This window comes from Eubalaena glacialis, chromosome 2 (genome assembly GCF_028564815.1).
Source record: "Eubalaena glacialis isolate mEubGla1 chromosome 2, mEubGla1.1.hap2.+ XY, whole genome shotgun sequence".
NCBI classification, from domain to species: Eukaryota; Metazoa; Chordata; class Mammalia; order Artiodactyla; family Balaenidae; genus Eubalaena; species Eubalaena glacialis.
This window is the reverse complement of record NC_083717.1, coordinates 18,719,370-18,863,548: the sequence shown is the minus strand read 5'-3', so window position 1 is coordinate 18,863,548 and position 144,179 is coordinate 18,719,370. Positions and strand designations below refer to the sequence as shown.

The following is a 144,179-nucleotide window of genomic DNA, read 5'->3' as shown; positions in this document are numbered from 1 at the left end:
TACCACTAAGAATATTACAACTAAATGAAAACAAATGTAAGATTTTAAAATATACATCCATATTTCATGATTTATAGAAGGAAAATAGTATATATCAGAGGCTTTCCAATTGATCTTGGTAAATTGATTCTGATATATCAAACATACAGACATGGTACAAATAGTTCAAGGAAATTTCATATCCTGTCTACCCAGGCTCAACAGGTGTTTACATTGTGCCCCATTTCAGTTTTATTCTCTCTCTTCATTTTCCTCCACTCCTTCTCCTATTATTTATCTATCAATGATCTATCTATCTATCTATCTGTCTATCATCTATCTATCACCACCCCCAATGCCATTTAAGATTAAGTGTATTAGTTTCTTGAGTTGCCATACCAAATTACCATTTAGTGGTTTAAAATTCAACTTGAGGGACTTCCCTGGTGGCACAGTGGTTAAGAATCCCCCTGACAATGCAGGGCACACGGGTTCGAGCCCTGGTTGGGGAATATCCCACATGCCACAGAGCAACTAAGCCCATGCGTCACAACTACTGAGCCTGTGCTCTAGAGCCCGTGAGCCACAAGTATTGAAGCCTGCATGCCTAGAGCCTGTGCTCCACAGCAAGAGAAGCCATGGCAATGAAAAGCCCGCGCACCGCAACGAAGAGTAGCCCCTGCTTGCCACAACTAGAGAAAGCCCGCACGCAGCAAAGAAGACCCAACGCAGCCGAAAATAAATAAAATAAAAAATAAATAAATTTTAAAAAAACCAAAACTCAACTTGATAGTTTAAAATAATAGAAATTTATTCTCTCACAGTTCTGGAGGGTAGAAATCCATCCAAAATGACGGTCTCGGCAGTATTGTGTTCCCTACAGATGTTCTAGAGGAGAACCCGTTGCCTCTTGTAGTTTTCGGTGGCACCAGCATTCCTTGCCTTGTGATGGCATCATTCCAGTTTCTGCCACCTTAGTCACATTGCTGCTGCTGCTTCTTTACTAAAACTCTATCTGGCTCTCTCTTATAAGGATACACGTGATTGCATTTAGAACCCAGGATGTCCTCTTTCTCTCTAGATCTTTAACATAATCACATCTTTAACCATAGAAGGTAATATTCAAATGTTCTAGAGATCAGCAATTTAATACATCTTTGAGGGTCATTTTGAATCCTTCCACAAGAAGAGATATCATGACCCTTTATGTCAGTTTTTTTCATTATATATTTTCTAAAAGTATATTCTCTTAAACATGGAACAGTTGGCAAAATCAGGTAATTTAACATTGATATCATCAGTGTTTACCTAAGTCATATTGGAGCCTATGGCAAAAGGAAAAATCAGAAAAAATTTTGTAATTTAAAATTTTGATACTTTGTTCATCTTGGATTTTTGCATTAAATTTTATTTTTTAAATATTATATTCAAATGTCATTTATTTTGATTACTGAGTTTTTGTGCCATCATAAATTCTGTGCCCAAGATGGGTGGCTCGCTCCTATCACAGTATCCCAGTCTTGATCTGCAGCTCATATTCAAATCTTATCAATTTTCCCAACATTATTCTCAATAGCCGTCTTCTCCCATCCATGATCCCATATGGATTCATGCATTGCACTTCTCTGTTTATGTCTCCTTATTCTGGAACTGTTCCTCAACCTTTTCTTTCTTTCTTTTTTTTTAAATTAATTTTTTTTTTTTTTTTTTTTATTTTATTTATTTTATTTTTGGCTCTGTTGGGTCTTCATTGCTGCGCGGGCTTTCTCTAGTTGCGGCGAGCAGGGGCTACTCTTCGTTGCGGTGCACGGGCTTCTCATTGCGGTGCCTTCTCTTGTTGCGGAGCACGGGCTCTAGGTGTGCGGGCTTCAGTAATTGTGGCACGCGGCCTCAGTAGTTGTGGCTCGTGGGCTCTAGAGCGCAGGCTCAGTAGTTGTGACGCACGGGCTTAGTTGCTCCGCGGCATGTGGGATCTTCCCGGACCAGGGCTCGAACCCCTGTCCCCTGCATTGGCAGGTGGATTCTTAACCACTGCGCCACCAGGGAAGCCCTAAATTAATTTTATTTATTTATTTTTGGCTGTGTTGACTCTGTTTATGTCTCTGTTTATGTCTCCTTATTCTGGAACTGTTCCTCAACCTTTTCTTTCTTTCTTTTTTTTAAAATTAATTTTATTTATTTATTTTTGGCTGTGTTGACTCTTCTTTGCTGCGCGCGGGCTTTCTCTAGTTGTGGCTAGTGGGGGCTACTCTTCGTTGCGGTGCGCGGGCTTTTCATTGCGGTGGCTTCTCGTTGGGAAGCATAGGCTCTAGGCGCATGGGCTCAGTATTGTGGCTTACTTGCTCTAGAGCGCAGGCTCAGTAGTTGTGGCCCACGGGCTTAGTTGCTCCACAGCATGTGGGATCTTCCCGGACCAGGGCTCGAACCCGTGTCCCCTGCATTGGCAGGAGGATTCTTAACCACTGCGCCACCAGGGAAGTCCCCAACCTTTTCTTTCTTAACCTTGATATTTTGAAGGGAATAGGCTAGTTATTTTATAAAAGGTCAATTAAATAAAAAAAAAAACTATGGAGACTTCATTCAAGGAAAACAGTCAACAGTGATTACATTATGGCTTAAATAGGCTTCATGGTACTATTATTTCTACTATTTTTGTCATGGAAAAATATTTTTCCTTCTAAACAGTTAATTTTTCATCAAACTTTTAGAATATAGTCCATCTATAAATTCGATATAGTTCAAATTCAGAGATTAATGAATTGGTAATAAAATGTCCTGAACTAACTCTTGACTCGTGAAAATCAAGATAGGATGGATTTTTCATGCTCTCAGTTCCTGGACGAGCCGCTTCAGGCCCTTTGCACATGCCCGTGCCATTCCCGCTGACTGTAATGCTTTTCCCTTTCTTTTGCCTAGTTAATTTCTATTCATCCTTCAGGGCTTAGCTCATTGTATCTTCTTCAGTGAAGCTTCCCTTTACTTGGCACACTGGATTCAGCTCCTTTAACCATTTATATGCTTTCATTTTACTTAGACTTCTCTTTGGTAGCACTTATAATTTTAATTAAGTAATTATGTCAACGTGTATTTAAAGCCTATCTCCCCTGCCAGAATATAAACTCCATGATGACATCTGTCTTATTCAACACTGTTTCCCTAATAACTTCTGAATTATTCCTCAGACTCAAAAATAGGAAGAAATTATATTATGGGTGATGCATTAAGTAGCTCCCAACACAGTTGCATATTAGGCTCTTAAATACCTGTTTGTTTGCTTTTGTTCTACTTATTCAAGTTGAGGGCCATGTGCTAGCGATGATTAATAACTTTTCTAAAAAGATGAGGACTAAGATCCTGTTATCCAATGAACAGGAAAAAATGTTAAAAAATGCACTTGAAGTGAGAGATTAGCCAGTGTGTCTCTGTAAAACACAAGGGAAACGATATCCATATTATTTTGTATTTAAAATGCCTTATTTTTATGCATGCTCCATCAATAATAAGTACTTTAACTAGAATTTACCAAGTTCTTGCTCTTCATAAATTGACAGCCTCTTATTTTGTAGGTTATAGTGCCATCATGTGGATACTTCATTTTCCTAAAATAAAATGCAACATTTTTTTAACAGAGACTAGAAAATTATGATTGGGAAACCCAGCCATTCCCACACCCAGGCACGACAACTTATAATTCAGTACTGGTTCCTAAGACTGGCTGTGTATAGATTCACTTGGGGACTTCTGAATCTGAGTTGTAAGCATGCAGAATTTGGAAGCATTCATTTAAATGGTAAAAGAAACCTTACAAGAAGATGTGGCACATATATACAATGGAATATTAACCATAAAAAGAAACGAAATTGAGTTATTTGTAGTGAGGTGGATGGACCTAGAGTCTGTCATATAGAGTGAAGTAAGTTAGAGAAAAACAAATACCATATGCTAACACATATATATAGAATCTAAAAAAAAAAAAAAAGGTTCTGATGAACCTAGGGGCAAGACAGGAATAAAGATGCAGACGTAGAGAATGGACTTGAGGACACGGGGAGGGGGATGGGTAAGCTGGGACAAAGTGAGAGAGTAACACTGACATATATACACTAGCAAATGTAAAATAGATAGCTAGTGGGAAGCAGCCGCATAGCACAGGGAGATCAGCTTGGTGCTTTGTGACCACCTAGAGGGGTGAGATAGGGAGGGTGGGAGGAAGATGCAAGAGGGAGGGGATATTGGGATATACGTACGCATATAGCTGATTCACTTTGTTATACAGCAGAAACTAACACACCATTGTAAAGCAATTATACTCCAATAAAGATGTTTAAAAAAAAAAAGAAAGAAAAAAAGAAACCTTACAAATACAATAGCTTGAAGATTCATGCAGTCCCTATGGATAGTCGGGTTTTTTTTTTTTTAACTTATGTTTATTGGTTTATTGTAAAGGATACAGATGAATAGCTAGACGAAGCTAGATGAAGAGATACATAGGTCTGGAAGGGTCCCAAGTGCAGGAGCTTCTGTCCCTTGGAGTTGGGGTGTGCCACCCCCCCAGCACATGGATGTGTCCACCAACCTGGAAGCTCTCAGAATCCCATAGTTTAGAGATTTTAAGGAGGCTGCATCATGCAGGTAAACACCAGCTCCCTTTCCTCCCTGGAAGCTGAAAGTTCCAAGCTTCAAGTCATGGCTTGGTCTTTCGGGTGACCAGACCCGATCCTGAAGCTATCCAGGAGGCCACCAAGAGTTACTTCATTAGAACAAAAGATGCTTCTACTTTTTACGGCCGAGTAATATTCCATTGTATTGGGTTGGCCAAAAAGTTCGTTCAGGTTTTTCCGTACCACCTTACTGAAAAACCCGAATGAACTTTTGGCCAGCCCAGTATATATGTACCACATCTTCTTTATCCACTTCTCTGTTGATGGACATTTAGGTTGCTTCCATGTCCTAGCTATTGACATATATACACTATTGATACTATGTATAAAATAGGTAACTAATGAGAACCTACTGTATAGCACAGGGAACTCTACTCAGTGCTCTGTGGTGACCTAAATGGGAAGGAAATCCAAAAAAGAGGGGATATATGTATATGTATAGCTGACTCACTTTGCTGTACAGCAGAAACTAACACAACATTGTAAAGTAACTATACTCTGATGAAAATTAATTTTTAAAAAAAGATGCTTCTATCACTCAGGAAATTCCAAGGGACTTAGGAACTCTGTGTCAGGAACCAGGGGCAGTGACCATATAATATTTCTTATTATGTTACAATTAGCCATTCTGTAGGTGCACTGAGGTATCTCACTGTCATTTTTATTTGCATTTCCCCAGGGATAAGGATGTTAAGTTGAGTAATGTTTCATGTGCTCATTTTCCCTCTCTATATCTTTGGTGAAGTGTCTTTGCTCATTTTTTAATTGGTTTTTAAATTTTCTTACTATTGACCTTTGAGAATTATTTACACATTCTGGATGAAAGTCCTTGTTATATGTGTGTTTTGCAAGTACTTCCTCCCTGTCTCAGCTTGTATCTTTATTATCCTAATAATGGATTTTGAAGAGAAGTTTTTAACTTTGATGAAATCCAGTCTATTAATTTGTTATTTTATGGATCAAGCCTTCAGTGTCATACCTAAGAAATCTTTGCCTAAAGAACAAAGATTTTTCTTGTATGTTTTCTTCTGGAAGAATAATAATTTCAGGTTTTACTGACCAGGTTTTTTAAATTTCCTTTATTTATGGTTAGGAGGCTGTGAAAAAGAAATCATGGGCCAAAGTCTTTTTTGCCATGTTCTGAAAAGGCAATATCCAAAGGTAATACTCTTTACATTAATACCCATTTTAATATAAAGAGTAAACAGAATCATCTCAGACTTGCCCAGGAGAGCAATAAAGTCTAAGGAAAAGTCTTCTTTATCTCAGCACATGGCAAACTCATTGCTTAGGCCAAAAATCTGATTATAATACCTGAGGTTTTTCTTTCTCTCACTTAGAAGTGGCAAACCCATTCATGCTACCTCCAAAATAATTCCCTAATCCATCCACTTCTTACTATCTTCTATACTAAAAGCCCTAATCCAAGACACTAGCATCTCTTGCTGAGACATTGCGATAATATCCTAACTGGTCTCTCTGTTTCCATTCTTGCCCCCTGTTACGGACTGAATTGTGTCTCCCCACTCAGATTCATATGTCGATGTCCCAACCCCCATTACCTCTGAATGTAATCATGTTTGCAGATAAGGTCTTTAAAGAGGTGATTAAATTAAAATGAGGCCCTTAGCATGGGGACCTAATCCTATATGACTGGTATTCTCGTAAGAAGAGGGAGAGATCCCAGGAGTGTGTGCACAGAGGGGTGAACGTGCGAAGAGACAGGAAGCCATCTGCAAGCCAAGGAGAGGGGCCTGGAACAGATGCTCCCTTTATGGCCCTCAGAGGAAACCAACCCACCGGCTCCTTGATCTTGGATTTCCGGCCTCCAAAACTGAGAAAACAAATTTCTGTTGTTTAAGGCAACCCAGTTCATTGTATTTTTGTTGAGGCAGTCCTAGAAATCCAATACACCCTTCTACAACCTAGTGAATTTTCAAAATATGGTAAACCAAATCATATTGTTACCCATGCTTAAAAGCCTCCGAAGATTTCCTAATGTGGTTAAAATGAAATCTAAACTTCTTACCGTAGTGTACAAGGTCCTACAAGACCTGGTCTTTGTCTTCCTTTTCAATTTCATGCTGTAATACTCTCCTCTTTGCTCGCTGTGCTCTGATCATACTGGCTGTCTTCCTAGTCCACAAACACACCAAACTCATCTCTTCTTCAGGCTTTTTTCATTTGCTGTTTCCTCTGCCTGGAAATCTTGTTCTGTAGATCATTGTGTGACTGGCACCTTCTCTGTTCAGAGAGGCCTTTGCTAATTGTCTTAGCTAACACATTACCCCCATCACTTTATTCCATTACTGTGTTTAATTTTCTTTATTAATTGCTAGATTTAAATGATCTTTTTCATTTGTTTACCTGGTTATTACCTGCCTCTCCTCACTAGAATGTAAGTTCATTGAGGCCAGGACCCTATGAATGCCGTGCCTGGCACCTAGAACATTACATGACACATAGTAGGTATGCAATAACAACACGGTGAATCAGTGAATGAAAGAAGGATGTGTAAATTCGTGTATAATTTGGCCTGGTTGAAGTGTTTAGGTTTTTGTTTTTTTTTTAATTAATTCAATAAATATTGACCACCTTTGTGACAACTGACAAGTTCTAAGGAGACTCAGGCAGTCCTATGGAGAGGCCACACGGACCACATGGAAACAAGGCCTCCTCCCAGCAGTCATGGAGGGACTGAGGCCTTCTGCCAACAGCAACGCGGGTGAGCCCAGAAACAGATCCTCCAGCCAGTCAGCCCTTCAGTGACTGGAGCCCAGGCCAGTATCTTGACTGAAATCTCGTGAGAAACCCCAAGCAGGAACCATTCAGCCAAGCCCCTCTGAAATGCCTGACCCACAGAACCTGGGAGAAAGTAAATATTTATTCTTTTAAGCCAGTGAGTTTGGGGATAATTTGTTGCACAGCAACAGATAACTGATAAATTCACAAACCTGGAATCTAGGATTCGTCCTTGATAACTTTCTTCTCCTTCAACTCCAATGTCAAAGCCATCTACCCATCTCCCAAATCTTCCATTTCTCCCTGTCTTTCCCTCCACTATCCTAGTCAGTTCTCTCTTAGGCAAGTGCAATAATTTTTAAACTGTTCAGACTGCATCCATTTTGGCCTCCCTTTAGTTCTCCATACGGAGGCTAAAGTGTTCTCTTCCAAACACACAAATCTCATGAACTCTTCACTTCCCCCTAAATAGTTACAATGACCTATGGTAAGTGCTAAATTCAAGGTAATCTCAGAGATTACAAGTACACAAAAAGGAGCAACAAACTTATTGCGAGTAGGAATCAGGTCTCCTACTTTTTTATTAATAATTTTTCAATAGATAATATATGAACATGGTACATAATTTTGATGACACCAGAGGGCATACCATGAAAAGTACAACTCTCTCCTGTCTCTATGCCCCCAGTTCTCTCCAGAGGCTACACTTATGTAGTTTTTGAATATATCTTTCTAGATGTACTTTATAAATATCTATTGGCAATTATGGGAAGTGCTTGAAGTAACCTACCCTTGTCTCTAAAATCTTGACCTTCAGCCTGCTTTCAAACCCATTTCCTATAAATTCCTTTTCAGGTCATAACCACTCTGCTTTCAAAACCATGTAAAGGCAATGCAGATATATTTTATCCTTTTCTTTATTGCCAGAAAGAGTTATAATGATAAGAGCAAACCCACACATTTTGATTTAGCCTCCAGCCCTCTAAGCCTTTAATTCTTTGTTTCAATAATTGTTGAGGATATGTTTTTTTTCTCATCTTTCATAACTCTCTACATATAAAATACATTGTCTCATGCCAACATCTCATTTTGCGTGTGAAATTTTTTTTTCTTATGGTGTTTTTTTTTTTTTTTAATTTAAGGAGACTGCTTCTTTCAGGATCCAGGTTCATGGCTTTTCATAAAGCTTGTGACTAACATTAATTGTACTCCCTTTATTGGATATAATTATTTAATTTTTTTGTAACCTAAATCCAGGCCATCACATTTAACCCTTGTTAAATGTCATGCTGTTTGTTTCATTTCTGGAACCTGAGTATATCTTTAAGAATCTTGATTCTGCAATGACCTACAAATTGAATTAATTTGACATTGATTTATTGAGTGCCTAGTATTTGCACATTACTATGCTTTCCTAAAATTTCACCTATCTTTAGCACAACTAAGAACTAGAAAAGAAGGCCAGCAATCCCTTCTTCCCCACCACACCAAGGTTCTAGGCAACCGAGAAAAATGAGGAGTCAAAAAGACTGAGAAAGCAAAAAGGGCAGGAAAGAAAAGAGAAGGAGACCAGAAAGTCAAGAGGCTGAGCTCAATGGGAAAAGTAAAGAAATGTCTTGCACCACCTTCTGGGCTGTGTGTGTTTCGTAAATGTGTATGTATGTTTGTGTCGTAGTAACATTGTTTTTGTACAGCTAATAGACTGTATTTAACCTCTTCCAGATGTCAGAGACAGAAATGATTTACCATAACGTTAATGAATCTTGAATTTCCTTTCCCAGGCCCTCTGTGGGGCTCTAACATTTTTTTAATTTGTAATTTTATATTCTTTTTCTTAAAGATGACCCTTCCAATCCCAGATCTGGTGAGGTTACATTTTACCGTGAAGTTTTAGAATAAATAGAGGAGGAAGGATGAATGGGGGACAGAATATGAGGTCAATGTTAGTTCAGACAGGCTGAATGAAAAGGTCTTGAGTCAAGTAGATTTTGGGTGGGACTACTCGGAAAGCTCATTGGTTTCTGGCTTAGATCATTTGCAAAAATCCAACAGGTTAGACACTGAATGAAAAAATATCAAGAGAGGTTTTCATACTGATTAGAGAGCTTTTCATACTGGTTTTACAACTAGTTCTTTCCCATAATAGATAGCATTATTCACTTTAGGTTTTATGGAATTTCAACAATTTGGACTGGAAATAACGTTGAATGTCACCTAGTTCAAGTTTCTTATTTTATTACTGAGGCACAGACATTTAAATGAATTGTGTGATGTTACAGCTACAAAACAGATCTCCTGTTTCTTGTGCTCTATTATGTCTACTCCCTCTAATTAGAAACTATTCCCTTTGGTGTGCTAAAATGAGAACAATAAGCTGAACTCTAGCTGTGCTACTACCAATGTCAAAAGCAGCTGCTCTATTCAACACCCATTTATGATAAAAACTCTCCAGAAATTGGGCATAGAGGGAACTTACCTCAACATAATAAAGGCCATATATGACAAACCCACAGCTAACATCATACTCAATAGTGAAAAGCTGAAAGCATTTCCTCTAAGATCAGGAACAAGACAAGGATGCCCACTCTTGCCTCTTTTATTCAACATAGTTTTGGAAGTCCCAGCCACGGCAATCAGAGAAGAAAAAGAAATAAAAAGAATCCAAATTAGGAAAGAAGAAGAAAAACTGTCACTGTTTGCAGATGACATGACACTATACATAGAAAATGCTAAAGACACTACCAATTGTCAATTGGGGGAGACAGACATTAAATAAACAATCATGCAAATAATTACTTGATTACACTTGTGATAAGGATTATAAAGAAAAGTACAAAAAATTATAAGGACGTGAAACAGGAACCCGATCAAGTCTAAGGAGCAGGTTGGCTCTCCTGAACAAGAAACTTTTAAGCTAAATCTTGAAGGATGGTAGAAGTTATCTTGGAGAAGAGTCAGTACAGAATTGTTCTGGGCAAGGGATGCTTGTGGAAAGGCTCTGCATTACGAAGGAGTTTGGCATCTGAGGAAGTGCAAGAGCACCAATGTGGCCGGAGCATGGAGTACACACAGACAGACAGAGCAACCAAGGCTAGACAATGAGGCAGGCGCCAGAGCACAAAGTCTCTTTTTAACTACTGTCTAGGAATTATAAGTTCCTCAGGTTAACTGGCTAATGCTAACCAGATTCACGTGAGGCCCATTTCCAATCAGAAAATTAATTTAATAATTGATTCCAAAGCTTACTTCCGAAATCAAGAACATTAGATTGCTAAATAAGAATATAGAATTAGAGAGACGAACGTCTGCTGTGGAAATACATAGATCCATATGGCCCAGTAATTTCCCATTTATTCAAATCATTCATTCATGCAATTAACATTTACTGAGTGTCCCATTAGACATGTTTCTGCCTTCTTATATATTCTCTAGTGTTTTGCATAGAATAGTTGTTCAATAGCTTTTCAATATAGTGTTGGCAGATTTTCCCCATGGGTCTCTCACATTTCTGCTCATCTTGCAGACAGAGGCACTGACTACTTTTGCTGCAGACTATGTTATCAAGGATGTTGTATAGCAAACAGTCCATTATAAAGCCACTGCTTATTGAAGATTTGAGATTCCTAATCTCAGGGTTCCTGAGATATAACACAAACCCACTATGCGCTCAACGATCACCTGGGCTGCTTCATGTCACCTCTATGGCACTTGTTGGGAGGGACATGGGAAACTAGTGTGAACATGAAGCTCATGCTTCCTGCTGTGATGATGTACATAACAAAGTCCCTTGTCTCTGACCCAGGAGTTTTTGTGTCTTCTGACAGCATCCATGAAACTGTGGCAACTTATCTGCTTCCTAGTATAAATTCTCAGATCCTTCACAGTGCCTGACATATAGTAAGGATGACCTACATGTGAATAGGTATGTTACAGTATGAAAGGGAAGGTGTTCATATAGAAGTATGAATAACAATACTAGTTCAGCTTGATGGTAGTGGTAGGAGGTTGGGAGGATACAGTCTTGTAGGATGAATAAAACTTTCACTCTTAGAGAAGAGTAAAGATATTCCTGAGAGAGGGAATATCTTTATTCCCAAATGCAAAGAGTCATTAAAGGGCCTGATGTGTCTAGAAATAGTTAAAAGTTTAGTAACAGGATAAATTGGGTTGGTAGCAGGAGATAATATTGGAAAGTATTAGCCCATTAAAAGCAGGTATTCCAAAACTATCAAATATGTTGTAATTGCACTGTTTTCTGACCTTATTTTCAAAATCAAATTTGCACTCAGGGAGGTAAACTTGCATCTCTGAGCAAACTTTGACTGTTCTGGACTAGTTTCAAATTCAGGTAGTGTTAATCTTTTCTAATAAATGAGACTGTTTAAATGTATAAATATGCTTGCTTTTTAAAAAACTTGTAAAACACATTAAACAAATAAATATTGGATTTTTGGACTTCTGTTTATGTCTCTTCTTACATAAAATTTACTGTTCATAATGTATATATATACTTCTAACACATTTCAAAATGTTTGAAAAATGTCTATTCTAAGATCAAGTGCTATAGCTTAAGTTGTTTTTCTTTTCAAATATCAATCGTCACCTTTATAATTTATATATTCTTTCCTAGCACAGATAGGTAAAGCCTATACATAGAATTGTGAAATGTGGAATCTGAAAGTAAACTTAGGACTCTTCTAGTCTAGTACTCTCTGTATGCTGGATTTAATTATTCTACCACTAAAGGTGAAAAATAATTTTCTTAATTAATGTAAAGCATTACACTAGGAGACATAATATTTCAATTTTCTGTTTTTCTTCCCACAAATTTTTACACAATTTGTGCTTTCTGTTTTTAAAAATGGAATTGAGGAGGCAGTTCAACACAGCGGCGTAGGAAGATCCTGAACTCACCTCCTCCCACGGACACACCAAATCCCCAGCTACATGGAACCCCTCTGAAAAAGATCTGAAAACTAGCTGCATAGCTCCTGCACAACAAAGGATAAAAGAACCACACTGAGATGGGCAGGAGAGGCAAATACTCCACCCACAGTGTGGTGACCCACAATCGGGAAGGATCTCACAAGGATGGAGCTTCTCCCTAAGGAGCAAGGGGTTCACACCCCACATCAGGCACCACAGCCCTTGGGACCAGTATCAGAGAGATGAGCCACCAGAACATCTGGCTTTGAAAACCAATGGGGCTTACCTCCAGGAGGCCCAAAAGGCTGTAGGGAGTTGAGACTCTGCTCCTAAAGGGTTCAAGTGCAAACTCACTCACCTTGGGACCCAGTGCAAAAGCAGTGATTTGAAAAGCACCTAGACCATATGTGAAGGAGATTCATTTGCTTATCATAAATCGTCTGTCACTGGGGCAAGGGCCTGTTGGGACTCTCTCTGGGGACAGAGGCACTGGTGGGTGCCATTTTTGCACTCTTGCTCTACCTTGCTAGTGCCAGCAATGTGCCCCACCTTGGTGCTCTACTGCGGCACCTCTAAAGCTGGTGTGGTGCACGGAGTCCACCCAGGGGATGCCCCTTGAGTGACTGGCTCTGGTGTTGGTGGGAGGGGCTTGCGTTTATGGACCCCATGGGACTAAAACAATCAGAGAGACAATTCTTGGCATGCTACCACCCCCAGGGCATGGCACAGATAGCAGATAGCGACTGAAACACACCCTCAGTCTTCCTGTGAAAAAGGCCTATTTACTTGTCCTGGAGCCTCAGCCTGATGGGCAGGTTTACCACACATCTAGCGGCTACAGAGGTGCTGTCAAAGAACAGAGGCCATCTTTGTGCTCTTCCCTGGCCTTGCTACAGCTCACCAGTACCTCCCAGAAAGAAGCTTATCCATTCATCTGGAGTCCCAGATTTTGCAACTTTGCCAAGATGACACCTCAATATCACCTTGTCTGGAGGCCAGCAGGGTTTACAATTGCAGTCCCACAAGACTGTATATATTTTCATACTTTAAAAGATGCTGCCAGAGGGTGACTTCCAGTCAGCCTAAGGTGCAAAATAAGATTCAATCTATGCTCATGGATTGGAAGAATTAATATTGTTAAAATGTTCATACTACCCAAAGCAATCCATAGATTTAATGCAATCCCTGTCAAAATTCCAATGGCATTTTTCACAGGAACAGCACAAATAATCCTAAAATTTCTATGGAACTGACAAAGATCCCAGATAGCCAAAGCAATCTTGAGAAAGAAGAAGAAAGCTGGAGACATCATGTGTTGTGATTTCAAACTATGTTACAAAGCTACAGGAATCAAAATGGTATGGTATTGGCATAAAAACAGACACATAGATCAATGAAACAGAATAGAGAGGCCAGAAATAAACAACAAAGGAAACAAGAATATACAATGGGGAAAGGACGGCCTTTCTATAAATGGTGTTGGGGATAAACAACAAGGTCATACTGTATAGCACAGGGAACTATATTCAATATTCTGTGACAAACCATAATGGAAAAGAATATATATATATACACACACACATATATATAAAACTGAGTCACTTTGCTGTACAGAAGAAATTAACACAACATTGTAAATCAACTATTCTTCAATAAAGTTAAAAAAAATGGGGTTGGGAAAACTGGAAGCCTACATGCAAAAGGATGAAATTAGACTACTATCTTACAGCACACACAAAAATTAACTCAAAATGGATTAAAGACTTGAATGTAAGACCTGAAACCATAGAACTCCTAGAAGAAAGCATAAGCCAGGTCTTCCCTGGTGGTCTAGTGGTTAAGACTCTGCCCTTCCAATACAGGGGGCAGAGGTTCGATCCCTAGTCGGGGAACTAGGATCACACATGCTGCAGTGCGGCCAAAAATAAATAAAGAAAGAAGAAAGTATAAGCTGTAAGCTCCTTGACATCCATCTTGGCAATGTTTTTTTTGGATCTGACTTCAACAGCAAGGGCAACAAAAGCAAAAATAAACAAGTGGGACTTCATCAAACTAAAAAGCTCCTGCACAGCAAAGGAAAAGGCAACCTACTGAATGGGAGAAGATATTTGCAAATCACATATCTGATAAGGGGTTAATATCCAAAATATATAAAGAACTCATACAACTCAATAAGAAAAAAAAAATCCAATTTAAAATGGGCAGAGAATCTGAATAGACATTTTTCCAAAGAAGAGATACAGATGGCCAACAGGCACATGAAAGGATGCTCAACATCACTACTCATCAGAGAAATAAAAAACCAAACCACAAAGAGATATCACCTCACACCTGCTGTCATGGCTAGTATCAAAAAAACAAGAAATAACAAGTGTTGGTAAAGATGTGAAGAAAAGGGAATGCTCGTGCACTGTCGGTGGGAATGTGAAATGGTACAGCCACTGTAGAAAACAGTATGGAGTTTCCTAAAAAAATTAAAAATAAAACTAGCATATGATCCAGTAATTCCACTTCTGTGTATGAATCTGAAGAAAATGAAAGCTCTAATTCAAAAAGATGTATGCACACCTATGTTCATTGCAGCATTATTTACAATAGCCAAGATACAGTAACAACCTAAGTGTCCATCAATGGATGAGTGGATAAAGAAGATGTGGATATATACACAATGGAATATAATTCAGCCATAAAAAAGAATGAAATTTTGCCATTTGTGACAACGGTGATGGACCTTGAGGGTAATATGCTAGGTGAAATAAATCAAATGGAGAATGACAAAAACTGAATGACTTCACTTACATGTGGAATCTAAAAACAAAACAAATGAACAAACAAAACTCATAGATACAGGGAAGAGATTGGTGGTTGCCATAGAGGAGGGTGGTGAGTGTGGGCAAAAAGAAGGAGGTCAAGAGGTACAAACTTCCAGTTATAAAATAAATAAGTCATGGGGATGTAATATACAGCATGGTGACTATAGTCAATAATATTGTATTGCATATTTGAATGTTGCCAAGAGAAAAAAATTTGTAACTTTGTGTGGTGACAGATGGTAACTACATTTATTGTGATGATCATTTCACAGTGTATACAAATATCAAATCATTATGTTGTACACCTGAAACTAATATAATGTTATGTGTCAATTACAACTCAATACAAAAATAAACATATTAGCACTAAATTAGGACTTTCCCATGACTTAATTAGAAGATAGTAAGATAATTGAATAGAGAATAACATTGCCACTATATGATTCAATATCACTTAATGTCTTGTCCATGTGCTTTTAAACTTACTTAGCATACAACTCATGGTATGTATTCTACACGTTTCTGAAAAAACTGGGACTCACCGATGACCAATGATGAAGAGGTTCAGTGGGAGAGATGAGGGTAGATACTCACAATACACTTGCACACTTGGGACACTTGTTTCTATACTTTTTGCCATCTGGGCCATGGAATGTGTGAGTATCCTACTCCTCACTTGGTTCTGAAATTCACTGTAGAGTTTATGGAAATTGAAGAAAATATTTTTAGAGTGGTTTTCTACCCTTCCTGCACCTTCGCTTATGATGAGGAACAAGTGAGGAATAAATAATGCAGAGTAAGAAGAAAAAAGTGATTACATGTAGCAGTAAATCAATAAGTATTTACAAATTTCCATAATGGACTCAGAATTGTCCTGGCACTATGGTGGGTCTGTAAATATCCATCATCATTCTCCTGAGGGTACTTGTAATCTAGTTGCAGAAGAAAGCTGACAAAATTGGTAGAGACCAATAGAAATGTTTGTGTTGCATTGCACATCACAATCTATAAAAGCTATGAAAGATCAAAGGTGAGGAGATTCAATAGACCTAGAAGGGGAGGCTTCTGGAGGAACTGAGAATGTTGCCGAGTCTTCGTGGGAAAGAAGGAAATCCTGCCATTTGCGATGACTTGGATGAAACTTGAGGGCATTATGCTAAGTGAAATAAGTGAGACACAGAAAGAAATACTGTGTGATCTCACTTATATGTGGAATCTAAAATGTCTGAACTCATAGAAACAGAGAGTAGCGTGGTGGTTACCAGGGGCTGGGGGAAGGGGAAATGGGGAAATGTTGGTCAAAGGGTACAAACTTCCAGTTATAAGATGAATATGTTCTGGGGGTCTAATGTACAGCGCGGTGATTATAGTTAACAGTACTGCCTATATACTTGAAAGCTGCTAAGACAGTAGATCTTAAATGTTCCCACTACAAAAAGGAAATGTTAATTATGAGGTGATGGACATGTTAGCTAAGCTATGGTGATAATCATTTCACAATATGTAAGTGTATCAAATTAACACATTGTACACCTTAAACTCTTACAAGTTTATGTGTCAGTTATATCTCAATAAAGCTGAAAAAAGTAATATAAGAAAAATATGCAAAAATTTTTTAAAAAATAGAATCTACATAAGATAACATCTGAATTAGGATAAAACTACATATCAACTGTTAAAATTGTAAAAAGTAATCATTTTATGATATTCCTTTAGGAATATCTTGACTTCCAGGTGCTGTATCTCTTTCACAACTTTAACTTCTCCAACTCCTGACTTTCATGGATGAGGAACACGAGACTTCCTTGAAGGTTATGAGAGCTGCTCAGACGGAAGACTGAAAACTGCGTTCTGAATACATTCCCTGCTTTCCCACTACCCAGAAATCCTCTTCTCCCATTTCCTCTTTCTCCTTCCTCTCACTACCAGGTACCCATCCACACAGATAGGCATTGCCCTTCTCTTCTGTTCTTTTCTGGGGTAGATTGGTCAGAAATGACTGGGTAAACTGGAGGAAAACTTAAATGAGAAAGAACTTGGACAAGAACCCATGGTGACATGGAAAGAAGCAGAGTGATATAAAGGAGTAGTATGAGAGAGCTTGTCGGGGTGATGGAGCTCTTCTGAATCCTGATGGTGGGGCTGGCTACACTGTTCTGAACGTTGTTAAAACTGATAGAAATGTACATCTCTCCCCCAATCAATTTTACTGCATGATAACTTAAAATAAAAATAACTAAAAGTGTGAAACAGTGCAAGGAATTCAGACTTCTCGTCTTTCCTATCTTCCTAAACAGTCATAAGGGAAATGTGATGAGAATCTAGGCTACAAAGTGGCTACTTGTTAGAAATATTCAACAGTATAGGTAAAAAGACCCACCACACTTACACATGGGCTGATTTCTAAGACTACATACATATTGTATGAATATGTGAATGTTTCACTTTTTCTCTTTTTTTTACCAGCAAAATACATCTTTTTGGAAGCAAGAGGTTGCTAACTTTTTTTTTGGGTACGTGTGATATGTGAATATTTTTATTAAACGATAAACCATTGTGCAATTTTCAGTATATTATTAGTCTTATTTGCTGACCTGTAGGGATCTAGATAAGCAAACCGTAAGGTTAAAAGGGTCAATGTTTTTTTTTTCTTACTGGACTCGTATTCTATTTACTGGCTCTTAACCTTGCCATACCTAAATATGCTATCTTAGAAATCCCGTTGCATAACCTTGCATAGTTCCTATCTCCAACATTGGTGCTGAGCAGACTAAGCACTTAGGACCCATTGGGCACAAGTTAACTCTATTGATTGACCTCCTTCCTTTGCCCAGAGATTGTGACTTTGCCAGTTACCCTTTCACTAAATTAGCTTCCTTCCAGACTTGCCACATTTGATTTGCTCTGCACTCTTTACCCTTTCTCCTAGAATGGGATGGTCCACATTTCTTATCTTTATTAAGTTACAAGTTTTCCCATCTTCTCTGTTATCACACTTATTTGGGTGGATCATGATTCATGTTCTACTCTAGTGGCAGACATTTTTTTTGTATTAAAATTTTATTAATTAGATTTTTAAACATCTTTATTGGAGTATAATTGCTTTACAGTGGTGTGTTAGTTTCTGCTTTATAACGAAGTTAATCAGCCATACATATACATATATCCCCATATCCCCTCCCTCTTGCGTCTCCCTCCCACCCTCCCTATCCCACCCCTCTAGGTGGTCACAAAGCACCAAGCTGATCTCCCTGTGCTATGCAGCTGCTTCCCACTAGCTAGCTATTTTACATTTGGTAGTGTATATATGTCCATGTCACTCTCTCACTTCATCCCAGCTTACCCTTTCCCCTCCCCGTGTCTTCAAGTCCATTCTCTATGTCTGTATCTTTATTCCTGTCCTGCCCCTAGGTTTTTTCAGAACGTTTTTTTTTTTTTTTTAGATTCTATATATATGTGTTAGCATATGGTATTTGTTTTCCTCTTTCTGACTTACTTCACTCTATATGACAGACTCTAGGTCCATCCACCTCACTACAAATAACTCAATTTTGTTTCTTTTTATGGCAGAGTAATATTCCATTGTATATATGTGCCACATCTTCTTTATCCATTCATCTGTCGATGGACACTTAGGTTGCTTCCATGTCCTGGCTATTGTAAATAGAGCTGCAGTGAACATTGTGGTACATGACTCTTTTTGAATTATGGTTTTCTCTGGGTATATGCCCAGTAGAGGGATTGCTGGGTCATATGGTAGTTCTATTTTTTGTTTTTTAAGGAACCTCCATACTGTTCTCCATAATAGCTGTATCAGTTTACATTCCCATCAACAGTGCAAGAGGGTTCCCTTTTCTCCACACCTTCTCCAGCATTTATTGTTTGTAGATTTTTTGATGATGGCCATTCTGACTGGTATGAGGTGATACCTCATTTGTAGTTTTGATTTGCATTTCTCTGATGATTAGTGATGTTGAACATCCTTTCATGGACACATTTTTAACATATATGACGGTTGAGAAAAATGTCATCTCTCCTTCTTTCATATATCACATATTATTTATTGTAAGCCATTACTCAGATTCACTCTCTCTTCCCGACTCTGGGAAATCACCTTCTAAATGCACTGTCTCAGATAGTGAACTTTATGGGTATTTCTTTTTTTTTTTTTTTTTAATTTTATTGAAGTATAGTTGATTTACAATATTGTGGGGTGTTTCTTTGAAATGAGCTCTCTTTCGACACAGCTTTGATCTTCTTAAATTACCTGTCTGAATGTGACTGCAAAGAAATATAAAGGATTCATAGGTAATTTTTTTTTTTTTTAATTTAAAAGAGGAGGACTTCCCTGGGGGCGCAGTGGTTCAGAATCCGCCTGCCAAAGAACGGGACATGGGTTCGAGCCCTAGTCCGGGGAGATCCCACATGCCACGGAGCAGCTAAGCCTGTGCGCCACAACTACTGAGCCTGAGTGCCCTAGAGCCCGTGCTCCCCAACAAGAGAAGCCACCGCAATGCGAAACCCTCGCACCGCAAGGAAGAGTAGCCCCTGCTCACTGCAACTAGAGAAAGCCTGCGCACAGCAACGAAGACCCAACACAGTGAAAAATAAATAAGTAAATAAATATATTTATATAAAATAAATAAATAAAAGAGGATACTTTTCCTTTTCTTTTTAAATAGCTTTCAACCAGAATTGTCTAGGAGAGGCATAGATGTAAACTTTGCATCTGGTTCCACCTTCCCACGTGGAAAACTCTTATGGGCTCTCAGCTTTTCTGATTAGAGACCCTGGACTTTTTCTTTTTTTAAGTGTACAGTTAAATGAGGTTTTTTGAAATTAACAGACTTTATTTTTTAGAATAGTTTTAGATTTACACAGAAATTGAGCAGGTAATAGAGTTCCTTCATCCTCTCTCCCTTCACCCCCAGTTTTCCCTATTAACATCTTACATTGAGAGGGCACATTTGTTACAATTAATGAATGTATTTTGATACATTATTATATATCCATATAATCCATATGTTTCAAATTTCCTTAGTTTTTACCTGATGTCCTTTTTCTTTTTTTTCTTTCTTTTTTTTTTTTTTTTTGGCTGCACCGCGTGGCATGTTGGATCCTAGTTCCCAGACCAGGGATCGAACCCGCGTCCTCTGCACTGAAAGCGTGGAGTCTTAACCACTGGACTGCCAGGGAAGTCCCCCTAATGTCCTTTTTCTGTTCCAGGATCATCTCCAGAAACCCCATATTACATTCAGCAGTCATGTTTCCTCTTGGCTGTGACAGTTTCTCAGACTTAACCTTGTTTTTGCTTGTTTGTTTTTGTTTTTCTGTTTGTTTTTTTCTTTCAGATTTATTGAGATAGGACTTATCTTGTTTTTGATGACCTTGACAGTTTTGAGGACTGCTGGTCAGGTATTTTGTAGAATGCCCCTCTATTGGAATTTTTCTCATGATTAGACTGGAATTTTAAGTTTTGGGGAGGAAGATCACAGGTGTAAAGTGCCAGTCTCATCACATCACATCAAGGGGACATACTATCAGCAGTGAGTTACCATTTTTAATGTTGACCTTAATCATCTGGCTGATGTGACATTTGTCAGGTTTCTCCACTGTAAAGTTACTCTTTTAAATTCCCTTTTTGTACTGTATTCTTTGGAAGGAAGTCACTTTTCCTGGTCTATACTTAAGCAGTGGGGACTTATGCTCCCCTTCCTTTAGATGGAATACATACATAATTTATTTGGAATTCTCCTGCACGAGATTGTTTCTTCCCTCTCACGTAATACTTTATTCAGTCATTCATTTATATTAGTATGGACCCATGGATATTTACTGTATTCTGTGGGTTATAATCTTTGACTCCTTTATTTTCTTGCTCACATTGTTCTAGCTTTGGCTGATGGGAGCTCTTTCGGTCGGCTCCTGTGCCCTTTGACATATTCCTATCAGTGTGGATGTTTTTATTTTTGAGCACTTCCTTACTTTCTTACACTACACTACAAGATGTTCCAGGCTCATCTTGTACATTTCCTGCCCTAGCCCTAAGTCAGATGTTTCTCCAAAGAGGAACCTTGCACTTTTATAAGCACAACGCTGCTCCTTAATTAGCTATTCCAAACATAAAAACTGTTCTTCAATCTCTTTTTCTTTTTTAGTTTACTAGGAACAAAAGATGGAAAAATGTTTTAATAAATGATGTAGCCATGAAATGCAAATTTCCAGTAAAGGTTTAAGAAAAGATGATTCAGATTTAGTATGTAGATTATAAAAATGAGACAAATTATTTGAAATCATAAGTCCCAGAGAAACCAGGGGTCTTTGGGTTTCATGTCTATAAAGGAAGCTTAGAAGGACAGAAAATGATTCTGGTTGGGCACCTCAAATAGTAGGTACTATTTGCAGATTATGAAATGAACTTGGAAAATTTTGAAAGAGGAAACTATGTCCACTCACAATTGGAAAATGAATAGAAATAGACATACTTTGTTTACTGAGTTATGTAATGACATTTTAAGGTATTCTACTTAAAATGTTTTTCATTAATTTACCTCTTTAAATATTAATTTATAAGTTACTTTGCCTGTCTAAGGATTATTTAAGTGTTCTCAAAAGGACCAAAATCAGAAAGATTTTGAAGTGAAGAGAGCTGGCTACAAAGTAGCATATCTATTGTTATATGATCTGATTTGTGTAAACATATTTAATCATATTCATTAAAAAATCTTGAGGAATATTTATCAACCTAAACATGGTTATCTATTTCTGTAATACTGGTAGGTTTTCTTTTTTTTTTTTACAAAAAAGCATTTATTACTTTTGAAATTGGAAAAAAATAAAGGAATTCAATAAACATTACAGAAAGCCAAAATACATTTTTTAAGTAATATATGTAGCTTTTGCTAAAAAGTAAAAGAAGGAGAGGACTCAGAGATGAACTAGGGTTTGAGGTTTGGTTTGGAGGTAAAGGCCAGGTATTGCTTAAAGCAGTGTCTTGAAGGGTTGACTAGAAAGGATACTTTTTTTTTTTTTTTTCTGGAATGACGAAGTAATCTCAACTTAATATTAGGGCTTTATATGCTATAACTTTTTTAGAAATGTAATTTCCCTATTACCCAGGTTGGGTAAGATATAAATTCTAGAAAGGTCTCTAGCACTTAGAATGGAGGAGTGTTACAGTGATTCATATTTGGCACTCTCTGTGTTAATCCACACCTCCAGCTAGAGTTTGCAAGGAAAATGGTGAGAGCAGAGGTGCTTCATGAGTTCAGGGCAACTGTTCTCAAAATTCTGGTCCCTGGACCACTTTACACTCTTAAATATTATTGAGGAACTCAAAGAGCTATGTTTATGTGGGTGATATCTAGCACTAGTTCCCATATTAGAATTCAAAACAGAAATTAAAAACACTTAATTATTAATTTTAAAAAACCAACACATTTTAACATAAACTGCATGTCTTTAGGAAAAATAATCACATTTTCCAAAATAAAAGAAATTCTTTGAGTTTTCATTCTTTTAGTGAGAAGAATGGTACTGCTTTCTGTTTTTGTGTTTCTCTTTAAATCTGGCTTAATAAAAGATAGCTAGATTCCCTATGATAGAGGTATATGAAGAAAATAGGTGGTCTTAGGAGAAGAATTTAATAGTCTTTTTGGGTAATTGTGGATATTCTTCTCTGATACTACAGAAAATTTGACAGGTGGACGTTTCTTAAAGGTTAGTTGCAATGAAAATCTGAAACCATATCAGGTAATGTTTTGTACTCTGTTTTTTATATATGTGTAAACACAGACGCACACCCCCCTATCTATCCATTGGTCTATCTTTCACTTTGAATCAATCTTTTAACCATGCATGATTTTGAAATGTCCTGCATTGGTCATTTGGAAAATATTGGTTCACTGTGTCATGTACATCTTCCATACGTTGAGATATCTCAGCATACAGTATCAAAAAATCACGACCATTAATAGTGCTACAGTCTCATCAGAAAAGTCTTTAAGATGTCAAGCTCATGGCAGTGATAGAAGACATTTTCACGTATTGAGGTATGGTGAAAACATTCCGGCTTATACATGATTTGGCTTGAACTTTAGGCTAACTAGAACAGGCTGTCTTGGAGATTGGTTCAAGATGGCGGAGTAGAAGGGCGTGCTCTCATTCCCTATTGCGAGAGCACTGGGAATCACAACTAACTGCTGAACAATCATCGACAGGAAGACACTGGAACTCACCAAAAAAGATACCCCACATCCAAAGACAAAGGAGAAGCCACAGTGAGACGGTGGGAGGGGTGCAACCACAATAAAATCAAATCCCATAACTGCTAAGTGGGTGACTCACAAACTGGAGAACACTTATACCACAGAAGTCCACCCACTGGAGTGAAGGTTCTGAGCCCCACGTCAGGCTTCCCAACCTGGGGGTCCGGCCACGGGAGGGGGAATTCCTAGAGAATCAGACTTTGAAGGCTAGCAGGATTTGATTGCAGGACTTCAACAGGACTGGGGGAAACAGAGACTCCACTCTTGGAGGGCACACACAAAGTAGTGTGCGCATCAGGATGCAGGGGGAAGGAGCAGTCACGGCATAGGAGACTGAACCAGACCTACCTGCTAGTGTTGGAGGGTCTCCTGTGGAGGCGGGGGGTGGTTGTGTCTCACCGTGGGGACAAGGACACTGGCAGCAGAAGTTCTGGGAAGTACTCCTTGGTGTGAGCCCTCCCAGAGTCTGCCATTAGCCTCACCAAAGAGCTGGATAGGCTCCAGTGTTGGGTCGCTTCAGGCCAAACAACCAACAGGGAGGGAACCCAGCCCCACCCATCAGCAGACAAGCAGATTAAAGTTTTACTGAGCTCTGCCCACCAGAGCAACAGCCAGCTCTACCCACCACCAGTCCCTCCCATCAGGAAACTTGCACAAGCCTCTTAGATAGCCTCATCCACCAGAGGGCAGACAGCAGAAGCAAGAAGAACTACAATCCTGCAGCCTGTGGAACAAAAACCACATTCACAGAAAGATAGACAAGATGAAAAGGCAGAGGGCTATGTACCGGATGAAGGAACAAGATAAAACCCCAGAAAAACAACTAAATGAAGTGGAGATAGGCAACCTTCCAGAAAAAGAATTCAGAATAATGATAGTGAAGATGATCCAGGACCTCAGAAAAAGAATGGAGGCAAAGATCAAGAAGATGCAAGAAATATTTAACAAAGAACTAGAAGAATTAAAGAACAAACAAACAGAGATGAACAACACAATAACTGAAATGAAAAATACACTAGAAGGAATCAATAACAGAATAACTGAGGCAGAAGAACGGATAAGTGACCTGGAAGACATAATGGTGGAATTCACTGCCACAGAACAGAATAAAGAAAAAAGAATGAAAAGAAATGAAGACAACCTAAGAGACCTCTGGGACAACATTAAACACAACAACATTTGCATTATAGGGGTCCCAGAAGGAGAAGAGGGAGAGAAAGGACCCGAGAAAATATTTGAAGAGATTATAGTCGAAAACTTCCCTAACATGGGAAAGGAAATAGCCACCCAAGTCCAGGAAGCGCAGAGAGTCCCATACAGGATAAACCCAAGGAGAAACATGCCGAGACACGTAGTAATCAAATTGGCAAAAATTAAAGACAAAGAAAAATTATTGAAAGCAGCAAGGGAAAAACGACAAAAAACATACAAGGGAACTCCCATAAGGTTAACAGCTGATTTCTCAGCAGAAACTCTCCAAGCCAGAAGGGAGTGGCATGATATACTTAAAGTGATGAAAGGGAAGAACCTACAACCAAGATTACTCTACCCGGCAAGGATCTCATTTAGATTCGATGGAGAAATCAAAAGCTTTACAGACAAGCAAAAGCTAAGAGAATTCGGCACCACTAAACCAGTTCTACAACAAATGCTAAAGGAACTTCTCTAAGTGGGAAACACAAGAGAAGAAAAGGACCTACAAAAACAAATCCAAAACAATTAAGAAAATGGTAATAGGAACATACATATTGATAATTACCTTAAACGTGAATGGATTAAATGCTCCAACCAAAAGACACAGGCTCGCTGAATGGATACAAAAACAAAACCCATATATATGCTGTCTACAAGAGACCCACTTCAGACCTAGGGACACATACAGACTGAAAGTGAGGGGATGGAAAAAGATATTCCATGCAAATGGAAATCAAAAGAAAACTGGAATAGCAATACTCATATCCGATAAAATAGACTTTATTTTATTTTTTAAAAAAATTATTTATTTATTTATTTTTGGCTGTGTTTGGTCTTTGTTGCTGCGCGTGGGCTTTCTCTAGTTGCGGCGAGTGGGGCTACTCTTCATTGCAGTGTGTGGGCTTCTCATTGCAGTGGATTCTCTTGTTGCAGAGCACGGGCCCTGGGTGTGCGGGCTTCAGTAGTTGTGGCACGTGGGCTCAGTAGTTGTGGCTCACAGGCTCTAGAGTGCAGGCTCAGTAGTTGTGGTGCACAGGCTTAGTTGCTCCGCGGCATGTGGGATCTTCCCACACCAGGGCTCGAACCCGTGTCCCCTGCATTGGCAGGTGGATTCTTTACCACTGCACAACCAGGGAAGCCCCTAAAAGAGACTTTAAAATAAAGAATGTTACAAGAGACAAGAGACAAGGAAGGACACTACATAATGATCAAGGGATCAATCCAAGAAGAAGATATAACAATTATAAATATATATGCACCCAACATAGGAGCACCTCAATACATAAGGCAACTGCTTTCCTAAAAGAGGAAATCAACAGTAACACAGTAATACTGGGGGACGTTAACACCTCACTTACACCAATGGACAGATCATCCAAACAGAAAATTAATAAGGAAACACAAGCTTTAAATGACACAAGAGACCAGATAGATTTAATTGATATTTATAGGACATTCCATTCAAAAACAGAAGATTACACTTTCTTCTCAAGTGCACACGGAACATTCTCCAGGATAGATGACATCTTGGGTCACAAATCAAGCCTCAGTAAATTTAAGAAAATTGAAATCATATTAAGCATCTTTTCTGACCACAACGCTATGAGATTAGAAATCAATTACAGGGAAAAAGCCGTAAAAAACACAAACACATGGAGGCTAAACAATACGTTACTAAATAACCAAGAGATCACTGAAGAAATCAAAGGGGAAATCAAAAAATACCTAGAGACAAATGACAAAGAAAACACGACGATCCAAAACTTACGGGATGCAACAAAAGCAGTTCTAAGAGGGAAGTTTATAGCAATACAAGCCTACGTCAAGAAACAACAAACATCTCAAATAAACAATCTAACCTTACACCTAAAGGAACTAGAGCAAGAAGAACAAACAAAACCCACAGTTAGCAGAAGGAAAGAAATCATAAAGATCAGAGCAGAAATAAATGAAATAGAAACAAAGAAAACAATAGCAAAGATCAATAAAACTAAAAGCTTGTTCTTTGAGAAGAGAAACAAAATTGATAAACCATTAGCCAGACTCATCAAGAAAAAGAGCGAGAGGACTCAAATCAATAAAATTAGAAATGAAAAAGGAGAAGTTACAACAGACACTGCAGAAATACAAAGCATCCTAAGAGACTACTATAAGCAACTCTATGCCAATAAAATAGACAACCTGGAAGAAATCGACAAATTCTTAGAAAGGTGTAACCTTCCAAGACTGAACCAGGAAGAAATAGAAAATATGAACAGACCAATCACAAGTAATGAAATTGAAACTGTGATAAAAAATCTTCCAACAAAAGTCCAGGACCAGATGGCTTCACAGGTGAATTCTATCAAACATTTAGAGAAGAGCTAACACCCATCCTTCTCAAACTCTTCCAACAGATTGCAGAGGAAGGAACACTTCCAAACTCATTCTATGAGGCCACCATCACCCTGATACCAAAACCAGACAAAGATACTACAAAAAAAGAAAATTACAGACCAATATCACTGATGAATATAGATGCAAAAATCCTCAACAAAATACTAGGAAACAGAATCCAACAACACATTAAAAGGTTCATACACCATGATCAAGCAGGATTTATCCCAGGGATGCAAGGATTCTTCAATATACACAAATCAATCAATGTGATACACCATATTAACAAATTGAAGAAGAAAAACCATATGATCATCTCAATAGATGCAGAAAAAGCTTTTGACAAAATTCAACACCCGTTTATGATAAAAACTCTTCAGAAAGTGGGCATAGAGGGAACCTACTTTAACATAATAAAGGCCATATACGACAAACCCACAGCAAACATCATTCTCAATGAAGTGGTGAAAAACTGAAAGCATTTCCTCTAAGATCAGGAACAAGACAAGGATGTCCACTCTCACCACTATTATTCAACATAGTTTTGGAAGTCCTAGCCACAGCAATCAGAGAAGAAAAAGTAATAAAAGGAATCCAAATCAGAAAAGAAGAAGTAAAATTGTCACTGTTTGCAGATGACATGATACTATACATAGAGAATCCTAAAGATGCCACCAGAAAACTACTAGAGCTAAACATTGAATTTGGTAAAGTTGCAGGATACAAAATTAATGCACAGAAATCTCTTGCATTCCTATACACTAACAATGAAAGATCAGAAACAGAAATTAAGGAAACAATCCCATTTACCATTGCAAGAAAAAGAATAAAATACCTAGGAATAAACCTACCTAGGGAGACAAAATACCTGTATGCAGAAAACTTTAAGACACTGATGAAAGAAATTAAAGATGATACAAACACATGGAAAGATATACCATGTTCTTGGATTGGAAGAATCAATATTGTGAAAATGACTATACTGCCCAAAGCAATCTACAGATTCAATGCAATCCCTATCAATTTACCAATGGCATTTTTTACGGAACTAGAACAAAAAATCTTAAAATTTGTATGGAGACACAAAGGACCCCAAATAGCCAAAGCAGTCTTGAGGGGAAAAAATGGAGCTGGAGGAATCAGACTCCCTGACTTCAGACTACACTGCAAAGCTACAGTAATCAAGACTATATGGTACTGGCACAAAAACAGAAATCTAGATCAATGGAACAGGATAGAAAGCTCAGAGATAAACCCACACACATATGGTCACCTTATCTTTGACAAAGGAGGCAAGGATATACAATGGAGAAAATACAGTCTCTTCAATAAGTGGTGCTGAGAAAACTGGACAGCTACATGTAAAAGAATGAAATTAGAACACTCCCTAACACAATACACAAAAATAAACTCAAAATGGATTAGAGACCTAAATGTAAGACTGGACACTATAAAACTCTTAGAGGAAAACATAGGAAGAACACTCTTTGACGTAAATCACAGCAAGATCTTTTTTGATCCACCTCCTAGAGTAATGGAAATAAAAACAAAAATAAACAAATGGGACCTAATGAGACTTAAAAGCTTTTACACAGCAAAAGAAACCATAAACAAGACAAAAAGACAACCCTCAGAATGGGAGAAAATATTTGCAAATGAGTCAATGGACAAAGGATTAATCTCCAAAATATATAAACAGCTCATGCAGCTCAATGTTAAAAAAGCAAACAACCCAATCCAAAACTGGGCAGAAGACCTAAATAGACATTTCTCCAAAGAAGACATACAGATGGCCAAGAAGCACATGAAAAGATGCTCAACATCACTAATTATTAGAGAATGGCAAATCAAACCTACAATGAGGTATCACCTCACACCAGTTAGAATGGGCATCATCAGAAAATCTACAAACAACAAATGCTGGAGAGGGTGTGGAGAAAAGGGAACCCTCTTGCACTGTTGGTGGGAATGTGAATTGATACAGCCACTATGGAGAACAGTATGGAGGTTCCTTAAAAAACTAAAAATAGAATTACCATATGATCCAGCAATCCCACTACTGGGCATATACCCAGAGAAAACCATAATTCAAAAAGACACATGCACCCTAATGTTCACTGCAGCTCTATTTACAATAGCCAGGTCATGGAAGCAACCTAAATGCCCATCGACAGACAAATGGATAGAGAAGATGTGCTACATATATACAATAGACTATTACTCAGCCATAAAAAGGAACGAAATTGGGTCATTTGTAGAGACGTGGATGGATCTAGAGACTGTCATACAGAGTGAAGTAAGTCAGAAAGAGAAAAACAAATATCGTATATTAATGCATGTATGTGGAACCTAGAAAAATGGTACAGATGAACCGGTTTGCAGGGCAGAAATAGAGACACAGATGTAGAGAACAAACATATGGACACCAGGGGGGGATAGGGGTGGGGTGGTGGTGGGATGAATTGGGAGACTGAGATTGACATGTATAGACTAATATGTATAAAATGGATAACTAATAAGAACCTGCTGTATAAAAAAATAATTAAAATAAAATTCAAAAATTCAAAAGAAAAGAAGAAATGTATATGTACAGTTTGTCATTTGTACTTTTATGGTATTTTTGCCATGCATATTTAAAAAAAATAAACTCAGAATTCAATCTTAAAAAAAAAAAAAAGGAACAGCCTGTCTTATGACCAGTCAAACATATATTGTACATCTGCTTTAACCATTAAAGAAAAGAATGCATTAAAAAAATCAAAATGGAGTAATTGTGGTTCAGGCATTCAAAATGGAGCCAGGTTGCCATTGTGGATATGGTTTCAGACATATTATTGCAGCACTGAGAACTTGAATTTTCTGAATCAAGGACACCACCAGCAGTTCTCAAAGCAATATCTTCTAGCAGCTGACAGCTGCAACCTTATGGTCTCAAGGTCTCCCGTTTGAACTCTGCAACCGTTTTGGACCCCAACCAATTCTTATCTAACAAGCATCCTTACTTTTTGCTAGTTCCAATCCTAAGTCTTCACAAACAACTTAGGTAACTTTGTGGGTTTTGCCCATATCAGCTTCCCCCATTTTTGAGCCTGGAGGAACACAATTCAGGTGCTTCTGGAAGCTGTTTCTCCCGGACTATAGTTCTCAGTTTGGCTGGAAGAAAACTCTTTTCTATTCCGATTATAGATTGTTTATTGATTATTTCCATTGACAGTGTTGACATAAATTTTCCAAATTTCACTGGGAAGCTACATTTTATCATTGGCAACAAATACTGTCAGTTGTTTTGCTTGAAGTGTTAGGCTCACTTTATTCATTTTGGAGAAATGTGTCAATGCCCAAGTCAGAGTAACATTAGTTTTTCTGTCAACTGTTCTTTCAAGGAAAAATGGCACTCCATGAAAAACAGCTAGCTCAGCTCCCAAGTCAGCCGCTCAAGTGTTTTTCTTCAAGACGACCATTGCTACTTTGGTATACAGCAAGAGTGCATGTGTGCTTCACGTTTTTTCCCTCACAATGTTAGAAAGACGTGTACTCAGGATTGAACTTTAAAAAACTCATATTTTTTACTACTTCATCCAGGATATTCCTAAATTAAAAAAACAAAAACAAACTGGGAGAGTGTGGGAGCAATGCAACGACCAGCGGGATAGTTTTGTACTACCCTCTTTTTTTTTTCTCGTCCTGCCGCCGGGCTTGGGGGGAATCTTAGTTCCCCCACCGGGAATCGAACGCAGGCCCACGGTAGTGAAAGCGCCGAGTCCTAACCATGGGACCGCCAGGGAATTCCCTGTGCCACCCTCTTGACTCCTGCTGAGGCGATGTCAGCTGTGTTATGTGAACCCAGAAAAAAAGACAAAGAACATGTCATTTACAACGAAGATTGTTTTTAACATTGGGACCCCTAAAAAGCTCTTGGAGATTTCCAGAGGTCTGGGGATCACACTTAGAATTGCTGAATTAGAAGGAGAACATGTGAGAAAACAGGTCATATAATGGAATTGAATTTAGCATATAATAATAACTTTCTTAAAAGAAGGGCTGCGGACTTCAAGTGCAGCGAGAGGCAGATTAGAAGAGGAGAAAGACCGGTGGGACTTATCAGGTCGGGAGACAGGATTTTAAGTGGGCCTTAAAGGACTGGTCCAAATAGTTTGAAGAAAGGAGTGTTGTAAGGGAAAGGCTTGCTCAGAACGCACAAAGAAGACTAGACTCTGACTTCTGAGATCTTGTAGATACGAAAGGCTGATAAGGAATAAAGCCAGGCTTTTGTTCCCTGCGGTGTTGTGTGTACTAGGAGGTGATGGGTGCGTCTGCACTTTTGTCAACATCACCCTTAGAAATTGTATGCGAGGAAACCCTTGGACTGACAGGTGCGGGGAAGCGGGGAGTTGGGGTCACGGCTGTGAAGAGACGGGCCTCTACTGAAAATACACATTTATGTCTCAGAATGGCTACAGATAAAAACTTACTACAAAAGGAATATGTCCGAGGAAACTAATTTTGCTAATACATATTGATCTTTTGAAAAGCCCATAGAAGTAGGTGGCAAGGAGATGGTGGTGTATCAGAATGTTCACATAGTTCTGAAAGAACTCAAGGGATAAATCCTTGTGTTGAGACCACTTTTCTGACACACTGTTATCAGCAGTCCCTAACTTGGGGGTCCCCGGTCCCCAGCTCAGCGAACAGCGAGGGCTCGTGGGCAGCGGGCGCCGCTCGCAGCCGCTCGGAGCACTGGTCCGGCGGCCTTCCGCGATCGCACAAGAGCGGCCCTCGGCACTCGCCGTATGCGGACGCTACCATCGCCGGCGCAGGGGGGGGGGGTCGGAGGCCGCGGAAGAGGAGCCCCGAGGGCGTGTCGGGAAAGCCAGGCAGCGGAGGACAGTTGTTTCACAGCTCGCATAGCCCGCCCGCCCTTCTCCCCTCTCCGCTTCCCACCGCGCCGTCCCATCCGGGGGCTCTGCAGTGTTCCCGCGGCGGCAGGTGAGCGCCCGGCCGCGGCCCCGGCCCGAGCCCCCCCCATTCTCGGCGGTGGCGGCGGCCGGCGGGGAGGCGCCTGCGCGCAGTAATGGCAGCGCGGTGAGCAGGGACGGAGCTGACAGCCGCCGCCGCCCACCCTCCTCGCCGGGCTTCGTCCTGCGCGCCCTCGGGCTGTCTCCCACCCCTGGCCCCTGCCCCGCGTCCCGCCTCTGCAGCAGGTAACCCGCTGAAGGCCCGGAGCCGGCTGCGGGCACCGGGAAACTTCCCTTCCCGGTTAGTGGGTGGCGGGGCTGGGGCGGGGAGAGGAGTTGGGGGCACGGAGGGGGAGGGGAGGGATGGAGGGGCGGCTGGGGACCGGGTGTCCTGTGGGTGACCCCGGCCCCAGGAGCGCCAGCCCCGGAGCCCGGCCGTCCCCGGACTGCATCCCGGGCCTCCCAAGCCGGTCTTGGCCGCCCCTCCCTCGGCCTCATTTTCCTCCTAGGGAGGGAAGGTGCGAGTGCGTGTTCTCTGCTTATTTACGTCCTCACGCGGGCACTGAGCTCTGTGTGTTTGCTGGGGCCGGGGTGGGGGGGGCGGCATCAGTCTCTTATATCCTTACTACGAGTGTTTTCACTTTTGTTTCCGCAGACAGCGAAGATTGATAGCTCTGGGGAGTAGTGTCCTATGTGCATGCTAGACCTGTCTCACCACTTAGGGTTTGGTGAAATTAGATCCTTAGACTCTCTTAAGAGCACTTAGTTAACACACCAGGGAGTCTGCACCATTCCCCGTCACCCCGCAAATACGTGCATGTACATAAAACATTTGCGAGTTGCAGGCTGTTGTTACCGTTAAATCCTCTCCTTTCTCCAGGGATTACTATTACCAGTTGAAGGACAGTACCTTGGAAGTTAAAATTTTGATAATAAGATAAGAACTATTAATATTCGCTACAGACTGTTTGACTTTACAGTGTAAGCATCTTTGAACTAGACCTGTCCCAAATCTACACTCATAGTAAGGTATGGGAAATAATCACTTAGTTCTCATTTACTTCCGACTACGTAATAGGCGTTTAAAAACACTCAAAAGACTGCTCCCTCCTTTTTACAATCTCACAGTTCTTTCCAAGACAGACAGTTGAACAAATTGTTTATATTTTGCCTCTTTTGCCCAAATATAGTGTTTGGAAGACCCTTCCAAAAGAGTCAGAGATGAAATAGCAGACGTACACAGTGTTTTGAGTTAATCTTCCCCCCCCCCCAGATGCTGTTTATAAGTTGGGGGAACATCTCTATAGTGTGCATGCACGAAGTATGTGTGTCTTTGAATGTTCACATGCATCTGAAATACTCTTACTTCACTCTCCACCCTTCGGTGATTTTTTCAGTGTTTTATGTGGAAAGGTAGTTTATTCATGTTTTTTATCTTCACCAGTCTGTCACTAAATTAAATGCTGTGGACCTTCTTTAAAGTCAGTTTTGCCTTGTCTAACAGTTCAATATTTATTAAGCACCTGATTCGTATGCCAAGCATTACTGGAAGCATTAGGGATACAACCATAAACAAGACACATGAAATTTCTGCTTTCCCGGAGCTTCAATTCTGGGAGGTAAGGGAAAGTCAGAAAGTAATTAAGAAAGAAAAGCAATTTCAGAGAATCATAAGTGCTATAAAGGAAGTAAAATAGGGAGTTGTGGTAGTGCCTGGGACAGACTGCTTCAGATGCTGTGGTCAGGAAAGACCTGTCTGAGGTGACTTTTGACCTGATATCTGAAAAGTGGGAAGGATTTAGCCTTTGGAATTCTGAGGGAAGAGTGTTCCTGTCTGAGGGAACAGTAAATGGAAATCCCTAGAGGTGGTTTCAAGCTTGGGTTCGGCAAATTGAAAGAAACTCAGTGAAGGTGGGCTGGGACCCTCATGAGAGAGAAGAGGTGAGGTGGTAGCCAGAGGTCAGGTCATGTGAGGTCTGTTATCCAAAGGAGTTTGTTTGGCTTTTATTCTTAAAGTACATTGAAAAGCTATTCCCTTTTTGTGAAGCTGGGAGTGATATGGTCTGGTTTACAATCTGACTGTGAAGGAGATTGGATAAGAGGAGAATAGCAGGGATACCAGTGAGAAGGCTGTGGCAGATTCGAGTAGTGACTGGTGTCAAGTAAAAAAGATTTTGAGATATATTTTATAGTTAAAAGTAGTGATTTGGCATGGTTGGATGGGAATGCAGTTGGTTGGGACAGGGGTGACTCCTGGGTTTGGGGCTTTACCTGCAGCATGGTGATGCCACATATTGAGATGGGGAAGAAGTGAGGGAAGCAGGTTGTTATATGGGGATAGGGTTGGAGGGGACATGTTACATAGGACCTGTTAGATGTTCATGTGGAGGGGAGAAGCAGGCAATTGGATATACACGTCTGGAATTTAGTGGAGAGGTTAGGGAGTCCTTCATTCATTCAGCAAATATTTTTCAAGTACTAGCTGTGGACTAGGCAGTGGGGATGTATAGTAGTGAAAAAATAGACAAAAATCTCTGCCTTCGTCGAATTTAAATTCTAGTGAGAGAAAGAGATGGGGAGTCATCCGCCTTTATCTGTTGGTTTATTATAATTATGTTTGGATAGAAACTACATTCACCTGATTCAGAATTTGAAATGTTTGATGGGATATAGAATGAAAATCTCCCTTATTTCTTGTCCCTGCAGTTTTTGTCAAGGCCAAATATGTTAGTGGTTTCTTACTCATCTTTCCAAAGATATATTTTGTGCACATGTAGGCAAATGTGTGTAGATTCTTCTCCCCACTTGGCAGAAGTGGAAGCATACTTTCCTTGCTTTGACACCTTGTATTTTTAAGAGTATTAAATAGTATTTAAAAGTTATGAAGCAGTATGAGACCACCTAAAGAAAGAATGTAGAAAGAAGAGGAGACAGTCCTGGGGCACTGCAACATTTTATGATTTGGTCCCTGCCCTGTTTGAGTTTGGAACCTGCAAATGGGGAGTTGTTTAAAGAGCTGTTATTTTTGTAAGGCTTTTTATAGAAGTTTGCGCTGTTTGTGTGTGTGTGTGTGTTTCGCCTTATCTGCCTGTTTTCTTTATATGCTAAAAAAAAGTTTGATTATGATTGAAAGCGTTTTCATATATGCACTGTCAGTTAAATTCAAGTAAATTAATAACAAGATCAAGCCCTTGAATGTTAATATTTTGAAGTTTGTCTGGCTGATGTTAAATCTTAGAAAAACAAGCAGAAATTTGGAATGTTATCATGAGACATAAGAAGTTATTGATACTTGAGATGTATGACTGAATTCTCTCTCAGTAACCAGTTAATAATCAAACTATCTGTTCAGAGTGATCTGGCTCTTTGCCTGGGTTTGAATCGTAACAGTAATGTTTCTATTGCATTGCAGATGTTAGCATAATCCTTGTGTTATTATCTTAAAGATTACAGACCTTCCCCGATTTACGATGGTTTGACTTACAATTTTTCAACTTTATGATGGTGCAAAAGTGATATACATTCAGTAGAAACCATACTTTGAATTTTGAATTTTGGTCTTTTCTTGGGCTAGCAATATGGAGTATGATAATCTCGTGATGCTGGGCAGTGAGCCTCAGATCCCAGTCAGCCTAGCAATTACGAGGGTGAACAACCAATATACTTACAATCATTCTGTGCCCATACAACCATTCTGTTTTTCACTTTCAGTACAGTAGTCAAAAAATTACATGAGATATTCAACACTTTATTATAAAGTAGGCTTTGTGTTAGATGATTTTGCCCAACCGTGGACTCATGTAAGTGTCCTGAGCACGTTTAAGGTAGGCTAAGCTAAGCTATGATGTTCGTAGGTTAGGTATATTAAATGCATTTCAACCTAACGATATTTTTAACTTCCGATGGGTTTAGTGGGATGTAACCTGATCTTAAGTTGAAGAAGATCTGTATATAGATTCAAACTATGTTACTACTGTGTATTTGGAAAGGCCTGTTGGAGATACTAGAACAGTGAAGTTCCTTTCATTCTTAAAAATTTTGAGACAATGAGTAGTGTTAAGATCATGATATTAGCATCTGCAACAACTTTTGGGTGCAGTTAAACCCTGTTGATTGACCTGGAGGAGGGGAGATGGAATATTCTGTAAGTTGCTTTAAGCTTTGTTATTTTGAAGAATTAAAAAATCCAGACTTATTGTGTTCTCTACTGAATTTATAATACTTTTTATATTGGTTGGCATTTTGATTTTCAGTTAGCTGTCTTTAGCCAGATAACTTCCTATGTAAACTGATCTACCTCTTTTTTTTCTGAGATTGTTCTTGATTTATGAACTGTTTTGTTCAGTTTGATTCTTGTGGTTATTTTTGTTACTGTTGCCTCCTTTTTTTTCTTTTTTGTCTGAGATAAGTAAGCAGCTAGTTTCTAGGTTGGAGAAATATAATCTTTGGTAGAAAATATTTAATATTTCTTTTTGAAGCATTAGACCCTAATTACTAAGAAACGTGTGGTGAACGTATTAAGCTTGCTTAAACTCTGTAAATGTATAGATGTTAATGTCCTATTTGAAGATTTTAGTTATCCAAGGGATTTTCATTTATATACTTTAACATTGTAAATGATGTTACTGTTGTTATTTAATCATTGGATTATAGCCTGATTGTGTATGTGTCAGAATTTTTCATCAATCAGGCTAATAGTTTATCATTTTTGTTTCTCTTATCAGCTGTATGCTTCTTGAAGGCAGCATCTCTAGTACCTGGTAGAGAGAGGTCTGAATATTATAAATACTTAATAAATATCTATTAACTCAGTGACTTAAGTCCTGTTCCAATGTTGGTTGCTTTTCAGATAGTGAAATGTTGGATTTACCCTGTATAGATATTTCTTGAATTTCTCAACTTTGTTTTACTTCAGTTGAAAAAAAGTACAGGATACTTAAAATTTTATTTATTTATTTATTTAGTTTTGACTGCACTGTGCAGCATGTGGAATTTTTGAACCTGTGCCCCCTGCAGTGGAAGTGTGGAGTCTTAACCCCTGGACCACCAGGGAAGTCCCCCCAATTTTTTTAAATGTTGGAGTAATTTTAGACTTGCAGAGAAGTTGCACAAATAGTACAGAGAGCTCAAGTATACTTTTCCCGCAGCTTTTTGTAATGTTAACAGCTTACGTAACCAGAGCACAATGATCAAAATGAGGAAAATTAACATTGGTACAATACTGTTAATTAAACTACAGACCTTATTTGAATCTCACCAGTTTTTCCTGTAATGTCCTTTACCTCTTTCAAGATTCAATCCAGGATCAGACACAGCCTTTAGCATGTGTCTCCCTAGGCTCTTCTGATCTGTGGTAGTCTTTTCTCATCTTCCATCACCTTCATGCTTGTGATGAGTGTGGTCAGTTATTTTGTAGAATGTCTCTCAACTTTGGTTTGTCTGATGTTTTCTCATAGTTAGATTGAGGTTGTACATTTTTGGCAGGAATACTAGACAAGTGATGCTGAGTCCTACTCAGTGCGTCACATCACAGGATACAGGGTGTCATTATATCCTATCAGAGGTGATGTTGACTCTCATTAAGGTCATGTCTGTTAAATTTCTCTGCTTGTAAAGTTACTGTTTTTCTCTTTGTAATTACTGGATATCTTGGGGGAGATTGAAACTTTGCAGAAATCCTGTTCTCAAATTTTTGCCCATTCATTGCAGCATCCTTTGGTAGTTCTTGCTTGTAATAATTATTATAGTAGTGTTCACCTGATGGCAATTTTATATTTTTCTCATTTCCTTCTACACTTATTAATTGGAATTCTTCTATAAGGGAGAACTGTCCCTTCTCCATATTTGTTTATTCAGTAATTTGTTTGTATCAGTGTTGAGTCATAGATATTTGTTTTACTCTATGGTTTATAATCTAATTCCATCATTATTTATTTTATCGCTCAAATTGTTCCACTATGGCTTTCAGGTTGGCTCTTTGTCTTTTGGACATCCCCCATCCTCTTTAGGAAAGCACTTCCTATTTTCTGGCATCATAAGATGTCCAGGCTCATATTTTCCTTGCTGCAGCCCTGGAACCAATCACTTCTTCAAGCTCTGGTTCCTTCTATTGGAGAATGGTATCTAGAAACCAAGATCTGGATGCTATGTGTGTTCATTGCCACTGGGGTGTCATTGCTCCTAGGCCCGCTCAGTGAGCAGAGCTAGAACTATATATGTATACTAATCCATGCATACACAAACATCTATGTTTATTTCTATATCTTTTTATATTTGTGTGTGTGTTAAAAACCATGAGTTCATACTGATAACTCTGATTCCAGTCAAGCACTATAGCATTTACACTAGCTGTCCCCTTTTATTTATGACTACTATTTTCTGACAGAAATAGAGCATACTTTTCTAATAGTCATAATAATGTATGTAGTATAAAGTTACCAAAATAATGAATCCAAGGTTTTTAGATATATGTGACTTAATTTAGCTCTCAGAATAGGATAACAAATATTGCAAGTCATTGGATTGTGCAAAGAGAGGATAATTAGAGTAACCCTTTTTAATATTTGGATAGAAGGTCAGGCCTAGAAAAAAAATGCACTCTTAATGTTTGGATTATTTGTGAAAAGGCTTATTGGTCATAGCCTTATCTAGCCTGCATGCCAACTGGGCTTGCCTACCCATGAGAGACTCAGACAAATTCAGGTTCTCTAACTCATCCCTGATACATATATAAGAATTTTTTTTTTTAAGGCTAGTTGATATCTTAGATTCCTTGCCTAGATTGTTAAAAATGGAAAAAAGTGAGAAAGCAAGTGAAGAAGACTTTAAACTTCATGCTGATAGGAGCGATGTGAAAACTTGGAAAGAAATACTGTCTGTGTGGGAGAGTCTCAAGTTCATTGAGGAGAGAAGGGTCTTTAATTCTGGTCAAATTAGCTTTATTTTGGAAGCAAATGTCCTCTGTAACTTCTTTGTTGTATTATAAATACATTCCCTACTTACCACTGTCCCCCTTCCCTTTTTTTGAGACTGAGGTTTTCATCCTGCACTATACATTTTGCCAACTGGGATGACAGACTGCTGTATTTCTCTTTACTGCTTTTTACGCAAATTTCCTCCTTTTTTTTTACCAAGTTGTCAAGAGGTATCCTTTTTTTTTTTTTTTAAATTTTATTTATTTATTTATGGCTGTGTTGGGTCTTCGTTTCTATGCGAGGGCTTTCTCTAGTTGCGGCAAGTGGGGGCCACTCTTCATCGCAGCGCGCGGGCCTCTCACTATCGCAGCCTCTCTTGTTGCGGAGCACAGGCTCCAGACACGCAGGCTCAGTAATTGTGGCTCATGGGCCCAGTCGCTCCGCGGCATGTGGGATCTTCCCAGACCAGGGCTTGAACCCGTGTCCCCTGCATTGGCAGGCAGATTCTCAACCACTGCGCCACCAGGGAAGCCCCCTCCTTTTTTTTTTTTAAGCATACTACTAGAAATTCTTAAGTAGGAAAGTCATGTGATGGAGATGACATTTGTGCTGTGGAGCTGTGTGTGTCAAACCTCATTGCAACAGTAAGCTTTGTACCCTGAGCCTCCAACTAACAAAGGTACCTCTTGGCTATAGCTAATGGGTCACACATTCAGTGCAGTAAGATGAAAGTGTTTAGCTGCATTCTTGGAGCTTATTTTCATATGCAATCGTGGTAGCATTTTTGGTCAGTGTACACTAGAGACAGCCCTTGAAATGGAAAATATTGCAAAGTTAATAATGCTCTTTGATTGGGTCTTAAGTATTTTCCTTATTTTGTGTGTTTAGAATATAACCTGCTCAATAAGCCCCCTGAATGTCATTTTGAAAACTAACTATGGTATGTTGACTTACCTGAAATTTTTTTAGGCCCCAGTATTATATCTTTTTGGTAATTTTTGGAATGCCAAATTTTTATTGCTGGTACTGATCAATACTGAAATAAAAAATTATCATTTGGTAGTTTTTTGGTTTTGTTTTGTTTTTTTAACTAAAAAGAGACTCACAACTTTAAGCGTTTAGCCATTTACATTATTGATAATTATACTTTTGGAAGGCAACTGAAATGTTTATCAGTAGTTAAGCTGTAGTCATACTGATCAGTATGTTAAACATGGTTATACATTTTACTAAAATTTATACTTCAAATAAAATATCTAATTATGCACCAATGTCAGTTCTAGACTTAAAATGGAATGTTTTGAGATTCTGTTACTGCTTTACCTGCTGAAATGTAATTATCCAAGTCACTTCTTTGTATGAAAAATGTCTAAGTGAAGAACTACACAGTATCACTCCAAATTAAAATCCTTCTGGTCTTTGCAAAGTTCTATCTTTTGTATTTCTGCTGTTATTAGTAACTTTGTTTTTTAAACATTTTTGGGGTGGGAATTTTGTTAGGCTGTGTTAACACATCATACTTTGGGGCAGTTCCATGTTATTTTGGAGCTCTTTCAACCTCGGTACCTAAAACTCACTGGAAAGTTAAGATTTTCAGGAGAAAGGAAAGGTTAGTGACAGGTCACCTTTCAGTGTTCTGAGGAGTGAGGTATGCGTATGAGGAGAAAAACTTAAAAAGCAAAAGAGATTTTAGAACATTGCTATCAGAAATCTAGGTAGCTTATCAATTTGATTTTCCTGATTGCTTCTTTATTTTCTTCATTACCTTGGGTTACCTAGCTATTCTCTTAGAACTGGTAACCGATTTAAAAGTCTTTGTTGTCAGAATATTAGTAAAGTATTTATTGACTTTCATGGGTAGTCAGTGATAAATTAAGAAAGCACAGAGAAGTTTTATTTTTTCTTAAATGATAATTGATAGATAATAAGGATTGTAAGTTAAAAGTCTTTGAAGAATTGTAAGCAGAGGATATGATATTATCAGACTTGCATTTTTGGAAAGCTTACATTGGCCACAGTATTTGGAATGTAACAAGGGGGCAAAAGAGGATACAGGTGGCTCATTTAGGAGGGAGTAGTTGGGTGAGAGGTGGTGGTTTGGATTAGGGCGATGTCAGTGGGAATGGGAAGTAGTGGTTGGATTCAAGAAATGGTTAGAAGATAGGGTTGACAGGACTTATTGATTGATTTGAAGAGGAGAGTAAGAGAGAAATCAAGAATGATTAATAAAATTTCTACCTTGAGCTAGATGTATGATAATATTTATTAAGATGTGAAATACTGGAAATGGATGGACATGTTGAGTTTGAGGGGTCAGGTTTATTGAGGTATAACTTACACATAGTAAAATTCACCCTAAAAAGATACACAGTTCTTCGAATTTTGACAAATTTATATGGTCACATAACCACCACCACAATCAAGATGTAGAATATTTTATCACCCCGTAAGTTTCCTGTTTGCTCCTTTGTTGTCCATTCTGAGTCTCTGACAACCAGTGATCTGATGTATGTCCTTATATTTTTGCCTTTTTCAGCAACCATACAATACGTAGCCTAATGAGTCTGTCTGCTTTCACTTAGCATAATGCTTTTGAGAATCATCCATTGTTGTCCACATATCAGTGATTTGTTCCATTTTAATGCTGAATAGTACACCATTGTGTGAAAGCACCACATTTTGTTTTCCATTCACTAGTTGATGGCACATTTGAGTTTCTGGGTTTTGGTAGTTATGAATAAAGGTGCTCTAAAATTTTGTGTTTAGGTTTTTCTGTAAATGTCTGTCTTCATTTCTCATCTATAAATAGCCAGGAATGGGATTGCTGGGTCACATGAGAAGTGTATGCTTAATTTTAATAGAAACTGCCCAAGTGGTTATTTCATTTTAAATTCCCACCTGCAGCAAATGAGAGTTTCAGTTGCTCCATGTCCTCATCTGCATTTGATACTGTCAGAATTTTTGAGCCATTCTAATAAGTGTATAGTGGTATCTTGTTGAAGTTTTAATTTGCCTTTCCCTAATGACTAATGATGTTGAGCATCTTTTTATGTGCTTACTTGTTATCAGTATTTCTGAACTGTCCATTTGGGTCTTTTGGCCATTTATTAATTGAGTTGTATGTTTTCTTTTGATTGAGCTTTGAGAGTTCTTTATATATTCTAAGTACCAGTCCTTTGTGTGTGTGTGTGTGTGTGTGTGTGTGTGTGTGTGTGTATCCTGTATCAGATAAATATTTTACAAATATTTTCTCCTACACTGTGGCTTTTCTTTTTAAAAATTTTTTATTGAGGTATAGTTGATATATAACATTATATTAGTTTCAGGTGGACAACGTAATGATTCGATATTTGTATATATTACAAATGATGTCTATAGTAAATGTAGTTAATATCTGTCACCATACATAGTTACAAATTTTTTTTCTTGTGATGAAAACTTTTAAGATTTACTCTTTTAACAAGCTCAAATATGCAATTTGGTATTATTAACAGTAGTCACCATGTTGTATACGTTACATCCCCATGACTTATTTTATAACTAGAAGTTTATACCTTTTGACCTCTTTCACCCCTTTCACACACCCCCAGACTCCCTCCCTTCTGACATTCATCAGTCTGTTCTCTGTACTTACGAGTTCAGTTTTTTGTTTTGTTCCATGCAAGTTTTATCATTGTTTTTTCTATTTCTGTGAAAAATGCCATTTGAATTTTGATAGGGATTGCACTGAATCTGTAGGTTGTTTTGGGCAATATGGGCATTTTAACAAAAATAGTTCTTCCAATCCATGAGCACAGATATCTTTCCTTTTTTCTTTTATTTGTGTTGTCTTTGGTTTTTTTTCATTAATGTTTTATGGTTTTCAGTGTACAGGTCTTTCACCTCCTTGGTTAAATTTATTCCTGGATATCATATTCTTTTTGATGCAGTTGTAAATGGGATTGTTTTCTCAATTTCTCTTTCTGATAGTTTGTTATTAGTGTATAGAAATGAAGCAGATTTTTGTATATTGATTTTTTGTATCTGCAACTTTACTGAATTTGATTATAGTTTTTACAGTTTTATGGTTAAAAAACTAGGGCTCTCTTTATATAATATCATGTTACCAGCTTTACTTCTTTCTTTCCAATTTGGATGCCTTTTATTGCTTTTTCTTGCCTAATTGCCCTAGCTAGGACTTCCAGTACTATATTGAATAAATACTGTGTGGCAAGAGTGGGCATCCTTGTCTTGTTCCTGATCTTAGAAGAAAAGCTTTCAGCTTCCACTGTTGAGGCAGTTAGCTGTGGGCTTGTCACATATGACCTTTATTATGTTGAGGTGCGTTCCCTCTATGCCCACTTTGCGGAGAGTTTTTGTCATAAATGAATGGTGAATTTTGTCAAATGCTTTTTCTGCATTTGTTGAGATGATCATATGATTTTCATTCTTCATTTTATTAATGTGGTCAATTGATTTGTGAACCTTGCATCCCTGGAATAAATCCCAGTTGATCATGGTGTATGATCCTTTTAGTGTATCATTGAATTTGGCTTGCTAAATTTTTTTTGAAGACTTTTGCATCTGTGTTCATCAGGAATATTGGCCTGTAATTTTCTTTTCTTGTGGGTGTCCTTGTCTGATTTTGGTAATCTTGATAATGCTGGTCTTGTAAAATGAGTTTGGGAGTATCCCCACCCTTTTTTTCTCTTGGAGAGAACCATCCTGGAGCCCTTTGTTCTGTGTCTGTGTAGACAGGTTGTTTTTAACATCTGTAAAGCTTCTGTTCTGAAAAATTCCTGTTCCTCTCTCCTGTGTTAGATCCCTCTGTTTCTGGGATCCCAAGTCTTTCTTGGTTTGTTCCATTTCCTCCTGATAGAGGGTATCTTCCAATAGATTCCTGAATAAAATGACTTCATGGGAAGTAAATTATTTGATACCACTCTTGATAGAGAATTCTAGGTAATTAGTCATTTTCCCTGAGAATTTTGAAGGCATTGCTTTATATTACCTTCCAGCTTCCAGTGTTGCTCTTGTAAATCTAAAGACTTTATAATTTATATAGTCATTTTTTCTTTTCTGAAAACTTATAGAATCTTTGCTTTACCCCCAGTGTTTTAATATGTCAAAAAGAGGTGCCTTGTTATTTATTTTTAAAATCAAATATTGTGGGTATTCAGTATGCCCTTTTAAGTTGGAAAACTAATGTTCATTGGTTCTGAGATATTTTTTCTTTGATAATTACCTCTCATTCTAATTTTCTAGAATGCATATTAATTGAATGTTAGACCTTTTGGATTAATACTACTTTTTTTTTTAAGCTTTCTGATTTCTTTTATGTGCTTCCCCCTCCCCCCCATATTTATGGAACTGTTGATGATGATGATGGTGAAGATTTTTTTTTTTTACCCTTTTACTTTGGAAAATTGCAAACATATACAGAAAATGCATATTATAATAATCCCTCATGTACTTATCACTCATTCTCAACAATTATCAATTCATAAACAAGCTGTTTAATTTTGAAGCAGATCTCAGACAGCATTTATTACATCCATAAATATTTTGGCATGTGTCTCTGACAGATAAGTACTCTCAGTTTTAAAGCTCTCATAATTATTGTTATAAAAATTATTTTTTAAAGTCATCAAATATCCCATCAGTTTATAAATTTCCAGGGTTATCATAAATATAATTTTTAAAAAGAGCTTAAATCTAGATCCAAATAAGATCAGTCACACTGTGGTAGATGAATGTGCCTTTTTAGTCTATTTTAGTTCAATTTCCACTCCACATATATCTCTCTCCCACTCTCATTTTCTTTTCTCTCTTTTTCTCTTATGTGTGTGCATAGTTTATTGAAGAAATTTGATTATCCAGTCGTTTCCTGCAGTCTGGATTTTGCTGAATTGCAGGTTGATGGTTAGTAATGCTTATATATATAATATGTATAGCATAGGAGGAATTCAGAAGGTATTTAGTAAACAGTAGTTAAAGATCATGATAATAGTGTAATTTTCTTCTCTTATCGACTAGTATAGCAGTTGTAACTTAAATTGTGTTATTAGTATCTTTAGAAGAAAACCTTGTTAATGTCAATGTAAAAAGAGCTTACTAATTCATAAAAAAAAACTATTTAACTTAAAATTACTGATATTAAACGAGGCACTTCAATTTTGGAGGACTCATCACATATCATATCAAACTTAGTAGAATGAATCCCGATACAGCCAAACAATGAAATGCTATTAAGATTAAAGAAACCGTTGTGTATTAAAATGGAATACTTTCCCAAATATACTGTTAAGTGAATATATTGTTAAGTAAGCATTGTAATACCATTTATGTAAAACAAGTGGAAAAAGACCATCTCTATATTCATTTCTGTAAAAAAAGGGGAATAACAATATATATGTATAAAATACCCCCAGACACATATAATATATGCCTCTGGTGATGGGAGCTGGTGACTAGAGCATGGGAGTGAGAGGGAGACAGATTTCAGAATTTGCAACCATGTAAATATACCTTTTCTCCCCTCCCCTCCACGTTAAATTGCTGCAACGTTTTTGATACGATTATTTCACCTTAAATGTCTAACAGCTTTATTGAGTTATGCTTCACATACCATTCAGTGTACTCTTGAACTGTACAATTCAGTGGTTTTTAGCTCATTCACAGGGTTGTACAAACATGATGACAATCAATACTAGAACATTTTCATCACCTAATTAGCAGTCACTTCCCATTTTTCTCCAAGTCCTCTAGCCCTATGCAACCACTAAAATACTTCCTGTGTCTATGGATTTGCCTATTCTGGATATTTCATATACGTAAGTGGAATCCTAAAATATGTGGTCTTTTGTGACCAACTTTATTCACATAGTATGTTTTCAAGGTTCATCTGTATTGTAGTGTCTATCAGTACTCCATTCTCTTGTATTACAGAATAATAATCTGTTGTATGGATGTACTACATTTTATTTATCCATTTATTGCTTGATAGACATTTGAGTTATTTCCACTTTTTTGACCTTTATGAATAATGCTGCTCTGAACATTTGCATCCAGGTTTTTGTGTGGACATGTTTTCTCTTGCATAGGAGTGGAATTGCTGGGTCATATGGTAACTCTATGTTTATATAAATCACTTTTGTAATTATTTAACTTACTATTATTGACAGCCATACATACTTAGAAATGGTGCTCTAAGTGAGAAAATCTAATCTATGAATCATTTTCAAATGTAATGAAAATTTTGTAAATGTTATTTTCATAAAATATTGTCATAATGTTATCTGGAAACATAAGTAAACATGAATTTTTATTTTTCAATTTTTTTTTTTTATTTGGAGCCTGTGATTTATTTTTAGGGGCCATAGGCACAGTACCTGTGTGCCAAAGTGTTAAAAACCCTAACATTGCATGAATGAGCCCAGAAGAAAGCTAGAGGAAACTGTAGTAATGTGAGATTTGAACTTTGCAGGTGCTCAGTAGGACATAGTCTCACTGACTGGGGATGGAAGTGGTCCTGGCAGGACACCAGGTGTAGGACATGATGTGGCACAGGAATGAAAACAAGACTCATATGTATTCTTGTGAGTTATCTGACAGTTTGGGAAGTGGAGAAGAACAGTGTGGTGGTCGTGGTCTTGTTTCTTTCTTTGCCCTCTCTCTTTCACATCCTTACATAAATTCTCCATGAGTAAATGATCATTTAAACAATTGAAATAAAATGAAGGCTTCTCTTGCCTTGGTGTCCACATTTTCCACCCATCTAAGAATGGATTATCACTGCACATAAACCCATTCTATCAGAAATCTGTTGGTCTCAGCAGAGAAGTCAATGCCAGTCTGATTCTGCTAAAACTTCAATAAAGCTAAAAGGTAATCTGTGCAACCATGAAAATAATTTATAAGCAGGGTGTGTAGTATGATTCCATTTTTATAAGGGGAGGAAACGAATGTGAAGCGGGCAGTGACAGCTTTTTGATAGACAGTTACAGAATAGTCCCTACCTTGAAGAAACACTCAGATAATCACAATTGAGCATGGTTTAATCCTCTAATAGAGGTTAAACATAGAGTTCTCAAGTAACGCTTAAGAGGGCACCTTACCTAGCTTAAGTGGGCCCAGAAAATTTCTTGAAAACAGATATTCTGGGCCAAGGCTGAACTATCAGTAGGAGTTAGGGGAATGGGTGGAAAGGGGGAGGCAAGGAGAAGGGAAGAATTTTAGGTACAGAAAACAATGAGGATAAAAGGCAGGGTGTGTGAATCGGCCTGTTGTGTTCAGTGACCTCTAAGCAGAGAAGTTACCTGATTATGATGTCAAGGAAGGGAGTCCCATGAGAAGAGCAAGGTGGAGAGGTGCTTTAGTCCAAGGTCAAACCATGGAAGCTTGGTGGGCCATGTTGCCAGTGAGCTTAAACCGGATGCTGTCTATAGTGGACAGTCACAAACAGCTTTCAGTACCAGAGTGACATGGTCAGCTCTGTGGTTTACGTAGGTTATTTTTGTTTCTGAGTGCCAGATCCAGGAGTCTAACCTTCTTGAAAGTCAAGAACTTTGTTTATTGACCACTGTATCCTCAGCCTAGTACAACGCCTGGCATGTATCTAAGTATTCACTAAGGATGTTAGTAAGGCAGTATAGTTGTATATGGCAGTTGAGGGCAGGGGTTACAGCATGGGTCTGAATAGCTCCATGACCTTAAGCAAGTTTCTTAATCACTCTGTGATCAGTTTTCTTATCTAGAAAACGGGGAGAACATTGGGCCCTACTTAATCAGTTTGTTGGGAGGATTAAGTGAATTTATATAAAGCACTTAGATTTGTGTTTGGCTTATAGTAAGTACTGTGTAAATATTATCAGTTGTTAGCATTTCTTTGATAAAGATTAATACAAACTGGAACTGCTGAGGGCCTGATCTCAGAACATTCATAGGGTTGCACAGGAATGGATGGATTTAAGAAATATTGAGTAACACAGTTAGATAGGATGTGTGAATAAGGGTGAGATGGAGTTAAGGTTAATTTTCTGATCTAGAGCTAGAGCTTTAGGTTCCCCCCTTCCCCCAGTACACACACACACACACACACACACACACACACACACACACACACACAGGAACTACTACTAATCCATTCTCGGTAGTTAGAGGAAGTTTAAGGCTTGTAGGTGGAGTCCCTGGTACGTTGAAGACAGAGAGGTGATTTAGTGTGGCACACCCTCTTTTGGGCTTTTGTTTGGCTTCTCTGATTCCTTTTCTTCCCTTCCTTGGACTCCTCTTGAGTTCTTTTCTTCACAGGACAGAAACGTAAGAAGGGCCCAGGACCACCTCCGGTTTGTGGGCCGGGACCGTGCAGCTGGTTTCCTCCTCTTGTCTCTTTTTTCCTCTCTCTATGCATTCCCCCCTTCTCCCCACTGTCTCCCTACCTCCTTTTTTCCCACAGCGGGACACAGGAGGAAGAATGTTTCCTCCTTGTTTGGCCCTGGCTACAGACTAGCTTGGTGCTTCACAGTCCTAGTAACGAGGGAAAACTTTGGGGAGGATGTGAAGGCATGTGCCGGAAAAGTGCTCCCTTGTGCAATTAAATTTAACTTTAAGACATTTCTCTTTTAATTCTGTTCTTCTGGTGTGATATTGAAAAGGATTTGGAATCTAGTTAAACTGATGCTCCAGGAAAATAAACCCTTTGATTGTCTTGTGTTTTCTCATATATGGCCTCAGTCTCCAGTTTAAGGAGTGCAAACCACAAGGATTTGGGGCCAAAACCTTTTTATTGAGTATCTCTTGTGCATTTCTCATGATAGAAGTTAACTTTTTGGCTCATTAGGTCCCAGCTTCTTTCTCTCAGCAAATTAAATGAGGCTTCTCAATCTTTGGACCACCCTGGGTTATAAATAATTTGTGCTAAAAGCTTTTTATTTCCTAGAGTTTGCAGTGAATGCAAGTATTCTGTGGAATTCCTTGTCTGGACAGTCATGAAAAGACGGCAGCCAGCATTTATTGTTCTCACCACGTGCCAGGTTCTGGTCTCACCCCTTCCGTGCAGCATGCTGTCCAGTTATGTGGTGCTTTAGAAACAAGTAACTGACCTTGTAGAATTCATGCTAACGTTACCGTTGTTTTTAATTAACAGATTTCAACACTAAACTTGCACAATGTCTCTGAAACCAAGAGTAGTGGATTTTGATGAAACCTGGAACAAACTCCTCACGACAATCAAAGCTGTGGTCATGTTGGAGTACGTGGAGAGAGCAACATGGAACGACCGCTTCTCGTATCCTTCCAGTGGCATGGATGCCTGCACTGATCAACATGCTAGGTTCATAAGCTTGTTGAAAAGTGACGACAGGTTTAAGCTTTCCTAAATGGAAGAACATGCCAGTGTGACTATTTTCAAATATATTATTGTTCACATTTCCAAGTTCATTGCCTGTATGTGGCAGTCAACAATCTTTGATAACCTTTTGCTCAACAAATACTTTACTGAGCACTTAGTATATGTCAGGCACTACTTTAGGCTTTGGGAGTACATTTGTGAACAAAACAAACTACTTTCCCTTCATTCTACTAAAGGAAATAGATATTAAACGGATGTAAAACAAACCTGATGCCAGTGCTTCTAATAACAGGTTACATCCCATGGGGGGAAGTAAAGCAAAGCGAGGGCATGAGCGTGGTTGGAGTGCGTGTGTGCGCGGCTCTCTAGATGGTGGTCAAGGAAGGCCTCCTCGAGGATGGCGATACTTGAGCAGAGACTGGAACAGGGAGGGAGCAGGTCAGACAGAAACCTGGGGGGGAGTGTTCCAAGCAGAGAGCAAACAGCCAATTCAGTGGCTGTGAGATGGAAACGTTTCTTAATTGGGTTTTCTGCATTTGTGAATAAGGGGTTTTATATGAAAATATAAATTTGTGGTTTCCCTAGGACAGTCTGAAACCTGCTGTCCTGCATTCCTACATGACAGCAATCTTTTTAAAAAAAAATACATATATATATATACACACACACATACACACACTGTACATGATATGTATAATGTATGTATATTATTATAACGTTATTAATAATATTATATATATATATTATATATGTAAAAAACACAGTGCAACCTCCAGCACCCAGGATATATACTCTGGCACCAAAGTAAAAAACCACGGTATCACAATACTGTAGTTTCTTAGTATTGGGGAGGTTAAAAGGGTCTCTAGGAACCCTCAGCCACAGGTAGCTGGAGCAGAGTGGTGGGTGGCAGCATCATCAACTCTGCCCAGTGTTTGCCAGGGGCCACGGCTGGGAGGGCCTGGGGACGGCCTGTGTCCTGGCACACTCCTGACCCGCCTCCGTCTTCCACCACAGGGACCACCACACACGCCACATTCCAGGGCAAAGAAATGGCATAGGGTCAAGGCCTGGTCTCTGGGTCTAAGTGCCATGGCAGTGCCCCAGGGCCCTGAAGGAGGCCTTGCGGACTGGGTGGACACTGTAGAAACCAAAGATCCTTTACCCCCAAAGGGAAGGTGAGACATGAAGGTATTATTACCAGAGTGCACGTGGAGGTTCCGAGTCCTCTCACGCGCAGTGCCGCCCTCCCCAGCAGTGTCCTGGGGCTGAAGGATGGCTGCCCTCGCTGTGCGAGGCGTGTGTTCTCTAGAAAAACTTGGATTTCATAAGACAGTGATTCAGCTTGTTCTCAATGCCTAACCTAATTGCCAATATTAAACTGAATGTTGATGCAAGAACAGTGAAGTTCTTTGAATTCATTACAGTTGCAGTTGTCAGTAAGAAACATTTGTTAGGGTACCTATGTTCTAGGCACTACAGATACAGAAAATGATGGTAACATTTCTAGAAGGCTTCAGAGTTTGCAAAGATCTTTTATATTTTTAATATAAAAACAAGCCTGTAAGATCAGTGGGGCAGATATAATAGATGAGGAAACTGATACTCAGAGGTGAAGGGACTTGCCCCGGGTTATGCAGGTAGTCATTCAAGGAGCACAGACTTGCATACAAGATGTCTAACATCTAATTTCCTGTACTTTCCACTGTATCTAGATGATAATTGTTATGGAGTCTGCCTTTGAAGAGCTTATTTTTGAATTAGTCTCTTAAATTTTTTTTGTGGAACATCATGAATTGTTTTTGGTGGGAATCAATAAAAACTGAGAAAACGTTAAAGGTTACTTGTGTGTTAATGAGGTTGGGCTAGGCAAGTACTTAGGTACTTTTAACACTGTTTTAACTAAAATAATGAGCAGAGAGAGGAGAGAAGGAATTGGTCATAGAAGATTACAAGAAAAGAGAAAATGAGCATAACGTAAAGAAAATAGAGTCATTAAATGTGTTCTTATTCTTCTACAGAATATACAGTTAATTGCTGGTTTATAAATGGTTTTGAGATAGCTGACTTCCTTTGAAAGTGCCCCTTCAGTTACTGATATTTCTAAGATGTTTATTGTTTGATCCATCTAAGATGGTTCAGTTACTCTTGATCTGATCATGAGTTTTCTCCTCCTCCCCTGAAATAAAAAGCATCTACAAAAACAGTAAACTGAGGAGTGGAATATCATTTTAAATTTTATTATGAAAAATAAAGGAATGGAATATCATTTTAAATTTTATTGTGAAAAAAGTAGCATTTTATTATGAATTTATTTATTATGTAAAATAATGTTCCTAATTGTTCTAAAGCCAGATTCCCTCCTTTTCCCTCTTATTTTGCCCTAGAATATAAGGTTGACATCTGATACTCAGATTTAGATAGAAATTTTAGAGGCTATAAATCTTTAATATTTTGAAACTGGAAAAAAGCCCTCCCTACAAATTGTTCACCACCATATATTAGTACTTGATCTTTTACAAAGCATTTTTTGAGGTGTATGAAATATAATACATACGTAAGTAAGATATACATGTAGAGTTGAGCAAATAATTATAAGGCAGACACCTGCATTATCACCATACAGGTTAAGAACTAGAACACTGCTGGCATCCACCAACCTTCCCCCACCAGCTGCCCCTCTCAGTTCACAAGCCTGCTCCTTTCCCTTGGAGGTAACTACTATCATATTATTCTCTTGTTTTTTAAAGAACAGCGTAATTGCTTAAATATACAGCCTTAAACAATATTGGTTAATTATGTTTTGAACTTTGTATAAATGGAATCATACTGTGTACATTCTTTTGTGTCATAATTTTGTCTTTTGACATATAATGCATGTGATTAATTTGTTACAGACGACCTTGTAAAATATATATTATTAGCCCATTTTACAGTTGAGGATATAGTGGCCCAAGAGGGTTAAGATGACTTCCTGATATTGTAGGCTAGATGCTGGGATAAAAATGCTCAAGTCTCCTTACACCCTTGAAGTGGGTATCAAAGAAGCCTGGTCTGCCAGCCAAAGTGTTTAACATGTGTAAGTATGGAACTTAGTGAACCCCTGTCTACAACATTTTTACTAAACATAACCTCTGTAAGGGCACAGATACCTGTCCTGTTCACTGCTGTATTCCCAGTATCTGGTACATATAGACACCTAGCAAATATTTGGTGAGTGAATAGCTACTGTCAACTGAATGCCATGAAGCATACTGTACAGATGAAAGAAGTAGCATTAATATTTAGCTAGTTCTCTTATTGTGTTGATAAGAGGGCTCTTAATCCTCATCCTTCATAAATGTACTGGGTCCAGTTATGTAGGCAAGGCATTCTGGTTGATAGGTAATGTAAATAGAAGACAGTGTTTTCTTTTGATGCATAACAAATTACTACAAATGTAGTGGCTTAAATTTAGTGTTTCACTCTTTTATTATCTCCCAGTTCTGTAGGTCAGAGTCCATGGTGTGACTAGGTTCCCTCCTCAGGATCTCACAAGGCTGAAATCGGGGTTGGCTGGCTGTGTTCTCACCTAGAGCTCAGGGTCCACTTCTAAGCTCATTCCTGTTATTTGGCAGAATTCAATTCCTTGCAGCTATAGGACTGAGGTCCTGGTTTCCTACTTGACTTTTGGCTGGGAGCTGCTCTCATTGACTTACAGTCACTCTCCAGTTGTTGCATGTGACCCCCTTCCATCTTCACAGCCAGCAGTGGCGTGTCAAGCCTTTCCCCTTCTGCAGCTGGTGCAGGGGGCAGGGGCTGGTAGGGATCTGCCTTTGAAGGGCTCATGCGATTAGATTAGGCCCATCAGGAAAGTCCAGGATAATCTTCCTATTTTAGAGCCAACTGATTAGTAATCATAACTGCAGCTGCCAAGTCCCCTTGCCATGTAAAGTAACTGGGTGTGCTTTCTTATATTCACAGTCCCAGGGGTTAGCGAGGGAAGTCTTGAGAGGCCATTTTTAGAATTCTGCCTAACACAAGTAATAATGATGCTCTATAACAGAAGCTCTGTGACAGCTTAGGTGCAGTCTAGGGTCGTTTGGGACTTACCCTTTAAGAGGTATATCAAATGCTTATGATATGATAGAGGCTAGGTGTAGATGTACATTTACTATTTGCTTCCCTGGGTTGGAGTTCTTTGGTTCTTTTGGTTTACGGTTGACCCTTGAACAACACAGGTTTGAACTGCACAGGTCTGCCCATACTCAGATTTTTTTCAGTAAGTATGCTGTCGGTCCTGTAACCACGGATGTGGAGGGCTGACTGTAAGGGGGTTGAGCATCCTCGGGTTTTGGTATCCACAGGGGGTACTGGAACCAATCCTCTGTGGATACTGAGGGACAAGTGTACTTGTATTCATGGTTTTCTGCCTTTTGGTAGCTGTTAGGACAATTCCCGAACCCCAGCAGTGTAATATAGACGGTCTCCTACTTAAGGACAAGATAGATTCTAGTGAATAAATGGTTTTATGTATAAGTCCACAGTGACTCAGTGACGGGTTATTTAAGATTGCTTCCCTGAATGTAATTCTCCCAGATAGGAAAACCTGGCTCTAAAACTATTGTCCTTATTTCAAATACATACTCTATGAGGAGTCTTTTTCAAACATAGAACAATTTTGACTGCATTGAAAAGTGTTGAGGTGGGAAATCTCCATCCTTGATGATCTTCACAAGTGTTAGAAGGAGGACCTCTTAGTAACCTTGGCATCTACACTTAGCAGCCCATCAGTCTTTCTTAGATTGTGTGGATTGGAAAAGGTTGTATCTGTAGTCATCCCTGGTTGGTGCATCAGTAACAGTTTCACTCCCTTCTTCTAAATTAAGTCAGAGTTCTTTTATTTAATCAGTCATTTTTTTATCCCTGCTTGCTAATTGATGATTTTATAGATACTGCATTTTTTACATGTCACATTTTAATTTTTTCTCTTAAGAAATGTCAATAAAATTTTTCATTTTTTATAGTTTTATTTTGTATTGTCAGTTCTTTTTTGATCATTATTTTACCATTTTCAATTTTAAGGTAATCTTTCCTTTTATTCCCATTGCAAAACATTGTTTTTGACCCACTATGCAGTAGAGTTAATAGTGTTAAAAATAAAAATTAAGCCCAAGCATAGGAAACATCTTTTAATAGAGAAAATGAACTAAAATAAGTAATTTTGCTGCTGACCAGCACTGTCTTTTGGTTGTAACAGAGTTCAGAGCTCTTGCTCCTGAACACATTTTGTTTCTTACTTTGAGAATTTGTAAGTGGAAAGTTCGTACATACAGGTATCTTTCTATTCCGGCTCCCAGAAAAGATGACTTGGAGAAGAGAGTGTTTAAATCTAAATCTGACCACCTACATTATTTCCCATTTTTGGTCTTTTAAAGTATCTTGTCTATAACCAAATCATAATTGAATGCTAGAGGGTTGAAAAGTGCTCCTCTTGGGTGCCCTTCCCAAGGCCTAACCATTTCCAGAGTGCTTGGGTATTTGAACAGGTTAAAGAAAAAGAACATATTTAGGTATATCTTTTAGGCGGTTGAGTGAAATTATGCGGTGAGACTCCGAACTATGCTGAGTTAAAATATTCATTTAAAATATTTATTAAGGTGGACTCCATTAAAAACAATACATGAGTACATTCTCACTGAGGAAGAGTCAAACAATATATAAGTCCTGTATGTGGAGTGAAATGGGAAAGTCTCCCTGGATTCCTACCTTGCACAGATCCCTTTCCCTCAGCAGAGAGAAGGGAAGCCCTATTAGGTGAATTTTGCTGGTCATTTTTGTTTACATATACATGCAGTGGCTATATTGAGACATTAACTTTGTTGATGTAAAACATTTGAGCACATAATTAGCATATCATGTTGAAATTATGGTACTGAATTGCTGATTTTTCAGTATCAGGTAAGTTGTGTATTCTAGAAATGTGTGTATATGGCTTAAGGGAAGATAAGAGGAGCAAATATCATCATGTTGGATGGAAGTTCTGGAAGTAGGTATTCAGAACTTAAAGATAATACATGTACCACACTTCTGATTGTTGATCTAGAGCCTGGCCAAATTTAGTCATTTAAAAAAATTTTGTTTTTTCTTTTTTTTTTTGGCAGTGCTGTGTGGCTTGTGGGATCTTAGTTCCCTGACCAGGGATTGAACCCAGGCCCATGGCAGTGAAAACTCCGAGTCTTAACCACTGGACTGCCAGGGAATTAAAAAAAATTAAATTTAATTTAAATTTAAGTATGATATACATACTGACTGGTGAATGTAGAGGTGAATTCTCACAAAGTGAGCACACCTGTGTACCCAGTAAATCGAGTGCTCCTAACAACCAGGAACCTCTGTTCCCCAGTCACTGAAGTTAACCGCTGTCCTGGCTTCTAGAACACCTAATTCTGACCACCCTTTTACATCTAGTTTTACTAGGATAGGTTTGTGATCAGTTAAGATTTAAATTATGTCATGAACTAGGACTTTTTTTTTTAAAGGCATTTTTAGCTGAAACCTAGAGGGACCCCAGGCTGATCCGGGAGCTCATGTAATACCTTACTTTGAAGCTCCTTCTCCATTGATGCCTTGTTCCCTCTCCCCTCCACCAAACCATGTCAATTCTCTATAGAATTTGTGTCCAGATAAATTTAAAAAATTTTCTTTCTTAGGTAGTGTATGTTCAAGTCTCTACTTTTTTTGTAATATAGGTGAATATTTTTTATGTTATTGCTGAAAAATAGTTCTTATATCTATACTATTTTATTTAATCTTCCAGTCTATAAAGGTTCGTTATGATATCTAAGTTGATTTAAAATAACTTAATAGTTTTTTTTTAACATCTTTATTGGAGTATAATTGCTTTACAATGGTGTGTTAGTTTCTGCTTTATAACAAAGTGAATCAGCTATACATATACATATATCCCCATATCTCCTCCCTCTTGTATCTCCCTCCCACCCTCCCGATCCCTAAAATAACTTAATAGTTTCTTATTGTAACCTTTTTTTCTATAAAGAAACCTGGCACAGTGATATTACACTATTTGGATGATATTTTTGCTTCACCATGTTTGTTTTTTAAATATGTAAATAAAATTTTAAATATTTAATATAATAGTAATCAAACAAATATATATACATGGATACATGGAGATATTTTATTGGTTACTAATTACAATTAAAAATAAACAACAAAAGAATTTGGAGGGAACATAGGAAAGTCTGACTGAGGCCTCCCAGACAATGACATCACGTGAAGAGGGCTGCTTGCTCTTTTTGGGGTGAGGATACAAGGTAAAGAGTCAGAGCGTGTGAGGTTGATTCCCCACCTCCCTTCTACCACCAATGTGTTGGGTAAGTGTCTTTCATTCTGTATATGTATCTATATAATCCTAAACTGCTAAAATGAAATAAGGATTTTTCATTTTTTAATGCCAGACTTGAGTTAAATCTCATTTGTTTTTAAGTAGTATCTTCAATGAATATGAAAACCTTAACAATTTAACTAGAGATATCTATGCTTTATGTGTGGCCTATCCTGAACCCCTTGGAGAACGACTTTATACAGAAACTAAGATTTTTTTGGAAAATCACGTACGGCATTTGCACAAGGTAAGGATTGATACATACATGATGTAAATGTGTTTATGGCTACATAGTTATTTGACTAGTTCACTGTTTTCCAGTGCAGAACTTGTATCAGGTTAAGGTTATTTGTTTTGTTTCCTAATTAGCATTTTTCTAATATGTATATAAGAGCTGTGGGTCAAGCTCTGTGTTGTTAGGTTCTCCAAGGGAAGTCAGTTTAGTTGCTCCAGATCATACAACTAGTAAGTTAAAGAGTAGGGTTTCAAATCAAGATGTGTTCAACTTGAAATCAAGTGCTTACATATCCTCTGGATGGTGTTTATAGAACCAAGTTTTCTTTTACTGTTGCTTCCCACCTCTTGGTGAATCTCTGTCTTTATATTCAACATTTTAGCTGCCTCTTCATATCCTATATAAGGTCTTTAAAAACCTAGAATTAAAAAGGAGAATGGTAAATTAAAAAGTATGATAGAAAATCTCTGTGACCAGTTATTTTGGTCAGTGTGCCATGTGCATGAGGGCAACATCACCGACTTGATCTGTGTATAAGCAGTGAATGAATTTTGTAGTATTTGGCTATACGCAGCATTTCTAACTTATTTTGGATTACTGATCTTATCAGGAATTGGATGAGATCATTTATTCTTTGAACTAGAAACGTGACTACCTTCTTTTTTCCCCCCAGTATTTTATTTTATTTTTTTAAACTTTTTATTTTATATTGGAGTATAGCCAATTAACAATGTTGTGATAGTTTCAGGTGACAGCAAAGCGACTCAGCCATACATATACGTGTATCCATTCTCCCCCAAACTCCCCTCCCATCCAGGCTGCCATATAACATTGAATAGAGTTTCCTGCACTATACAGTAGGTCCTTGTTGGTTATCCATTTATTTTATTTATTTTTTTTATACATCTTTATTGGAGTATAATTGCTTCACAATGCTGTGTTAGTTACTGTTGTACAACAAAATGAATCAGCCATATGCATACGTATATCCCCATATGCCCTCCGTCTTGTGTCTCGCTCCCACCCTCCCTATCCCACCCCTCTAGGTCATTGCAAAGCGCCGAGCTGATCTCCCTGTGCTATGCTGCTGCTTCCCACTAGCTATCTGTTTTACATTTGGTAGTATATATATATATGTCGATGCTACTCTTGCTTCACCCCAGCTTCCCCCTCCCCCAATGGTGTGTCCTCAAGTCCATTCTCTATGTCTGCGTCTTTATTCCTGCCCTGCCACTAGGTTCATCAGTACCATTTTTTAAAAAAATTCCATATATATGCGTTAACATACAGTATTTGTTTTTCTCTCCCTGACTGACTTCACTCTGAATGACAGGCTCTAGGTTCATCCACCTCACTACAAATAACTCAATTTCATTTCTTTTTATGGCTGAGTAGTATTCCATTGTATATATGTGCCACATCTTCTTTATCCATTCATCTGTCGATGGACACTTAGGTTGCTTTCATGTCCTGGCTATTGTAAATAGTGCTGCGGTGAACATTGGGGTACATGTCTCTTTTTGAATTATGGTTTTCTCAGGGTGTATGCCCAGTAGTGGGATTGCTGGGTTGTATGGTAGTTCTATTTTTAGTTTTTTAAGGAACCTCCATACTGTTGTCCATAGTGGCTGTATCAACTTACATTCCCACCAACAGTGCAAGAGGGTTCCCTTTTCTCCACACCCTCTCCAGCATTTATTGTTTCTAGATTTTTTGATAAGGGCCATTCTTACCGGTGTGAGGTGATACCTCATTGTAGTTTTGATTTGCATTTCTCTAATAGTTAGTGATGTTGGGCATCTTTTCATGTGCCTTTTGGCCATCTGTATGTCTTCTTTGGTGAAATGTCTATTTAGGTCTTCTGCCCATTTCTTAATTGGGTTGTTTGCTCTTTTGATATTGAGCTCCATGAGCTGTTTGTATAGTTTGGAGACTAATCCTTTGTCCGTTGTTTCATTTCCAAATATTTTCTCCCATTCTGAGGGTTGTCTTTTCGCCCTGTTTATGGTTTCCTTTGCTGTGCAAAAGCTTTTAATTAGGTCCCATTTGTTTATTTTTGTTTTTTCATTGCTCTAGGAGATGGGTCAAAAAAAGATCTTGCTGTGGTTTATGTCAAAGAGTGTTTTTCCTGTATTTTCCTCTAAGAGTTTTATAGTATCCAGTCTTACATTTAGGTCTTTTACCCATTTGGAGTTTATTTTTGTGTATGGTGTTAGGTAGTATTCTAATTTCATTCTTTTACATGTAGCTGTCCAGTTTTCCCAGCACCACTTATTGAAGAGGCTGTCTTTTCTCCATTGTATGGTCTTGCCTCCTTTGTTGTAAATTAGGTGACCATACGTGCATGTGTTCATCTCTGGGCTTTCTATCCTGTTCCATTGATCTATATTTCTGTTTTTGTGCCAGTACCATACTGTCTTGATTACTGTAGCTTTGTAGTATAGTTTGAAGTCGGGGAGCCTGATTCCTCCAGCTCCGTTTTTCTTTCTCAAGATTGCTTTGGCTATACGAAGCCACCATCACCCTGATACCAAAACCAGAAAAAGCTATCACAAAAAAAGAAAATTATAGACCAATATCACTGATGAACATAGATGCAAAAATCCTGAACAAAATGCTAGCAAACAGAATCCAACAACATATTAAAAGGATCATACACCATGATCAAGTGGAATTTATCCCAGGAGTGCAAGGATTCTTCAGTTTATGCAAATCAATCAATATGATACACCATATTAACAAATTAAGGAATAAAAACCATACGATCATCTCAATAGATGCAGGAAAAGCTTTTGACAAAATTCAACACCCATTTATGATAAAAACTCTCCAGAAAATGGGCATAGAGGGAAGCTACCTCAACATAATAAAGGCCATATATGGCAAACCCACAGTAAACATCATGCTCAATGGTGAAAAACTGAAAGCATTTCCACTAAGATCAGGAACAAGACAACGATGTCCACTCTTATTCAACATCATTTTGGAAGTCCTAGCCATGGCAATCAGAGAAGAAAAAGAAATAAAAGGAATACAAATTGGAAAAGAAGAAGTAAAAAACTGTCACTGTTTGCAGATGACATGATGCTATACATAAAAAAATCCTAAAGATGCCACCAGAAAACTACTAGAGCTAATCAATGAATTTGGCAAGGTTGCAGGATACAAAATGAATGCACAGAAATCTCTGGCATTCCTATATACTAACAACGAAAAATCAGAAAGAGAAGTTAAGGAAACAATCCCATTTACCATTGCAACAAAAAGAATAAAATACCTAGGAATAAACCTACTTAAGGAGGTGAAAGACTTGTACTCAGAAAACTATAAAACACTGATGAAAGAAATCAAAGATGACATAAACAGATGGAGAAGTATACCATATTCTTGGATTGGAAGAATCAGTATTGTGAAAATGACCCAAAGCAATCTACAGATTCAATGCAATCCCTATCAAACTACCAATGGCATTCTTCGCAGAATTAGAACAAAGAATTTTACAATTTGTATGGAAACACAAAAGAACCCGAATAGCCAAAGGTTATCCATTTTAATTATATCAGTGTGTACATGTCTATCCCATACTCCCTAACTATCCCTTCCCCCCATCCTTCCCCCATGGTAACCATAAGTTCTTTCTCTAAGTCTGTGGAAACTTGACTACCTTTTGTTAGCCCTGTGACCCTGGGCAACTCACCTAACCTACCTTGTAGATTGAACTTCATGTTCCTTTATCTGTAAAATGGAGATAAAGTAACACAGTCTGTGTAATAATATGTCTAACCCTGTACATGACTAGGAGTAGATCTTTTTCAAATGGTAACAACCCATAAGTAGAGCACAATTGATCCTGTGATATTTCCCTTATAACATTTGAAGAAAATCTCAGTTCTTCAAAGCCTATTTTATCTGTTTATTTTATTTTATTTTGTTTTCATTGAAATATAGTTGACATACAATATTTTATAAGCTCAGTTTTTCAGAGCCGATTTTATCTGTTTATTTTATTTTCATTGAAATATAGTTGACATACAATATTTTGTTAGTTTCAGGTGAACTACATAGTGATTCAACATTTACATACATTATGAAATGATCACCAAATTAAGTCTAGTAACCATCTGTCCTTAAACAAAGTTATTACAATATTATTGACCATATTCCTTGCGCTCTATGTTACATCCCCATGACTTATTTATTTTCTAACTGGAAGTTTGTACCTCTTAATCCCTTTCACCTTTTTGGCCCCCTACTCCAGCCTTCTCCCCTCTGGCAGCCACCTGTTTGTTCTCTGTATCTCTGAGTCTGTTTCTGTTTTGTTTTGCTAGTTCATTTGTTTTTCAGATTACACATATGAGTGAGATCATGTGGTATTTGTCTTTCTCTGTGTGACTTATTTCACTTAGCATGATACCCTGTGGGTTCATCCATGTTGTTGCAAATGGCGAGATTTCATTCTTTATATGGCTGAGTAATATCGCATTGTATATATATATACCACATCTTCTTTATCCATTTGTCTATCGTTGGACACTTAGGTTGCTTATGTATCTTGGCTATTGTAAGTAATGCTGCTATGAACTGCTATGAACATTGGGGTGCATGTATCTTTTTGAATTAGTGTTTTCTTTTTCTTCAGGTAAATACCCAGGAGTGGAATTGCTAGCTCATATGGTAGTTCTGTTTTTAACTTTTTGAGGAACACCCTGTTTTCCATAGTGGCTGCACCAGTTTACAGTCCCATCAGTAGTGCGTGAGGGTTCCCTTTTCTATAGATCCTTGCCAGCACTCACTATTTCTTGACTTTATTTATTTATTTATTTATTTTTGGCTGCGTTGGGTCTTCGTTGCTGCACACGGGCTTTCTCTAGTTGTGGCGAGCGGGGGCTACTCTTCGTTGCGGTGCGCGGGCTTCTCCTTGTGGTGGCTTCTCTTGTTGCGGAGCACGGGCTCTAGGCGCGTGGGCTTCAGTATTTGTGGCACGTGGGCTCAGTAGTTGTGGCACACGGGTTTAGTTGCTCCACGGCAAGTGGGATCTTCCCGGACCAGGACTCGAACCCGTGTCCCCTGTCAGGCGGATTCTTAACCACTGCGCCACCAGGGAAGTCCTATTTCTTGACTTTTGATGATAGCCATTCTGACAGGTGTGAGGTTATAGCTCATTCTGGTTTTGATTTGCAGGAAATGCTCTACTTTTTATTATATATGGCAGATACATTTTAGCGTTCTAGTATGTGCATTTATCAGTTTATGAAAGTGGTTTTAATGACAAGTAATTTAACTTAGTCTAAACATTTTTCATATGTTAGTTTTGAAGTTAAAGTTCTGCTGTTGTGAGCTGGTTAGCTTTGGTTATAATATAGTAGATAACTGTGTGAGGCATTTATAAATTTTGCAATTTTATATTTTAGCATAGGTTGTAAGTGTGATTTTTAAAAACTTTTTATTTTGAAATAATTTTAAGCTTATAGAAAAGTTGCAAAAATAATACAAAGACTTCTCAAATACTTTTTACCCAGCTTCTTAATATTAACATCTTGCATAACAGTGGTACAATTATTAAAACCAAAAAATTAACATTGGTATAATTGTGTGATTGAAAAATTACAATTGTGAAGTAGTTTTATGAAAATTTAGAATACTTATATAATTGTATACCATATTTTCTCTCAAGTCCAGTGACAAAAAAAGAAGTTGGCTAATATGTAGATGACAAAGTAAATTGTTAATATAGCCAACAGAACTGAAACAGTTTCACCTGTGAGAACTTTTTAAATTACTGAAGTATTGCATTGTGTTGTAGATCATTTAGAACATACTGATGAGCAAAAAGAAAATAAACATCACCCATAACATACCTCCAGAATTAACCACTGTTAATATTTTTGATATATCTATTTTTAAATATATCTTTTTTTGATACTATTAAAAATATAATTTGATATATGTCTTTTGCATATTTTTGTTTTGTGTAGACTTCCATTTTTATTAGAAAGTGAAGTCATGTTGTATACTTTATAATGTGCTTTTTGCTTTTAATAATATTGTAGGTCTCTTTCTTTGTCATTAAATAGACTTTTGTAATTCTGGCAATGATTGTAAAATTTTTCATTTTGTGGAGATACTGTGATTTGTTTAAATATTCCTGTATTGCTGGGCATATAGATTATTTCCAGTTCATAAAGTTGTGATTATAAACAATACTTCCATGAACATCCTTGTAGCTAAGTTATTCTTGTGTTACCAAGTTTTTTTTATAGGATAAGTCCCTAGACGTGGAATTACTGGGTCATAAGTCATGAACATTTCCCTCCATATCTGTGTGTTCCAAATTGGTGGATATGGAGGCCCGGCTGTAGGGACTTGAGCATCTGCGGATTTTGGTATCCATGGTGGGGTCCTGGAAACAATCCCCACTGATGTTGAGGAACAACCGTAGTAAGAAATTGTTCCTAGATTTATATTCTATCCAACCAGCAGTAGTTCCTAAGTGGGTCCTATTCCCCAACATTATTAATAGTGGTTGCGATTTTTAATTTACCATATGATAGGCAAAAAAGTACTATTTATAGGCTATTCCTATCATCCTGAGAATTAATTGGTAAAATTACAAGTTTAAAAGCATAGCTTTCATCAAGAGTTAATTGGATGAGTGTTGAGGTCATGTCTTGCCTAAGGTCACACGGACGGCTGATGGAAGAGCCGAAGTAAGATCAGCGGTGGCCTCGGGAATGTCTGTCCTATCCAGTGGATTTTTATTGTTAGACTAGATTTCCATTAAAATTAACTTTTTAAACATCAGCCCTCAGATTTCAGTTTGATTGTCATTTTTCAAAAAATAGTAGGTTTTTATTAAATAAATATAAGATAACTTATTTGGGGAATATGGAAAATGTGTCAATTTTCATAAGTAGTCTTATTCGCAAAAGTGAATAATATGAGGTGATGACATAACTACAGCCTGATCAAAAGAGATGGACGTGAGGAAATACAATAGAATTACATTCTGTTTTAATCTGATCTAATATTCTAGCCCAAAGAACAGCATCAAACCATTACATTTTGTTTTTTTTATCTTAGAGAATGAAACATTTACTCTCTAGTATGGATGCTTCACTTTCATATCTAAGATTCACATTTTTTTTCTAGCTCTTTCATTGTTACTAAAGGTAGTTAAAAATAAGAATGTAATTTGTAAATGTAATATATAGTGCTTGAATTATGTCACTTATTTAAGAACATTAGTTTTTGATAAATTTCATAGCTTACAAATGAAAATGATTAGTGCTTTCTGAGTAAAAAATATTTTTCTTCTTTTTCTAGAGAGTTCTGGAGTCTGAAGAGCAAGTACTTGTTATGTATCATAGGTACTGGGAGGAATACAGCAAGGGTGCAGACTATATGGACTGCTTGTATAGGTAAGTACACTTTTAGACTCTCAACAGTCTAAACAGTATTGCCTGCATTTGGTAATTGCAGGAGTTTTTGGTTTGTTTGTTTTTACTACCTACTACCCGTGAAAATGAGCAGAACTAAAGCATTACCTGATGTATGGACTTTTCTCTGCTATGGGGAAAGGTCTGTAGTGTGGGTCATGTGGGTATTTGGGAGCCAGGCAGTGTATGGAAACTTATTCTGTGAAAACTAAAACTGTATTTGATGGCATAGCTCTGTTTCTTCAGTTGTCTGGGACTGTGTAACACACATTAAATCTTGACAGATCCGAAGTGAAACTTCAGCTTGGATGAAACTTTTAGTGAATCTAAGCTCGTGCCCCCCTCCAGCATGCTCTTGTTTGACTCTAGGATTCAGCATTTTATGTTTCATGGAAGTACCTGGCAGTTTTCTCTTGACGTTCTCCCACCCTCTCCTCTAGACGTACTGAATTACCGGCAGTGTTGTGATGCCTTGTGGTCTCATATCATCCCACCTTTCCTTGTGCTATTCTGTCTGTCTGGATTGCTTTTCTTCCTTTCCCTGAATGACTAGTTCCCGTTCCCCGCTCTGAACTCCCCTCTCCTTGCCTCAGTCTCCTGCTTAGATCTTTGGTGTTAACTGCCACTCATGCATGTTCCTGTGGCACCCTGGGCTGGTCCTCTCTAACTCATTCATGTAGACAGTGGAAATAAGTACAGTACCTAGGTACACAGGCAGAGACCCATTTGTTGAAGGACAGTGGATAAATAGGGAATAGTGCTGTTAAGCACCTGGGCCTTTTGGCCTGTGATGGTTGCAGTGATAATTTTGCCCTGTGCATTGTGGCTTGGGCCACAGATGAACCCCTGCCTCAGTTTCTTGCTGGAGAAGAGGAGTAGAGCTAGGTCTCAAAGCGTTTCCTGCACAGGTACATGGGGCCAAGGCATGGTCACCTTGGTGTGTCTGTCCTTCTTTGCTTTACTGGTTAGTATTCCCTTTGGTTTTTATAACAACACTGGACTTCACTAGATGTAAGCTGCCTATGTTAGAAACTGGAACTCACTTCTAAATGGCCAGTAGCTCTGTTTCCTCTTAGAAGAGCAAAATATAATAAAACCAGAAACCAGCAATTGCTAACAAGGGCAAGGTTTACTGTGGCTTTGACTTTTACAGAACATGTTTGCCATCCATTAAACATCCTGACATTTGATTTCCCCCCTCCATCCACCAAAGTGGCCTAGTCATAAATAGAACTTAAGAATTCCTTAGCTAAACCGTGGGGGAGAGCGGGGGGAGTTTTAAGGATCAGAGTGAGAGCACACGCGTGTCTTTGTCACTGCTGAGAAGCTGGGGCCACTGGTATATGGATGACAAAACAGAGTGCTTCGACTGTGTGCCATGCAGTGGGATCCCTCGTTAGCTGAGATACTTCAGTAAAGATTCAAGTTGTTTCTCTATTCTTTCTTAGTTTTCTGGGGCACCGTTCTCTTGGTTCTCCTGCACCTCTCTTTACCAAAATCAATTTGGTATTATTGAAAGTAGTACTATTAAATTGGTACTGTTGATGAGCTTTTATTAGATTTTGCAATATATATGATATATACACATATGTGTGCGTACATATAAAGCCATAAGAGGTAGTTGGTTTTTTACAATGGAGGAAAACTAAGGGTCAGAGGGGTCAAGGTCCCTGAGCTGGAAAAATTACAAGGGCAGAATTTAAACCCAGATGAGTCTGAATAAATCCATTTAACTTCTTCATTCTACCTAGCCTCATTCTAGAGAGTCATTGTAGTCACTTACGTAGGTTCTATTCTCATCCTTTAGCTACACTCTGTGTTATTTCTAGGATGATCTCTATTACTCCTGGTTTTAGCTACAACCTATATATTGATAACTACCAAAATAAATGTTTATTGCAGGTGGTCTAAGTTTCAGAGGAATATTCTTACCTAGCTGCCTGTACCTCCAGGATGTTCTGTGGGTACATCGTACTACTGCAGATGTTCACAACTGAGCTTGTTATCTTTTACACACACGCTGCCCCAGTAATACTCATTTTGGTTAATGGTAGTCCTGGACATCCAGATGTATATGCCAGAAGTCTCAGTTATCCTTCACCTAGGGTTATCCTCTCTACCTGACCCCTCTTGGTCAAATCCTCCAAATGTCTCTTAAATTTATTATTTCCTTTGCAGTGCTATTATAGTATTGTAGTTCAAGCTTTTTATTGTTTCTGACCTGGACTATTATTGATAACATCCCTGTAACCAGTCTCCCAGCCTTTGATTTCTAATTTATTCTATTTAGTAAACTTCTCAAGTGCAAATTTGATCACCGTCCGAAATCATTTAGTAACTTTCCACTGTCTGTAGTAAAGACTTAGAACCAATGGCTCATGGGATTCACTTATAGAGTGTTTTGTTTGACCTCTGTGGGGTTGGCTTCATGTGACTGATTTATTTAATTATATTGGTAGACTGGGTGGTGAGATCCTTCTCATAGAGGGCACATTTGGCAGTAATTAGAAAAAAACTGCTTGATAGTCTTTACTGGTTGGGTAGTAGGTTATCCAGGCTATCTCTTGTTATTAATCTTAGTCTATAAGGAAATCTGTGTGAAGAAATGTAAAGGAAAAAAATCAGTTTTATTTCAAAAGCATTTTTCAATATTATTGTTTTGAAGTAATTTCTAGCCTTTTCTTTACTCTGATTGATTTATAAGATGGATATGCATTCGCATAGGTGACTTAAGGGTCCCAATTTTAAAGAAAAATAATGGTGCTCCTACCCCACCTTTCCTGCCGCTACATATCTGTTTAGGCCCTGCGGGCCCTTGAAGTGGGGTACTTAAAGTATTAGCTTGAGGACTAACGACTCTTGAAATCCAGTAGGTATTAGCATGGGAACAGTTCTTATAATGGATTTTTTTAAAGATAGATTGAAATGCCTGATTTCTTAGAGGCTTCACAGTTACCTTAGGCTATTAGTTCTTGTTAGTTAATACTGTTGTGTTACTGCTAATACTCCAGAAAAGCAAAGGATACTTATCAATCACTTTGTTGCCAGAATGAATTATAAAAACATGTACTACTGCATGAGTTAGACCTGAGCAGAACAGTCAGGTATTGACTGTGTGGTAGAGTATCGACTATTTAAAGAAATTATTGAAAGCTATTTTACTTTACGATTTCCTAGAATATATATCTTGATTTAAAAACAAATGTGTGGTTAATAAATCTGATTGTAAAATACTACAGTGACTTAGAAATTAAGAATGGTGTCTGAATCAAAATGAAAAATTATGCTACTTACATTTTAAATTATATCTATAAATTATTTTAAAATCTTCTCTATCAAGCTTAAACTGTCAAGAGTAGAAATCTGTAATGAGAAGAATATAGATAATGAAAGTTAGTTTAAAATTTATTCCATGCGGGAAAGAGAATAGTGACTTGTCCTATCAGATATAAAACGTATAAAGCTCCACTAAAACAGCGTATTGGCTGCAGAATATACACACAGATCTCTAGTGAATCCAGACTTCTGCAGATCTAGCAGCTACTCTTCAGAGTCAGCAAACTCCTATGCTGAGAAGTTTACACTTACTGTATAGGAATAAGGGGGCTGCTGTAGGCTTCTGAATAGGGAGTTGATATCCTGAAAGCAGAATTTTTAGGTAAATTGGACATGCCAGAAATGGGAAATAGAGATCAGTCATGAGAGTGTTGCACATGATCCAAGCAGAGAGTCAATGAATGGCATTGAAAGTGAAAAGGAAAATAATGGGAGGAGGTGAGGAATAGTGTAGGAGGACAGGAGGACCAGCTGATTAAAAGGAGGTAAACGGAAGGATGAGATAAGTGATGCTAATGTTTTAGGTAGGATTACTGGGATGGCCATGGTACAGTGACCAGAAAAGGAATGGTTTGGAGCAAAGGGTCTTATAGAAAGGCACATGTAATGGTGCAGATATGACTAAGTTCCCCCTACTCAGCACTTTTCACTGTTGAAATGTTACATTTGTTTGTGTTTTTATGTCCTACCAGATGGGTAAGCTCTCTGGGCAGAGACTACATTTTTGTTTTTCGTTTTTCTATCCTCAGTGCCTTGTTGTACCTGGCATGCAGTACGCACTTGGTCAGTACTTGCTGAATGAGAGTGGGAGACCTCGTGAGTTTTCTGGCCCAGCTCTGCCACTTAGTAGCTGATGGACCTTTGCCGAGTTCTTTAAGCTGTCTAAGCTGCAATTTTCTTACACGTAAAATGAGGATCCTAATAGTACCACATATATCTACCTCCTAGTATTCAGCCAGCTGCAATGCTTATGCCTGTCTCTGACACACGATAGGCGCTCCATAAGTGTCAGTGATTACTTTTATTTCCTGGCATTCATGCTTTTATGATCTGGCTCCAGGCTGCTTTTCCAAGTTTGTGTTCTAATGTTAACTTTTGCCATCCGTGCTGCTGGAACGTTACCCGTTTATTCATTTCGTAATTCGGAGAAGTATTTTTCGAGGACTGCCTATCTGCCTGCCACTGTTCTGGACACTGTCTGCCAGACCTCACATTCTAGAGAGGAGGTAGATGTACAAAACCAGTAGACAAAGAAAAGAACAGGATTCTTTCACATAGTAGCAAGTGCTGTGAAGAAAACAGTTATGCATTAGATGGTTACTTCATTGGGGGTGGGAAGTGAAGGTTAGTTTGGTTTGGGGTCAGGTCAGGCCTGAGAGAGGTGTGTTTGAGCCGAGACCAGAGTGACAGAGGCCAGAGGTGAAACGCCCTACCCCAGGGAGTCTGTTTCAGGTGAAGCAGCCATTTCTCTCCAGCTCTTGCTTCCATCTCCCAATCCTGTTCCCCTTTTCTCAGCTGGAAGGCGTGGTGGAAGCACAGCAGGAAATTATGAGGGTTACAGTGAAAATGGAAGGGAAAGCTAAATGGTATTTTAAAGGAAATGACTTTGTAACCAGTGGACAGAAGAGACTAAAATGTCACATGGAGCACCAAGGTTGTAAGCCCTGGAGTCCAGAGCTTGAAGTGAGTGAATGTGGGAGGGAACTTGTGAAAGTGGTGGTGGCCGTAGCGCTTTATTATTTTTCATCGTCTGCTAGGATTGTCAGTGGAGTTAGCAGTTGAAATTTTTGTTTTCTTTGCTTGCAGTTTCAGTTGTCTGAACATTCAGCAGACCTTTCATTTTGATTCAGTGAACGTGGGAAAGTGTGTGTTTTAATACAGAGATTTTGTGGTTGTTGCCTAAATACTTGTATTGTCAATAGCTATTTTCACCTTGGCAGAAGCCGTCAAACGAATAGTTATAGGTGTTGAGCATTAAAGGCCTTGTGGTGAAATCTGAGATGGTGAAAAGTGATTCTTGAATATTACACGCCTTTGTACACATTTTATTTAATCTTAGAACTCTTTATTCATCTTAGTAGTTCTTAGAGATCATCACAGTTATTAGTCTTTCTTTATAAAGCTGTTTACCCCTGGTAGACAAAGTGATCTTGAATCTGTCAGTTTTTCCCATACTTCTTACTGTCTGTAACAATCTATTGCGTTTTCTCACCTACTGATTGTGATTTTTTTGTTTGTTTGTTTAAAAATGAAAAGTTACATATTTAATGGTGATAAAATATAGAGAACTTTCTTGACTTTGATCTTTTAACCATTTTCTGTTAAATTCTTTGCAAAGTGAACTTCGCTTATTTAACAAGAAGAATCCGGGAATGAGCAAATTAGACTGTAGAGGGTTGACCCTTGGATAGGAGCTGTTGGGCTATAAGAGTATTGGAAAGTTTTAGAACAAAACCCCTGAGTTTTTTTAAGTGAGACTGTGGTAATAGGTATTGTTTTTGCTACTCTAGAGGTCTTACTCTTTGTCTCTTAGGGCCTAGCAAAGGGAGTTGGGCTGGTAATTTTTATCTTTTTTTAAAATTATATTTCTAATTTATATATAATTAGTTTCTTTTGGATGTATTACTGAACTATTCTGCAGTTGATTATAACCCTAAAATTATTGCTCTAAAGTTGCACATTACTTGTTTTCCTACTGATTTTGACATAGTGTCTATTGATATTACATTTGTTTTTCAGGTATCTCAACACCCAGTTTATTAAAAAGAATAAATTGACAGAAGCTGACCTTCAGTATGGTTATGGTGGTGTAGATATGAATGAACCACTTATGGAAATAGGAGAGGTAGGACATTCTTTAAATGACTGGCAAACATAAGAGTGTTTTTATATACTGAGGAAATTTGATTCACTGTCCTTTTCTTAAGGACACTGAGTGGACTATCTTAAAATTGTCAAGATTTAAAACATCCTAGGGAATAATTCCCTGGCGGTCCAGTGGTTAAGAGTCTGTGCTTCCAATGCAGGGGACGCAGGTTCGATCCCTTGTTGGGGAACTAAGTTCCTGAAAGCTGCGTGGCCAAAGAGGGGAAAAAAAAAATCCTGAATGTTAAGTAAATGAAATAGTGTCGTGATTTCCTAAGAATCTTCAGATAGATGAGAAGAACAGAAAAGATGTGATGAGTATTATTTTAGTAGTTAAATTAATGATGGATGAATGACAGAAGGTTAATAGTTCTGCTGTATGAAAAATCTCATAAAAAGTATTTAGAAAATGTTGAGACTCTTATGGTTGAAAAGTGTGAAGGACATGGACTTAAAAGAGAACCTAAAAGAGAGGAAATACAAATTTGTGGATGCAACAAATTTATTTTAACTTTAAAAAGTAATTAAAGAAATTCAGAGTAAAACAATAAAGTGTGCAGTTCAACCAATTCACTCAAATTTTTGAGGTACAGTTCAGATTTAAATGTGGAAAATTATAATAATATATAAAACATATACTGACTATGCAAGAAATACTCTAGTGCAGTGTTTTTTAAAATTATTTATTTATTTATTTATTTATTTATTTATGGCTGTGTTGAGTCTTCGTTTCTGTGCGAGGGCTCTCTCTAGTTGCGGCAAGCGGGGGCCACTCTTCATCACGGTGCACGGGCCTCTCACTACCATGGTCTCTCTTGTTGTAGAGCACAGGCTCCAGATGCGCAGGCTCAGTAGTTGTGGCTCACGGGCCCAGGTGCTGCGCGGCATGTGGGATATTCCCAGACCAGGACTCGAACCCGTGTCCCCTGCATTAGCAGGCAGATTCTCAACCACTGCGCCACCAGGGAAGCCCTAGTGCAGTGTTTTTTTATTCATGTCGTACATATTTATCGAGTAGCTGGACATTCGGGATACAATGGTGAACAGACAGAAGGTCCGCTCTCCTCATGGGGAAGCAGATGCCAACTAAGTAAAGAAATTAATGTTAAATTTTGATGAGTGTCAGTGAAGGAAATAAACAACTAAGATGCAGCATTAGTAGAAATTTAAATTAGAATAACCCTTTTAGAAAGAAATTTATCAGTGTCTTTCAGTAGACTTTAAAATGTTCAATACCTGTTGACCAGGTAATCCCACGTCTGGTAATTTGTACTGCAAAACTAATACGGAAAAAAAGGTTTACATGTTTAAAAGTATTCCTTGCAGTCATTAATAAGGGTGACTAATGGGCTAACAGTCTAAATTTCCAATATCCAATAAAAATCACACATAGAAGACTATATACAATATGATTTTGTTATAAAAGTAGGCAAAGGGATGAATTAGTAGAAAACAGTTCATAGAAACATTAACAAAGCGGAAAATGGTTTTTGAAAACATTTGGATACAACATTATATGTTTAATAGGAATAAAGCTGTAGAGGGGAAAGGATGTAGAGAAACAGATCAGTGGGAAATACCAGAATCTTAATAGCAGTTGCTTTAGTTTGTAGGATTATAAGTGAATGTTTTATTTTATAATTGTTCCTTATCACTAACACCATCATGCCCACTCCTCTTCCCAGAGGAAATCACTATAAACAATTAGATTTATGTCTTCTCTGAATTTTATCTGTGCATTTACATATAAATATATATATACACACATAATAGTTTTGACATCAGAGCATACATAAAATTCTGCAACTTGTATTTCTTGCCTTTTGTTTAAAAAGTAGGGATATCAAATAATTATTAATTATTTATTAAACTATTCCCCTTAGTTTTCATTTTTTTGTTGTCACAAACAATACTGTGTGAACATCATTGTTCATTTGTTCACTTATTAAATATTTTTGAATCCCTCTGTGTGCTAGACACTGTACTATATGCTGGGAATATGGTAATGAGTAAAGTAAACAGAAATCTTACAATCATGGAGTTACATTTGTGTATATATCTGCTTGTACATGAGCAGAAATTTTCATGGAGTGAGTACCGGGAAGTGGATTTTCTGGGTCAAAGCACAGCCTGAACTTTGATAGCCCTGCCACCTTGCCTTTCAAAGGCTTTACCAGTTTGCCCTCCTACTACAGCTATAAAATCCCATTTTCTTATGTATTATCTTCTTTGTGCTAATTAAAAAGAAAAAGAAGGCAAAACCTGAAGAATGTTCTTTGTGGGAAAACAGATGCTTTTACTTATTTTTATAAAATTACCAGTGGATCAGAATAAAGTTATCCTAGGGAAACAGTAGAGAGGCTAAAAACAGAATCATACCTGTGTGGATGCAGCTACGTTGGAAACAGGAGAAATCAATTTTTTTTTTTTAGGAGCAATCAATTTTTGATACTGGAATAACTTGTACTCTGTATGAGAAAAATATATTGGAGTTTAAAGGCTTTCATGTGAAGGCAAAACTTGAAAACTTTGGAAGGCAGCATAGGAGCACACATATCTCCTTAAGGTTGACCTTAGGGAGCGAAAGATTTCTTAAAAGACACAAGAATGCAAACAATAAAGGAAAAGATTGATAAATTTGAGCACATTAAAATAGAATATATTTTTACTTAAAAAAATGCTGTAAAGAAATTCAAAAGTCAAGTCACAAACTATGACAAAGTGCAATATGTAAAACTGTCAAGGGCTTAATTTCCACGATATATAAAGAACTACTAGGTCGCATTGAGAACAAGACAAACATTAATGGAATAATGGGCAAAAGAGATGGAATGGACAGTTTACAGAGAAAAAAGAAAAGTGAAATGCACAAAAATCATAAAAAGATGCCCAGCCTTATTCAGGAAATTGCCAGTTAAAACCTGAAGGAGGTCCATTTTATGTCCATCACATTGGCAAAGTCTGACCGGAGCCTGGCAGTGGCAGTTGTTGTCAGGATGTTGGCTTCAAGTGTAAAGTGGAAAACCACTTGGCTTTGTTTAGTAAGGCTGCACGCATGCCTGCTCCTGTCGGCCAGCGTCTCCACTCGTAGGTGTGTGTCAGGGAACCACTTGCCTATGACCACCAGAAGGTGAATGCAGGAACAGCCGCAGTGTTCTCAGTGGCAAAAGCTGGGATCACAAACAGTGTCATCAGCAGTAGAAAGTAAAAGTTGGTCATAGTGTCTTCATACAAGAGGATACTATATAGCAATGCCAACGATTGAACTATAAACTCTTTATCAATTTGGTTGGATTTCAGTAACAAAGTTACAGTTAAAAAATTATACATAAGAAATAAGATTAAAAAATAACAAAAAATAAATTAAATTAAAAAATAACAACAGACAAAACAAACCAAAACAAAAATCATACATGGAAGAGCATACAATGTGATTTTGTTATCAAGGTCAGAAACAGTCAACTTCAGGACTTCCCTGGCGGTCCAGTGGTTAGGACTCCGTGCTTCCATTGCAGGGGGCACGGGTTTGATACTTGGTCGGGGAACTAAGATCCCACATGCGACGTGGTGTGGCCAAAAAAAAAAGAAATAGTCAACTTCAAAAATATCATATGGGATAGTTACACACTTGGTAGAGCTGTAAGGAAGGGAATGATTTAACACAAAATGCAGGATAGTGATAATCTCTGAGGGGAAAGAAAGGAGGAGGACATTTGGGGCAACAGTAATGGTGAAGTCGTATTTCTTAAATTGGGTGTTGAATACAAGGATGTTTATTTTATTATTCTTTAAATTGACTTATTCTTTTATGTTTGTATGAGAGGTGTTATAATTTCAAAAACCAGCCAACAGCCAAATAACATTATTTTATTTAACATAACTCCTTTGTTTCCGTTATAGTTTTGGCGTCTATAGCCCTTTCCTAATATTGGGCATTTAACAATCAATAAATTAAGGTTTTATAAAAATCAGTTATTTCTGTAAGATTTTCAATTAATGATAAAAGCTTAATTCTGTTCTTTGTACAAGTCTGATATGATAGTCATTGTCATTTTAAATTAGAAATTTATTGTCCTTATATTCAATTTTTATTTGAATTTTGAAGTATAGTTATAAATACTTCATTTGATGGGTGCTTTTACTTTTAAAAGAAGTCTTGAACAAATGTTTAAATCAAATACTAAGTAATTCAGCCTTGATGATTTTCATTTTTCCTGGCAGCTAGCATTGGATATGTGGAGGAAATTGATGGTTGAACCACTTCAGACCATCCTCATCCGAATGCTGCTCCGAGAAATCAAAAAGTGAGTACTGACATTGATCTTCTTGAGTCAGTTCTAATTTGCTGTTTGAAATGGTCTAAAATAGTGAACAGTTGCATGGCTGGCAACTGCACATAGGCCTCGTTTTACTGTAACAAGCCTCATTTTCCATTCTAATGCCAATATTTTAAAATCGTTTTATAATCTTTTGGTTTTGGGGGGCAGATTTCACTGTGACCTAATATGCTTAGTAAATAAATAAGTCCCTGAAGGAAGTGACTTGTTTTGTAATCCTGAAACGTCTTGGATCTTGTAGGCAGTGCTGAGTTGTTTGAACGTATTCTCAGCTGAAACCCTGATGACGATAACCTACTCAGGAAAACAGATTCTTCCAGTTGTTGGTCACCTTAATAATCAGTTAACTTGTGAGGTAAATTTATGAGAAAAGGGCTTCCCACTGTCCTCATGGCCCAGAATGGTTGACTCTTTACCTAACTGCTGGGTGAATAAGGTTTGGCACCAAGTAAGTTATCCTGTGGAGTCCAGAGTAGAACATTCTTGGTCAGCTCTGGCCTAGAAGATTCTAACTAGACCTCAGCTCTGGGGAATCAGAAACTGAAATCGCTCACACAGATAAATTTTAGGTGACTGGAACTACTGTGAAAGGAATTCTGTAGACCAGTGAATTGCTGTGTGATAATGGCCACTCCCTCTGAAACTGCTTTCATTAAGAAGACCCAAATATGGAGTTTTTTATGTGAGGAAAAAAGCAGAGCGTTGTTCTTACTATGGGGCTCCTAATAAGAAATAAGAGGTTAAGAAAAAAAGCCACAAAAGGAGAGACTATTTTAATATTTAATGTTAACACCAAATAGAAAATATGTGGTAGGAGTTAGTAACTTGGTTTTTAAAAATTGTCACTCATGCTTTTCATGATTCCACTGTTTCCAAAGGTGATGAGAGAGAGGAAAGGCAGTAGTGAAGCAGTAGGGTGGAACAGTTTTCTTCCTTCCTCTTTCTCCACTGAACTATGACTGACTAAAAGAACACGTCCAACAAGAGTTACAGGCTCTAGTATAATTTCCTTTGCTAAGAAATATTAGCTTTCTTCTTGACTTGGAATTCAGCTATTTTACATTAAAAGTATAATGAAAATTTGTTATAATTTTCTAAATGCACTTTTAATGAAATGTCTCTTTTATTATAATTTTGATCCAATCTAGTAAATTTTCCTTAAGTGTGATTGTTAGCTTGTTAAAAATGAATTTTATGAAAAATTAAAGAAAATATAACTGTGAGAAAAATAATACAACAGTAGGATACTAATTCTGGAAAAGACATAGAGACTATATGTTTAGAGACATTAGGGCAACTTGTTTTGGTTTTGTTGTTAAAATCAGTTTCCATTAAAGTATTATTCAACATGCTTTACTAATATCTCATTTATTTTTTATGTCTACTCTATTAGGTAGGTATTATCTTACATTTTACAGCTAAGGGTACTAAGGCTTAATAATAATAATAAAATATGGAAACTGTGTACCAAGCAGTGATCTAAAAACTTTACGTGTGAATCCCATTTAATCTTCACCCTAGGTGATTGGTACAGTTTACCATTTTACAGTTGTGCTGCTCTATTCAGCTCCCATCTTCTTAATTCCAGAGATTCAAATCTGGAATTTTTAACTCTAAATCCATTATGCCTGTCATTTCAATCCACAGAATGTTTCTTCCACTCGTAGCTCCAGTACTTTAGCTTAATGATGAATATATTTTGGTTTTATAATGCTTTGAGTGTTCTAGTGTTTTCACACGTATTTTCTTTATTTGATCTCAAGGAGGCCAGGCAGGTTTTATTTATAAGTAAGCAGACTGAACTTCAATAAGGAAAAATGACTTATTGAACTTGATGTAGGTAGGAAAGAGACTCCATGTCTTTAAGCTTCCAATTTGGGTCTTTCTGCTACATTGCTTTAACATCTATTTACCCATTGTCATGTGAGATATCATGGACAGATAGGGTGACAATAAAGCATGATGAGAGAGTGGTAAATTGCCCAGAGCACTGGGAAAAGTAGATTGAAAAAGGTGAGATGAAGTGGAGAGGATTATACAGTGAAAAGATTTCAGAGCAAGGACAAATGACATGCCGGCAATCCCTAATAGATAGACCTGGTTTTATTCCTGCCTAGATAGGTCTCCCTTAGTGCTAACATTATTTAATGTAGTCTGAGAGGTTATTTTTTATCATAATAGCCAAGAGTTGCTAAAAGAAAAGACATGTGTCTTTCCTAGTTCTTAAATACATTTAGTACTTGGTACACTGTTTATACTTGGACATCAATATTTTTCAGATACTGCTGCTTTAAAACTGTTCCCAGGGTTTTACAGTTTGTTTAGCCCTGTGATTCTTAAGCACTTGTCCTTTAGCTAAAATGCTTGCTTCCACCACTCAGGTGCTTATCTGATACTAATGATAACAGCTCTTTTCCTGTAACTTGGGTTAGATAATCCCTACCTCAGTTAATTGTTCTTTATTTTACCCAAGTAATATACTTTCTCCATCTTTTCGCTGTGTGCTCTTAGCTTCATCAGTAGATGAATTAATTTGGTTAGCACCTTTAGGAAAAGAGTACTTCCTAATGTAACTTTGGTTGTGCAGAGGTATATTTTATGCTGCACCATCACCTACATCTCTAGGAGTTTTTGTATAGAATCACACATAGAACTGTCCTTCATTTTCTTATTGTAAGAGAAATATACAGATCATAAAAATTCCCCAACTCACAGGTAGAGTGTTGATCTTCTTGGAAGATTTCAGAAAGTTGAGGGCCATCTCAGCCTTGAAAGAGGTAAAGTTATCTGTCAAGCTAATGGAGGATTTTTTCTTGTGAAATCAAAATGTTCTGCTAAGTGAAAATTCTTACTAAGCATGAATGCTGAAATGCTCAGTAAACTGTAATACAATTTCATGACTTTTGAAAAAAGTTGTAATTGGGTGGAGTGGGGTTTCTGTAGATCAGAAAAGACGGTCTAAAAAGGTCACAGGCAGGAAAACAAGACAGCAATATAAAGTGACGTAAAAGGCTAAACGACCATGTATCCTCTGCTTTTAAGGTACAGACTAGGTCCAGGCTCTTTTTTTGATTAATTGTATTCTATAAAGGTGGCTTCTTTTGAGGTATATAAACGCTACAGGAATAATCCCAGCTTCATGCATTTTAGAGAAACTGTTTCAGTGAAGTACTAGATTTAAAAGTGGAATGTAGGTTGCAGAATTTTTTTGTTTGCTTAAGAGAGTCAATGAAACAATTGTTAGTTTAATTTTTTTTTCATGGTATCTTGAAATCTGTACACATAAAATTTAATTGATAATCCAAAAGTAAAAGTGCTCCTCCTATATTAGGAAGAAAGAAACAAGTGATGTAATCATAGGTTGTGTATCTGCATGTTTTCACAGTGTCTGCTTCACTAAGGAAAGATAAAAGTAATTCTATTCATATAATAACTTGTCTTTTATAATAAAATAGAATTGCCAATTGGGACTTTCAGCGTAGTAACAACCTAACATTGTTTTTAATTTTAATAAATAAACTGCTGTAACTTTGTGGATCTAAATGTTACAGTGTAAGAATATGAAATTAGAGAGAAGAAAGTAGATACATTTTTAAATGCAGGTAAAAGGAATTGCTTAGATGCTTAAAGATACTGTTGAAAACACAGACTTTTTAATGCTAAATGGATTCAGAATTGCTTTCCTTTTTTCCAGTAGCTCTGCAGTTAACTTTCTAGTGTCAAGTAGTCTTTGAACAAAAATAGAAACTTTAATTTTTAAATTTTTAAAAAATTTAAAAATACATATTTTATTTATTTATTTTTGGCTGCGTTGGGTCTTAGTTGCTGTGCGCGGGCTTTCTCTCTAGTTGCAGCGAATGGGGTCTACTCTTCGTTGCGGTGGGCGAGCTTCTCATTGCAGTGGCTTCTTTTATTGCGGAGCACAGGTTCTAGGCGTGCGGGCTTCAGTAGTTGTGGTGCGTGGGCTCAGTAGTTGTGGCGCACGGGCTTAGTTGCTCTGCGGCCTGAGGGATTTTCCTGGACCAGGGCTGGAACCCATGTCCCCTGCATTGTCAGGTGGATTCTCAACCATTGCGCCACCAGGGAAACCCCAAAATAAAAACTTTAAAACTTTAAAACTTTAAATAAAATTCTTTCTTCCCCCTTTGAATTAGGAAAATTTATAACATAGGCTGCTATGGCTGATTTGTGTTTTCTCTGGCATGTTCATATGTTTGTTATTCTATTTCTCAGCTGTTAAGAAATTATAGATTTCATTGAGGAAAAATATCTTGGATAAAAATAAAATTTAATGTAGTAGTTTTTATTCTTTTGTATCTCAGTTTCTGAGAGATGTTTTAAATTTCGCAGCTCATTTTAGATTTATGGATTTTCATCCGTGCAGTTGTTAGTTTTTGTTTTATGAATTTTGAGGCTCTGTTGTTAGTTAAATAAATATCAGGATTATTCTGTTCATGGTTAATTGTTTTTATTGTTACGTAGTAACTTTATCTTGTGCTCTTTTTCCATATTATGTCACATATTAATATTGTTATAACAGTTTTCTTTTGGACTTTTGGGTATTTTGCTGTGTGTGTGTAAAATTAAATATAGATACAGGAGGCCATACAACACAAATGTACAGCTTAATGAATTATTATAAGGTGACTGTGCTTGTTACTGCCCCACAGGTTAAGGACTAGAACCAGGGCAGCCTCCCCTGAGACCCTTGTGTGTGTCCCATCCCCTCCCTTTCTCCCATAGTAACCACTACCCAACTTGTGAGGCAATCACTTTCTTCTATTTCCTTATGGTTTTTTCACCCATGTGTGCATTCCTAGACTCTGTAGTTTAGTCTTGTCTATCCTAAAAAAAACCTTCGTACATCTTTTAAATCTTTTAATTAATAGGTTTCTCCTCCATCCTTTTTTTTTTTTTTTAACTTGTAACTTATTTGTTCATGAATCCTGGCCATTTGATCTTTAGACTTTACCACCGTCTGGATTTTGCTGATTGCATGCACGAGGCCCATTTATACGTGTTTCTTTGTCCTCTGTTTCCTGTAAATTGGCAGTTCAGTGTTTTACTCAGACTCAGGTTGGTTCTTGCCGGCAAAACCACAGATATTTTGTTCTTTGGTAATGTCTGATTTTTCACTCTTTTTTTGATGTAAGCAGCCACTGATGCTAAATGCTGACATCTTTTAGTATATTGGGGTTTGTAAAACGATACCACTTTAATTCTGTCATTCAGTTTTCATTTTTTAACTTGAAAAATTTTATAAAAATATTCTTTCCCTTATCTACTATTTGGTTATCATATAGGAAAGGCGAAATAACTTCTTGTTTCTTTTCTTTTCTTTACCCAGTTGTCAGGATAATGAGTTGGTTTGCTGTCATGTTCAAAAAGTGGCCAATTAGCTTTTTTTTTTCAACATACCGTGATGAAACTTATAGACTTAAATATATTTGATTTGTTCCTATTCATTGTCTAACTTTATTAAAGTTTAAATAGCCTCTCTTTGGTTAGTTGGTGCCAGAGTCTTTTTGAAGTGACCCTAGTCATCATTGATAACTTTCTTGCTATCTAGTAGTATGTCAGGATATTCCAGGCTTATCTTGTGCATCTTCTTCCCCAGACCTGGTACCAGCTACTCAGTGAAAAACTTAGTTCCAAATACACAAATAATATGTAAATGCATTCTTGAAAAACTTTGAGTGTTCCAGATCCTTTCCTCAGTCTTCCTCTCCACAGAGGTAATCCCTGTGATCATCTGGTTAGCTGTCTTTTCAAACCTTTTCCTATGAATTTTTATATCTATGTAGAGAAATAAATATGATACAGAATATTGTTTTGTTTTCTTTTTTTAAGTATAGAATTTTTTCTTTTTTTCTAACTTCTGAAAATCATTTATGACGTACTTCTTTTAAAATTCAATTTTATATCTTGATAATTTTTCTATGTTTGTACATAGAGATCTTCCTCATTCTTCCTAAACTCTATATAATATTTGGTATGGCTCTACCTCATTTTTTAAACTCTTCTCCTAGTAATGTCTATTAGGTTGTTTCCAGTTTTTCCATTACTACAACTCTTGGTTCTGTCATGCACAGGTGCAGATGTTTGGAGCCATAGAGTATGTGCATTTAGAATTAATGTTGCCCTCTGTAAAGTACCTGTTCTTCCAAAGGCAGAGTATGGGAACCTGTTTCTCTACTACTCATCAAGTCTTGCCAGTCTGAAGGTGAACTGTTTCCTTGATTTCCCAGTGCCTCCTGAGGTGCTCTGGGGTTGGGGCCAAGCAGTCTGGGCACAGTCTGGCGCAGTCTGGGTGCAGTCTGGGTGCAGTCTGGGCACAGCCTGGGGGCAGTCTGGGCGCAGTCTAGCTCAGTCTGGGCGCAGTCTGGCGCAGTCTGGGTGCAGTCTGGAGCAGTCTGGGGAAGTTTGGCGCAGTCTGGGGGCAGTCTGGCGCAGTCTGGGTGCAGTCTGGAGCAGTCTGGCGCAGTCTGGGGGCAGTTTGGCGCAGTTTGGGGGCAGTCTGGGAGCAGTCTGGCCGCAGTCTGGGCGCAGTCTGGCGTAGTCTGGCCGCAGTCTGGGCACAGTCTGGAGCAGTCTGGGGGCAGTTTGGCGCAGTCTGGGGGCAGTTTGGCGCAGTTGGGAGCAGTCTGGAGCAGTCTGGCCGCAGTTTGGGCGCAGTCTGGGAGCAGTCTGGGGGCAGTCTGGCGCAGTCTGGGGGCAGTCAGGGTGCAGTCTGGGCGCAGTCTGGAGCAGTCTGGGTGCAGTCTGGCGCAGTCTGGGGGCAGTTTGGCGCAGTCGGGAGCAGTCTGGCGCAGTCTGGAGCCGTCTGGGCGCAGTTGGGAGCAGTCTGGAGCAGTCTGGGCGCAGTCTGGAGCAGTCTGGGCGCAGTCTGGAACAGTCTGGGGGCAGTTTGGCGCAGTCTGGGGGCAGTCTGGAGCAGTCTGGGGGCAGTCTGGGAGCAGTCTGGGCGCAGTCTGGAGCAGTCTGGGCGCAGTCTGGGCGCAGGCGCTTCCCTTCCTCATGGCACCACACTCACTGCTCCTGCAGGGATACGCAGAGCAGCTAGTCTGCTGATGACCTCGCTGGTTTTGTGCCAGCCCGCTTTCAGTAACACCACTTCTTGCCCATCCTCCTTCACTATCTTCCACCCCCTCCTTTTAGCGGTTCTTTCTCTTGTGCATTTTGGTCCGTAATTTTGTTTTTCTGTGCTATCTAGTCTTCATTCTCTTTTTTTCAATTTCTGCAGGTCCAAGGGCTACAGCCAACAATGGAGCGTTAAAAAGTATCCTTCCTGTCACTTCTCAGATTTGGAGTGAGAGCAGGAGGCTGCGTTTAATTTGTTGGAACCATATTCTCATTTTAATCATAGGGGGTGAATGGGAGTTTCACCAAGAGATTAATTTGCCCATTGTCACATATCAGAATCAGGACTTTTGAGAGTTCCAGCCTAACTTTTAATGACCATCACAAACCTGGTCTGCCCTCTAAAATGCCTTGGTTTTAAAATCACAGTTAGTGCTTTTTTTGGTCTCTTAGCTTTCTTCTCCTCTCTAATTTATTGAAAATGCTTCCATTTTGTGCCTATCTGTACTTAAAATACTAGCTTATTGATGGTTTACTCATGTACCAGGCAGTGTGCTACATACTTTCTTGGATTATGCATAATCTTTACCATATCCTCGTGAGAGTAGGTACATTTCTTACCCCCACTTTACAGAAGGGGACATCTCTGAGTACTAAAGGTTAATAAGCACCTGCACAAGGTGACATATTCTGCAGCCAGAACTTGAACCTAAGTAGTCTGACTCCAAAATCCTGGTCTTAGGGGCTACAATAAACTATTCCTATTAGTTCCCATCCTCCCAGCTGAGTGATTTCATTATGATTGTTGTAGGCATTTTCCACTTAGTTCTGTCAAGATCAAATAATGAGCCATATTCTAAAAATTCTTCATATTCTTTTCTCAAGGCTCGTATCTTGGGATCACTGTTCTTAGATGAGACCAGAGCTTATTCAGATAACCAGCTTAGTCATTGCTTTTATATAGTACTAACTTAGCATCATTTCAGTTTATTTTCATTATCTGTCAGCCTAATAGAAATAAATTACACTGATTTTCTATAGTACCTTTTGTGCAGTTATCAAAGTGTATGGTGAATTGAATAATTATGCCTAAGAGTTTCTGAGTTCAGATGTTCTTCTTACAGGAGAGGACAATTTAGTTATTAAGCAGTAGGAATGTCGATGTTCTTTCTAGGCACTACCTTACCTGATTCCAGCTTCTCTGGGCCTTTTGGGGTCAGAAACAAATGGCAGGAGTGCTGAGAATAGCAGCAGTGGACGTTTTCCTGGTGCTGAGCAGGGACAGTAGGATTTGGTCATGAAAATAATTTTAGGTAACCTGATTTTCCAAATATTTAGATATTTCTCACTTTTGACTGATTTTCATTTGGTCCCAGACAAAGTTAAAAGGCAAAAAGTGATGTGATCCAAATCAATGGAATAGGTTATATCATTATTTCAGCAGATTTAATTTGGGCTTAAGAGGGAAGGTCAGCAGAGGAAAGGAGCTCACCATGTGTCACCTTGTATGAACTCATCGTTCTTGTTAGTTCTTATATCAAAATGTGGACTTTGTAACTACATTTCTGTGACTGTCAGAAGAACTGTAGCCATATTAATTCAAGCACAACAAACTTTTCCCAGAATATCCAGATAATTAATGGGAGACAGAAAGAGGATTAGAGGGAGGCAGAGGCAGGGAGGGACACTGATATATAAAGGTAATTGCCACAATACTTTTCTTAAATGTTAGAAAATCTTTATATCCCATTATGAAAACCAGAAGATTTTACTAGGAAATGATGATAATATATTTTTCTGTTGCTTTCTTTGTAAAATAATTATTACTTCAAAGAAAAAAACTATTTTAAAGTGAGGTGGAAGATTACCATGGAAAGGTAAACCTTTGACTGTATAATGGTTTGATTTGAACATTATTACTGGAGTCAGAAACTTCCAACATAGAGCCAGACTGTTTTACTGTGGCTTTAGGCCCACTCTTATTTTTTTCCTATTTCATTTTCCTATTTCTGTAATTATAAAAGCCAAAATTCACCTACATTTCTTATTGTGATTAAGACTTGCACCACAGTAGTACCCTTGACTAAGTAGGAACTTATCAAAATGTCACATGAATAATTGAGATGATTTTAGATCCCTTTGTAACTGTAACAGAATATAGAAATATTAAAACATATCTCACTAAATTTCTAAGTAGGGAAATACCTTTGTGCTTAAATGAAAGCAACTCAGTGGCTCTAGCAGACCTCTTAGAGAGAGAACAACAGTTATTAGTCATTTCAATGAGCGATATATTGTATTAGAGTGTACCTTTGAGGAATGAGTCTCATCAGATTACTGTAGGCATACTTGTGATGGTTCAAAGACTGCATTCTCAGACCACATCCTCTAGTAATAGAGTTTGTGGTGAGTGAAATTCAAATATTCTTAACCACTGGTATTTAAAGTCTTGAATTGATGGGCTCATAGGTACTCTATTAAAATTGAAGAAGTATCATCTTAGTGTCAACATAGTATCTTTAATTTTACAATTAAGCTTTTCTGTTGTTTATTGAAATGACATCTAATGTGTACATAAACTATCATAAATATTAATTCAGCTGCAATATGAAAAATCATTTTTAAGCATCATGTGCATTGACCTTTAAAATGCTTTATACATAATGTGATTAGACCTATAGAATAAGCAGCCATATTGTGGCATACTTTGGTATATTTCCATAGATATTTGTATTCTCAAGAATGTTTTGTGTTATACCTTGTTTTAGTGATCGTGGTGGAGAAGACCCAAACCAGAAAGTAATCCATGGGGTTATTAACTCCTTTGTTCATGTTGAACAGTATAAGAAAAAATTCCCCTTAAAGGTAAAAAGCCTCCTTTAAAAACATAAATAATTAGACCTTTAATTTCTTAAGTTGCCTGTTCTAATTTTTTAAATATGATTTAATTGATTTATTTAGTTTTATCAGGAAATCTTTGAGTCTCCCTTCCTGACTGAAACAGGAGAGTATTACAAACAAGAAGCTTCAAATTTATTACAAGAATCAAACTGCTCACAGTATATGGAAAAGGTAAGAAAACATTATGTTAACTACATCATCTAGTATATATCAGGCATGGTTTTATTTAATATTAGTTATCTTAGTTAATATATTTTTTTGGTGGAAAAAGTTCTGTTTTTTTGATAATTACGCTGAGTTATAGTTAATGTGCAACACCTATTGATAAATCATTGTTCCTGCTATGGCATTTTCCATAGAAAAGGTGCTATTCCAGTTTTCATTGTGGTTGATGCTTTCTGATAAATCCTGATTGCTGGATTTGCTTGTCTTTAAAATTAATATATATTCATATTCTTGGCAAAATAAACTATATTTTGTGCTTAGTAGATAAGGGAATAGGATAAGTACAAAAGCTAGGGGTTGGGGTTTTTATCTTCCTCTAAAATGGAAGGAAAAAAATAGTAAAAATATAATAATTCTAGATACTTGATCTTTTTGGTCTGTTAAGTTTGTGGAAGGCTGAGAAAAACCTCCACGAGAAATTTTAATCATTAAACCAACACATTAATAACCATATTTATAATTCCATGTATATTTTCTCAGTAGAAGAATAGTGAGATTATAAATTCAGTCATCAGATAAGATATGTTAGAAATTTTAACTAGGTTTTTTCATCGGCAGTGTTGGATTTCAAGCATTTTATTATCAGATGATTTTTGTTAGTTTGTTTACCTTTAAGAAAGGTAAAATGGGGACTTCCCTGGTGGCGCAGTGGTTAAGACTCCACACTCCCAATGTAGGGGGCCTGGGTTCGATCCCTGGTCGGGGAACTAGATCCCACATGCATGCCGCAACTAAGAGTTCGCATGCTGCAACTAAGGAGCCCGCCTGCCACGACTACGACCCTGCGCGACCAAATAAATAAATTAAATACATAAATAAATAAATATTAAAAAAGAAAGAAAGGTAAAATGTTTCAAGTGGAATAGCTGTAGTGAGGCTTCCATAGGCCATAGGTCAGGAAATATCAGTACTTACTGATATGATACAATGGTGCGTATTCCACAGAGCCCAGGTCCAGAAGTCTGAGTTGTTTAATTCTTTTCATGCTTTGTCACTCTTTAGCTCTGGGATCTTGAGGAAGTTATCTAGGACATTTTCCTCCGTTAAGTGCAGGCTACACTAAGTCAGTGGGTCTTAGCACTTAGCCCTTTTTACATCTTAGACTCTTGTTAAAGGTTCTAGATCCAATCCTGAGAAGTGCACACAGAATATCAGGGGTACATACTCTCATCGTTATATCTGGCTCTCAAAAACAGGCTGTTGGCAAACAATGGAAACAACCCAAATGCCTTTCAGGAGTTGAAAAGACAGGCAAAATGTGTATACATACAATGGAATGTCATTCAGCCTTAAAAAGGAATAAAGTTCTGACACATGCTACAACATGGATTAACTTTGAGAATATTATGTTAAGTGAAATAAGCCAGACACAAAAGGACAAACATCGTATGGGTCCACTTATATAAAATATCTAGAATAGACAAAGTCATAGAGACAGAAAGTATTATAGATTAGAAGTTATTGGGAGGGGAGGATAGGGAGTTATAGCTTAGTGGTTACACAGTTTCTGTTTGGTGTAATGAAAAAGTTTTGGAAATAGACAGTTGCACAACATTGTGAATGTAATTAATGCTACTGAATTGTACACTTAAAAATGGTTAAAATGACAAATTTTATGTTACATATATTTTACCACAATTTTAAAAAGCTAATAATGTAATATACCAAAAACCACTGAATTATATACTTTAAATAGGTGAATCATATGATATGTAAACTAGATCTCAAACTATTAAAAGGAAGGCCACTGGAGATTATGTTTGGAAAATAACATTTATAAGAATAGGTCATTTAATTAACAGACAATTCATGTGGCCTTCCTACTTCCCTTTCTGTATCTTTCCTCTAGTTTTGGCTTTTTCTGCCAGCTCAGGTGGTTTATTTGAAGCCCTGCATTGAGGCACTCCAAACTTAATCTACTTTTTATTGATATGCACACTGCCCCCTGTTTTCATTATTTTATTTTTTTCCTTTTCTCATCCTCCCTTGCCTCCCTCAGACCCACATTCTAATTCGTTTTTTATTTAGTTAAACCATAAGCAGGTTAAAGTCATGTTTGTATACTAAACATGGCTAGGTCTGTTTTTCTTTTGAGGTAGAAATTAGCCAGATTCTCTGGCTATTATCTTTATTATCTGGTTCTTGTTGATGTTAACCAGTGTATTGTTTGTACCTCAGTGCTTTTTTATAGGATAAGCTTTAATAAAGGTCTTGATTGAAATATGTGACTATGACTAAATTTTTTTTACTTTAAAAAAATTTAATGGAATCTTTAATGTGATAGTTTACTATCATGTACATACCGTTTATGTTTTGTAAGATGAATCAACATAAAGTAATTAGCTTAATCTACATGATCCAGTTGATGTAAATTACTTTTTAGTTTGATAGTTAAATATTCATAAAGTGACCACCTATTCTGGTTTTTAATGATCTTTACCCATGTTTCCTATTGCATATAGGTTGTCTATATGTAGGATGATTGGGGTCCATAAATGAGGACAAAATGCAGACCATTTAACTTTTCATAAGACCGTGCTGTTCATAAGACAGTGCTGAAATGTATGTGACATCTAGTAGCTTAATAAAGTTTTGAAATGACTTATGGAATGGGAGTTTAAATTAGTTATATAATTCTTATTTGTAAGTTACTTTGCCATGTAAGTTACTTATTGATATTACAGGTGTTTTCTCATAGTAGTTTCTGACTGTAAGAATATATTTCTAAAGGTTCTAGGTAGATTAAAAGATGAAGAAATTCGATGTCGAAAATACTTACATCCAAGTTCATATACTAAAGTAATTCATGAATGTCAGCAACGAATGGTAGCAGACCACTTACAGTTCTTACATGCAGAATGTCATAATATCATCCGACAAGAGAAAAAAAATGGTAAGTGATACCAAACATCAATGTGAATAGAAATTAAATTATAAACCCACTTTTTACATCATCTTCCAGCTACCTTAGACTTCAAACATATTTAAGTAATAGTCTCTAAAATATTCGATATACCTTTTTACAGATATTAATAATCTATTTTAAAAGATTGTTTTGGAAAAGTATATTTTCAAACTGTATTCTAAAGTCAAAAGAAAAACTGGGAAAATGTGTTTGCACATTTTTAAAAATCACAGGGGCTAATTTCCTGAATACATTAAGAGTTTCTAATAAATAAGAGGAGAAAAGACAAAGAACATGAAAAGGAAATATAAATAGATTTTAAATATATGAAGATGCTCAGTCTCACTCAAAATAGGGGAAATACAAAATGAAAATACAATGAAATGTTAACAATAAGCAGTGAATAAAATGGAATTTTTTAGAAAAAAGCAATAAGGATTTTTAAATAGCAGGGAATAAATGTAACAAGATATGTGTCAGACCTACACAGAAAACTAAACATTGTTGAAAGCAACATTGATTTATAGATCCAGGGCAATCTTCTCAAAACCCAAGATTTTTTTTTAAACTCTGAAACTCTGAAAGTTATACTTACTCTTCAAGACAATTTTGAAGAGCATGATGCGAAAACTTTGTGGGATAACATGACTTGTAAAAACCACAGTAATTAGGAATATGAGGCGTTGGTGCAAGGATAGGCAAAGAGACCAATGGAATAAAATAAAAAGTTGAGAAATAACCCATGCATATGTAGATACTTCATTTAAGACTAAGGCAGTCCTGCAGAGCAGTGGGTGAAGGATAGTGTTTTGAACACACAGCGCCAGGTCCGTTGGATATCCATGTGGGAAAAAACCGAAATTTGATCTCTACCTCAAACACCATATACAAATTCAATCAATTCATTTTGGGCTTTTGATCTCAATGTAAAGCAGTAACACTTCCAGAAGATAATGTAGGAGAATAACTTCATGACCTTGGAGGTAGAGAGGAATATTTTAAATAAGACACAGAAAGCACTAACCACAGGGAAAGATTGATCAAGTTGACTACTGTATCATTAAAAACTTTGGATCATTAAAAAACCATTAAGACCATTGGATCATCAAAATAGCATCACAATGACAGTCGTAGGACAAAGGAGCCAAGAATACACAATGGGGAAAGGACAATCTCTTTAATAAATGTTTTTGAAAAAACTGGACAGCCACATGCAAAAGAATGAAACTGGACCACTGTCTTACATCATACATAAAAATTAACTCAAAATGAATTAAACACTTGAACCTAAGACCTGAAGCCATAAAACTCCTAGAAAAAAACAAAGGCGATAAGCTCCTTGACATCCATCTTGGTGATGATTTTTTGAATCTGACACCAAAAGCAAAGGCAACAAAAGCAAAAATAAACAAGTGGGACTCCATCAAACTAAAAAGCTTCTGCACAGCAAAGGAAACCATCAGCAAAATGAAAAGGTGACCTACTGAATAGGAGAAAATATTTGCAAATCATTTATCTGATAAGGGGTTAATATCCAAAATATATAAAAGACTCATACAACTCAATAGCAAAAAGACTGATTAAAAAATGAGAAGATCTGAACAGACATTTTTCTAAAGAAGACTTACAGATGGCCAGCAGGTGCATGAAAAGGTGCTCAACATTATTAATCATCAGGGAAATGCAAATCCAAACCCCGGTGAGATATCACCTCACACCTGTTAGCATGGCTGTTATCAAAAAGACTAGAAATAACAAATGTTGACGAGGATGTGAAGAAAAGGGAACCATCGTGTACAGTTGGTGGGATAAAAATTAAAAATAAAACTATCATGTGATCTCGCAATTCTACTTCCGGGCATTTATCCAAAGAAAACAAAAACACTAACCCCAAAAAATATATGAACCCTGTTCATATATGTTCATTGCAGCATTATTTACAATAACCAAGATAAGGAAACAACCTAAGTGTCCACTGATAGGTGAATGGATGAAAATAAACACACACACACACACACACAGAAATATCAGTCAGCCATTAAAAAAAAAAATGAAATCTGCTATTTTGCAACAACATGGATCGACCTTGAGGGCATTGTGCTAAGTGAAATAAGTCAGACAGAGAAAGACAAATATCGTGTGATCTCACTTATACATGGAATCTAAAAAACAAAACACACGAACTCATGGATACGGAGAAGAGCTTGGTGGTTGCCAGAGTCAGGGGGGATGGGTGAAGGGAGTCAAAAGGTTTAATAACTTCTAGTTATTAAAAAAATAAGTCATGGGGATGTAATAATGTACAGCATGATGACTATAGGTAATAATACCATGTTGCATATTTGAAAGTTGCTAAGAGTAGATTTTAAAAGTTCTCGCAGATATCGTATAATAACGCTTATATGTGTAATCTAGAAAAATGGTATAGATGATTTTATTTACAAAGCAGAAATAGAGGCACAGAGGTATGGATATCAAGGGAGAAAGGGGTGTGGTGGGAGGAATTGGGAGACTGGGATTGACACATATACACTATTGATACTATGTATAAAATAGACAACTAATGAGAACATACTGTATAGCACAGGGAACTCTACCTAATGCACTGTGGTAACCTAAATGGGAGGGAAGTCCAAAAGGGAGGGGATATCTGTATATGTATGGCTGATTCATTTTCTTGTGCAGTGGAAGCTAACACAACATTGTAAAGCAACCATACTCCAATAAAAATTAATAAAAAAATAGAATAAAAATTAAAAAGTTCTCATCACAAGAAAAAAGTTGTAAATATGTATGGTGACAGATGTTGACTGATTGTGGTGATCAGTCTGTAATATATACCAATATCATTATGTTATAAACCTGAAACTAATATATGTCAATTATACCTCAAAAAGAAAATAAAACGACAATCATAGGGTTATATATTTGCAATCCCTGAAAAAGGTTTATGTCCAAAATATAAAATAGTCAAGAAGTTTGAACAGGCACTGCAGGATAGAGGATATCCAAATGGCCAATAAGCATATAAAAAGGCTCTCAATCTCACTAAAACAGAGGAATGCAAATTAAAACCAAACTAAGGTATCAGTACTTAATCACATTTTGATATAAAATGAAAAAGACTGAAAATAATAAGTGTGTGGAAGTGTATAGAGTAACAGGAACCTGTTATACGTTGGACCTAGAGTATAAATCAACGCAACCACCTTGAAACACTGCCAGTGAGTGACTGCTTATGCTGAACAAACACATCTCTTACGGTCCAGCTGTTGCTCTCGTAGGTGTTCAACCCCCCCCCACCCAAAATGCATGCACACATGCACAAAAAGACATGCACAAGCATGCTCACAGCAGCATTGTTTGTAATAGCTCCAAACTGGAAACAGCTCAAATGTCCAGTAACAGCAGAATGAATTAAAGTACCGCATATTCACACAATGAAATATTATAGGAGAGTGAAAAGGAACACGTTATAGCTGCATACAATACAGGTGAACCTTATGAACATGTTGAACCAAAGAAACCAAACATGAAAGAATTGTATGATTTCATTTGTATAAATGGTTCAAAACAGGCAAACCGAACCTGTGGTTTGGTTTAGTTTAGTAAGTAACTAATGTGTCACGACAGTGATTACCGTTGCAGAAGAACAGGAGGGGTAGTGATTGGGAAGAGGTATGAAGGGGACTTCTGAGTGGAGGTCATGTCTGTTTCTTACTGTGGGTGGTGATAACTTTGGGAGGGGGGTTCACTCGTGATAATTCATTGAGATATACACTTATGGTTTGTACATTTTTCTGTATATGTGTTATACTTCAGTAAAAAGTTTAAAATAAAAACCACTACACTGAGATATCATTTTCCACCTCTCAGTGCAAAGATCAAAACATTTGTTGGCAAGGGAGCTCCTGGCCACTGGGAGCTCTGTCTAGAAGGTCCTTCTACAAGACTAAGCTTTGCATGGCAGTCCCACTTCTGGGGATTTATACTGCAGATATTCTTGCCCATATGCAGGATTATTAATTGTAACATTGTAATATCAAGAGATTGGAAACAACCAAATTCCCATCAATTGTTAAGTAATTGTTGTAATGTAGCCATAAAATGGAGTGCTAAGCAGTTGTAAAATATGAGGAAATGCTTTGTGTACTGATGTAAAAAGATCTCTAAGTTAAGATGTTGTTTATAGTACATGAAATACGCTACACTATTTGTATAAAAAGGGGCAGAGGGAAGAATAGTGTATTTGCTTGAATGGGTAGGAAACAGCTTTGAGAAGATACTAAACAACCACAACATTGCTTTCCCAGGGGAAGAGGATGGGGTGATTGGGAGAAAGGTGTGGGGATCTGGCTCTGCAAACTCTTCTGTAATTCTGCATTTGGAACCATATATTACCTATTATATTAAAAACATTTTTAAACTATTTGGAAATTTAATAATAAATTTCTTTTTCCCCTCAGACATGGCAAATATGTATGTCTTACTCCGTGCTGTGTCCACTGGTTTACCTCATATGATTCAGGAGCTGCAAAATCATATCCATGATGAGGGCCTTAGAGCAACCAGTAATCTTACTCAGGAAAATGTGAGTTACATAAGGAACTGGAAAATTTTTCTCTTAATCAGATTATCATGGAGTTTTTCTTTTGACTTTACTGTTTAAAAGCATGAAAGAAAAGTCCTACCATGCCAATAAATGAAACGTCTTTATTAAAATGTTCAAACCTAGAAGTTGTTGGACACATTTTGGAATTATCAATTATTAGAAAATCAATGAATAAGATAAACTTCTTCCTACACACTGTCGTGTTCATTTAGCAATTGTTAATTAATTTCTCACAGAAAAGTATGTTTGCTGTTTCTTTTTTTTTTAGTTAATAATTAATTTTTGGCTGTGTTGGGTCTTCATTGCTGCGCGCGGGCTTTCTCTAGTTGCGGTGAGCAGGAGCTACTCTTCGTTGCGGTGTGCCGGCTTCTCATTGCGGTGGCTTCTCTTGTTGCAGAACACGGGCTCTAGGCGTACGGGCTTCAGTAGTTGCAGCGCATGGGCTCAGTAGTTGTGGCTCGCGGGCTCTAGAGCGCAGGCTCAGTAGTTGTGGCTCACGGGCTTAGTTGCTCCGCGGCATGTGGGATCTTCCTGGACCAGGGCTCGAACCCATGTCCCCTGCATTAGCAGGCAGATTCTTAACCACTGCGCCGCCATGGAAGTCCCTGTTTGCTGTTTCCAAATAGTCTTGTTTCTGTGTAACTGGCATTAATGTTTAGTTAGTTGTAGTGGTAATGGTATTAATCAGTGATAATATAGACAACTTACAATTTGATTTCCTTTTACATGCCCTGGATTTGATAGCCGAGGAAGCAAATGTGGATTAAAACTATCTTCCCTAAATATATGCTTCCTACCCAAAATACCCAGCAGTGACCTTCATATCCCTAATCCCCATCTTTCTCAAGAGTTCCCTGCCATTTAAATTACTGTTTACAATAAGGTGTCTCCTATCAAAGTGTGCTCCTATTGTCAAATTTTGTTGGACCACCTTCTTTGTTTTTACTAGTGATGGTTGACAAATAAGATAGACATGACATCACATGTCACTTCTCTTTCCTATGTAGAGCTGTTTGCTCCTCCTGTAATGCAGTGATCTGTGTATAGACCTCATTGTTCAGGAGCATTTATTAAATGCTGATCTCCTTAGTTGTAGATTTATTTGTCTTTGACAGATAATTCTTAGATGTTATGTCCTGCCACAGTAATGCATAAACTTTCCCATTTTTTGTAAAACTATTAATTTATATTGCTTAGATCTAATAGCCTGTATTATTTATTAGGTTTCTTAGTTTATATTAGTTTTACAGATTCAGGGTGTGGAATGACATTGGGCATAGAGGCATAGAGTTTGGTGTCAAGGCCTAGGAGATGCAAATACAAGAGAATGCGTTTGTAGGAGACTCATAATTTTAGCTGACTTAGAAGTCTTAGGTCTAACTTCATAGTTATCTCCATTAAGAATGAAAACTCACTTTTGCACTACTAGGTACTTCTTCTCTCTGAGATGTGGGGAACTGTACTGCCCAACTCTAGGGGGTCTCAGTTTTCACAGATAATGGCTTTTTAACTTCTCTCTCTCTCAGCCTTCAGTGGCTTTGAAGGCCGTTTTTATTTACATAATCCTCTATGAAAGTGATAGGCTTGGTAGTTCTGAGATTGTATCTTGTTACACTTAAGATACAGAATTCCAGCACCAGAGAGAAGTGTTTTTTCCATGCGTTCTTCTGGCAGAGGAACTACAGTCCTGCATTTCCGGTGTTGAATGACAGCTAATTTCAACATCAAAGTTTTAGATTTTTAAGACCGTCTTAGCTAAAAACATTTTTTGAGGGTGTGAGTCGTGTGTAACATTATTTGCTTAGGGAAAGCTTTACTCTTAAACGACTCTTCACTAAGCCAAATTATACCCTTGAACTTCTTAAAATGTGGTTTTGTACTTTGTATTTCATATTTTTAGATGCCAACACTATTTGTGGAGTCAGTTCTGGAAGTACATGGTAAATTTGTTCAGCTTATCAACACTGTTTTGAATGGTGATCAGCACTTTATGAGTGCGTTGGATAAGGTAACTTTTTAATACATATATCCTTATCTATATATAATTTTCTTCATTTAATCATTCTTTAAGGTAGTTTCAGAATTAGGGCTTCTAATTGTGAGATTTCTAATCTGGAGATGGAGATTGACCTTAACCAACCAATTTCATAGTGAAAGTCAAAATAGAAGTGTGTAACATAACTTTTAAGTGAGTAATTGAATGATTGAATTGAATGCTTGAATTATATGGGAATTGAATTTCCCATGATTATGCTATAAAAGGAGACTTGTTAATACACTAGTATGTTCTGAAAAATACATGTATAATTTTAATATTCTTTAGTGCTCATTTTTCCTTTGAATATAATACTTAGGCTATAATGAATAATATTTGAAAGAAAAGTAAATATTATATTTTACAAATTTTTGAATTTAAATTTGCCTACATGGTTGTTGTAAAATTTTTAAAAATATAGCCTTATTTTATGTGTGTTCAAATATCAGTAATGAGTTATGAAGAGTATCTTTCAGTAGGAACAGGATTATATATAATCATTATATAATTACCATGAGGGACACAGCGAGAGGAGTTTACCCTTTGTTAGATATGACAACAGTATTAACAAACTACCCCCAAAATGCCATGTTTTATGTAGGGTAGTAATTTTTGGACGTACAGATTATAGCATATATTGAGCCAGCTGTGTTTTTACCCTATTAAATGGTGGCTAATTCCTGGTCTGTCTTCTATATAGGCCCTTACATCAGTTGTAAATTACAGAGAACCCAAGTCTGTTTGCAAAGCACCTGAGTTGGTAAGTTTGATGGTTGCATAAATGTAAACATATGAAAAGTCAGCATTAGAAAATGCAAACTGAGGTGAATGTCAAATTAATTTGTTTTTGTAGCATTTTTTTTTAAAGTAGTTGAAATTAATTATTAAAAATAAAAACGTGTCAACACTGTATATCATTTGGCTTTTATTTAAGGAATGCAATAGGTCATCTCTGTAGCCTTTTCTTAAGAAATAATTGAAGGAGAAAATATTCCATTTTACAATGTTTGGGTTTGAAAGTATGACTGCTTTAAAATAATTTGCATTACTTTTCATGGAGATTTTATTTTATCTGAGATCTAAAGGGAATTTGATGAAAAATGTTTGATAACCTTTAAAGGAAACTTGCTTACAAGGTTGTTGTGAGATTTTTAAAAAGTACTTATGTAATGTCAGAAATGACAGAACTGCTCAAAACTCACCTAGGTGTTCCATCAAAACTTAATTACTTATATCATTGCTGTATTGATCATTCAGCGTTGATTAGATTTTTTACTGTTTATAGTTTTTTAAAAATTTCCCTGATGACATATATTTCAAGTTCTTTAGTGCATGTCCATGATTTTTAAGACATAAGCTTGAGGATGGCAAAGACTGTGATCTTATTTTGTGTTTTTGCCACTGTGCCTCCTTTGAGAAGGGCCCTCTGTAAGCGTTACTGTCAATTTCTATTTGAGCTCGCTAAGTACTGTGACAACTTGCTGAAGAAATCAGCCAAGGGGATGACAGAGAATGAAGTAGAGGACAAGCTCACGAGCTTTATTACTGTCTTCAAATATATCGACGATAAGGATGTTTTTCAAAAGGTAAGTTGTGAATCGAGAGGTTTGATGTGTCAGCTTTGATTTATTTTTGAACTTTAAATCATCAGAAAGGAAGTAATCTTTTAAAATATTTTTAATGTAGTTCTACGCAAGAATGCTGGCGAAACGTTTAATTCATGGGTTATCCATGTCTATGGATTCTGAAGAAGCCATGATCAATAAATTAAAGGTACTGTAGGCCTTTGATATGATAATGTCCTAGAAACTATTCCACTAGCACACAAAGATGTTCATTGTAGCAATATGAGTAATAACAGGAAATAATTCATCAACAGTTGACTGGTTAAATGTAAAGTGGTGTAGTCTCATGGTGGGATATGCGAATGCTGTATTAAAGGACAAAGTCTCTCTATATGTTGATATAGAATCATCCACAAGATAAAGTGTTAACTTTACAAAAGACTTGTATTACTTATAAATGAACACACCTAAAATATTCCTTTAAATACAAGTTTTGTGGAGTCCATTTGAATTTCAGTTCACTTTTATGTCATTTTAGCTTACACACTGATGAGATAAGCAGTTGCTAATTTTTTTTATCCTGGGTTATTCAGTAGTTGATAATTTTCCTGTATGGTATACATTGAATATGTTGTCCTTTTTAAATATACCAAAAATAACTTACCCTTTAATTTTTAGAGGTAATGTTAACAAAGCTTTTTATATCCCAAGATTAGAGATCCAAATTTTCTGACCTGGTGATGACAGAGTTTTGAATAATTTCGAAGAAATCGATTTCTTTATTACTCAGTTGATGGTGTTAAAAATCTGCCTCAGTACCCTCCTTTTTAACAAATATTCCCAGTTATCTTTCATGTATATTTGATACTATCTGTAAACCTTATAAGGTATCTTACATTCAGTAATGGAGCATTTTGTAGTGTTGAAATGATATACAGATTTATAGAAAAGTTCTTGATTTAAAGGGAAATTTGTTTCATAAATATTTGTTTTCATTCACTTATTTAATCTGCATTAAAAAAAAAAGGAATTTTTGAAAGGTTTTGAATAGCTGCTTTGGGTCGTGAATAATACAGGCCTTTGGTGTAAGTGTACAAGCAGGACCTTTGACCATAGACCTAGCAGTAGCAAAACATTCTTAATAATCAGTATGGTTTATTATTTTTGTTTTTAAGTCATATGTTTTTTAAAACTTTCTTTTACAGCAAGCCTGTGGTTATGAATTTACCAGCAAGCTACATCGGATGTACACAGATATGAGTGTCAGTGCGGATCTCAACAATAAGTTCAACAATTTTATCAAAAATCAAGACACAGTAATAGATTTGGGAATTAGTTTTCAAATATATGTTCTACAGGTATGAATATGTGTTTCATTATGAGCATTCACTAATCATTTCAAATACTCTGATACAAAGAATTAATAGATTGATGCCTGATTACCTTTCTTTCAATCAGAATATTATAGCTTCTGAAGTTATATGTTATATTGATCTGAATGAACCGTGCCTTGATAGTAATGCTGGTGGGTTTTATCAACATTTTGAGGAAGGAGACAAAGGTGCTTTAGTTGCTTAAATCATTTTATAAACATTTACTTTCAAGTGAGATGTTTAACTATTTGACTTTTCTCCTTCTAGGCTGGTGCATGGCCTCTTACTCAGGCTCCTTCATCTACATTTGCGATTCCCCAGGAATTGGAAAAAAGTGTACAGATGGCAAGTTGGCAGAAAATATATTGGAAGACCTAAGGAATTTTAATAATTATCTTCACGTTATATCACTTTAAATATTTCTCCAAAGTCTTGAGGGCTCACGTGATATAAAAATATATTCACAAATTATGGTTATTCTGTCTTGTAGGAAGACTGTAAATTATTGTAGTTTCTAATATTAAAACTAAAATGCTCAGGGTGTCAGTTCTTTGTCAGAGCATGTCTCTTATTTTTAGTAAACCTGTTATCTGTCTTAAGTAGTTCTAAATTACAAAAATTTTGATATTATAAGAAAGTTTAGAATCCAGTACTTAAAACAATCATTTTCTAATTTTTCATTTGAATATTGAGCCATCTTTATAATTCATTTATCCCTTATAATAGTTATTTTTATTCTGGGCTGTAATTTAGGTAAATATATATAGAATGTGAAATATTCTAGAAAAAATAGATTGAAGCTGGAAAATTCAAGTAAAAATGGCTTTAAAGTGTGACTGAATAGAAACCATAGACTTCTTACCCAAAGCTTTTAAAGAGACTGTGGAGACTACATCTTTAACAGCTGTTGAGATGTAACTTGTACCATACGGCTTAGTCATGTAGTCCTGTAGTCATTGTAGCAGGCTGCTGTAACAAAATACCACAGCCTGGATGGCTTATGAATGACAGAGATTGATTTCTTATGGTTCTGGAGGCTGGAAGTCTGAGGTCAGGGTGCCAGCACGGTGGGATGAGGGCCTAAGGTGACAGACTTCTTGCTGTGTCCTCACATGGTGGAAGGGGCTAGGGAGCTCTGTGGGGTCTCTTTTATAAGAGCACTAATGCCATAGATGAGGGCTCCATCCTCATGATCTAAGCACCTCCCAAAGGCCCCACCTTCTAAAACCATCACATTGGGCGTCAGGATTTCAACATGAATTTGGGGAGACACAAACATTCAGGTCACAGCACTATACAGTTCACTCAAAGTGTACACTTTCAGTGGTTTTCAGTATATTCACAGAGCTTTGCAACCACCAGCACCATTTTAGAACATTTTAATTACCCTAAAAGAAACCCCCTACGCATCAGTAGTCACTCCTCACCTTCCCCAACTCCCTCCCCTCTCCCTAGCCCTAGGCAGTCTGCTTTCTTTCTCTGTAGATTTGCCTGTTCTGGACATCTCATGTAGAGCTATGTCACACGTGGTCTTTTGTGACTGCCTTCATTCACTTTGCAGAAGAATGTCAAGGTCCATCCATGTTTGAGTCTGTGCCAGTAGTTCATTCCTTTTTATTGCCAAATAATATTCCATTGTATGGAGACACCACATTTTATTTATCCATTCATCAGCTGTTGGACGTTTGGGCTGTTTTGACTTTTGGGTGTGTAAGTAATGCTGCTATGAACATTCATGTACAAGTTTTTGAGTGGATGAACATGTTTTCGTTTCTCTTGAAACTGACCCTTTTTGATTCTCTAACTCACCAAACGAGGCTTATCTTTTAATAGTCTTTTACTTGGGCAGTAACTTGAGGTTGTGAACCAGTGAGTTATGCATATGTTTATGAAGTTTAAAATGAAAATGGTATTTCATTACACTATTTACTAGAGATGTTCACAGTGTGTAGTTTGAATCATTACATTATGTATGTATGTTATTTTTGCTTCTTTCAAAATAAGGATTATAAATCAAGTAACACAGTGTAAGCTCCGGAATCATAACTCGTGATTTTAAATGTCTGTTCTTCCGTTTACTGTGCTCTGTGACTTTGGGCAAATAACTTCCGAATTTTTTGTTAACTGATAATACTGCTACTCAGAGTGTTAATATGAAGATGAAATATGTAAAGCACTTAGTCTGGTATATAAGAAGTACTCAATAAATGCTGAAAGTAGAAGTAATAGTTAATAGTGATAGTAGTGGTAATAGCAGAGTAGCCAGGTAGATTTCAAGACACCATACATAAGGTGGACTTTCCGAATAGGAGTCTAATTTAGGACTTTCTGTGTCCTTGAAAAGGCATGATAGTGCAAACCATCTTAGAAACTTCATGAAGAAGAGCATTTGTTTGGATGGGCAGAATATGATCCCAAGGCAGGGGATGGGGTAACCAGGTGTAAAGCACTTTGATGTATTTGTGACCAGGCAAGAGAAAGAAAACTGACCCCTCACCTTTGACAGTCTTAAACCTTATTTCTTCTTAGGAGCCTGCTTTTCCAGTCGAAATTAAGGGACAGGGTGGGGGCTGGCAGAACTAAAATCTCCTTTAAGTTTGTTATTCTTCTCTTTCTCCTTGAAATAATTATTTTCCAGTAATTATTGGAGTACTGGAATCAACCCCTTAAACTTCATTTATTAACATATGACCTTCCCCCAGGTTCCAGTGTCCTCATTTACAAACAGGAAGTGGGTTCCTTTCTGACTATAAATTATGATTCCAAGCATATCATTCTCTCAGTTTGGACTTTCTCTAATTACCAGTAGAGGGAGTTTGTCCTTACATTTCTCCTAGTAAATCCAAGTTTTCAGTCACATAAGAATGAAAATCCATCTGTGTATTTAATAGCGTACATTTTTTCACATGTAAATTAATTCCTCTTGCTTTAATGATCATCTATATATTTCCCATCTTCCCCTTAAATATAGCTGTTTATCAAAAATCACATCCATTTTACACGTATCTTAAAACTATGGAAATTAAGCTTTAATTAAAAGCAATTTATTTTGGGGACTTCCCTGGCGGTCCAGTGGTTGAGACTTTGCCTTCCAGTCGGGGCAGGTGAGGACGCGGGTCGATCCCTGGGTGGGGAGCTAAGATCCCACATGCCTCGGGGCAAAAAAACCAGAACATAAAACAGAAGCAATAGTGTAACAAATTCAATAAAGACTTTAAAAATGGTCCACATCAGAAAATCTTAAAAAAAGTAATTTATTTTGCACATTAGACCAGTATATCTTAAATCTACTTTTGTACCTGGTCCACAAACCTGAATAATAACTAAAGAAATATAAGGTAGTGTATATTAGTGCAGCTCTCTGTTTGAAGTGAATAAACTCATCAAATATGAAACGTTCATTTTTAAGGCCCCTTGAGTTTCAATTAATGCCCTCAAATGGTATTTGAAAGATGCTCTTTGTTAGCCTGACTATTATAACTATTAAGCCTGACTTTAAAATGAGAAGTTTAGTCAAGGTATATTTATTACTAATAAACTTTGATAACACAGTTATTTAATGATATCATTAAGCAAGATGTTATAACTTTTGTCTTTTAATACCAGATGAATTGATACTAGTCTCATTTGGAACTGAATCTTTTTGTTCTTGACTAGCTATGGATATGAGAACCTTTATAATCAGATTTTAAATTTAAGGATAAAGGAATGCTTTCTTTGGCATATTGATATCATCATCAATAAAACTTTAATGATAGTACTAGTTGCTAGGGCTATAAAGAGGTAAAGCATGTGCTTTCAGAGCTTGGAATATACATCCTAAAGCTAGTTTTGCACTTACATAATTTATAAAGAGCATTTTAAAGTTTGGTTTTCTCAGTTTCAAAAATGTTTTATTTTGCTTTTGTCCATAAATTCCTTATAAATGTTTCATAATTACAAATTGTATAGTAGTAATTGAATTTTATTGACACCCAGGGAGATTATTAGAGCATACCTCTGGGATCCTTTTATGACATACTTTGATTTTTTCTTTGTCTAGATTAGGACCAGGCAGAAAATCATAAGTATTCCAGGTGCCAGTCATTTCCTATTTATCATGCCAAGGGGCTGGTGAATTTGCTCATAGAGGAGAATGCTGCACCATTGGAGGGAAAAAATGCTCAAGTTTCAGCTTCCCAGGACTATCTTGGAATAAATTGCTAAAAGAATTCACTAATTCTCCTGGCTGGCAGCTGTGAACTTTTGTTGTAAGGAGTGGGCATAGTGCAGCTTACAGGTCAAATGTTGCTGACTGCTTTATTTAAACTTCATTTTGAAAGTACAGAAAGTAAAGTTTGAAGTACAGATAAAAGCTTTAGGTATATTACATATGGCTCGTCATGCTAAAAGTATGTCCACAATTCTGAATTGTGATGTGATGAATATATTTATTTTTCAGTTTTATATGGAAGTTGAGTTTTTACCTTTTTTACATTCCAGTATCATTTTCTCGCTGTAGATTATGTACTAGCTCTTTAGAAGATATGAACTCTCTATTTTTTGGACTGATGTCCTACATTCAATCTGAGGGAGGAATTTAAAAAATTTTAAAGCTATGTTAATAGAATGTTAAATTTAATTTTTCACAATAATGTCAACAAAAGATACAAAGACAGGCCTCTGAAGCTTGCTTGTATTAGTGTTTGACTGTATGTGGAAGTTAAATCGTGGAATGTCACTTTTGGAGTGACCACTGATATTATTCAACCCGTCCATTCAGCAAGGGTATATGTTGGCAAATAGGAGACTAGAAATGAAGGTTTGATTTATATTTTCATGTTGAAATGTATATGGTAGTGGTTTTGGTCAGGGATTTTATTTATAAAGTCCAAATTGATATCATTCAAAATGATAATTTCTGAATTTATACAAAAAGTTAAATTTGCAGGGCTGTGGTTTGGTGGAAAGAACCACAGACAGGGTTTTAAGTGAAAAGAGCTGGCCTGATACTTACATGATCTTTGTCAGGAACTTGCATAGATGTGTTTTCTCATCTGTAAAAGGAGTAAACATACCAGATGGGCTCTAATGTCTTCTCTAACATGAATTTTTTTACTTTTTTAGTGTAGTGATAGCCAAGTAAGTTAGGTTGTAGTAGCTGAAAATAATTTGATTCCTTTTTTCTTTTTTACAGTTTGAATTATTTTACAGCCAGCATTTCAGTGGAAGGAAACTTACATGGTTACATTATCTTTGTACAGGTAAAATGCATTCAATTATATCTGGTTTAATGAAATTTACCTTATATAATTATGTTAAAAATTTGGAAAGCGATTTCATAGGCCCTAATTATAGTTGTTGTTTTTTTCCTAATTTTAGTTTTTAACGTTTTCTTCTTCATCTACCTTTCTGGTTACCATTAAAGCAACTAATAATGAAGTTCAAGTGAAGCACCTTTTTTTTTTTTTAATTTGCATTCCTTTTATTATGAGTAAAGTTGAGCACGTTTTTATATGGTTAAAGTAAGTGCAGCATTTTTAATAGTGTTTTATAATTATGCTACTTATAAAGAGTTTCTGAATTTTATAATGGTTTCCTACATTTCTGTAAGAAACCACTTTTTATAGATATTAGGAATTTTATTTAGAAACCCAGACTTGATGAAACAGATATCTTAAAAACCTCTTCTCTCTAGATATGGCAGATATCCTCAAAAATTTCATTAACTATTATAGCATCACAAGGAGACCTAAACATTTGATTTTTATTTGTAGTACTGTAGTGAACGGCAGTAGTAAACGCTTTTTCCAGAATGTCCCAATTAACTTCCAGTACTTTCCAGTCTTAGAAAAGTTTAATCAAAATCTAATCATTTCCTTAGCTTCTTCCTGGAACAGTGGGGTCTACTAATTGGAAAGTAGGATTAATACTTTGAGTGATTGGAGCCTGTATTCAGTTTCTCTAAGCTGCCTGAAGATGTTAGCCAAAGCAAACACTCAGAATTTCTCTACTTTTGCTAAAGCTATGCTTTGAAAAGTACATTGAATCAACTTTCTCTTTGTATAAGAGGGAAAGGATGGCCATGTATGTTAATATCTCTTAGAAATGGTACAAGAAAATCTGATTAGTTGCCATACCTTTATTTAGGAAATTCACTCACCTAAGAGAAATTTCATCTAAGTAGTTTCTCGTAAGTACCATTTATTTGACTACTTTATATTTGGAATATGATGTCTCATTTTGTTAGTAATACATATTAGTACATAATAATTAGTACATAGTAATACATATCTTTACAAGTTTATCTTTATTGAACAAATTGGGCATTTTAATTTTTTCAGTAGTTTGTGAAATAAAGAGATGTTCATTGATATTGTTAGTAAGTGGTCGCTTAGTAGTTGGCCTTTAATTTTACATCTATTGTGAATTTTTTATATTCTCATTTAGTAAATATAATTGATTTTAAGGAAAAAAACATTGCTGGACCAGTGTTTTAATGTACTTGGATTAAGTTTACTTTTACTTCCCCTAAATATCTATCTTGGGGAGTTTAAACTCCTTTGCATTACCTCAGCAATAATTAATCTGTCTCCTGAAGTAGTTTTAATGAGGGATTTACTATTTTGGTGTTTGGCAACTAGTTATATATTCAGATGAAGATATTATTGGTGAGAATGCTTCTTCGGTGGTCCTGTGTGCTCGTGTTGCGTTACATCAGAAGGCACGTGGTGTCAGACTGTCCCACTGTGAGAGACAGTAAAGTGGCCACTTGGTTGAGGTGATATTCCCGTTGTGAGGAGACTGTTTCCCCTTTTCAATTAGCAGGTGATCTGAGGGGTGACACTTAGGGCCCAAATGAATACCGTCTTCCAGGAACAACTGTATCTGATGGTTGTAGCATCCACTGGTGATCACTGCTTGAATCAGTTGTCTTCTTCCTGGTTGCAGATCAGTGATACTCTGTCATGCACTCAGCATTTAGTAGCTGGCATTCTTCTGTAAAAACAACTTTCCCTTAGAGACTCGGTTGCTGATAGGTAGTAGAGGAGTAACTTGGATGAAAGTAGTGTGAGAGTTCTGCCTACTCTTTATTTCTGGTAATTGTTAATTACCACTTCAATTATGGTGGTCTGATTTTTCAAGTATGTATGTATTAGAATGTTTTATTCTAGTTTGGAGTTTCTTAAAGTTTGTCAACCTATTCTGAAGGTTAAATGACCTCTTTGTCATTTTCCTTTTCTGTTTACACAGCAGTAATTAAGTGAATCATCCAGATTTGGGATTTCCTTCCTTGCCCCACATGTTCCTCCACCCTTTCCCCAGTCTTTCCAGCCATGAGCTGAGTAATAAGAGAATGGTGCTGGAAAAAAGTGGAAAGAGGTCCATGTACCCCGACACCAATAATTTATTGAAAAATAGCAAGAAAAAGTCATAAAACAAAACTAACAAGTTTTCCTGTTTTTAAGGGTTGCAGAGTGGATTTGATATCAGTAAATGATACTTAGACCCCTTACTTGCATTGTCTCCTAATGCTCTTTGGGTTCTTGTGGCAGAAGACTCATTCTGTTTCCAAACCCATGGTAGTACATTGCAACATCTGTGACAGCTAGGTGATGGTCCTAGCTTAATCATCTAGGTGCTTGAGGCATTATTTTATACTTGTTTCTGGGATATGATTAAGCAGTCGTTGCACAAATGGTGTAATGCAGTTTACATGATTTTTTTTTTTTTTTGCCTCTCACCACGTTTCCTAAACTTTAATGTTGAGATGAGGCTCTTAAAGTGCTCTTTATACTAATTGTTAGTAGGACAGTCCTAATGACTGTAGTCTACTTAAACTCTACATGAATTGGATATTCCAATTAACTAAACTTCCTTTCATGAAAATTTTTTAGGAATTTTTTCTTTAGGTATTCCTATCCAAATAATTTTGAAAAATATTTCTGAATATCAGTTTTTAAAAAAATAAGTCGAGGCATAGTGCAAGTTAGAATAGGCATCTGTGTGGTCATAGTTAGCTGGAGAATTGACTTATATCCTTTAAAGTCTTTAATTACATAATGAATTAAATATATATTATTAAATAATAAAAGAAGCACACAATCTTGATCAGAGTTGCTAATTACCACTAACAGGGATAATGCAGCCTCTGGGGTAAGTTCATGTAAAATACAGCTTCCTTGAGTTAAAATATAGAGCCCTAAAACCAAATCTCATGCTGATATAGTTTATAATTCATTAACAGTCAAATAATGCAGGATGTGTGTGTGTGCTTGTGTAAGAGAGAGAAAGAGAAATACAATCACTAAACCACAACTTTATTCTTTAGGAAGCAGTTTTTTGACTTGCATTAACTGTTTTTACATGTTACAAGTGCATAACTGTTTGACACACTGTTTGTTAACAAGCTCTTCAGTGTGCTCCCCCCTGGGATGGGTAGAACTGTAGTTGGCCTAAGCCTGATGTATCTTTCTAGCTCTCAGGGTAGTGTAGGGTCCAGAACATTGTTATTCCATCAACTATTTCAACAAAATAATGCATCTGCCTGTTTGTCTCTCCTCCCATTTGTGTTTGTTCCTAGAAAATTACTGGGGAGAAAAACATTATTTATGAAACAAAATAGCATTGTTATATTTTGGCAGAAATTATGGTTTAGACACTTTAGTACAGGTGTCCTCCTGTATGCTTGAACCTTCCCTGGGGTAGACCAGATACACACATAGGAGGCCGTTGCTGGTAGCAGGCTGTCATGCTCTCCCTTTGTCTGTCTGTTTCTCCTCCTACCTCCACCTCCTCTTACTTTTTTTCTGCCCAAGTCTTAGCCTTCCTATTACTATTTAAAGACATTGTTTGAGCTTACTGGTAATGTTATGATAGCTTAACCATGATTTATACTACATACTCAAAACTAAGGGCCGTCCCCTCCATCCCCCCCACCCCCCCCACCCCCCCGCAAACAGAGGATTACATTGCTAGCAGGAATAGCTTTGCAACAATTTAACCAAGAGTTCTTGGTTCACTCTTTCAGTAGAAAATATCTGAAATAAACAGTTATTACTGAGGTAATTTTGGAATGCTTCTTTGAATGATGAGTTTATTGTCACAATTTTGTTTTAATTGTAGGTGAAGTTAAAATGAACTATTTGGGCAAACCATACGTAGCTATGGTCACAACATACCAAATGGCGGTTCTTCTTGCCTTTAACAACAGTGAAACCGTCAGCTATAAAGAACTTCAAGACAGCACTCAGATGAACGAAAAGGAACTGACAAAAACAATCAAATCATTACTCGATGTGAAAATGATTAACCATGATTCAGAAAAGGTATGGGGTAATAGTTCAAGGAATTTAAGCATTATAAATATTAAAGCTTTTTCATGGGATGTTTGCAGTTTTAAAAGTAAGGTTATAATTGTTAATGCCCTTTGTTCTTTGAGAAGCACTCGAATCAGCTACATTACTTCAGGCTCCTTACGGCCAAGAACTTGAGGCGTCACAGAGAAGGCTGTCTAAGTTGGTACTCGTGTGCCCTTTATAGATTGATTTTATTTGTCCTATACTGTGACAGTTTACTGAAAAATTATTAAAGAGTTGACAGCAGAAGGATTCTGGTTAATTGAGGTTTTAAAACTGTAGTCTGTCCTAAATCTTGCTGGGGTTTTTTCCCCCATATGTTTAGTTAATATTTAATTACATGGTTCTGTGATAGGAAATGACAGCCTGTTGATGTCTATTTATACACGTATTTAGTATGTGTAACTCCATCTCAGGTGCTGTCACTCTCATGTCCCTGAATTTCAGGACTCAACTAACCCCCATATATATATATATATATATATATATATATTATATATATATATATATATATGTGTGTGTGTATATATATATTTTTTTAATTAATGTGTTTATTTTTGGCTGCATTGGGTCTTCATTGCTGCGTGTGGGCTTTCTGTGGTTGTGGTGAGCAGGGGCTACTCTTCGTTGAGGTGCGGGGGCTTCTCATTGTGGTGGCTTCTCTTGTTGCGGAGCATGGACTCTAGGTGTGCGGGCTTCAATAGTTGTGGCACGTGGGCTCAGTAGTTGTGGCTCACGGGCTCTAGGGCACAGGCTCAGTAGTTGTGGCGCACGGGCTTAGTTGCTCTGCGGCATGTGGGATCTTCCCGGACCAGGGCTCAAACGCGTGTCCCCTGCATTGGCAGGCGGATTCTTAACCACTGCACCACCAGGGAAGTCCAACCCCCATATGTTTTTAATGTCTGTCATGAGAATTAGCAAGCTGATAGTATATTCCTTTTTTTCTTTATAACTTTTTTTTTCTAGTAACATGTTTTTGTTTTTAAAGTATGTCTTGGATATTTAAATGGTTAAAAAAGCAACAGATATGGGTTAAATCTCCTGCTTTAGATTATTGTGCCCATAAGAAAAAAGTCTTGTAAATGATGCTTGTTTTAATTTTGGTTCATGGCCTACAACTTACTTCTCTCATGAGTTCATTTTGCTAATGATGACTTTTGTAGCCTATAATTGAACAGCTCTAAATGGCATATATGCTAAAATTCAAATCAAGCTTTTCTTAATTTTGAGAAATGATTAATTTTTCTGACTTCAGAAACTTAAAATATTAAGTTCTTAATATTAAGGTTTTAATTAAGGCAATTAATTATAAGTAAAAGTTTTTAATTTTAAAATTTTAAGTTTAAATTTTTAAGCTTAAGTGCCTAAAAAGTTAAGTATTTTTCTAAAGCATGTTATTTTTACTGCCCAGAAATGTACAAAATAAATATTGATAGGTTGTTTGCACATTAAATTTTAATTATGAAGCTGGCATTCTTTAATAGAGTTTCTTTGGTTATTATTGAGAAAGTGCCATCTGCCAAGTGCTTCGTGGTCCTGCTGGCGGACAGATTCCACCGTATGACATGAGTGGCTTTCTTAAGCCCAATAGAGTTTAAGAGCTAAAAATTGGCTTAACAACTTCCACTTGAGAAAAGTCCACTCGCTTCTGGCAGAGTGAATAAAACGGGCGTTGAGGGGTGATGTCAGAATCACACCGGGGTCCTGAGGAAGTGATGCTTGTGTGCCATTGGAACCAGCTGGCTTCTCTAGTCAGGTTATTTTTAATTGGTATTTTGTTACTGCAGCATTCAAAAAAAAAAAAATTTGGTTGTTTGGTTTTTCAAAATTTGATGGAAAAATTATGAGCGTCACTATTTCATAAAAATTAAAATGTTAAAATTCTGTTTAAGCCAATGAGCTTGACTCTTGTCAGATTTATCTGGTGGTAATGTATTAAACAGTTGGGCCAGAAAATAGCTTTATTCTAAATCTAAGCTGATTAAAATTCTATCAAGCATAAAATTAGGAAAGAATTGTTTTTTCCTTCATTATTTGACAGAAGACAATTATTTTTCTCTTAAATAATATTTATAATGTAAAAGATTACGAGAGTTGAGTCTTTTTTCCTTGGTCATTATTTAATTTCATGGCATATTATTTGCAGCAATTGTTATTTAGTGATTTTATTTTTATAAATGTAAATGAATTATTTTTAATTGTAGGAAGACATTGATGCAGAATCTTCATTTTCATTAAATATGAACTTTAGCAGTAAAAGAACAAAATTTAAAATTACTACATCAATGCAGAAAGACACACCACAGGTAAGTGCTTTCTAATGTCATTTCTTTTGGAAATATTTAAGCATTGGATTTTACAAGTGGTAACATTGAGACCAATGCAAAACTTTTCATATCAAAATTATGATACATCTTCTCTGGTTTATTTTTTGCATTGACTAACCTTATAAACAGTATTTTAGATTTTAAAAACAGTAGTATAATGAGTATCTTAGGAAAAAGCTGTCGTAGTTTAGTCATATTTGCTCTTTTGTTTTTGTTTTTTTCTCCCAGTTTTAATAATTGCCACACAGCACAGTGTAAGTTTAAGCAGTACAGCATAATGATTTGACTTACCTACATCATGAAATGATGGTCACAGTAAGTTTCGTGAGCGTCCATCATCTCATAGAGATGCAAAATTAAATAAATAGGAAAAAAACTTTTCCTTGTGATGAGAACTTGTAGGATTTCCTCTCTTAACAGCTTTCATAGGTAACACAGAGCAGCGATAATTGTATTTATCATGTTTACATTCCATCTCTAATCATCATTTATCTTATAATTGGGAGTTTGTACCTTCTGACCCCCTTCATCCAATTTCCCCTCTCCCCACCCCCACCCCCTGCCTCTGGTAACCACAAATCTGATCTCTTTTTCTGTGAGTCTGTTTGTTTTTGAAGTATAATTGACACTGTGTTAGTTCCTGTTACACAACATAGTGATTCAATATTTCTGTACATTTCAAAATGATCGCCATGACCGGTCTAGTTACAATGTGTCACCATACAAAGATATTACATAAATTACCCCACACTGTACATTTCATACCCGTGACTCATTTATTTTGCCACTGGAAGTTTATACCTCTTAATCTCCCTCACCTATTTTTCTCTTCCCCTCATCTCCCTTCCTTCTGGCAACCACCTGTTTATTCTCTGTATCTGTAATTGTTTGTTTTGCTGTGTTCGTTCATTTGTTTTGTTTTTTAGATTTCACATATATGTGAAATCATACAGTATACGTCTTTGTGTGACTTATTTCACTTAGCATAATACCCTCCAGGCCCATCTATGTTGTCGCAAATGGCAAGATATCATTCTTTTTTTATGGCTGAATAATATACCATTGTGTATATATATCACGTCTTCTTTATCCATTCATCTATTGATGGGCCTTAGGTTGCTTCCATATCTTTGCCATTGTAAATAATGCCACAATGAACATAGTCATATTTGCTCTTAAACTGTATTAAAATATATGGATTTGTTTCGTATTCTTTCCAAAAATTTCTACCTTGAATAGTAATATAATCTCATATTTTTCATTTGTAAAATAAGGGAAGGTTTTACAACACATTTTTCAAAGAAAAGTTGTAGAAAATGCTTCTCAAACTTTCCTGTGCAAATGAACCACGTGGGGATGGTGTTAAAATTCAAATTGTGAGCTTGTTGGTCTGGAGTGGGGTCCGACCCCGGGTGACCCAGTTTGCACAGTGAACATCTGCTGTTGCTTGTTTCACCTCAGCAGCAGTTGTTGTTCTGGGGCAGCCTATTGATATCACTGAAGTTTCCTGATTGCCTCCTATGTGCCACCCTGACCTTGGGCTCGGGGCAGGATGTGAAGGTATCAGAGATGCCAGGCCACTCCAGGGACTTACTCCCCCATGGGAGACAAATGTTAATCAATTGCTGTTAAATTTGAACCCTAAAATGTTCAAGATCTCATTTTCCTGTAGGCTAATGATAATAATTTGTAATATGGATTGTATTTTCTCTTTTAAAAGCTGTTATGAGATCCCTACTGATGTGGCATTGCCTGCTTGTGCCTCTCCTCCACTGTCTTTCCTTGAGCTCCATGCAGAGAGGCCCTTCTGGCCCATCCTTGCTGGCTTCTCTGCTGGAGTCAAATGGAGCCCTTCACAGCTCTTGCCCTTGAAGCCTGCTCCAGTGTGCACTTGGAGCCAGTTACTAAAGTCTACAAGCTTTGTGGTATAAGTTTTTACTCATTGATAGGACAGCGGTCTTGAAAACTATTACTCTGTGTCACTTAAGTTCTCCTTTATTGACTACTTACACTGAGTACAATTTACAATAGTGTTCATTTTTTAAAAAATAACCTTCCAACTTTAAGTTAAGAAATTATACATAACTCACTGTAAATATTCTTTTGGTAATGGTTATGTTACATTGGGCACATAATCGTATAATTTGATTCTCAGTATTGATTGGAGATTTATTTAAACTCACAAATAAAATGAGTTAAAAACAAGTGCAGTGACTTAATGTCCCATTGGCTTTTTTTGTCCTTATAAAACAGGAAATGGAGCAGACGAGAAGCGCTGTAGATGAAGATCGAAAAATGTACCTCCAAGCTGCTATAGTTCGTATCATGAAAGCACGAAAAGTACTTCGGCATAATGCCCTTATTCAGGAGGTAAAGGGGGGAAAAGTCCTCAAGACTTCTTGGGGCAGAGGGTATTAGGATTAGGAATGTTTCTTTGTGAAGATGTTACAGAAATAATACGACTCCCAAATAACATAAAGAAATGCTTCATTACTTAATGAGAACAGTACTCACTTAAAATTTCAGTATTAAATTCATGTTTGAATTTAGAGGTCTAAGCCTCACCGATTCAGTCTTGTGTCCAGTTATTGAAGGACGTGGACCACATCACACACTCACTCATTCCATGAATACATGAGCATCTACCATGTGTGGAGCCCTGTGCTGGTCACCATGGGGTGCAGAGCAGCTCAGGAGGTGGCTCCTGCTGTTTTGGAGTTCAGTCTAGTAGGGAAGAAACACGTTATTGAAATAATATGGGAGTAAATATAAAATTACACTCACAGGCAACAAAGAAAAGGTATACAGTAGCATGAGAATGTGTATAAAGGTCTTGACTTGGGGGTGTGGCTGAAAGCTTTCCTGAGCAGGTGTTACTTCAGCTAAGAGCTGAAAGTTGAGTAGGGGTTAAGTGGAAGCTTGAGGGGTGTATGTGAGTAGTTAGATAGATGAATTAGTTTATGGTTTAATTTAGTTATATATGACTATTATTAGATTTTGCTGTATCCGTGTTCTTCACAGTTTTTATCCCATCACAACATAAAGGTTGGGCTTTTTCCTTAGTTTGCATAAAAAGTTATTTGCTCCAGTGCCCTCCTGGTGACAAGAGCACTTTAACATCCATGTCTCTCCCACAGGTGATTAGCCAGTCAAGAGCTCGGTTTAACCCTAGTATCAGCATGATTAAGAAGTGTATTGAAGTTCTGATAGACAAACAGTACATCGAACGCAGCCAGGCGTCAGCAGATGAGTACAGCTACGTAGCGTGACGCGCGCTCCCCCAGTGTGGATGTGAGAAGGTCATTGCCATCGCCATCCGGTGTGTCCTGTGGGAGAAAGCAGGCCTGTGCCTCCATAATTTGGCCATTTGGCAGCCCCTGTTTCTCTGCTGTTTACAACATCACCAGTGCCACGTCATGAGCGTCAGAGAAAATGCCTAGAGATATTTCAAGCTCATGTCATTATGACATTTCTTAAAACTTTATTAAAAAAGAATGAGTGAAGTATTGCTGAAATGTGGAAATTTGGCTGGGTACCATGCTTTTTCTCCCCTTCACGTTTGCAGTTGATGTTTTTTTTTTTTTTTTTTTTTAATGTATCTTAAAGGACATAAGATAAAAAACTTAAATATTGTAATATGCCAGATAACCTAATAATTGTATCTACATTAAAATGACAAACATGATATTGCTGCTTGTCAAATAAAAAAATAAAGAAATAGAATGCCTTTTTTATGTGGATGGAGTATCACAAAATAATACATATAAATGTCTGTGAGTTTTCAAAGCAGCTCATGCAGCTTTAGTTGCATTTGTATCTGAACAGTGTAATTCACTTATACTCCTACATGAAAAACGTCTAGATTGTTGTTTTTGAATGCATAAAGATGCATTCAGCATAAAGAATGTTTTATTTTTATGGATTAGAACTACATTGGATTTGAGCGTTTTGAGTAGTGAGGATTTAATTCCATCAAGAGTTTCTGGTGGTGTCCTGCTGCAGCTCAGAACCAAAAGTGAGGGGAATGTGTGTGACCTCACATCTGGCTCAGAAAGAGCTGTCATTCAAAGGTTGTCTTACTTTTGTTTCCACAGTATGTCATTTCTAATGTAGACTAATGCCCCGCCTCTGCTGCTTTCCCTTCTCCCTTCCTCTGGGTTGTAGGTGATCTTGTGGCCCCGGTGTATTCCTCCCATACTCCTGCCTGCCTGTTACCCTTCCACCCCCTACCACGTTCACACTAGAGTCACTCTCCGACGTCACAGGTGTTCTTAGCAGTGCATACCTAAATACCTTTCTTTTTTTTTGTTTTTTAATCTGTGTGATGCGTTACACCAGCTGCCACTTGCATAGACATGAAAGTCCATTATTTTGTTTATTATATATATCAACAGCACCATTAGAATGCTCTGGTCTATTTTCATATTTATTATCTACCTACCCTTCCCCCACCACAACACACACATACAGTTTTTTTAAGCTGAGATATTTTAAAGCATATCCTACATGAATCATTTCACTTACAATACTTCAGTTTATATCTCTAACAGAAAAGGCCTTTAAAAAAAACACAACCACAGTTACTTTATTACACTTAACAAATAAACAATAACTTCATATCATTTAATATATGGTCCATATTCATATTTCTCTTATTGTTGCAAAAATGGCTTTTTCAGTTAGTTTGATTGCACTTTTTCTAACTCATGTCTCTTAAGTGTTTAAAAAATCTACTGAGCTTTTAATGACTTCTATACTGTATTTCTCATTTTCCCTTTTTTCCCCCAGAGAGAAAATAACGGCAAACCATATAATATTGTACATCCACTGTCAAAAAACAAATCTTTGTTTTGATAACTTGTTGATAAAGTTTTCCACATTGATTCCTTTTTTCTTAAATATTTATAAATGTTAAATTAAGTCTTATCCTGATATCTAATTGTCAAGAAAATATATTGAAAAATGGACAAAATACTTGTGCGGAGGTCGACGGAAATGACTGACAGGAGTTGTTGTCCCACCCTTTTCCCCATTTCACCTGAAAGGAAACATATTGGAGACACGCTTGTCATGCCCTTAACCGAGTCCCCTCCCGAGACGGGGCGGTGAGTAGGATGGGTTTAGCGCACTTTCTGTGGAGGAGCAGGAGCTTGGGGAAGAGCTGAGGCTGTCGGGTGGCGTCAGGCAGTGGACGTCATGGCACCAAACCTTGGCACAAGCTCTATGCGTGGTGCCCAGTGCTGTGGGCAGGACGGGTCGGAGCGACAGAAGGGCAAGGCGAGGGAGGAGAGGAACGGCTCTCAACGCTGTACCTTAGAAAACGAAAGGAATGTGACCATAACTTTCAGAAGCTAAAAAAGAAATCCTGAATACTGAGGTGGTTAACATGTGAGCCAGGGATGTATTTTACAACCAAACAATGTGCAGCTCTTGCCAACACTTTGCTCTTTCCCTTCGAAACCAGATACTTTGCTGCTGGAGGTGCAGGTTTATTCTAGGGTTTGCTCCAATACTTTACGACAATTGCTTTAATATAAACAAAAGAATAGACACTCTGGGGTTTGTGTTTTACTTTATAACTTACGATCTTGATAGGATTTTATAACCTGTGTATGCTACAATGCTATAACATTCCTGTTAATTGTTTTTAAATCTTTATTGAAGGCAGACTGTTGCTGGTGCTTCCACATCTTATTTGTTCGATCTTCAGACAATCCTGTTAAATAGGCAGCGTTCCTCTCTTTTCACAGGTGAGGAAACTAAATGTAGAGTGTTTTCCAGGAGTCATTGCCAGAAACTGCAGAACCTGAATTTAAAACCCAGGCAAGACTGTGGACCTAATAAATACAGTCTATTTATATAGAGTAGCCTGTGAATTAGATAGAAATAACTTCATGTTATACATGAAGAATAGTTTTTCCTGACTTTTCAGAATAAAAGTTTGTGTCTAGTTAATTTGTGATATAATAAACACTTTCTATTTTAGTTTCTTAAGGTACTTAAGCTGTAAATATACATGGTTAAGTGACTTGGCTCAAAACTGATTCATGGCAGAGAGTATTTGTGAATGTAATATTTTACATTCACATGCACAAGTATAGAACATTTATTTCAAGTGCATATATTAAATGCAAGCCTGTTTTCAATTAGAAGTTTTTGAGCTCTATGGTAGCGATGGGTAATTTATTGAGCTCTTAATTTTTGGTCCCTAGGACAGATTCTTGGTTGAGCAAGGTCAGAGTAAAGATGTGAGCTTTTAAAATACTAGTCCTAAGGGCAGTTGTAAATGCGCCGTAGCTAAATGAGTGGAAATTAACATGGAAAGGCTCACTGGTTGAGGATTGGTATGTTCGTGGAGCATACCTTAGGCTGAAGCAATTAAATCAGGCAATCCTAGGTGAGACGTAAGCCCCATTGGTTGGAGTTCGTTACAGGTGGACTTCACTGATGGGCAGGAATGATTTTCACCTGCTGTGACTGTGCCCCCTGGGAAATAAAAGGTTTTCCTCCCCAGCCTTCATCCAGTGTTCAGGCAGTCCCCCTTCCTTTGTCACCTACCAGCCATGCCCTGGGGCCGGCTCTTGTGTGGGTACCATTGCTGCGACCATCAGCAGCCAAGATACGGTCTGTGCCCACGTGGAGCATTTAGACTTGTGACAGTCGGACGTGAACATGCCATTCCAAGTGTAAGTGCTCGCGAAGGGAACTCCTGGCCCTCGGAGGAGGTCTTGTAAGAGAAGTTGAAAGGCAGAAAAAGGCAGGAGAGTGCAGGGGCAACAGCATGGATCCCGAGCGGATCCAGAATACCTGTGTGCCTGAGCGGCTGGTGTTTACATGGGTGAACTCCATTTGCGTGAAAAGAAAAAAGATGATGGTCATGTTTTCTTAGGTGGTGGGTGCATGAATATTCCTTTAATTATGGTGTGTAGTGTATATATTTCTATTTTTGGTGTTCATGAACTATTTCAGAGTATTTGCAAAGTTCAGTGGGAAATGGCTACGCTGCTTTCGTGTGCAGAATGGACTCTGGAGAGAGGGCGGAAGTCGTGTGAACGCAGGAGGCCTGGAGAGGAGCAGTGGCGCCCTCTAGAGGGGGCAGTGGATAAAGCTGACACCACTTCCCAGTGAATTGGGTGAGCGAGGAGAGGGGTGAGTGAGATGACCCCAGACTCTTGGCTGTCACGGCGATGCCATCCAGTGAGATGGGGGACCTGGACGGGGACAGGGAGGAGAAGGAGCGGGATGAGCTTGGTTGCAGACACCTCGCACGTGACGTGCCTGTCGTGCCTGTGAGGTAACCCAGTGGAGGTGGCGGTTGTTCATACGGGCCTGGTGCTCCACCTTGTAGATGCTCTGATCCTGAACCTCAGAATCCAATCCTAGAGCCTTCTTAATCCATTCGCACTCCCCTGACTCTTTAGCCCTTGAATTAACGTCCAGGATAAATGCAACTAGAGAGTAACAGACATTTACTACCACACGAATATAGTACATACGTCTTAAATCATGAAAACAAGGATGAACAGGGATGAGAATATCCAGTTGTTTATACACGTTCTAGGGTTTGTCTTCCTAGAACTTCAGACGGTGGCCTTTGTCACCCTGCTTGGAGGCGAGGACACGTTTGTAGAAGTAGCAACATTGAGCCGTAAGTCAAAGTGCCATATGATTATTTCTTATGTTCACAATCTTTGTTAGTGTTAGGCACTTACCTGGAGGGAGGAGTATACCCGTGTTTTGCGTCCTCCCGACAACTTTAACGGTACTGTTTTTCAGCAAAAGGAAGAAACCTTTGAGAACCAGCTTGTGGAAAAGAACTTGAATAAGAAAGGCAGGGTTTTTTCAGTTTTCATTTATTGTTTTCTTTTTCTCCATTGTTTACTATTTATAGTTACAATAATTGAAGAATTGCAGCCTGTGTTGAGGTTCACAGCCCTGGGGAGAGGGGTAAAGTGAGTGGGTTGCTAATTTTATCCTCTGGCCAGATCAGTATTTTCCTTGGTAGAACTTTGGTGTTGCAGGAAAACGATGGAAATGTTCTGTGACTTTTATAACCGCCCTGTTTAGGTATCATTACAGGGCGGTACTGCCCCAGCACAGCACTTGATCCTATGCTGAGAGCCTGACCTTCTCAGAGTGGGTGGGTTTCATTAGTTTGTCTTCTGGGGAAGAAAGGATAGACACCGAGAAGCAAAGATCTACTTTTAGCAGAAATAAGCTGGTTGAACATAAACTGTACCTAACATGTGGCTCAAGGAGGTCGCTGATGCAACGGAAGTACTCTGACAGAGGAAAAGCTGAATGCTGAATAGAAAAAAAAAAAGCTGTTTTAGCATTTTAGTCATACACTGCTGAGGTGACTAAATTCACATCAGTGCCGTGCATGGAGGAAATTTCTGAGACGCCTTGTTTAGACAGTACGTTTAAAAATAACCATCTCTTGATGTTGGCAGCCAAGGAAGATGTGGCTCTCCAGCCACCTGGAGAAACGGTAAACTGGAAATGCGTGGTGTAGGAAGGGACGGGGAAGGGGGGCGGGGAAGGAGGGGGGATGCCGTCTCTGCTTGTACACCACCGGCTCCACCTGGGTTGGGGCCACCCCAGCCCTGCTCCACGAAGCAGGGCCAGAGGCACTCAGGCTGAGGAAGAGGTGTCCACAGCCTGACCCCGCCGCCTCTGCCCTCTTCCACGCTGGCATCGGCCCGTGTCCAAACAGAGAGCCGGTTTGCATTCCTTCACGAGGCCAGCCTTGATCTGGAAAAGTCAATCAGGCTCACTGCTGACCCAGTCATTTATTTTTATTTATTTATTTATTTAAAACATTGAAGGGTTTTTTTTTTTGGCTGTGTTGGGTCTTCGTTTCTGTGCGAGGGCTTTCTCCAGTTGCGGCGAGCGGGGGCCACTCTTCATCGCGGTGCGCGGGCCTTTCACTGTCGCGGCCTCTCTTGTTGCAGGGCACAGGCTCCAGACGCGCAGGCTCAGTAGTTGTGGCTCACGGGCCTAGTTGCTCCGCGGCATGTGGGATCTTCCCAGACCAGGGCTCGAACCCGTGTCCCCTGCATTGGCAGGCGGATTCTCAACCACTGCGCCACCAGGGTAGCCCCTGACCCAGTCATTTAAATCCCAGCTGACTCGATCCAAAAGCTCTGGCACCAGTTGGAGTTCCCAGAAGTGACCAATCTGGGATTCTCCGGGAAGCAGAGCTAAAGGACCAGGCAGCTAGCTAATGCATCTTTGCCCCTGCCAGACCATCAATCCCCCCAGGGGTGACTCATAAAGGGGCAAGGATGGGGCCAACTCAGGGAGCTCAGGGGGCTCAGTGGAGCACTGTGCTGTGGTCTCTGAGAGACGCGAGGTGTGATGTGAACTCACAGGATTAGGGTCAGTCCTCTTCTGCCTGAAGGGCTTACTTCCTTAACCGTTTCGCAGTGGGTGTGTATGTTCATTTTAATGAGACTCGTCTAAGACCCTGTATTTAGTTACATATTGATTGTAGTTTGCTCTCAATTACTGCCCCAGGTTGGATAGTGTTCCCCCGAAACTGCATGTCCACCCAGAACCTGTGAACGTGACCTTATTTGGAAATAGGGTCTTTGCAGTTGTAATCAAGTTAAGGTGAGGTCACACTGGGTTAGTGTGGGCCCTGATACAATGATGGGGTCCTTATGAGAAAAGGGAGATTTGGACACAGACACACAGGAGAGACAGCCATGTGAAGATAGAGGCAGAGATTGGAGTGATGTAGCCACAAGCATCAGAAATAACCAGTAGAGACCGGGAAGAGGCAAGAAAGGGTCCTCTGGAGCCTTCAGAGAGAGGCCGGCTCTGCCGACACCTTGGTTTTGGGCTATTAGCCTCCAGAACTGTGAGAGAATAAATTTTGCTATTTTAAGCCACCAGGTTTATGGTACTTTGTTATGGCAGTCCTAGAAAACGTATACAGGTCCCTTTATACGTTTTTTAAATGGGTGTGCTTAAATTTCTTTGTGGGTTTTTATATTTTAAGTATTTTATACTTTAATTAGGAGATTACACTTTGGTATAAAAATCAACTAAATATAAATTTTTCTGATTTTTCCTTAAAAAGACATTGAGAAGTAGCTCCCAAAGAATCACCGTTTACCAGATGAAGAATATATACACGAACAAAAAAGTCAAATGCCCATCTTGCATGTATGATTGGTTAGTAGTGTATTTGGAGAGAGAAGATTGTCCTTAAATCTTATTCAATCCACCAGAAACTGCTCTGCTCCCTGGACAGAGCTTTTGCTTCTATTTCTGCTGCATCTTCCTGCAAGTACTCACCACCAATCCCACACGTACCAGGAGAACATGGGGAAGGCTCAGAGCAAGCCAAGTCTGCGGTCAGAACTATTCAAGAAGACCTGTGCTAATGGTGAGTATGTAGCATCTTGTTTGCATGTAAAGTACGAAACGCATGATAAGGAAACTCACAAAGAAGAAAAGCTCTGGTCAGATCCCAGCATCTGGATCAGCAGATTACTAGTTACCTGCTGAAAAAAGCAAGCAGTTTTCCAGTAAGCAGTCTTCTTGCTGTTCTTCCTCTTCTCCCCAATCTCTTAATGTACAAGTGTCTCAGACTTTCTTTTCTCTATCAACTCTGGTGATCTCACCCAGTGCAATGGCTTAAATGCCAACAGCATCCAAAATCATAACATCGAGTCCAGGCCTCTCTCCCACACTCCAGTGGCCAGCTCAGTCTCCATACCTGGGTGGCCAGTGGGCGTCTCTGACTGAGCACATCCACAGCTGAATTCCCAGGCCTCCTCCAGCTGCCCCGCACGTGTGCTACTTACAACCTTGCCTGGCTTAGTTGATGGCAACTCCTTCCTTCCAGTTTCTCAGGCCAAAACCTTGGAGGTTTCTTTACTCACCTCTTCTTTCACAGCCCATATGTTGGCTCTGCTTTCAGAACCTATTCAGAGTCTGGCAGGCGGGTTGCCTGAGACAAGGACGGGATGCAGCAGAGACGCAGCAGGCAGTAGCTGCAGTCCGCACCCCGAGATGGCTGCAGGCTGAGGGTGAGCAAACGCTGCCATCAGGAAAGGAGTCGGTGGACATCAGGGCCCGGCCACCGAGCCTGGACCGTGCAAGCCGAGGGCAGGGTTTCTGTAACAGGGATCTGAGCACGGGGCAGGCGGAGAACCCATGTCACCCCCTGCCGAGAGGTAATTCTTTACAACTTCCGTCCTTAACCCAAGAGTCTCAGAAACAGGAGGACGTTCACGCAGCAGACGTGGACACCAGACAGGCCCGAGCCAGCAGTGTGGACCAGATCCCTCTTCTACTACCGCAGGGGCTGCTCTGGAGGCTGGAATGAGACTGCGCCTGCAAAGGAGGTCAAGAGGCCCCGGTTTGGAGAGACTTTGAGAGAGCGGTTGGAGGAAGAGGTTGCCATGGGGGCCCATTTCTGAAACATTCGATTCCAGCAAGGAGGCCAGACAGTGTGCATGGTGAGGGCCAGGGACAGCAGCTTCCAGGCCTTGTGTCTTAGGGGCCTCAGTAGGATCCACGGTTGGAGTTGGATTAGGCCCTAAGGGTCAAGTGGGTAAACTTCTCACCTTGTAAGCGTGAAGGGCATCACCATGTCCTCAGGTGGCCTCTCCCATCAGCCCCTGCTTTCCTGTCTCCCCGGCTTCCCAAGTCTCCCCAGCTGCACACACTGCACTCCATCCCCAGGCCGCACGCGCTGCCAGACCCTCCCGGGGCCAGCTGGCCATGGGCCCCGCGAAGCAACCTCAGACCATGGCTCCTTTTGCTTCTCCTTTCTACCCTCGCATCTCATTCCACTGGCCAAGGCCTTTGGGCTGGGCTTTAACCAAGGGTGGGTCTGCTCCCCTCCCCCGAGCTGCTCCTAAGACTGGGCCTCGTCCAGAACCCGGGTGCTGATGCGGCCCTGCTGCCCCCCACTCCCACCCCAAGAGCTGTTACGGTACTTGGAGGAAGGACCTTCGAGATGCTGTCTCGCACCCCTGGCTGTGGGGCCTCTCCCGCCGGGCTGTAGCGCCTGGTCCTGGGACTGCCGGGAGGATGCCGGGTCCCCTGCATTCTCTCACCCTGGGCTTGGGGTCCCTGGAATCCGTTGCCGTGTCGGTTTTCCGTTCCCTGGTTCACCACTCTCCACAGGCTTCTCCCCTATCGAGCTTGCTTCTTTGTGCCTCATGCCCAAGCCCCCCTCTTGGTTCCAGCTTGGTTCTCTGGAGCAGCAGAGGACACAAGTAATCCCCTGCTGCGAGGGAACTCTTCACAACTTCCCTCCTGCAAGCTGAGCACCCTCACTTACGTGGGTTTCCATACCGAGCTCCATGATGGCGTGCACTTTGCTGGGAGGCACCACCCGTGGGGACCAGACGAAGTGTTCAAGTGCTCAGAGCTGAGAGGCTCACGACCTGCCTCTAAGGACTTTGGGCAAAGGAGGAGTCTATGTAAGACAAAGGTTTGCTTTTGAGTCCAGTCCCTAGTTATGTTTTTGGTGTAAATGAAATTCCTTCACGCTCAGCAGTAATACCCAGGGAGGCCCCTCGATTCTCAGCTCAAGTCCATGTTCTAGGTGCTCCCATGGACCAAGTGAGGGGATCCTCCAGGCTCTCTGGAGGGACAAGAAAGGCTACCTGCTCTTTTTCTGGAAGGAAGAGTACTGAGGGCATCTTCCCTGACCCTAGGCTGCAATTGCTGGGGCAACAAAAATGTGCTCCGCGGAGGCAAGCTGCCTACAGGCCGCTGTGCTGCTGTGCGCTGAGGGGTCTGCGAACATCTCAGGCCAAACCTCCTTCCAAACCTCAGTGGCTAAAATTCCTCTATTTGGGGCTCCTTTGGGTTTGGTTGTGCAAACTGGTGTTCTGGGCGGGCTCACAGGTTTCGAACGCCTCTGCTTTTCCACCAGACAAACCAGCAAGAGGCCTTTCTCTCTGTGCAAAGGGGTTGGGTCACAGGTCTCGAGCTCTGGTTGGAAGGAGACAGTCGGAAGGGCCCTGGAAGTGGGAGGATCAGCCCAGGAGACTGGGAAAGGCAGGGCCACGGGGAGGAAGTGGGATTTGGAAAACAAATGTTTCCCACTGTGCCTTCGTGGAGATCTCTCTCCCCCTCTGGTGGTGTGAGTTCTGGCAGATAGAGGGTTTCCTAGGAAGTAACATGGATGGCAGCACTTTGTCATGTTGTGACAACTGGTGTGTGTGTGCGTGCGTGTGCACGTGTATATGTATGTACGTGTGTATGAGTGCATACACGCGTATAGACGTGTGCATGTCTGCATGTGTACACGCATGCGTTCCTGCACACGTACACGTGTGTACATGTGTGTATGTGTATTGTGCGTGTGCGTGTGTACGTGGGTGTTGTGCATGTGTATGTGTGCGCACGTGTGTGTGTGTGCATGCCTGCACGTGCACCGCAGGCTGCAGGAGCTAAAGCTCTGGGCCCTCACTTGTCAGGAGGCTGCTCTGTCTCCAGCCCAAGCTGAACTGCAGACATCTAAAAAAATAATAATTCTGCTAGCTGCCTGAAATGACCCTGACCAGGTTACGTAGTATCTCTTGCTGAAAAATAACTGGAGCATTGTTGTGAGGATGAAATGAGACAGCTTCTCTGAGTGCCATTCACTGGGCCTGACATATTATTTTAAGTGTTTGATAAATACTATGTGCCTGCCACCAGCACCAATAAGAACCAGTACTCTAAATGTTTCTCTCTTCTCTCTGCAGCCGAAGAATAAGTCCTTTCATGGGCGTCGTCATGGCTGCTTGCTCCTGGATGACAACAGCAAGCTCATGGCAGGCTTTCTTTCCTAACCCCTTTCAGCCACCAACTCCCTTTCAGATGCAGCAGAAGCTGAGGCCAGCAGGCGGGCGAAGCTGGCAGGCCTCCTGCTTTGCCCCCGGCTTCCTTTCCTGGGCAGAAGGGGAGTGGGACCAGCAGGAGGGAGCCCTTGGCCATGACCAGAGCTCTGCATCTGGAGAAAGAGAGGAGCTGGGGAAGACCCGTTCGCTTAACCCGTCTCCCAGGCAGTGGTCCACCAGCCCTGAGTCTGCAGAGGGTTCATTCTGCAGCGGGGGAGCCCAGACAGCAGAGCTGCCCTGTTCCCTGTCAGCTTGTGGCTGCCATAGCACCTGCCACAGGGCAGCCAACAGTGGACCTTTCACTACTCTTGGGATTGCAAAAGTGTCCCCTGAGTGGGTCTGGACCCCAAGAGTATATAGAGTCATGAGTGAGCAAAGGAAAGGAACAGCCCGCCAGAAGGGATCTGGCCTGTGGAAAAGCAAGAATCAGCAGAGACATTCCACCACTTGAACCAAAAGTAATAAAAAGTAAAATTGAAGAGAATTACGGCATAAAAATACTTTGTGGAAACAAGAAACATGACTCTTGCATTTAAAATTTCAATTGATGAATTAAAGTAGAGGATGGTTGAGATCTGAATTAGTGGCCCAGAAGATTCAGTGAAAAGAAAAGTCTCAAAATGTAGAACAGGGCTTCCCTGGTGGTGCAGTGGTTAAGAATCTACCTGCCAATGCAGGGGACACGGGTTTCGAGCCCTGGTCTGGGAAGATCCTACATGCCTCGGAGCAACTAAGCTTGTGCACCACAACTACTGAGCCTGCGCTCTAGAGCCCGCGAGCCAAAACTACTGAAGCCCGCGCGCCTAGAGCCCGTGCTCTGCAACAAGAGAAGCCACCGCAGTGAGAAGCCTGTGCACCGCAACTAAGAGTAGCCCCCACTCGCCGCAACTAGAGAAAGCCCACGCGCAGCAACGAAGACCCAACGCAGCCAAAAAAATGTAGAACAAAATTACAAACAGATGGAAATATTAAAGGAACAGATAACATACTTGAAAGTTAGATCCAGAAGACCTTACATGTGGATAGTAAAATTCCCAGAAAGGTAAAAGAACCAGGTAGAGGAGAAGCAATAATTAAAATAATAATAATAATAATAAATTCCTGTGTGCTAAAAAAAGACTTGAATGCTCAAAGTGAATAAATTTACCAGATCCCAGGCTGGATTAATAAAACAGCCACTTAAGGAATATCCTAGTAAAATTTCTGAATTCCAAGAGAAAAGAGAAATATCTTTCTTACTCTGGACTAAAAGGAAAAGAATCAGCATGGCACTGGATTTGTCTTCTAGAACACTGAAAGCTAGAAGTGGTGGAATAACACTTAAAACTACTGGGAGAAAAGCAGCCAAGATTACTGTACAACTATTAGGGTAAAAGACAAATATTCAACATTATGCAAAGATTCAGAGAATAAATCATAATCTACTTCCATTTGATGAAAATATTATACTTGAGGACTCTAATCAAACTACAAATAAAGCAGAAAAAAAGACCTGAAGATTGGAGTGATGGGCAATGAGCTTTGCAGTGTGTGTGTTGTGATATATGTAAAATGATAGCGTGGTCAGGAATGTGTAACGTAAGTGCTAGATAAGGATCTTGGAATAGAAACGATTCTACAAGCAAAACTGTAATAATAGCCGGGAACTAAAAGCACTAAACCGCCTGATCGTGCAGTGGCCTGTGTGTTCCATCTGGGTCCAGGAACCCGCAGGGTAGTTGTAACGTTCTCAAGCTTCCTTCTTATTAATGAGGTAATGGAGTGCCATGGTGGAGGGACATCGTTTACTCTGTGTTTTGTTTCTACATACAGTGGGAGAGAAATATTTGTCCCTGTGTACCAGGTATAGGATGGTATCCACTAGGAAAATGGAAAATTATGGTAGAACTTTGCATTTCTCAAGTCAGCTAAGGACTGACAGAAATCCACACCTGCTTCTTGCCTCATCCCCATTCCCCAGCCCCACATCCTGGAAGGTCTCCATTTCCTTGGCTAAGGATACAGAAACTTGAAGAGACCACACAGAAGCAGAAAAGTGTGTTTTGGTGTAGCTGGAATCCTGGATCTGAGAGGCTTAATTCTGCTTTGCTTCACAGTCCTATATTTTTAGGACTTGCAATTCTGTTCAGGGAGAATTTATACAAACAACCCTAATACTTCCATTTCAGGAGTGAACACAAACATGCACATCTGCTGGTTCTTGAGCCCAATTCAGAGCCATCAAGGCCTCGTCTCTGGAGCTGGAGTGGGAGTCAGAGTCAGTGTGCAGGCACCCTGAGTGGCCCCTCGGCATCCATCTTTCCAGTAGGAAAGCAGCTTGCCTGTAAATCTCCTAACTAACAAGAAGGAAAAGGGAGATGGGAAGGAGAATGTGATCACATCGGCAAACTCAAGGAAAAGAGAAGAAACAACAGTATAAAATAAATAGTAAGCAAAGTAGTATGTAATGTTTAAAATCTATAATCTTTGTTACACTAAGTGTGCATAGGCTGAATTCCCTAAAAGACAGAAATCATAATCTATATGTTGTTTATAAGAAGCACACTTAAACCAATCAAGATAGGATGAAAATGAAGGAATAGGCAAAGTGATCCAGGCAAATACAGGGAGGAAAAAACCCAGAAGTGGCAATATTAACCTTAGACAAAGTAGTGTTTAAGATTACTAATACAAAACAAAATAGAAAGAGGCCTTATAATAAAGGCAGACTTTATGAAAAAAATATAATCTGTATAAGTCTGTATTCACCAAACAACATAGCAGCTAAACGTATAAAGCAAAAATGATTAGGAATGCAAAGAGAATGTCGTAAAAGTGTAATTGTAGTTGAAGATGTAAGAAATAAACTTCTTTTAAAGGAAATTTCCAAACATACATAGAAGAGGAAAGAATTACACTATGTTATAAAAGTGTTATGACTCCTGTGTTTTCATCACCCAGCTTCAAAAATTATCAACATGGTGCCAATTATGATAGGAGATTTTAATGTATCAATCTCAGAATGGCCAACCTATTAGATAAAAGGCATGTAAAAACAGAGAAATTGAACAAGATAATCAATGAATACAGTTTAATAGATATGCAGTTTTATATACAGAGAACTTTGCATTCAAGAAGTACACTAGTCCCCTTTTATCTGTGAGGGATACATTCCAAGACCCCCAGTGGATGCCTGAAACCATGGACAGTGCCAAACCCTGTATATGCTATGTTTTCTCCTATACATACACACATACCTATGATAAAGTTTAATTTATAAATTAGACACAGTAAGAGATTAATAACAATAACCAGTAGTGAAATAGAAAAATTATAACAATATACTATAATAAAAGTTATGTAAATGTAGTCCCTCATTCTCAAAATGCCTTACTGTACAAATTTAATGCCTTTTTCATCTTAACTAAGCACTTATCACACACTGTGGCTGTAACTTTTGCAGTTTGAATTTCAGCAGCAAAACTAGCATGAATTTGTTTTTTCTTCACAATTTCATGGATAGAAGATTCATTATCTTAGCAACCTCAGCATATGATTTTATTTCCTTATTAAGTCAAGAACTTTTGCCTCTTCACTTACTGAAGCACTTTGCAGCTTCTCTTTGGCATATTCGCATTGCCAGCATCACTCCTCTTGCATTTTGGGGTCAATATTAAGTAGAATAAGGGTTATTAGAATACAAACTTTTTGATACCATGACAGTCAGTCTGATAATTGAGTCAGCTAATGACCAAGAAACAGACATTTCTCCGAAGAAGAAATACAAATGGTCAATAAGTGCATGAAAAACATGCCCAGTATCATTAGTCATTAGGGAAATGCAAATCAACAACAAGCTACCACTTCATACCCACTAGGATGGCTGTAAGAACTAGTGTGAGCAAAGATGTGGAGAAATGAGAATCCTTTGCTGGTGGGAAGATAATAAAATGGTGCAGCTGCCCTGGAAAATGTGTCAGTTCCTCAAAAATGTAAACAGAGAATAGGATCCAGCAATTCCCTCTTGGGTATATACTCAGCAGAGTTGAAAACTTACAATCATACAAAAAGTTGTATACAAGTATTTATAGTCAAATTGTTCATAATACCAAAAAAATGGAGCAACAACCCAAATATCCATCATCTGAAGAATGGAAAAATAAAATGTAGTGTATCCATACAATGGAATGTTATTCAGCCACAAAAAGGGATGGAATTCTGATACATGCCACATACAACATGGATGAACCTTGAATACATGATGCTAAGTGAAAGAAGCCAGTCCTGTAAGACCACATAGTGTATGATTCTATTTATGTGAAATGTCCAGAATAGACAAATCCATAGAGACAGAAAGTAGAGAAATTGTTGCTGTGGGCTGGGAAGAGGGGGATGTGGAGTGAATGCTACTGGCTATGGAGTTTCTTTTTGAAATGATAAAAATCTTCCATTCATAGGGGTGATATTTGCACAACATTGTGAATATATTATAAACCACTTAACTATATACTTTAAATGGTGAATTTTATGGTATGTGAACTATATATATCTCAGTAAAAGTTAAATATATGTATATTTCACATATATATATTTATGGAAAAGATCAATGACAGAGAAAACCTTAATTTTAAAGAGCAGAAATTTTACTGGCTCTGTTATCTGATCATAGCAATTCAATTAGATAGATAAGAGATAATAAAAGTACACATTACAAAGATGGTCAAAATGATATTTAAAACTTGAAAGTTAAGAAACACTCTCCACCATTATGATCCAATAATACGAAGTGCTGGTGAGGATGTGGAGCTACTGGAATGCTCATACATTGCTGGTGGGAATGCAAAATAGTACAGACACTGGGGAAAACTGTTTGACAGTTTTTATAAAGTTAAACACAAACCTACCATATGACCCAGCAATCCCACTTCTGGATATTCACCTAAGTAAAACGAAAACCTATGTTCACACAAAAACCTCTATGGGGATATTTTTAGCAGCTTTATTGATAATTGCTGAGACCTGAAAACAACCCAAATGTCCGTCAACTGCTGCCTAGATAAACTGGTACATGCATACAATGGGAAACTGCTTGGCAATAAAAAGAAATGAACTATTGATACATGCAGCAGTGTACATGAATCTCAAATGTATTATGTTAAGTGAGAGGAGCCAGACTCAAAAGGTTCAAATTCTAGGATTCCATTTATATGATGTTCTAGAAAAGGAAAAACTACAGGGATGGAGAACAGATCAGTGATGGCCAGGGTCTAAGACTTGGTGGTGGTAACACAGAGGAATAACGTGGGGGGCAGGGGAAGTGTGATGGACCTGTTAGTATCTCTATTGTTGTGGTTGTGAGATGGCATTTGTCAGAATGTATAGAACTGAAATTAAAAAGAGTCAATTTTACTGAATGTAAATTTGAAAAGAAAGAAAAATATCCTTCAAAATAACCCTTGGAACAAAAAAACAAAACAAAACCCACCAAAAATCAAAATTAAAGTTTCTTTAACACTCTGTGCCAAAATACACAGGGTATAGTTAAAGCTATATTCCAAAGAAAAGTTATAGCCTTAAATCCCTTCATAATTAAAGAATAAAAACAAAAATATAAAATAACTTAGCAGTCATTTTTAAAATTTAAAAAAGAAAAATAAGATTAAAAGAAAGTACAAGAAAAGGAATTAAAAACAATGCTGAAATCAGTGAAATAAAAAACCAAAATATTTTTACAAGAACAAATAAATCCTAGAGTTATTTGAATAACTCAGTATAGAAAAAGCCCTCTGAGCCTGATTACAAGTTGAAAAAGGAAAAAGGAGATATAGCCACAGCTACATAGATATTAAAATAATTTTAAGAGAATATCACTTGCAATTCTTTGACAAAACTTGAAAACTTAGAGGTAATGGATGATTTCTTAGAAAATGTACAATTGTCAAAATTGCTGAAAGAATAATAGAACAATTACTGTAGAAAAAAGTGAAATGTTGATTGAGAATCTGCCATTAACACAATGTCACAGTTGAGTCCTATCTAATCTTTAAAGAACAGTTCATTCCAATGTTATTTAAACTATTCCAGGCCATAAAAATAGTTCATTCATTCATTTATGAGTCCTGCATCATTTACATCAAAACCTGATAGACGAATCAAATAATGAAGTTATAAATCAATCTCCCTTATAAATAGAGATGCAAAAAATTTTAAGTAAAATATTAGCAAACTGACTCAAGCAACATATCAAAAAATGATAAATTCTGATTAGGAATGCAAGGTTGATTCAATATCGGGAAATCTATTGATATAATTCAATCACAATTCAGAATATCAATAAAATCCTTATCTATAATCATACCAACAGATGCAGAAGAGTCATTTGATAATAATCAGCATTTATTTTTTTAAAAAAACTCTAAATAAAATAGGCATAGAATGAAAGAAAATGACTTGTGCATAATTATACCAGATTCACTGGAGCAAAGAACAAAAATCAAAACAAAAACTAAGAAAAAAGCTTTGTCTATTATTGATAATATCTTACACTTTCATGACTCTTCATTTTTGTCAAAACACTTTCAGAAACATCGTCCCACTGTTCTCACAACTCTGTGAAGCCCGAGTTTGAGAACAAACTTTAATGGTGCTGTGCTTCATTTTTCACGTTTGGAAAAGAAGACTTGATCTAAGTGATGCCTGAGACCCACGCGGTGATGGACCCACTTCTGGCTGAAGTCGCCAAGTCAGAGCAGCAGAGGACGCAGAGACCCGCGGTTTCCAGCTCCACTCCCTTCCCTGTGCCTCGTGGAGAAACCAGGGCCCGAGTCCTCCTCATTCCAGGCAAGTACAGGCTCTGGAGCCCCAGCTGTGGGGCTATGTTTTTGTTGCCATTTTGGAAGAAGAAAATGAAGAAAAACCATCCTTTGTTTAGGGTTTGCCCTTTTGGGGTGGGGGAGAATGAATTTTCATTTTCTTGTAATTTCAAACATGCAAAAATGTTGGAAGCATAGCACAAAGAACCCTGTTATGCCCCCTCTCAGATGCACCAATTATTTACATTTTGCTCAATTTGGTTTATTTGAACAATAAATTACTCTATTACTCTATTTATGTAAACATTCTTCTTCCTGAACTGATTGAGAGTAAGTTGCTGATCCTGTACCCCTTTTGTCCCTAAATACTTGAGTGTGTTCTCTTGCATAACCACAGGGCAATCAGAAGCAGGAGACATTTATACAACACCACTAGCTAATAACAATCCCAATTTACATTTCATATTTTTCTCATCTGGAATTGAAGCCCAGATCATGCAGTATCATTTCTCTTCAGTCTATTTCAATGTGGAAACATTTCTCAATATTTCATTGTCCTTTGTGAGCTTATGGAAGAGCAGGAGGCAGTTTTACAAAATTTCTCTGAGAAGGAGAGAAGCATCCCCGACACCCAGGCACTGGCAGATCCCGCCAGTTGGGCCCTGGTGCTGCTCTGAGCAGCCGGCACCCACAGGAAGGGATCAGTGTCCTGCTGAAGCCCAGCGATATCACAGAACCCCAGGGCCACTCTGTGACCATGCTGGATCATGACAAAAACAAAACCACCTTATGATCATGTCTCAACACAGAGAAAACACGACCATTGCCAAAGCTGCAAAGTACCAGACACCCGCTCTGGCTAATAAGTAACAGCTGCTCTAGCCTGCCCTCCCCATAGACAGGATTAAGACGTCTGGGCATAACTTACCCCTGTGTCTCAACAGTAACCAACCCAGAGCAAAGCCCATGCCCTTAAACCCTCCTCCATACCACCTGTCCCAAATCCCATAGGTCCTCCTTACACACTTTGATAGGACGAAGAATAAGGCTGGCTTGTCCAAACACAGGACTAATGCTGCTGGCCATCTTTGATTGATCCTCCCAACTGGGGCTGGTTTGGGGTTTCCTTGTGATTAGACAAAGAAGCTGACAGATCTAGGATGGACACTGACTGAATTTTAGAAAATAACTTGGCCTGGGTGGCTTTTCAACAACCAGTTGAATACATTTTCCTTCAATGTGATCCGAGAGATCACGGGACCCCAGTTGTGGGCCAGAGGGGCCCTGCAGTCACTTTGGCCATCCTCAGACAATTCTCCAAATTATTGTGGAGCATCTTGTTGTCCCAGAAAGTAAGGGTGCTTTCCCGGACGGGTAGTAGAAATGGCAGTTCCTCAGTCGGAACTGGCTCCTTTTCTCTGAAATGCTTGTTCATATCCTTTGCCTATTTTCTATTGGGTTGTGTTTTCTTACTTATTGATTTCTAGGAGGTCTTTATGTATATTTGGTAGTAATCTTTCATCAGTGATATTTATGGCAAATACCTTCTTCCATTTGTAATTTGTCTTTTCACTTTCTTTAGGGTGTCTTCTGTTTGTTTTTTAAATTGTGTGTGTTTTTTTATTTTTTACTTTTTATCATGGAAAATTTCAAACACGTAAGAGTCGAAAGTATAATATAATGAATCCCCAGATACCTGGGTTTTAACAATACACCAGTTTTTAACAATTATCAATGAGTGACTGAAGGTATTTTTGATGAAAAAAAGTTATTAATTTTAGGTAGTCAAGTTTATCGGTATTTTATCATTAGAGATTCTTTGGTCTTATTTATTTCTAAAATAAAGTATTTCTTTTGGGATAATTTTAGATTTACGGAAGAGTTGCAAGGATGGTAAGTCCAGAGTTCCCGTCTCCCCTGACCAGTTTCCATTTTCCCTCACGTTATCCTACATTACCATGGGACATTGTTAAAATTAAGACACCAACACTGGTGCATTACTATTAACTAAACTCCACACTCTGTTTGGATTTTGCTGACTTTTCCATTCACAGCCTTTTCTGTTTCAGGACCTCACGTAGGAAACCACAGTGCAACTGGTTGTCACATCTCTTAATCTGCTCCAGGACCGTTTCTCCGGCTTTCTTTGCTTTTCATGCCCTGACACTTTTGAGGAGTAGTGGTCAAGTATTTTGTAGATAAGGCCTTATTTAAAAATTAGTCCTTACTTGCAGGCTAGAAGAAGTCACCTATGTTTTCTTCTAAAAGTTAAATTTTTTTCTCTTGACATTCAAGTTCTTAATCTATTCAGGATTTACTTGTATAGTGAGGATCCATGTTCATTTCTTTTTCCATAGAGATAACCTATTTTTTGTCATTGAGCAGTTTCTCTTTTCCCCAAGGACGTGCCATGACCCCTAGGTCATATTTTAATGTTCCTCTTTTGCATGGTTCTGTTTCAGGCTATTTCATTCCATTGGTCACTTTGCCTGTCTGCCAATAACACAGTTGCCTTAATTACTCTAGCTTTATCCTGAGTCTTTGTGTTTAGCAGAGGTAGTCTTTTCTCTATCATCTTCTTCTTCAGAAGTGTCTTGGATAGTCTTTGCTCTTCCTCATACATTTGTCATGTTTCATAAAAATGAACACATAAACTCTATTGTGAACTTTGAGGGGAGTTGCATCAACGCTATAGATCATTTCGTGAATTATGACACTTTTAGGTTAAACTTTCCTGCCCATCAACATATAATATCATTCCCTTTATTTGGGTCTTCTTTAATGTTTTTCAATAAAGGTATACAACTTACTGTGTATAGGGCTTGCATATCTTTTATTAGATTTATTTCTAGGTTCATGAAAGTTTTTGTTACTATTAAATGGTGTCTTTTTTTTAATAAATTTATTTATTTATTTTTGGCTGTGTTGGGTCTTCGTTTCTGTGTGAGGGCTTTCTCTAGTTGTGGCAAGCGGGGGCCACTCTTCATCGCGGTGCGCAGGCCTCTCACTATCGCGGCCTCTCTTGTTGAGGAGCACAGGCTCCAGACGCGCAGGCTCAGCAATTGTGGCTCACGGGCCTAGTTGCTCCGCAGCATGTGGGATCTTCCCAGACCAGGGCTCAAACCCGTGTCCCCTGCATTGGCAAGCAGATTCTCAACCACTGCGCCACCAGGGAAGCCCTAATGGTGTCTTCTTAAAGTGAAATTTTCTAATTGGTTGTTGCTAGTGAGTAGAATAAAACTGTCATTTATATGCTTATATATATCATCTTGCCAAACTCTCTCTCCTTTTTATATCTAGTAATTTATTTGTTAATTCCCTTTCGTTTCCTATGAAGACAATCATATCATCATAAAATATTATAATTTTATTTCCTCCCTTTCAGTCCTTATGACTTGAATTTCTTTTTCTTGTCTTATTGTGCTGGCTGGGACATGTTGAGTGGACATGGTAATAGTGGACATTGTTGCCTTCTTTCTGACTTTATAGGACACTATTCCTACTGTTTTTTAAAAATCAAAGTTATACTTGCCTCATGAAATGAATTGAGGAGTAAACTTTTTTCTTTATTCTAGATACGTCTTTATAAAATTAGAATAATCTATTCCTCAAATAGGTTGACTTGCCTGTAAGACAAACTGGGCTTGGTGTTTTCTTTAATGGGAAAGAGCCCATTTCTGCCATACATCATGTTTAGAAAGTCACTAATTTTTCAAATGAAAACCTACTTATGACATTTATTTTTCCAGTAAAAAGACTCTCCTTATCTATCTGTCTGTCTATCTGTCTATCTATCTATCTATCTATCTATCTATAGTGAAACCTTTGTAGTAGCTGACTCTGCTATGTGGCTTTTGGGTTAAATATTAGCTGAACACTTTTGAAGGGCAAGTTTCTCATTAAAGAAACTGATTTCTTAAGTGCATTTTAAATGAACACACACACACATTTACATCATATTGTTCTTACCAAAATATTTTTGAGAAAATGACAGTGTTTTAAAATAAATTAATTCTCTGTGTGTGGATTGTTAAAAATCTCTTTTGTGATTCCAGGCTGACTTCTTTTTGACACTACATTCATGTCTCATCATGTCCCTCCTGACTTGCTGAAACATGGTTACCTGGAAAGGAAGTTCTCCAAGGAGCAGAGATTAGTTCTGTGAGAAAGAGGAAGACAGACAGGCATCCATAGCAAGCCTGGGCATGTTTCTTAGGTCTCCTTTAAGATTCAGTCCTTGAAGAACAGATTGAACTCTTGCTCCCAAAGATAAGATCAGCTTTTCAGAGGAAATGTCAAAAATTTAAGAAATAAGAACAAAGCTGTTTTTAATCATACCTTCACTCACATAGCTGTTTTGAATGCCTCCTATGTGCAAGGTTGACACTACCATAGTTGACACTAAGGATACAAAGAATAAATATGGAGCAGTTCTTGCCCTCAAGCAACTCACAGTCTAACAGTATTAATTTGATAATTAAATATGCACAGGGTATTGTGGAAGGTGAAAGTGTGTGTTCAAAGACAGCTTCCTGGGGGAAATGATGCTCCAGAGTAGGAACTAAGCCTACAGATGGTCCACAGTACAGAATCAACACTTTGTTTTCAGTAAACAATGAATGATGACTCCCTGCTTCTACTAGGTCTGAGTTGAACTACCTAACACCCCAATTGCCTTACTGAAGCCAGCAAAAAAGCCAGACAATATGTTTAAAAAACATAGTCTTCCTAAAAGCATCAAAGAACTAAACAGATAGTGAAGAGTTACAAGGACAGGATGTGGGATGAGGTAGGAATTCAGGGAACGAAGTCCAGTATTGGGACTGCTTTTGCCTAGAGGACATTTGTTGACCCAGAAGAGGTGGGTGAGTGGCTGGCAGCACAGGGATAGCCTTCCAGGGGTAGGAGGACAAGCAATGGACTCGGGGCGGTGCAGGGGGTGGGCAGTCTTCAAGGGCTGCACCATAGGAATAAAGGAAAACCTGAAGTAACCATGATATTAACTGCAGCCTACTTTCAAGTCCTTTGGATTGTCTGGAAAAATCTCAACTGATACAATATTGAGGTAATAATGATTGTTGGTGTGCCTAAGACCTTGGCAGAAACTAAAGAAAAGCATCTCTGGAGGAAAATAACACCTATGCTTGGTCACAGCTTATTTCTATAAACAACTGTAAAACTGCAGTGATCAACGCAAGATCAAATATAGCCCACTACATGAGGCGCTGAGGCAAATAAATGAGAATCAGCACAAACAACAGACACTAGGAATAGACTCAGAGATACCGTAAGGTGCAGTTACTAGATAGAAACTGTAAAATCACAATACCTGTTATGTTCATGGAGATAAGCCAAACTTTAAAATTTTAGCAAAATATTATTTAAAAAAAATGACATTGTATATGTGAAAAAGAACTGCATCTGTCTGGATCCAGACAGAAAGTCAACCCCAGATAGGCTGTGCACTAAATGTGAAAGGCAAAACAATGAAACTTTTAGAAGATGAATAACATAGAAGAATATTTTCCTGACCTTGCATTAACACTATTTTTTTTTAAAAAAAGATCAATACATGTGCCTACATTAAAATTAGGAAATTCTGTTCATGAAAAGACACTAGGAGGAGAGAAAGGCCAGCACAGACAGGGAAAAAATGCTTGCAGCCTGTCTAGCTGACAAAGCGGCTTCTATCTAGAATATTTAAAGATGTGCTGCCAATCAATAAGAAAAGGACAGAAAACCCAGCAGAAAAATTGGCAAGAGAATGAACTTTACAAAAACAGAAATCCAGAGGGTTAGTAAACATATGAGAGGACGCTCAATTGCTTTAGTAATCAAGGAAATTAAAATTAAAATCACAATAATATACCACTACCCACCTACAGAATGGCTAAAATTTTAGAAACTGACTTCCAGGATGTGAAGCTACTGAAAAATTCATGCATTACTGGTGGCAGTAAATTAGAGCAATCACTTTAGGAAACTGATGGCTGTCTCCTAAAATTGAAAATACATATACATACCCTGTGACCCAGCAATTCTACTCCTACCTTTATACACCCCACATATGCTCCTAGGAATTAACATAGATGTGTCCGAATGTGCACAGCAGCATTGTTTCAAATAGCCCAAGACTGGAAAGAACCCAAGTGTCCATCAACAGCAGAATGGGTAGGTGGTGGTGTATTCGCGTAAGAAATGCAAAGAGAATTGTTTTCTCTGGAAGCCATGATGACGACGTGGATGAAGGGGCTCAAGTAACCGCGAAGTGATGCGGAGGAGCAGACCCCGAGCTACAGAAGAGTGAACGTGCCCCCAGAGACGCCCCCAGACCTGCAGTCCTATCTGCTTCCACCTCCCCCCCCTTCTCCTTCTTGCAGTAAACGGGGCGTTTCTTTCCCCATCTGCCCTGTGCTCTGGATCCCTCTCACTTTTTAAAAAAATTAATTAATTAATTAATTAATTTTGGGCTGCGTTGGGTCTTCGTTGCTGCGCGCGGGCTTTCTCTAGTTGTGGCGAGCGGGGGCTACTCTTCGTTGCGGTGCGCGGGCTTCTCATTGCGGTGGCTTCTCTTGTTGCGGAGCACCGGCTCTAGGCGCGTGGGCTTCAGGAGTTGTGGCTCATGGGCTTCAGTAGTTGTGGCTCGCAGGCTCTAGAGCGCAGGCTCAGTAGTTGTGGCGCACGGGCTTAGGTGCTCCACGGCATGTGGGATCTTCCCGGACCAGGGCTCGAACCCGTGTCCCCTGCATTGGCAGGCGGATTCTTAACCACTGCGCCACCAGGGAAGCTTCCCTGCCCCCTCATTTCTGAATCTTTAACTCTTCCTCCTGATGGAGCCCCCTCCTCTCCCAGTTTCCTTATCTCGGCAGCCCTGTGTCACTGTTGCCTCCCTGCTAAAGTGTATGCTCCCTGTGGGCGAGGTACACATCTGCCTGGACCACCCCACGCGGCAGGGGTTCGGAGGGCCTGGGCACACAGAGGAGGCTTGGTGACCCATGTCTGAGGGCTGCACGGTCCCACCGTTGCCTCGACTGGCAGCGTGATGCTTCGCAGGGCCCTTTCTCATTTCTGGGTTCCCATCTCTTTGCCTGTGAATGAGCTCTCCTCCAGAGCTCCATGGCCCTCTGATCTTGGCACTGGGCCCTAGGACCTGTGACCTGGAGTGCTGTGAAGTGGATGGAGAGGGGAATAGTCTTCCCACCCTTGTTCCTCCACCTCGTTCTCAGAGGAGGTGCTGGGATGCGAAGCAGAAGGCAGGGGGGAGTCAGCTCAGTTAAACTGTGTGCCAGGGTCTGTGATAGGCTTCCCATATTTCCCCCTGTATTTCATTTATTTATTTATTTATCTATTTATTTATGCAGATCAGGAAGTATATTAGTTTGCTAGGGCTGCCTTAACCAAATACAGAGACTGGGCAGCTTAAACAATAGAAATGTACTGTCTGTCTGTTCTGGAGATGGGAAGTCTGAGATCAAGGTGCCAGTAGGGTTGGTTCCTCCTGAGGCTGTGAGGGAGAATCTGCTCCAGACCTCATTCCTTGGCTTGTGGATGGTCATCTTCATTCACTGTCTTCACATCATCTTCCCTTTGTGTGTGTCTGTCTATGTGTCCAAATTTCCCTTTTTTATAAGAACACAGTCATATGGGATTGGGACCCACCTAATGGTCTCATTTAAACTTGATTGCTTCTTTTTTTTTTAAATTAATTTTTATTGGAGTATAGTTGCTTTACAATGTTGTGTTAGCTTCTACTGCAAAATGAATCAGCTATATATATATACATATATCCCCTCTTTTTTGGATTGCCTTCCCATTTAGGTCACCACAGTGCATTAAGTAGAGGTCCCTATGCTCTACAGTAGGTTCTCATTAGTTGTCTATTTTATACATAGTATCAATAGGGCATATATGTCAATCCCAATCTCCCAATTCCTCCCACTGCCCCCTGTATTTTTAAAAAACTTTTATTTTTTAAATATTTATTTATGGCCGTGCCATGCAGGCATGCGGGATCTCAGTGCCCCGACCAGGGATCGAACCCATGTTCCCTGCAGTGGAAGCACGGAATCTTAACCACTGGACTGCCAGGGAAGTCCCCTATCCTCTATTTTAAAAATAATTTAATTCTCAAATCAACCCCCTGAGGTGGTTTTTACAGGAGAGTGAGCTGAGGTTTACAAAAGGTGAGTCAGGTCCCCGCCTTCCCCTTGCCCGCTGCCTCCGCGGGACACGTGCCGAGACCAGCATCAGCCTCTATCCCGAGTCTGAACCTGGCTTCTACTTCCTGAGGCTCTGAGGCCTTGAGCAGGTGACTGAGCCTCTCTGAGCCTCAGTGTAAGTTAGGGAACTGGGTAGGACCCCCCCTCCCTGCTGGCTGGCGTCAACAGGCCCGGGGGAGCTGAGGGGCAGGGTTGGGGGCTGGGAGTTGGGGTGCATGGCAGTCTCTGCCCTGTCCCGTGGCCAAGTTCGAGAGGAGCTGGAACAAGGGGGGCCTCCGGGGCAGGCGGGCTGGAGGGAGGGTCCCTCACCTTGGAACCTTGGGGAAGATGGGAGTCCGGGTGTCTGCAGTACCTTTCCTAACCCCTGAGTGGCCACCACAGGACATATAATGTAGGACATTCCTGCAGGGCACTGGACACTCCAGAATCCTTCTCCTCTGACCGTCAGGTCCATTTCTATCACCTTTTCTAGTTCCACCTCAGGCCACACCTGTCTCTTGAGTTCAGAAGAGGCTGGAATCTTCCCAAGGTCTCTGTCACCTGTCTCTCCTCTCATGGCCTCTCAGCTGTCATCTCTTTACCGACTGTTGCTGTCACCTCCTTACCGTCTCCTTCCTTCTCATCTCCTCACAGTGTCCTCTCAGCCGCTACAGATCAAAATCCTGCTCCGTCTTCAAAGTCATCTCCGCTGATCTCTTCAATCCGAGCTGAAAGCTGAAAGCCGAAAACTCTTTGTTGGAAATCCTCCGATGCCCCTTTTCCGCGGTGCGGGAGCCATCTGTGTTCTGTAAGTCTGGGGGTTTCTCTGTTTGCACACAGCTGACGGGGAACTCCTTGAGGGCTTTGTCCCTGTCGCCCCTCAGCCTGGCCTCCGACCTGCCTGAGGGAGCAGCCATGAGCAACCACAGAGCTGGTCCTTCTTTCCATGTCTGGATCCCCCTCCACTGCCGAGCAGCCTTCAACTGCATTGAAGCATCCCTTCCTGCCCTTTGCTGCTTCCTCTCAATGTTTCTACTAATCACTCCCCTCTTTTCTTCTCACGGCCCAGTGCCCCTCACACAGAGCCGGGGCTCCGGCCAGGAGGCCACGGAGGTGGCCAAGTGCCATCCTGGCAGCTTCCAAGCTTCTCCCACTGCCCTGCAGTTCCCCAGGCCTGCAGGTGAGCGCCTGGAGCCCGTTCAGACTTCTTATCTGGAAGGCGTTCACTCTTACCAGTGGGGCGCCCAAAACTGCTTTCTCTCCTGTGCTTTAGAGAAGACCTTGCGGACCTTCTCTCTTCTCCTGTTTGGTCCTTCACTTCTCCAGGCAGAAGGTGCCATCTGGAGGGGACAAGGACACATCTTGGTCTCTGGGAACCTGCACAGGAGGCGGTGCCCAGAACGCTGGCCTCTGCTCAGGCTGGGGATATCAGCAGCTCGCTTCCTCACTGCCTCCAACCCGATGTTGAAAGAGAAATGCTCCGCTAGAAAGAGTTGCCTTGAGGCTGAGTTATGGGAGCTTTCTGGCAGTGCCAGGCTGGCCTGTGGTCACTGCAGGCTCCTACAAGTAGTGAAAGTTGACGGTAAGGAGAGTAAGACAAGGAAGCATGTTTCTTATTCCAGGAGGGGATGGGAGGGTATCTAATGGCTGCAGAGCATTCATGAAAATGTCTGGATTGTCATCTCGGTTCATGGGGTTGGGGTCTGACTCCAAACATCTCCCAAGGCCTCGTCCCTGGTCCTGCTCTATTCAGGGTCTACCAGCATCTATGAATCTTTGCTCCTTGACAGAAGGAGGAAGCCTAAACTCAGGGCATCAGCCTCTGTCCCAGGCCAGAGGTCACGACCTTAACAGTAACTATGGTTTTGCCGATCCTTCCTGCACTCAGGGTCTTCTCACAGGTTTGACCCTATTTACCCCACTGAACCCCAGGCCTGCCTGATTCTCCTTTATTTCACAAACCTTTTTGGCTCTGAACTTGGTTTCCCCAGTGAATGCCCATTTCAACTCAACAAACATTCCTTGAGCTTCCAAGAGAGCTGCAGTCTCTGCCTTCAAGGAACCTTTAACTTTGTAGTGAAAATAAGACACTTCCACAAAAATCAAAATGTAGGTTGTGGTGTTTCAGCAGATGGAGAAGCAAAGTGCTACTGGAGCCGAGAGGAGGTTAGTTCCAAATGAGTACAGGGAAAAAGAGGAGGGTAGGTCTGGGAAGGCTTCTTGGAAGAGGTGGCATTGAGCTGGGCTTGAAGGCTTCAGGAAGTCCAGATGGGTGGAGGAGGACATTGGGCAAAGGGAGGGTGTGCTTGGGGAATCACCAGCATTCCACTATGGCTCAAGTACAAGTTGAGAGAGAAAGAGAGACACAGAGACACAGAGACAGAGAGAGATTATCAAAGGAAGGTTGAAATGATGTCATTGATGGTCTTCAGGTCAAGCTTAGAAGCTTAAACTTTTGTAGAAGAGGGGAAACCAGAGAAGAATTTTGAATTGAGAAATGCCCAAGACTCAGTCTGGAAGCCATTCTTTTCCCCAATCAGTCAGCATATCTACATCCGTAACCTCTTTAAGAATTCATCCTTCTCTCTCCATCCGTAGGGTCACCACAGCCTCTGTTCACGCCACCATCTTCTCTCACCTGGATTGACGCAGCACTGCCCTAACTAGTCTTCCGGTCTCCACACTCCCCTCCACCGTGTCTACTCCTAATGTATTCCTCCCCCAGCAGCCAACTTGGTCATTGTCAAAGTGCAAATCCAACTGTGCCCATTTCCTGCTTTGTGACTTGTGAGAGCTTTACGTTATCCTTGGGATAAAGCCAACATTCCTTTCATATGACCCACCTGTCCCTTCCTGCCTTTTGCCATTCCTGCTGCCTTACTAACTGATCTCTAATTCTGCAGTCCCTTTCTCCATGGGAATGCCCCCTCCACTCATCACCTGGCTTGACCCCATGGGTCTCTGGGTCAAGGTTCAGCTCCGGTGCCCCTCTCCTGGGGACCCGGCTCTGTCTCCCACCTCCTCTGGCTTCAGCTCCCCAGCTTCCTGTTGTTTTAACACTTATCGCACAGCATTGAAATGGCTTGTTGATCCATTATTTTCCCCTGGTCTCTGATTTTTGATCGGATCTGTGTTCTCACAGACCAGGTGCTTGGGGCTCAAAAAAAAAAAAAAAAGTGTTCTCAGAAGGATGAGTAAGTGTTCACTTCCTCCCTAGTCTGATTGACCTCTCCTGCCCACAAGCCCCTCTGGACAAATTATTTGCTCCTGTTTCTTCTTCTCTTCTTCTTCTCCTTGTCTTTCTGTCCAAAGAGGTAACTATAGTGCAGTAGAAAGAGGACACATAAAGTTGTTTACAAATAACACCTCTGTGAAAATTCTGGAGTGAAAGGCCCAATGGTTAACAGTGGTGGCCTCTGAGGAGTACGGCAGGAGATGATAGTGTATTCTTTCCATTTTCTCTAATTTCTTAAATTGACCGTATTTTGTAATGGGGAAATACTCTTTTTTTCCTTTTTTTTTTTTTTTAGTTAGAAAGACTGAAAGAGCTTGGTTTCAGGCAACTGTCTAAAACAAGAAAAGCAGAAAAAAACATATATTTATAAAATCTCTCTCGAAGGACATATAATAAATGGACAATGTCAATCACCTCCTTGGAGGGGAGCTAGGAGGCCAGGGCCTGGGGAGACAAACTTTTCTCCATATCCCTAAGTACCTTTTGGATTTTGAACCACGTGCAAAAAATAGTGTGATTACAAAGAACTGAGTTTGACTTTTAACCCTCAGGTAACCGAGGGAACCTCACTTTCCCCATCTGTGAAGTGGAGAAAACAGATGCCACTTCACAGGGTGGCTGCAGGGAGTGGGTTGCACGGCCGGCTCTGGGGTGCCACCCAGAGGCAGGCTGGGGCCTCTGCCCTCCGATCCCCTAGTGCTCCCTCCCTCTCACCCCTGCTTGTCCTCCAGATGAAGCTGTCAAGGCCGAACTGTGTCTGCCAACATATCTCCCCCGGAGTTGCCTGCCTTGGCTTCCTGCCTGTTGGAAAACAGCTAATAGCATGGAGCAAAAGCCACCCTTGGAGGCTCTGGGCATCTCAGACAGCCAGACAGCTCTTTGTGTTTTCTCAGGTTCTCAGCTTGCCAGCTAGTTCCACACATCAGAAATATTTTGGGTCAGCACTGCAGTTTCAACCACACAGATGCGTTTTGTTTCATGACTACTTCCTTATAATAGCTCTGGGAAAAACTGAGCTGGGCCCCGTCCCAAACCACGTTCCTGGCATGGCAAGCTACATTCAAGATGGTGTCTTTGGGTAGAGTCATAAAAGAAATCGAGATCTCCTGCAACTCACTAGGATTTGGTCTGGAAAAAAGGACTGTTTGGGTTGAGTTTCTAAAGGGCTGTCATCACCACGACCTTCAAGCTGTTTGAGGCAGGAAGAGGAGCTTAGTTTGCTATGATGTTTCTGCCTGTTCAGATATCCCTGCTTTTCTCTGCAGCCCTGTGGATTTTTTTCTCCTGTATGTGGATATTTATTGAGTGTTGATGAGAAGTGTGATGCTGAAGGAGTTGCTGTCTTTGTTGCCTGGGATAGGGCTGCCAGATTTGGCAAATAAAAATACAGGGCACGGGTTAAATCAAAATTCCAGATAAACAATGAATCTTTTTTTAGTATGTCCTGTGCAATGTTTGGGACACGCTTACATTAAAGATTTTTCGTTGTTGTAGTCTAAGGATGTCTCGTGTAATATTTGCATACTTATACTAAAAATTACTCATTGTTGATCTGAAATTCAGATGTAACTGGGTGTCCTGTATTCTATCTGACAACCTTGCCTGTGAAGGACACAGACAAATCCACCTTAGCTCCACAGGGGGACAAGAGGCCACTGCTCTTGCTCACAGGCTAGTCCTATTCTTTTTTTTTTTTTTTTTTTTTCTTTTTTAAAGCATCTTTATTGGAGTATAATTGCTTTACAGTGGTGTGTTAGTTTCTGCTGTATAACAAAGTGAATCAGCTATATGCATACGTATATCCCCATATCCCCTCCCTCTTGCGTCTCCCTCCCACCCTCCCTATCCCACCCCTCTAGGTGGTCACAAAGCACCAAGCTGATCTCCCTGTGCTATGTGGCTGCTTCCCACTAGCTAGCTATTTTACGTTTGGTAGTGTATAGATGTCCATGCCACTCTCTCACTTTGTCACAGCTTACCCTTCCCCCTCCCCGTGTCCTCAAGTCCATTCTCTAGTAGGTCTGTGTCTTCATTCCCATCTTACCCCTAGGTTCTTCATGACCTTTTTTTTGGTCCTATTCTTAAAAGCAGCCCTCCAGGTGGGAGGGAGGCTCAAGAGGGAGGGGATATGGGGATATATGTGTACATATAGCTGATTCACTTTGTTGTACAGCAGAAACTAACACACCATTGTAAAGCAATTATACTCCAATAAAGATGTGAAAATAAATAAATAAATAAAGCAGCCCTCCACCCTAGGCCACAGGCTCAGAACCCAAATGGGCCGGGCCCAGTGTGCTTGCTTGGTCCCCACGCCCTCCTGAGCACTTCTCCTCCCCTGCCTGGGATCCACGTCCAGGATGGGATCCGCTCTCCTGGTTCCCATGACTCAGGCTCTCCCCAGATTTGTTCTGTCCTCTTCAGACAGATCCACCCATTGCCTTGGTGTGAGGATCGAGCTCAGAGAGGAATCTAGTAGAAATGCTATCAGTCCAGAGGCCCGAGTTCCACTGAGACCCTGTATCTGAAGATGTGATTGGATTCCAGAGGCGGGGGTAGACGTGTATCCGTGCTGAATTCCACCCAACACCATCTGCTGTGGGGCAGGTGGTGACTGGGGTGCCTTTCCTGCTGTTTCATTCTGGTCCAGTAGGTGAATCCCCAGTAGAGTCTGGGCCGGAGTCCTCGGAGGGAACTGTGTCACCTGAGAAAATAGGACTCAATCTCACTTCTGAGTCACTTCATGATGCCAGATGCCCTGCTAGCTCCCAGAGACCTATACCCAATTGTGACTTTCTGCACAGTTGTGACTTGGACTGCTTTCTGGCACGACCCTGACCTTCCTTCCGACGAGAGGCCGTGTGAAAGGGGCCATCAAGCCCTGCTGGTCAGCACATGGCGTGCAAGATGCTGCTTGTGGCTTAGTGAGGCCTAACAGGACATTCCATATCGTGTTAGCCAGAGGCCATGAAATACCACATCTGTGCT

General features: G+C 38.8%; 1 protein-coding gene across 1 annotated transcript; it reads left to right on the top strand.

Annotated features, from left to right (window-relative positions):
• Positions 1-48,957: 48,957 nt before the first annotated feature.
• CUL2 (cullin 2) lies at positions 48,958-112,783 on the top strand. The gene is made up of 20 exons (XM_061179031.1): positions 48,958-49,091; positions 56,686-56,788; positions 64,100-64,194; positions 70,288-70,393; positions 74,635-74,717; positions 84,599-84,695; positions 84,792-84,902; positions 87,687-87,849; positions 92,328-92,452; positions 94,374-94,481; positions 95,209-95,268; positions 95,966-96,094; positions 96,195-96,281; positions 97,279-97,431; positions 97,714-97,791; positions 102,623-102,689; positions 106,552-106,754; positions 108,989-109,090; positions 111,365-111,481; positions 112,249-112,783. Exons 1-20 carry the CDS (start codon positions 48,973-48,975, stop codon positions 112,378-112,380), a joined length of 2,238 nt encoding a protein of 745 aa, XP_061035014.1. The 5' UTR covers positions 48,958-48,972; the 3' UTR covers positions 112,381-112,783.
• The last annotated feature ends 31,396 nt before the right edge of the window (positions 112,784-144,179 follow it).

Coding starts and splice junctions, on each gene's coding strand:
- CUL2 (XM_061179031.1), top strand. CDS start 48,973: ATGTCTCTGAAACCAAGAGTAGTGGATTTTGATGAAACCTGGAACAAA. Junction 96,095..96,194: donor ATAAGGATGTTTTTCAAAAG/GTAAGTTGTGAA, acceptor TTTTTAATGTAG/TTCTACGCAAGAATGCTGGC. Junction 97,432..97,713: donor TTCAAATATATGTTCTACAG/GTATGAATATGT, acceptor TTCTCCTTCTAG/GCTGGTGCATGGCCTCTTAC.